This window comes from Narcine bancroftii, chromosome 3 (assembly GCF_036971445.1).
Source record: "Narcine bancroftii isolate sNarBan1 chromosome 3, sNarBan1.hap1, whole genome shotgun sequence".
In the NCBI taxonomy this organism is placed as follows: domain Eukaryota; kingdom Metazoa; phylum Chordata; class Chondrichthyes; order Torpediniformes; family Narcinidae; genus Narcine; species Narcine bancroftii.
This window is the reverse complement of record NC_091471.1, coordinates 95,360,625-95,504,803: the sequence shown is the minus strand read 5'-3', so window position 1 is coordinate 95,504,803 and position 144,179 is coordinate 95,360,625.

Sequence of the window (144,179 nt, the reverse complement as noted above, 5' to 3'; positions counted from 1 at the left end):
TCCACTTAGACCACATGTACTACCCTATCCTCATCAATTTCTTTTGTTGCCTTTTCAAAAACTCATTTAAGTTCATAAGGCATGACGTTCCCTTCACAAATCCATGCTGACTATCCTTGAGTAGACTCTACATCTCCAAATGCTTATAGATCCTACCCTTAAGAATTGTATCCAATAGTTTGCACACCACTGACATAAAACTCACCAGTCTACAATTCCCAAGATTCACCCTATTACATTTTTTAAACAAGGGGACAGCATTTACTATTCTCCAGTCCTCTGGCACCTCTCCTGCAGTTAAAGAGGATTCAAAGATCATAGCTAATGCCCCAGCTACCTCTTCTCGCACTTCCAACAGCAACCTGGAGCATATCACATCTTCCCCTGGAGACTTAGAAATGTTGATGTTTTTAAGAAGATCCAACACTTCCTCTTCATTAATCTTTACATTGTACAGTACACAAGCCTGTTCTATTCCGACCTCACTTGATCAAGGTCTTTTTCTCTTATGAATACTGAAGCAACGTATTTATTTAGGACTTCCCTAATCTCCTCCATCTCTAGGCACATGCTGCCTCCTTTATCCTTCATTCTTGTCATCCTCTGTCCTTCACATACATATAGAATACTTTGGGATTCTCCTTAATCCTATATGCCTTAACATCCCCTATTTAAGACCTTTCTTAAGCTCCTTGCTGGGTACTATGTACTTCTCATGAGCCCTTCCTGTTTCCTCCTTCCTATATCAAATATATGCTTCCTTCTTTCTCTTAACAATGGTTCCCTTTACTTTTTTTTAATTTTATTTATTCATTCAAAATACAAATAGTAGATAACATACAACAATTAACCATAAACATGAACATTATTTTTTTTATATAGAAAAAAAAAGAAAAGAACCCCCTGCACCCCTTCAGCCAACTCTCCTAAGAAGAGCCATAAAGAAAAAAAAATTAAGGAAAAATTAAACATACATATTAAAATCTAATCAATGTAAATTAAAATGTAAATATTCTGAATATAACAACCACTTATTAATAAAAAACTGTAATTATCACGTGAAACATATGTAATTTTTCCATTATTAAACAATATTTCATCTCGTTATGCCATTTATTAATATCATTCATATTTGTATCTTTCCACGTACTAGCAATACATTTTTTCGCTACAGATAAAGCTAAATATACAAAAGAAAGTTGAAATTTATCTAATCCCAAACCTTTCAGAGGTTGCAAACTGCCCAGTAAAAATACTGTCAGATCTAAAGGTATTTTAATCTTATACAGGTATTCTAAAAACAATTGAATTTTCTTCCAAAAAGATATATATATATATATATATATATACATAACCAGACAACATGAAAAAAAGTTCCAACAGAATTACCACATCTAAAACACAAATCTGATTCATGAAAATCATACTTTTAAAATTTTTCAGGTGTTAAGTATAATTGACGTAGGAAATTATAATTAATCATTGCATAATGTGCATTTATCATGACAGATATCTAACTAATCATCCCCAGAAAAATAAAACCAATATCCGGTTCCCATTTACTTTTGGATTTATCCCAATCCTTTTTATCCATACCATCCTGCAATATTTTATACATAGATGAAATATAACCCTTCTCTGGTACCTTCATAAGAAAAGTCTCAACTTTAGTCATTTCAGGTAAAATCATATCTCTACCAAACGTATGTAAAAAGCAACATCAATTTTCATTTTCTTAACATACGCCAAGACTCGCTTACGCTTGATCAGACTGTTTAAACTGCTTTACATTAAAAATAGCAAACTTCAACTTTGACATATGTACTAATATTACTAAATACCAATAATATCTTTATATGAAAACTCAAATCAACGTATATAGGCCCTCCAATAGGAGAAAAAAGTCACAAATTAAAAGCTAACTAAAATGAAAATAAAAAGAAATAAAGAAAAAAATCCCCGCCCCCAAAAAAACTACCAAAAGGTAGTAATCCCTAAACAAAAATTGGGTGTGGGTTACCCACCAGTGGCTGATGACTAGAGCAAATCTCTCCCTCCCCAGCTGAACAAAGAATAACATCAAAATATCATGATAACATAAAAAGTAAAATAAGAATAAAAAAATTCTTCTATTCATCCAAGAGATTCCAAACTCGGAAGTCCCATTTCAAAAGAAGTTGGACTCTTTCCATTCCCATTTTTCCCATTTCTGCAACTTCTTCCATTTCCAGAACAAGCAGGTTTTTCTTTACCGGATAGCGAAAAGTAGACTTATAACCTTTATGCCACAAAATTTCTTTACCTGAATTAAATCGATGTCAATGTTGAATGACCTCTTGACTCAAATCAGGATAAAAAAAAGACTCTGCTATTCTGAATCAATAACGGAGTTTGTCGTCATCTCGCATTTTGCACTGATATTCAAAGTATTGCTTCTCTGTCCAAATAATTCAAACATCGAATTATTACAGGTCTCAGTGGTTGACCAGGTAAAGGTGTTCTTCTTAAAGCTCTATGAGCTCTTTCCAATACCAAGCCTCCAGAAAAAAAATTCTTGCCCTAGTACTTGTGGAATCCAGTCTTTAAAAAAACGAAGAGGATCTTGTCCTTCCATACCTTCTGGCAAACCAACTATTTTCACATTATTCCTTCTGCTTTGATTCTCCAAGTAGTCTATTTTCCTTTCTAACTCCTTCTCACATTCTCCCAATTCTATAACGGATTTTTCAACCTTCAACACTTTTTCTGTGTTAGAAACCACTTGCTGTTTACAGTCCAAAAAAGCAGACTGAAATTTTTTAAAATCTTCACAAGATGCTTCCTCATGTGTTTTAACTGTATTCAATTCTGAACTTATATTAGCATTCATTTGGGCCAACTCATTCAGTAAGGGTTGAATGTTAGCGTTTAACTGCATACATTGTAGCTCAGAAAAGCTCAGCCCTGCTTTCTCTGACGTAGTGGCAGAACCAGGTAACTGCAGCTCCTGCTGCAACTCAACAAAAGGCATTTTAGAGGTTTTACTGCGGATCTGGACTCCCAGTGATGGTACCCCGACTTCCTCAGGGAGTCGCCGCTGTTCTTCCCCCGCAGCTCGTTGTTTTTTCGCAAAATCACGGAGGAAATTGAAATCTTCAGGTTGGAATGCCTGAAGCATTTCAGACAATGGAGTCGTCTGCGTGCTCCTTCCGTTAAAATCAAAAGGCTTCCAGAATCAGGATCCACTTCTTGGGAGCACGCATCTTCCTCGAGAATGGGTAATTCCAGCGCTATCCTTCACTTGGTGAGTAGTAGACATTTTTTTTCAGCTCCCACAGGCGGTCTTTGTAGTTTAGGCACTGAAGAAATTAAACCTGAGGCTGTAGCAAGTTGTTTAGGCCCCAAATCTTCAGTACTTCAAAAATGTAACTTCTTCTGCACTTGAGGTTTAATCTTTTTACCATTAATGCCATTTTTACCTTAATACTTTAAACAAAAATTTAAGAAGTTTAAACTTGAAAACAAAGGGTTAAAAAACGGGTACTGAAAAGTCCGGCCAGAAAGGACGAGATTACACGTCCATACTCTACGCCATCTTGCCATGCCCCATGGTTCCCTTTTCCAAACATCTTTTTTTTGTCCCAGTGGGACAAACCTATTCTGAACGGAGCACAAATAGCCCTAGACATCCTCCACATTACTTCTGTGCTTTCTCCCTTAAACATCTGTTTCCAATTTACTCTCACTAGTTCCTGCCTCATCTCTTCATAATTACCCATCCCCAATTAAGCACTTTCCCATTTTATAACCATATAATAATTACAGCATGGAAATAGGCCATCTCAGCCCCTCTCATCCGTACTGATCTCTAGTCCCATTTACCTGCACCCTGCAATTCCCTCACATCCATGAACCTATCCAACTTTTCCTTAAATGACAAAATTGACCATGCTACAACCACCTCTTCCAGAAGGTCATTCCACTCAGCCACCACTCTCTGAGTGAAAAAGCTCCCTCTCATGTTACTTCAAAACTTTTGCCCTCTATCCCTTAACTCATGACTCCTCATTCCAATCTCACCTACCCTAAAGGGGAAGAGCCTATTCACATCTACTCTATCAGTCTCCCTCATATTTTTAAATACTTCCATCAAATCCCTCCTCAACCTTCTACACTCCAATGAATAAAGACCTAGACTAATCAATCTTTCTTTGTATTCTAGATACTGCAATCCAGGCAACATTTTAGTAAATCTCTGCACCGTCTCTACCTCATTGATATCCTTCCTATAATTTGGGGACCAGAACTGCACACAGTATTCCAAATTTGGCCTCACTAATGCCTTGAATAGTCTCAACATCACTTCCCAACTCCTATATTCTATGCTATGATTTATAAAGGCCAGCATACCAAAATCCTTCTTCACCATCCTATCCACATGATAATCCACTTTCAAAGAACGATGAACCATTATTCCAAGATCTCTCTGTTCCTCTGAATTCCTCAATGCCCTCCCCTTCACTGCATATGTCCTGTTTTGATTATTCTTCCCAAAATTAAGCACTTCACACTTATCGGTATTAAACTCCATTTGCCATCTTTCAGCCCACTTTTCTAAGCAGTCCAAATCCTTCTGCAGTCTCTGAAAAACACCTTCACTATCCACAACTCCCCCTATTTTTGTATCGTCCGCATATTTACTAACCCAATTTGGCACTCCATCATCCAAATCATTAATGCAAATAAAAAACAACAAGGGACCTAACACCGATCCCTGACGCACACCACTCATCACTGGCCTCCATCCTGACAGACAGATATCCACCATGACTCTCTTGCATCTAGCTTTTAGCCAACATTGAACCCATCTAACTATCTCAACATTAATACCTAGCGCCTGAACCTTCATTACCAACCTTCCATATTCAACCTTATCAAAGGTCTTACTGAAATCCATATAGACTACATCTACTGCTCTACCCTCATCAACCTTCCTCGTCACCTCCTCAAAAAAATTCAACAAGATTTGTCAAAGATAACCTTTCCCATACAAACCCATGTTGGGTGTCCCAGATCAGTCCCTGCCCCTCTAGATACTTATACTTATTATCTCTAACAATACATTCCATTAGTTTACCAACCACCAATGTCAAACTTACTGGCTTATAATTGCTGGGCCTCCACCTGAAGCCCTTTTTAAACAGAAGAACCACATTTGTGATATGCCAATCTTGAGGCACCATGCCTCCTTTTAGTGACTTTTCAAAAATCACTGTCAGAGACTTCACTATTTCCTCTCTGACTTCCCTCAAGGTCCTGTGGAAAATCCTGTTGAGACCTGGAGACTTATCCACCTTTATATCACCTTTATATGCCTCAAAAGTTCCAACACCCCCTCTTTCCTAATTCCTACATTTTCCATAATCACCCCTTTTGCTTCTCTTATCTGACATGATTCAATATCCTTTTCCCTAGTGAACACTTAAGATAAGAACTCATTCAATATCTCCCCCATCTCATTTTGTCTGCTTTTATCCTTTTGCACAGCTGTGCTAAAGCTCAGGGAGTTGTGGTCAGTTCCATCAAAATGCTCTTCCACTGAGAGATCAAGTTCACTACCCAGGATTAGATCTAGTATGGCCTCACCTCTCATTGGCTAGTCCACATATAGTGTCAGGAATCCTTCTTGAATACATCTGACAAACTCAGCCGTATCTATCCCTCTTGCAATAAGGAGGTGCCAGTCAATATTAGGGAAGTTGAAATCACTCATAACTACAATCCTGTATTTCCTACACAATCCAAAATTTGCCTGCTTATATAATCCTTGGTGCCCCGAGGACTATTTGGGGGTTCATAGACTACTCCCAGCACAGTGATTGCTCTCTTTCCATTTCTGGCTTCCACCCATACCCACTCAATGGACACTGTCTCCACAGCCTCCTCCCTTTCTATGGCCCTGATACTATCCCTGACCAGTAAAAGCTACACCCTGCCCCTTCTCTTAACTACCATCCTATTGCTTTTAAAACATCGAAACCCCGATACCTGAATCAGCCAATCTTGCCGTTTCTCCAGCCAAGTTTGTAACAACCACAACATCATAGTTCCTAATATTCCTAACATTGAAATAGACACATTTCAAACTCTCTAACTGGCTATATTTATGTTTTTTCCCCTGCTTGACCTTCCTCATAAACTCAGAACACACAGCATCACACTTTTGACCTTCTACCCTATTCTCTGAACTCATATTCTAGCCCCTTTTCCACTGGCACCTTGTCCCAGGAATTAACAGGGAATTAACCAGTTAAGGGTTCAGTAGAAAAGGAAAACAATCAGCATGCTGGCATGAAATGACATCAAATTATGTCGGGGATTGACAGCCTCTACTCCTACTCATGTCCCTGCCATCAGCTGAACCCGGTGTGCTGATTAAACCATTTGAAAAAGGACAACTTCCATCCATGCCATTCGATTTGAAGGTAGACTATCCAAACTCCGGGGATGAATTATGTTCAGTGGAAAAGCAGTCAATGTCCTAGTTAAAAGTGGCCCAGTGGAAACAGCACAAAGGTCTTCTTAGCTCAGGACACTACACAACTGGCTATATTGGGATGCCAGTGGAAAATGGCTTTCGGTACCCATTCCCCTGCTAAACTAGTTTAAACACTCTCCAAAAGCTCTAGCAAACCTGCCTACCAGGTTAATGGTCCCCCTCCAGTTCAGGTGCAGCCTGCCCTTTTTGTACAGGTCAGACCTTCCCCAGAAGAGATCCCAATGATCCACAAATCTGAACCCCCGCTGCTGGCACCAATGGATGCATGCATTCATCTACCAGAGTGGATTTCAAACTACTCATTCCCCCCCCAAAACTCTACTTTAAGTATTCCCTATTGCGTAGGTGCTCTGTGTTTAGTAAGGGATTGCTTAAAATGGTATATGAGTGGAAAGAAAAAGTTTGAAACCTATGTTTTAATTGTACCTAATTGACTCGTTATGTGCACGGTTTCATAACTCCAAAGGAAATTGGCCAATGACAATTTTTCTCATGCAAAATATTTCAGTAACAATTGGGTCTAGAGTAGTGGTTCTCAACCCTTTTTTCCCACTCACATACCACTTTAATCCCTTAGCAATGACAAAGCATTTAAGGCATAGGGATTACTTAAAGTGGTATGTGAGTTTAGGTGGGGGGGGGGGTGCAGTTTGAAAACCACTGATTTACTATAACTTCCAAATTGGTCTAAATTCTGAGGATGCTTATTGTTAAGCACCTTCCAACTTAAAGGATTTTTTCCAGTGGAAGTACTAATAAAGATTTTCAGTAATAATTGCACATGCAATCTGTTTTTGACAATATAATATGGTATAGTTTATTAACCAAATCTAAAATAATTTTTTTTTTCTCTATTATCCCAAGCTGTCCACTCTCCTGCTTGCCAATTTCACAGTAAATCAGAAGCCCAGTGCTATTAAAAAAAAATCATTTGTTCACAGCTGTGAGATCTGGATAACATCCATCTTTATAAAAAATGTTAGAAAGCATTGCTTAACTTGAACCTTCATTACAGCTTGGAAGTGGGAATCACTTCTGTTTGGAGAGTGGGGTCCCATGGAATAGCAATACAACATATAACCATATAACCATATACAGCACAGAACAGGCTAGTTTGGCCCTGCTAGTCCATGCTGGAACAAATCCCCACCCTCCTAGTCCCACTGACCAGCACCTGGTCCATACCCCTCCAATCCTCTCCCCTCCATGTAAATGTCCAGTCTTTCCTTAAATGTAAATAACGTTCCTGCTTCAACCACCTCTGCCGGAAGCTTATTCCACATCCCAACCACCCTTTGCGTGAAGAAATTTCCCCTCATGTTCCCCTTATAATTTTCCCCTTTCAATCTCAAACCATGGCCTCTGGTTTGAATATCCCCACTCTTAATTGAAAAAGCCTATCCACGTTGACTGTCTCTGTCCCTTTTAAAATCTTGAACACCTCCATCAAATCCCCCCTCAATCTTCTTCGCTCCAGAGAAAAAAGCCCCAGGCTGCTCAACCTTTCTCTGTAACTCAAACCCTGACATCCTGTCAACATTCTCGTGAACCTTCTCTGCACTCTCTCTATTTTGTTTATATCCTTCCTATAATTTGGTGACCAAAACTGCACAGAGTATTCCAAATTTGGCCTCACCAATGCTTTGTACAATTTCATTACAACATCCCAACTCTTGAATTCAATACTCTGATTTATGAAGGCCAACGTTCCAAATGCCTTCTTCACCACTCTATCTACCTGAGTATCAACTTTGAGGGTACTATTTACCATAACTCCTAAATCCCTTTGTTGCTCTGCACTCCTCAATTGTCTACCATTCAATGTATATGACCTATTTAGATTTGCCTTTCCAAAATGCAACACTTCACACTTATCCGTATTAAATTCCATCAGCCATTTCTCAGCCCACTCCTCTAGCTTTCCTATATCTCTTTTTAAGGTACAGTAATCTTCCTCACTGTCCACAATACCACCAATCTTTGTATCATCTGCAAACTTACTTATCCAATTCACCACCCTTTCTTCCAGATCGTTAATATATATAACAAAGAACAGAGGACCCAGGACCAATCCCTGAGGAACTCCACTAGTCACCAGCCTCCAATTTGACAAACAATTTTCCACCACTACTCTCTGACACCTCCCATCCAACCATTGCTGAATTCATTTCACTACTTCCTTATTTATTCGTAATGCTGCTTTTTACCTAACCTCCTGTGGGGAACTTTGTCAAAAGCTTTACTAAAGTCTAAATAGACAACATCCACAGCCTTCCCTTCATCAATCTTTTTCATAACCCCCTCGAAAAACTCTATAAGGTTTGTTAAGCATGATCTTCCCCTGACAAAACCATGCTGACTACTACCTATCAATCTCTGTTCATCCAAATATTTGTAAATGCCATCCGTCAGAACACTTTCCATCAACTTACCCACCAGAGACGTCAGACTCACAGGTCTATAATTTCCAGACTTACATTTGGACCCTTTCTTAAACAGCGGAACAACATGAGCCACCCTCCAATCCTCTGGCACTACCCCCATGACCAGTGACATCCTAAATATCTCTGTTAATGACCCCACTATCTGTACACTAGCCTCCCTGAGTGTCTTTGGGAATACTTTGTCCGGACCTGGAGATTTGTCCACCTTTATCTTTTTTAACACTGCCATCACTACCTCCTCAGTTATCCTTAAATGATTCATGACCTCCCCACTATTTTCCTTTACTTCAACTGGCACAATATTTTTTTCGCTAGTGAATACCGAGGAAAAGAAATCATTTAAAATTTCCCCCATCTCCTCTGACTTATCACATAGCGTACCCTCTCTATCTACAAGGGGTCCAATTTTATCCCTCACTAATCTTTCACTTTTAATGTACCTATAGAAACCTTTTGTATTTATTCTTACTCTGCCTGCCAAAGCCTCTTCGTGCCTCTTTTTGGCCTTTCTAATTTCTTTCTTAAGATTTTTTCATGACCTTGTAGTCCTCTTTCAATTTCTCATCACCCTGCTGTTTCTACCTCTTGTACACCTCCCTCTTTCTCCTAACCAAATTTCTAATATTCCTCGAAAACCAAGGCTCCCTATGACTTCCAGCCTTTCCTTTGATCCTCACTGGGACATATCTACTCTGTACTCTCAAAATTTCTTCTTTGAATATTTTCCATTTTTCATTTACATCCTTTCCTGAAAAAATCATGTCCTACTCAATACTCCCCAAATCCATTCTTATTGCTTCGAAATTTGCTTTTCTGCAATCCAGAACCTCAACTTTAGGCCCTTCTTTGCTCTTCCCTAAAACTGCCCTAAAACTAATAGAGTTGTGATCACTAGACCCAATTAGTTCTCCAACATTAACCTCAGACATCTTTTTGCTTCATCCTTCATAGGAGATAACTTTAGTGTCATGTTGAGCCATTTTATGAAAAGACATTCAGAGCTTGAGCTCCATTTTCATATGGCCCTGAAATCTTTGAGGTACGTTAAGAGCACATTTGCACCTGAAATTAAGTTTGTTGAAAGCTTGAGTACATGAACAACCTGCTCTTCTGACCTAGATCCTGGTGTCTCAGTGTTCATCAATATCTTCTCAGTTTGAGAATCTGGTGTTTATTCTGAGAGATGAATTTGTAATTTGAGATCTGAGAATGAGGAAACTGCTGCCTATCCAATCAACAAGGTTTCTGAAGGCTGAGATTGTCACAGCAGGTGACAACGAGGTTTTACCATCTCCAAGAAGGCAGGATTTTCACAAACACTGTGGCTCAATATGATCTATTCTTTTCTGCATATAAAGATGTTGTAGTAGTGGACTGCACCAATCTGTAAGCTAACTGGATCACGGAGATTCAGGCTTGTACTGGGAGAACATCACAATGGTCATGGTGGGGTTGGTGCAAAGGATCATGGGGGTTATGCTGATAAGCTCTTGGAGAGTTCCAGTAAAGTCAATTGGTTGGTTCGGCTCAATCACAGCTGCTGTGTGGTTTTTCTTTTGTTCGTTACACAGCACACTGAACAACCAGCTCTATCAGAATATTGATATTGTTTAAACCATTGCATTGACTGGTACAAAAATTATTACTCAAAACAAAAGTTTATATGTATTCTATAATTTTATGGAATTTTATAATTTGACTTTTTAAACTTTCCTTTATTCAACAATTCTGCAATTCTGGCTGCAAGAACACGTACTACCCTTTTTGAATACATGCTCAACTGAGTGTGAATAGAAAAGTTGTATTAATTTTCCTTTAAAGTTTAATCTTTCTGACATGGTTCTGCTGGCAAAACTGTATGATGTTTTATCAGACCAATACTAATAATAATAACAAATGAGAACTGTGTAATGTATTTATTGACCTTGACTTTACTTCATTGGAACGAGGGGTCATAAGTTAAGGGTTAGGGGGCAAAACTTTAGAAGTGACATAAATGGAAGCTTCATCATTCAGAGTGGTGGCTGAGTGGAATGACCATCCGGAAGAGGTGGTTGTAGCAGGGTCGTGGATGTGAGGGGGTTGGAGGGTTATGGGCAGGGAGCAGGTAGGTGGAACTAGTGGAGTTTTACTTAAATCAGTGCAGACTAGAAGGGCCGATATGGTCAGTTTCTGTACTGTAATTGTTATATGGTTATATGGTTATATCAAAATTAACATGAATCTGGAAACCTGATCAATTTTTTTTATGCAGAATATTACTATATTGACCAAAAGAAAACAATTTGCTACATTTAGTTATGATTGGAGATGTGAGGAGTTATGTCAGTCATAACATCAGCACCATGCACTAGCGGCAAATCTTGTCTCACTAGGTAAAAGTCCACTCATTTGTTGATGCTCAGAACACTCCTGTCTCTTGCCTACATCTCAATGTTACATTGACTCTTCATTGTAACTCAGCTAGTGTGGACACCTTTGCTTGACCCTACAAAATTATGGACAGAGTAAATTCAAATAGGCTCTTTTAACTTAGATTAGGAGAGATAAGTATGCAAGGACGTGGCTTTAGAGTGAAATGGGAAAGGTATAGGCAGAACATTTGGGGGAAACTCTTCACTCAGAGAGTGGTGGGAGTGTGGAATGAGCTGCCATTTAACATGGTAAATGTGGGCACACTCTTAGGTTTTAAGAATAAATTGGATAACTACATGGTCTGGAGGGTTATGGACTGGATGCAGGTCAATGGGACTAGCAGAATACTATTTCGGCACAGACTAGAAGGGCTGAGTGATCTGTTTTTTTGGGCTGTAGTGTTCTATGGTTTTAGAATTGTTTTGAAGGTTTGTCCTTCCTCTGCATTAATTGTCAGGTTTTGAATTCGCCATGGAATATTGCTTCTGCAGGCATTATTGATGCACACATTTTTGGTGTCTCAACCAGCAAAGTTCATGAGCATGTTGCATGGTCTGTCTAAACCAAAGTGAGTAATTATCAAGGATCTTACTGTTGGTGATTGTTTGACTCAACCTTTCTTAAGACTGTGAAGGTGGATTTTCTTTAACATCTATTCCAGCTTGGTGTCCACGACCCAACTTTTGTAAGACAAAAGTGTGCTGAGTATTAAAGCTTTACAGATCGATACTTTTGTTTTCAAGGTTATCTCCTTTATGTTCCAGAGACTCAGACTGTCATTCCAGGCATGTAAGAATTGAGCTAAGGTGGGATTCGCAAACACTGAACAAAATTATAGGTGGGAGCCAAATTTCAGGAAAATTACAGGTATGTGTAAAATGTTTGAGTAGTGATAATAGAGGAGATGAAATTTCAAATATAAGCTGGGATAAGTATAGCATTACAGGCAAATGGAAGAAGAGCTTTTTCAAAATTCATCCAGGTGAGGTTTCTATCAGTGCATCTCTGGCCTAATGAGGAAGTCTTGCTTTGTTGGAAAATGGGTCAGGCCAAGCAGAATAAGAGTCATTATCATCTTGTCATAAGGTTGGGAATAGCTATGGTAAGAGGACTACTGCAATGTAGTATAAGGACCATTCTCAGTGAGATGAAAACAATTTGGCCCAATAAATTGTATTCAGTAGTTGGCAGGCAACAGTAATGGGCAACTGGAAGGAATTTATGGTGGATGCTTTCCAACTGCAGCCCAGGTATGTTCCCATGAAGGAGAAAGGGAGGGAAATTTATGCTGGGATTCCATGGATTCAGAGTAAAATAGAGCAGATAAAAGAGCCGATAACAGAAGCCAAATTATTAAGATAAATAAGAATAGGATTATTGTAGAAAGCTCAGAGGAAAGTAAAAATAAGCAAGAAGATAAGATAACAAAAAAAATTAACAGCAAAAATAAAAATATTCACTATGCCTGTGAGCAGGAAGAGAACCTTTAAGAGGAAGGGTGGGACTAACAAAAAAAAAGAAGGCATGGTGATGTACCAAATGAGTACATTAGAATTTAACAAGAGACGCTGCTGGAGTCTCGTCAAAGAAGGATGCAGATTTTGATTTTTATCCATTTTTAGAGGGTGCGGTGACTGCAATTCCAGCTTGTTAAGTTTAAGTTTGAGTTTATTGTCATCTATGTAAGTACAATGAACAGATGCAGTGCTAGAGGAATTCAGCAGGCCATGCAACATCCATGAAAAGCAACAAGCAGCCAATGTTTTGTTCTTCTAGCACTTTTGTGTACTGCTCAATGAAAGTCTTATTTGCTGCAGATTCCCATGTGTATAAAATGGACAAGTGGAAAAAAAAATACAAAAGGAAGAAGGGGAAATAATAAATAATAATAAATATTCATATTTAGTCATGGTGCAAAAATAAGGTCAGAGCAAGGAGTGAAGATAGATCCTTGATGGTCTTGAAGCAATGCTTTGGTGAGGGTAGTGTGGGGAGGTTTGACAGCAATTGGAATGACTTGTTTTTGAACCTAGGTGTGCCAGACAGCAGACATCTGTATTTTCAGCCTGAAGTAGCAGCAGGAAGGATGTGGCCAGAATGATGGGAATCTTTCGTGATGTTGGGAGGCTTCTTGAAGGAGTGATTCACGTAGAAAAGGCACAAAAATGCTGGAGGAACTCACCAGGTCTTACAGCATTCATAGGAGGTGAAGATATATAACCAATGTTTCAGGCCTGAGATCTTGTTTGAGGTAAGAGTAAAAATCAACCACATGCCTGACTTAAAAGGAGGCGAGAAGGAAAGAAAAGGTGGAGGAGAAGTACAGGCCAACAGGCAAAAGAAGTTAATGGATATTGATAAGAGAACAGGAAAGGAAAGGTGAGAATTGATGGGGTGGGGAAAGTTTTGCTCTGTGAATGCAGAGCTGGAGGAAAGAGAAAGATGGAAAAGCAGAGAGAGGGAGAGAGACAGGCAGACAGACAGAGTGAGAGAAAAGGAGACATAGCTTTAGATGGGGAGGGGCTAACGGGAAATGGAAAAGCCATTTAATGACATCTGCTTGGAGGGAGCATAAACAGAACATGACTTTCAACATAAAGTCAGTGCCTGTGATGAACGTAGTGATGTCTGTCACATTCTGCAACCTTTTGTGCTACTGGCCATTCAATTTAACAAATGGGAGCCGCCATGGGTCATACCTCTTTGTCTAAGCTCCACATTGAATTAACCATGAAGCAGGTATCACTGCTTGTTCATTGTTGGCTTGAGGTTTGCATCATTTCTGGTTTTTAGACTGCAATGTTGGGAAAATCATGGAAAAAAAAACTAAATTACTGCCTGTGTGGTCATTCATACTGGGCGTCTTTTTAGACTGCAAGTAACTGAGTGCAGCAGTGCTGGTGGTTGGAAGTGCAGTAGAATGGATGACGATCAACAAATTTTTCTGGTTCGTTTTACACTGCAGGCTTCCTCTAAAAAGTTTTAGGGGTTCTGCAGGATAAATTGTGATGCAGGAATTGACTCAATATTCCTGCACATTCCTTTTTCGACTGCCTATGTAGCGTCAAAATTATTTGATTGTGCCGGTTAATGCCTGCAGTCTAAAAACCATAATTGCGAATGACGCAGTACTCTCCCTAACAAGGAAAGATAAATGAATTTCATCTTTTAAATAACATTCAGTTTAAATATTAAAATCTGGATCTTCAGAGAGTGACTGAAACATAGAATTGTTCAGAAGAAATCCCAGAAATTACTCAGCACCATTTTCTTGCCCCGACAATGTGCTTTTTGCTTATACCTGATAGAGGATATGCACAGAGATATCCCATGCCTAAATGAGACATCATTGTGTTTAGTTGCAGACTCTACTCAAGTCAAAACTGTTCATCCATCAAATTCTTTCTTGGAATGTTTTCTGCTTCATCCAGGTCCAGCATTCCAGATCTTCACAGGAAGGATAAAAGTCAGTTTATAAAATTCTGCCTGTACAAAGGCAGAACATTGCATTTCCTGAACAGACTTTCTAAACAGATCAATTGAAATGAAAGCAAATAACAAAGAACAGCTTATAGAGTACATACCAGTGGGTTGATACTCTGTAGCAACTACTTTCCTTTATAGTCGCTTGGAGGATAGAAGTATCTTGTTGTTGTCTATGACTCATTCAAACAAATTCATACCAAATTTAAGTTGAGTTTTCCAAATTTTATTAAACAATATTAAACATTGTTGATGCTATTATGTTGCTAAATGTTGTTATAAGCCATTAAAACATTGTTAGATGGTCAATAGAATATTTTGGAATGTTCTCTATATCCTCCATTTAGCAGAACAAAGGAAACTAAACTAAAAAAAATATCTCTCTAACACACTTGTGAGCATGAAATACATTTTAACCCTGACAATACTAGCCCATAATTATTATGTTTAAAATTTAATAATCACCATCAAAAATAGAAAATCAAACATAGTACATAGCTCTCTCTCTCTCTCTCTCTCTCTCTCTCTCTCTCTCTCTCTCTCTCTCTCTCTCTCCTCTCTATTTCAAAAGAAATTAAAAGTCAATTATCAAAAATATCAGCTGCTTGTGAATTGGTAATTTGTCTGTTCAGAAAGCTAGTATTAACTTGATCTGAACTTGACGTACAAGTCCTTTGGTCTTGAATGGCATCAACAACATGCCGGGAATAACCAGGAATTTCATGGCACTGAATTATCCATGATGTTCATGACATCCCTGGGTGTGAAATTGCACCTGATCTTAGACCAGTTCTGTCGCTCCTGCATCAGTGGAAAATATTCTTTCACCCATCTTTTCCAGAACAAATCCAATATAAATTGTACCTGCTTCCAGCTGTGGTGAGCATAGATGTCTTCCTTCTGAAACTGCCCTGGTGACATCGAAAGCTTAGTTTTAAGAAGCAAAAGGTGGTTCGGGGTAAAAGCCTCTAGATCATTTGGATCTGTAGAAGTCTTAGTAATCAGATGACTATTGAGGATAGGTTCAACTTCACAAAAAAAATTGTGCAAAGACCCTCGTCATGAAGATTTTGTCCATCTAGAATAGAAATGAGAACTTTTCACACTGATCTGATCAATCTTTTCCATATACCTCCATGTTATGAGACAGCAGGAGGATGGAAATTCCAATTGATTCCTTTCTGGATTAGTTCATCATGAATCTGACCTTGATTCAAATCTTCAAGCACTTACATTTTTAAAATATTTTATTTAAGAATTTTAAGACATTTAATATACATATTCAATAAAACTACAAAAAAATAAACATATGCTATAATGCTATATATGTTTGTATATTTGTGTGTGTGTGTGTGTGTGTGTGTGTGTGTGTGTGTGTGTATGTGTGTGTGTGTGTGTGTGTGTGTGTGTGTGTGTGTGTCCCTTTCTCCTTCCACCCCCCTCCCCCTCAGAATATACCAAAATAAAGTCTGGGGAATGTCAAGAAAACATAAAATCTCAATATTAATAATGGAGCTGGGGGTTATCAACAGGAAGGGGCTTTCAGAGAGTCCATTAAATTTTCAAGCCAACATATTATGAATATGGGCTCCATATTAAAAAAAAGATATTTATGATGTAAATTGTAAGTTATCTTCTCAAGTAGAATACAGCTATGAAGTTTAGCATGCCATCTCTCCATCCCTCAATCTATATCTGATTTCCAAGTAATGTCTATACACTTCCTCGAAACAGCTAAAGCAACTTGTAAAAAAATCAATTTGTTATTTTAGGTCTAATCATTTTAATATTACCCAACAATTTGTGCTGATCCCCCAAAAAGTTAGTACCATTGTCAGATCATCATTCTTTTACCTGACCATACTTGGCAATAAAAAGTCAAAGGGCATTAATGAAGGAGTCTGTGTCAAGTGATGATGCCACTTTGATGTGAATTGCTCTTATGACTAAACATTTGCCTCCTGGCAAAAGAAAGTTCATCAGGAGAGACTCTGTCCAAAAGGGGCAAATCTGCCATCTGCTGTTGTCCATGAGGCGCATTTACACACGAACAAACAACACATTTTGATATAATTTTTTTGATTGATCCAGTGGCATCAGGAATCCAATATCTTTGGCGTAGATTGGATAACATATGGTTGCGACCACTATGGCCCACCTCTTCATGAATATGCTGAAGAATCAAATCAGAGATGTAAAGACCTTTGGCCAGTATGACAGGATGATTCATCTCTTCTGGCTTTGCAGCTCAGCTAAGTCACCTCCTCCCCCACCAACTCTTAATACACCATTCTCCAGAATGGGGTTAAGTTTACAAATGTGACTTGACCTTTTAATATTCATTCCCTTTCTCAGACTTGAAATTTCATCTGATTTTTTTTTACCTTTGGCAAAAGCAGATTATCTCCTTCTCAGCATTAATCAATTATTTAACTGAGAGACGATGTTTTCTTGAGTCTCAAGATATCTTGTCTCTTTTTGTGGTGGATGTCTTTGTTGGATGTTATCGAAATGAGGCTGAGCAAGAACGCTTGTTTGCTTTTTCTTTCTGCTATGATACAGAAGCACTCTTTTAAGTCTGAGCATCAACGCTGTTGCCTTTTTCAAATAAGCGGGTAATTGGATCCATTTGTTCAGATATTATCTGAACAGCATTTGCAGTCTTACTCTTGATTTCAGGGTCTTCTGGTAAGATTTCTTCTGATTTATCAGGATTTTGAAGCCACTCTTTCTGAGGCTGTAGAAGAAACTGAGGTGCAGACACCCAAATTCTTTCTTCAGAAATGACTTGACTTTCAAACGTCAAGAAGCCAGGTTGGCAGGATTGTTAACTGCGTTAACATATCTCCACTGTGTTGGAAGTGAGACTTTATCAATTTCAATGATTCTGTTAGCCACAAAAGTTTGAAATCCTGTGGTTTTTTTTGTTGATATATTTGAACACAGAGGTGCTATCGGTCCAAAATATGGAGTCTGTTAGTTCTACCTGCAACTGTCTTTTCAGCATTGTGTCCATTCTGCTCACCATGGTAGCAGCTGTCAACTCCATTGGAAGAATAGTGGCTGGTTTTAATGGAGCCACCCTGGCCTTTCCCATTGCAAATCAACAATGTACCTGATCCTTGTTATCCTTGCAATAAGAGGTAACTAACAGTTCCTTAAACGTCTTCACATGCATCAGCAAAATGATGCAATTGAGCAGATGTCACAGTTCCAAAATTTATGGGTTTGAAGCATCTGTCAATCTTGAAGTCTTCCAGCTTATGAAGATCCTGAATCCAACACGTCAATTCCTGTACAATGTCATCCCAACCAGTCTTTTTCCTACATAAATCTTTTAAGATCTTCTTGGCACTTAGGACTACTGGTGCCAATATTCCTAGAGATCAAATATCATAGTGAATGTTGTCAGAATCCCCCTCTTGTGAGAGGTCGGTCCTTCAAAATGATTTTGAACTTAAAAACGTCGCACTGAACACAGAACTGTCCACCTCACACCCTCTCTACAGGAAGGTAGTCATGGTCTAAGTCCAGATTCTTCATTTCTTTTGTCCTCTCTGTTTCAGGTACAGCAGTCAACACATGACAACTGTTACTTATCTATTTGGTAAGTAGAAAGCCTCCCTGAAAACAGATAATTTGCAACTCATGATAAAGAGCTATTGTTTTCTCTTCTGTAGCTACAGCAGTAAGACAATCATCCACTTAGAAGTTTTTCCTTATTATGCTTATAGCGAGAGCTAAACTGTCCTTCGCACACTTCCTTTTAAAAAAAATTATTTTTCACACATATTAATCAAAATACACCAAACATTTCGCTCTTGAATATACACATATGTGTATATGTCATATTCTCCCCTTTCCCCCCCCCTCCCTTCCCCCCACCCCCTCTAAACCCATTAAACGTTCAACATCTTCTTCTTTGGCTTGGCTTCACGGACAAAGATTTATGGAGGGGTAAATGTCCACGTCAGCTGCAGGCTCGTTTGTGGCTGACAAGTCCGATGCGGGACAGGTAGACACGGTTGCAGCGGTTGCAGGGTAAAATTGGTTGGTTGGGGTTTGGTGTTGGGTTTTTCCTCCTTTGTCTTTTGTCAGTGAGGTGGGCTCTGCGGTCTTCTTCAAAGGAGGTTGCTGCCCACCGAATTGTGAGGCGCCAAGATGCACGGTTTGAGGCGATATCAGCCCACTGGCGGTGGTCAATGTGGCAGGCACCAAGAGATTTCTTTAGGCAGTCCTTGTACCTCTTCTTTGGTGCATCTCTGTCACGGTGGCCAGTGGAGAGCTCGCCATATAACACGATCTTGGGAAGGCGATGGTACTCCATTCTGGAAACGTGACCTACCCAGCGCAGTTGGATCTTCAGCAGCGTGGATTCGATGCTGTCGGCCTCTGCCATCTCGAGTACTTCAATGTTAGGGATGAAGTCGCTCCAATGAATGTTGAAGATGGAGCGGAGACAACGCTGGTGGAAGCGTTCTAGGAGCCGTAGGTGATGCCGGTAGAGGACCCATGATTCGGAGCTGAACAGGAGTGTGGGTATGACAACGGCTCTGTATACGCTTATCTTTGTGAGGTTTTTCAGTTGGTTGTTTTTCCAGACTCTTTTGTGTAGTCTTCCAAAGGCGCTATTTGCCTTACCGAGTCTGTTGTCTATCTCGTTGTCGATCCTTGCATCTGATGAAATGGTGCAGCCAAGATAGGTAAACTGGTTGACCGTTTTGAGTTTTGTGTGCCCGATGGAGATGTGGGGGGGCTGGTAGTCATGGTGGGGAGCTGGGTGATGGAGGACCTCAGTTTTATTCAGGCTGACTTCCAGGCCGAACATTTTGGCAGTTTCCGCAAAACAGGACGTCAAGCGCTGAAGAGCTGGCTCTGAATGGGTAACTAAAGCGGCATCATCTGCAAAGAGTAGTTCACGGACAAGTTGCTCTTATGTCTTGGTGTGAGCTTGCAGGCGCCTCAGATTGAAGAGACTGCCATCCGTGCGGTACCGGATGTAAACAGCGTCTTCATTGTTGAGGTCTTTCATGGCTTGGTTCAGCATCATGCTGAAGAAGATTGAAAAGAGGGTTGGTGCGAGAACGCAGCCTTGTTTCACGCCATTGTTAATGGAGAAGGGTTCAGAGAGCTCATTGCTGTATCTGATCCGACCTTGTTGGTTTTCGTGCAGTTGGATAACCATGTTGAGGAACTTTGGGGGGCATCTGATGCGCTCTAGTATTTGCCAAAGCCCTTTCCTGCTCACGGTGTCGAAGGCTTTGGTGAGGTCAACAAAGGTGATGTAGAGTCCTTTGTTTTGTTCTCTGCACTTTTCTTGGAGCTGTCTGAGGGCAAAGACCATGTCAGTAGTTCCTCACCCCCTCCCTTCCCCCCACCCCCTCTAAACCCATTAAACGTTCAACATATACAATACATTAAACCCATTAAACAATGTAATCACACAATGAAAATAAACAAGAAAATTGTGTCATCTACTTTTACCCACTGGGTCAGTTCATTTCGTCTTCTTCTCATTCTATCATTTTAGGGGGTGGAGGTCCACGGTAGGCCCTCTCTGTTGTGTTCCATGTACGGTTCCCAAATTTGTTCAAATAATGTGACTTTATTTTTTAAATTATATGTTATTTTTTTCCAATGGAATACATTTATTCATTTCCATGTACCATTGCTGTACTCTCAGGCTCTCTTCTGATTTCCAAGTTGACATTATACATTTTTTTGCTACAGCTAAGGCTATCATAATAAATCTTTTTTTGCACTTCATCCAGTTTAAGGTCTAATTCTTTACTTCTTATTTTAATTAGAAGAAAGATCTCTGGATTTTTTGGTATGTTGCTTTTTGTGATTTTATTTAATATCTGATTTAGATCTTCCCAAAATTTTTTCACTTTCTCACATGCCCAAATTGCATGTACTATTGTTCCCGTTTCCTTCTTACAGTGAAAACATCTATCTGATACTGTTGGATCCCATTTATTTAACTTTTGGGGAGTGAAATATAGCTTGTGTAACCAATTATATTGTATCATGCGTAACCTCGTATTTATTATATTTCTCATTGTTCCGGAGCATAACTTTTCCCATGTTTCATTTTTTATCTTTATGTTTAGATCTTTTTCCCACTTTTGTTTGGGTTTATAGCTTATTTCATCATTTTCCTTCTCTTGCAGCTTGATGTACATGTTTGTTATAAATCTTTTAATTATCATTGTGTCTGTAATTACATAATCAAAGCTGCTTCCTTCTGGTAACCTCAGTCTGCTTCCCAATTTGTCCTTTAAGTTGGTTTTCAGTTGGTGGTATGCAAACATTGTAAGGAAAAGATTTGTACAACTTGGTGATGAAGTTGCTCCAAGTAGATGCCATGCCATTCTGTATTTTAGCATATTCTGACCGTACTCTACATCAGGCCACCAAAGGAATCATAACAAGTCACGGTCTTCTTTCAGTACTTTCAGCTGGTGGAACATTGCTTCAATGTCTGCAGTGATGACAGTAGGCTATTTATGGAATCTAGTTAAGACTCCTATCAACATACTGGTCGAGTCTGGACCCTGTAAGAGCTGAGAACTTTAATGAAACTCCCCGAGAGATTTCTCCACAGTCAAATACCACTCAAAGTTTTTTCTTTTGTTGATGCAAAACCCCATGGTATGGTTAGTACCATTTTATGCCATCCCTACATTCCACAGTGTCCTCTGGTACTTTCTCTGCATAACCTTTAATCATCATGTTAGATATGCAAGAATTATAAATACAGCTTTTCTTTAGGAGAGTGTATGAGGAAACTATCATGGGAATGGAACATTATCTGTTGCAATAAATGAGCAATAACAAATTAACAACTTGTCTGAAGCAATCCTTATTTACCACTTCCTCTAATTTCATTCCTCTGTCACAATCAAAGCAGAAGAATATGTTTAGAGGAAATATATATCAGCCATGGTTTGAATGCTGGAGCAGATTTAATGGCCCAAATGATCTAATTCTACTCCAACATCCCATGGTCTTATGGAGATGGGAGCAGAACTGAAATGAAATCTACTCCAAAAAAGAACAAAGTAGATACAGATATCATGATTGATAGATTAGGAAAATTAATTCAAAGTTTGTGAGTGTCATGTGTGTGTCTTGAACTTGGCAATATTTAACATGGAAAGTGTCTCCATAAAACTAAATAAAAATCATTCAGTGTTTCTTAAGTTATTAGCATAAAGGTTAAAGGAATTGTACTGACAATAACCACACCAGCAGTGCGAGTATAAGGCAGCTTTAATAAACTAATATGTACACTAAGGCGTCTTGTCTCTCTGCAAGACAAACCTGGAAGGCTAGACTGTAGCTCTGGACTGCTCTATATCCAAGGTCACCGGGATGACCCCTGGTGACCTAGTGGTGTAATTACATATCACCACAGGAATATCACGCAAAACCCTTTGCCAAGGTGTCTTAGACTGGGCAAATTTCCAAGATATCATTATAAGCAATGGTTCATAGGAACCTACTTCCTATGTTCCTAGTGCAAACCTGAAGGTATAAAGTGCAAATCCTTCATGAGCAGTGAATAGAGGTGAAAATTATGGAGTTATCCATAGACAATCTTACAAATGATTGCTGAAACAAGTGCAATTAGTTTATCCCAAAATTTGTCAGTGGGTTTGGCTAATTGTGAAGTACATACAGTTTATTTATTACCAAACCAATGATAAAATTGGATCTACATATCTAACATGTTTAACAGGACTACTATATCACGAGCAATAGATCTAAGTGACAACATAAAGAGTTGAGATGTACATCTTGTGTATTGTTTGTGCACTGACTTGTACTTGTGTGATATAACTTTTTCACATAAATCAGATATTGTCCTGATGCAGGGAACATGTTTACCAATGCAAAAGGCCTTATACAATTTTATGAACAATTATTTTACTTTCTTTCAACATCAAACAACTGACCATGTTTTAGGCCTATCAATGCACAGCACTGATGAGTTGACTCAACAGAGACCAATACAAACAAGCATATCATTAAAATTACACCTCTCTAATTTATCATTTGGGGATCTTTTAACATCCTTACATCTGCCAGATTTTCTCATTACTGGTAAAGATAAAAGCTATTTGGGTCGGAGGCACATTGAGAGCCTGGCTGATACAAAGCTCACGTTTCAAACAGATGGTCTCAGTTCAGGCCCCAAAGGCATTTAAAGCAGATGGCCATTGGTTTAAATTCCAGAGCTTCACAATCAAGTAACGCAGATGCTCTCAATTTCCCATAAATGCTTATATTGATGAAGTGTTCACCTGTTTGTCTTGGGAAATTCCAACACTCCTCAGGAGAAAAAAGAGGAGGAAATTAAATAAAAGAACCATTATACAAAAGTGCACTCCCATCAGCTGAATGAATAGAACAGCATGTTCACAAGCTGCACTGAAGTTAAAAATGAATGCACGCAAATAAATTTAAAAGCAGTGGAAAAATGGCAGACCAGCATTCAACAGAATACACATACACACACTAATAAAATTATAACTCGTCAATGTTTTAAATATTTTTCTGTAAGATAAAAACTAACCCTTCCAATCCACTAAAAAGCATATACATATTGCCTAAGAGAAAAATCTGCATTCCAAGAGTGCTTGGTTGTTTCTATATCAGTTTCTATATCAGACCATACCACAACATTCCCTTTGAGTTCTTGTAGGGTGAGCAGTATAGGTGCTGGGCCAAAGATTGCTATACAGTACATTGCCCCGTATCAGAAGTTATGAATATTGAAAAGATCCAAAAACCGAATTTTTTTGTGGCGGCATTTGTATATCCCTGACGGTGGCACTGGCAGAGTGGTTCCAGCTATGTGGGGGTTTATGGGTAACGAGGATGGCCATTGATCCTGCATGATATGCATCCAAGGGTTCTGAAGGAAATGGCAGAAGTTATAGTTGATGCATTGGTGGTCATATAACAAAATTTCTTGGATTCTGGGCAGGTCCCAGCAGACTGGAAGACAACAAATGTCACGCCACGTTTTAAGAAGGGCTGTAGGCAGAAGACTGGAAATTATCGGCCAATTAGCTTGATGTCTGGAGTTGGAAAAATGCTTGAAGCCATCATTAAAGAAAGGGAAGATCTTGTTTGACAAACTTGTTAGGGTGGAAAACAAGGTGGATAGAGGGGAACAGGTTGATGTTGTATATTTGGATTTCCAGAAAGCGTTTGATAAGGTGCCGCACAAGAGACTTATCAGTAAGTTACAGGAAAGTGGAGTCTGGGGAAGTATATTAGCCTGGATTGAAAGTTGGTTGTCTGACAGGAGGCAGAGAGTCGGGATAAATGGGAGTTTTTCAGGTTGGCAGAGAGTGGTAAGTGGGGTGTCGCAGGGGTCAGTGTTAGGCCCACAACTGTTCATCATTTACATTGATGACTTGGAGGAGGGGACAAAATGTGGTGTAGCCAAGTTTGTGGATGACACCAAATTGAGTGGAAGAGCAAATTGAAATGAGGATGTGGAGAGTCTGCAGAGGGATATAGTTAAGCTTGATGAGTGGGCAAAGGTCTGGCAGATGGAGTACAATGTTAGTAAGTGTGAGGTTATCCACTTTGGCAAGCAAAATAAAAGAGCTGAATATTATTTAAAGGGTGAAAAACTACATGCTGTTGTGCAGAGGGACTTGGGAGTGCTTGTGCATGAATCACAAAAAGTTAGGTTGCAGGTGCAGCAGGTTATTAAGAAGGCAAATGGAATGTTGGCCTTCATCGCTAGAGGAATTGAATTCAGGAGTAGGGAGGTAATGTTGCAACTGTATAAGGTACTGGTGAGACTGCACCTGGAGTACTGTGCCCAGTTCTGGTCTCCATATTTGAGGAAGGATATACTGGCTTTGGAGACGGTCCAGAGGATGTTTACTAGGTTGATCCCTGGGATAAAAGGGTTGACTTATGATGAAAGATTAAATCATCTAGGATTGTATTCGCTCGAGTTCAGAAGAATGAAAGGAGATCTTATAGAAACATATAGGATTATGAAGGGTATGGATAGGATAGATGTAGGAAGGTTTTTTGAGCTGGCCGGGGAAACTAAAATGAGAGGACACAGTCTCAAGATTCGGGGAAGTAGATTTAGGACAGAGATGAGGAAAAATAGTTTTTCCCAGAGAGTAGTGAATGTTTGGAATTCTCTAACCAGGGAAGTGGTTGAGGCTGCCTCTTTAAACATATTTAAAATTCGGTTAGATAAATTTTTACATGATAGAGAAATTAGGGGATATGGGGAGAAGGCAGGTAGGTGGAGTTAGGTCATAAATTAGATCAGCCTTGATCGTATTAAATGGCGGAGCAGGCTCGATGGGCCATTTTTGGCCTACTCCTGTTCCTACTTCCTATGTTGCTATTGAGCCACCACTGCCAACGCCACCCTGAGCAGGCTATGAGGGCCCAGAGTGGCACTGAAATGGCCCGATGAGGTGCCATAGCTTCGCTCTGGTGAGCTCTGACAGCACTGCACCTCTGGTCAACACTGCAGAAAAAGTGCCTATAAGTCAAAATGTGTGATGGACTTATTGAAGGACAAGAGCAGCAGCCTGAATTCATAACAGAACAAGAAATCATGTCAATTTATAAAATCAAACAGAAACTTCTGATACAAAAAACATTGTTAATGAGGCAGATGATTCTGGAGGAAACATTTCCAAAAGCTGTAAAGGAGAATTTCTAGTGTTCGGTGCTGCATTTATCTTATTTTGTAAGCTTTTTTTGGGTATATATTAAACATTATTTCATATTTTAAAAGCCTGCCATTTTTTGCTGATGTTTGCTGATACAGGAGCTGCTTAAAGACATTGTTCTGATAACAGAAAAAATAACAATAACCAAAAATTATCCAGTCGCAAGCGTTTTGGATACAGGGAAACATACTGTACTGAATGTGTAATAGTCAACCCCCTATTTTTGGCCAAAATATCTGGTATTTTCCATATATCCTATGTAAAATTCCACCCCCCTATTTTTGCCACTGGTCGCTCGCACATCTGAGTTCCCGATGCCCCAGCCACCTGCCCATCTGAGTTCCTAACACCCCGACCGCGGACTCTCACTCACCCATCCAAGCACCCGATGCCCCAGATGTGGTCTTACCAGCCAGTTCCGGCTACTCGCCTGCTCATCCAAGCTCCTGACACCCCAAATGATGCAAGTACTTACTGTGGTCTAAGTAGTATGTGAAATAGTCACCCCTCTAAATTTTACCCTAAAAATCGGTCCAGTATATTCGACCATAACCCACTTAACTATAAATAACAACAATAACACACGTAACTATAAATAAAGAACCTCAGCGACTTAGATAAACACTCAGAGCTAAATGGAAGTCCCCTAAAATCTATGATAAGATTAAGAATTTTTTAAAGTCCCGGGTAACCACATCATTGGTGGGAATCATGAATATGACTTGTTTGTTGTGGACTATGCTACAGAAACTCTACTGTAAAAGATCTTAGCAAGAGCATTTTCAATGATGGACATTATCTGAAGTTACACTAAATGAGTGAAAGAGGAAAATCAAATGCAGGATCTAGTGTTTGAGTAATTTATGAAAGCACTGCTGTCCTCAAAGTTTGTCATCTTACTTTTGAAGATAAATTCTAAAGGAAATGCTCAGTTAAAAACAATCCAGTGAAGCTATTTTCTTGAAAAAAATAACAAGATACTTCCACTTCCTCCTTCTCAGTGGTCAAGCATCTCCCACTCCAGTGAGTGACAACGTTGGGCACATTTCCTCTTAGCCGATATTTAATGACTAGTGTACTGCCCAGCAGCTTTATCTCTGTGTTAAAAACTCTTCAGCCACCCTGCTTTCCCATGGATCCACCAACTACTTGCTATATAATATATGAAATGTGTTAATTAACTGCTTAAATAAAACAATCCAAATTTAACTTATTTAGACATACAGCATGGTAGCAAGGCCTTTCGGCCCATGAGCCAATGCTACCCAATTACACCCGATTGACCTACAACCCCAGGTAGGTTTTGAACGGTGGGAGGAAACTGTACCCCTCCCCCTGGGAAAATCGATGCAGACACAGGGAGAAAATATAAGTTCCTTACAGACAGCGTGGGATTCAAACTGTGCCAAATTGGACTTTGAGTTTAAACTATGCAGAGGAGAACAGATGGAATGTAATGTGAGCCAATCTTTACCCAGAGAGTTGAGAACATCTGGTGGACATTGCATGATGGAGTTGAGGTGGCTGACACTTTACAATCCTTCCATCAATATTCTTAACCTGCATCATGTTGAACATAAATATCTGAGTAGATATCTGGTTGACAGCAACCTCTTCCCATTTTATGGAAATAGCACCAAAACCAAGTCTGTCCAAGGTACAGATGTTTTTAAGCTATAAGAAAACTATGTTCCTCTGGAGTTCACGATGGATCCTTTCCAATTCCTGGCTGAAGATTTGTTTGTATATTCTCAGTAGTACAGCATGATTTTTTGTTGTTGCACTGACTTTCTTTTCATTTTGCTGCTGTTAATTTCTCAGGTCCCTTTAGCTGAAGTTGATTGCATCAGGCAAGCAGCCACACATTACCATAAAGGTCATCTGTGTGGGAAGATTTTGCAATTTAACATTTTGTTCTTCTGTGATCTAGTTAAGCGAAAAGTTCAAACAACAATCTTTAGGTTATTTAGGTTAATTAGGATTTCATAGGAGTGCAGGTGGGTGGGAGGGAGAGATGGGGAGGGTGTGCCATTGACTACATTCATATGATTTTGAGAGAATTGCATGACAGACTTCTCAATTCCATTCTATTACCATGATCAAAATCTGATTATAATTCAAGCCAATTGTCATTACCCAAGTAGCTCTCATGAATTTTTCATGCTTTGTCAATGAAGCAATTCAGCTATGTGAAGCAGAAACAATGGCAATGAATTTTATTTCCGCCAGGTCCATGACAGAAACTGTATCAAGGTAGGAGCTGCTCCTGTTAAACTGTCATTAAAGATTCATTCACTCCTTTGGAAAACAAGAGGACAGACACTTACTTCAATGTCTCCTGCAAATTTAGCATTGCTGGAGCTAACTCTGCATTCTTTACTAAGAACTTTTCCAATCAGGAATTGTAAGACAACAATAGTTACACAGTTAGCATTGCAGTTAGTGCAACACTATTACTGTGGCATCGAAGTATTCGAGCTGGCAGAGCCGGCAAGCATCAAATCCATGCTGCTGAAGACCCAACTGCGCTGGGTGGGTCACGTCTCCAGAATGGAGGACCATCGCCTTCCCAAGATCGTGTTCTATGGTGAGCTCTCCACTGGCCACCGAGACAGAGGTGCACCAAAGAAGAGGTACAAGGACTGCTTAAAGAAATCTCTTGGTGCCTGCCACATTGACCACTGCCAGTGGGCTGATATCGCCTCCGACCGTGCATCTTGGCACCTCACAGTTCGGCGGGCAGCAACCTCCTTTGAAGAAGACCGCAGAGCCCACCTCACTGACAAAAGACAAAGGAGGAAAAACACAACACCCAACCCCAACCAACCAATTTTCCCTTGCAATCGCTGCAACCGTGCCTGCCTGTCCCGCATCGGACTTGTCAGTCACCGAGCCTGCAGCAGACGTGGACATACCCTTCCATAAATCTTCGTCCGCGAAGCCAAGCCAAAGAAGAAGAAGAAAGAAAAAAGATTACTGTGGCAGTGACCTGGGTTTGAATCTAACACTGACTGTTAAGCATTTGCTCGTTCTCCCTGTATCTATGTGGGTTTCTTCCAGGTACTCAGATTTCCTTCCCTGTTCAAAATGGGTTTGAACCTAGTGCTGTCTGTTAAGCATTTGCTCATTCTCCCCACATCTGTGTGGGTTTCTTCCAGGTACTCAGATTTCCTTCCCTGTTTAAAATGTACAGGTATTGTAGGTTAATTGGGGTAGTTGGGTGGCACGAGCCTATCTGCATGTCTGAATTTAAAATTTAAAATATAAAAAAAATGTAAAATTGAAATTCAAATCATCCTGTAATCTATGACACCATTACTAATCAAGAACATATCAACCTCTAATTTATATATACTCAATGTTTTGAATTCCATAGCCCTCTTCAATTGCACAGATTCACTATACTCCAGATTAATAATTTTTTCTTATCTTTGTTCTGAATGTCCTAGTTTCTCTCACTTCTGAAACATCTTCTCTCTGTCTACTCCATCCAGGCCTTTCAATATTCTACCTATTTCAGAGATTCCTTCCTCATCCTTTCTAAACTCCAGTGAGCAGAGGTCCAGAGCCATCAAATTCTCTTCATGCATTAGCCCTTGTAATGATAGTGATCATGGTTGCAATGCAACTAGCAATGCCTTACCATTTGATTATACTTGGCTGCCACCAGGGGCTGACACAGAGCAGGGCACACAGTATGCAGATCTGTAATGGAGGTTTGCAGCCTCATGACATGCCTCATGGTGCTGCTTACAACAATTTTAAAATGAAGAACCTTTTCCTTCATCCATGTGTTGTCTAAGAACTCAGACATATAAATACAAGATGAAACATGGTGTCAGAAGTGAGAGGAAGGAAATTAAAAATAAATACTTTAAAAGGTAAATTATAAAGTCAGCAACTAATCAGTGAAGAGAAAAAAAAGAGACAAAGAGAAAAAAATGAAAGGATTATATATACCAGTGAAACTTCAGCTGAAAATTGGAACAGAATTAAACATAATTTTGGATTGTATTTAGTGGCAGTCGGAGCTGATGAGAAAAGTGATAAAGTGAAAGCATCAGTTGTCTTACATGTTGAGGGTGGTGAAGCCCTGGAGGTGTATAATAACTTTATATTTGCTGCTTGAAGGAGACAAAATGAAATTGGAAAAAATAATGGAACAGTTTGAGGCATACTGTATGCCTAAACATAACCTGATGTTTGAGAGGCCAGGCACAGATTTTTCACGTACAGAAAATGGAAGAAAGTGTTGATCAGTATGTGACTGAGTTGAGAAACAAAAGCAAACCGTGTGAATTTGGCTTACTAACTGACTCGCTGATAAAAAAAGAGACTATGTGTGGTAATCCAGATAATAATCTAAAGGGTAAGACTGCTAAGAGAGCAACATCTTAATCTGGAAAAAAACCATAAGCACTCCGTTGAGTTGCAGAAACTGTAAAAATGCAGGCAAAAGAGCTGTTCAGTGAAACTAGCTGCAACTTAGATGCAGTGAGCAAGAACACACATAAATTGTTTAACAAAAGCACGCCAAAGTGGAAAGAAAGGCATGGCCAGCGAACAAAAGTGAAAGGGACAATTGAAAGCCATGTCGTCGATGCGATACACAACACCTACCAAAAAAGTGACCAGCATATGGTAAAACAAGCTATATGTGCAACAAAAGCAACTATTATGCCCAATGCTGTAGGAACCAAGTGCAACAAAGCAAGGGTCGTTCAGTAGACGAAAGAGAGATAGAGGAATTCTATATAGATATTATGACTGAAAACAAGAAATAAAACAGAGACTGGATGTTGAGATTAAAAGTGAATCACATATACACTTCAGTTAAATTGGATACTGGATCACAAATTAATGAAATATCAGAGACTGATTTTTAGAAGATTAGACCTAGACCAAAGATGTATGGAACAAAAGTGAAGGTGACAGGATATTCAGGTACCGATATACCAGTCCAAGGAGAATGGATGGTCAAAGTGAAACACAAGGACAGAGAGCACATGCTAGCATTGTGGTACCAAAGGATATACAGGCCATACTAGGTTTAACGGCCTGTGAGAAACTGAACCCGGTAAAAAGAGTCCTCGTGGAAAGTGAAGGAGAGACAGTCTATGATGAACTCATGAAAGAGTACAATGACCTATTTCAGGGTCTAGGCTGCCTTCCAGGAGAACACACGATCAGAGAGGATAAATGCGTGCCACCGATAATACATCCATGCAGAAAAGTTCCATTTGCGCTTCAAAAGCAACTAAAAGCAGAGTTGGACAGGATTGAAAGTCTGAACATGATTCAGAAGATAGATGAGCCAATGGAGAGGGTGAGTTCACACGTAATTGTGGATAATAAGAATAGAAAGCTTAGCATTTTCCTGGATCCAAGAAATCTAAACAGAGCAATAAAGAAAGAACACTTTAACCTTCTGACGCATGAAGCAATCATGTTGCAGTTTGCAAATGCAAAGTTTTTTCCAGCAAGTTAGAAGCATCATCAGGAATTTGACAGTGAAAATTGGATGAAGTAAGTTCAAGACTATACACGTTCAATAATCCATTTGGAAGATAAGGTTATCATTTGGAATTGCCTCAGCTCATGAAGTATATCTCAAAACTATCCATATGGCCTATGAGCATCTGGATGGAGTTGATACCTCAATGGATGACATCATAGTATGGGGGTTCCATGAGAATGGAGCATGATGAGAGACAAAGGAAAATGCTGGAAGCAACCAGAAAAGCAAACCTAAAGCTGAATAGAGAGAAATGCCATCTCATGGTGACAGAACTAACATTTGTAGGAGATATTTTTGCAGTGAGGGCATCAGACTAGAACCCAGAAAGGTGTCCATCATTAGGAACATGCCAAGGCCACAATGCAAAAAGGACATAAAGAGGTTTAATGGAAAGATCAACTATATGGGTAATTTTATATTTAACCTCTCAGAAAAGATGGCTCCATTGAGAAGATGAACAGAAAAGAACATTGACTGGGAGTGGGATCATGACCATGAAAAGTTATGGAGGGAACTAAAGAAACTGCTCACAGAGGAGCCAGTTCTGAGGTTTTACGACCCAGCGAGATCCATCGAGATATCATCAGATGCATCCACATAGTGGGCTCGGTGCAGTTCTTCTGCAAAAATATAATGACTGGCAACCCATTGCATATGCATCACACTCAACGACAGATGCGGAGACGTGATACACTCAAATTGAAAAGGAGCTGCTCAGCATCACATATGCCTGTGAAAGATTCCATCAGTTTGTATTAGGACAAGCAACCAGTGTAGAGACTGACCATAAGGCCTTGATTGCATTGTTCCAAAAGATATTAAATGAATGTCCACTTAGAATACAATGAATGATGATTAGGCTGCAACCCTATGCACTGAATGTGGTGTACACTCCGGATAAGTTAATATACACAGCAGACACGTTATCTAGAGCTGTTGACACAAGAGAGCCAGCAAACACCAAAATGGATGAAAAGTCATGGAGAGCCTTTGTGGACATGATCATAAGTGCACTGCTCATATCAGATGCAAAAATGGAGTTCATAAAGTCAGACACATACAAAGATGAAACACTGAGACAACTGAGAAAAACATCTCGGATGGATGGCCCAACATGAAGGACAGCTCACCTCATGCTGCAGAGTACTGGAACTGCAGCGTGGAACTATTAGTGGTTGAAGACATCATCTACAAAAGAAGTAAAATCCTTATCCCAAAGAGTCTGAGAAAAGAGATGCTAAAAAGGATCATGGAGGACATATCAGAATTGAAAAGTGTACGAAAAGAGAACAAGAGATTATGTACTGACCAAGAATCAACAATGATATGACAAATGAAGAGTTAAACTGTACAATATGCCAGAAATATCAAGCAAGCAATCCTGCAAGCAATCCTGCAGAACTACTAAAGCCACACCCAGCATCATACAGAAGGTAGACGCTGACCTATTTGAATGTCACAAACTATTACTTCCTGTATCTAGAGGTGTGTAAACTGAACACCACAACTGCAAATGCTGTAATAACAGGTATAAAAGCTATATTCTCCAGACAAGGCAAGCGAGGTAGACCTTAGTTTTGCAATTTAAATTTCCGACAGTTTGCCAAAGAGTGGGACTTTATTCAAACCATGTCAAATTCTCATTTTTACACAGTCCAATGGTCTAGTGGAAAAATCAATACAGACCGTGAAAAGACTGCCGAACAAGGTAAAAGACTTTACCAGAGCATGCTAGTATACCGCACAACACCGCTCACATTTGGTATGTCACCAGCACAACTCCTCATTGGATGTAGGCTAAGATCAAACCTATCCATTCAGGAGAACCTCCTACAAACCAAAGAGGGGGAGAAAGTGAGGAAGTTCAAAGAACAACAGAAAGAAAAGCAAAAGTATTACTTTGACAGAGGAACAAAAAACCTATTGGAACTCTACATTGGTGACCAAGTAAGGCTAAATGACAAAACAAACTTATGGACTCAGAAGAGAACTGTCCTTAATGAAGTCCAACCAAGATGATACACCATTCAGACAGTTGAAGGTGCTGTTCTGTGAAGAAATCGTCAAGACCTTCAAATGGGACCACCAAAGTAGATGGAAAGACGGACACTGTTGAACCACCTGAATGCACATTTGAGAAGACATCATCTGAGGCAACAACTCAGATTTGAGGATTATCAATTAGGAGATCGTGAATCCTCCTAAGAGATTCATTGAGCAAATTTAAAGACTCCTGTTACTGAATGAAGTAGTGCTATCTTATTCGCTCTTCAAGTTTTAGTGTATGTAAATGTGAGCACTCAAAACAATTTTTAAAAATGTTAACATTGTTGATAATAATGAAAATGTAAGTTCTTGGTGTTAAAGTTAAAATTGCAGAGTTTTACAAAGAAAACATTAGTTAAAAGTAAGCTATTTTTGTTTTAAGAAAGGGAGATATAATGATAGTGATTGTGGTTGCAAGGCCACTAGCAATGCCTTACCATTTGATTAGACTTGGCTGCCACCAGGAGCTGACACAGAACAGAGCACATAGTATGCAGAGCTGCAATGGAGACTTGCAGCTTCATGGTGCTGTTTACAACAACTTTGAAGTAAAAAAAAACCTTTTCCTTCATCTATGTGTTGTCTAAAAACTCACACACATGAATACAAGATGAAACAACCCTCATTGCATTTGCAAACTGTGACATCCCCAGGATCTTTCTCTTAAACCTCTTCTGGACCCTCTCCAGTGCCAATTAATCCTTCCTTAGATATGGGTTCCAAAATTGCTCAAAATATTTCAAATGTGGCATGACTAAAATATTACTGAAACCTTAACATTACTGAATTTTGTCTCTATTTAGAAAATAGTCTATGCTTTTATTCCTTTTACCAAAGTGCATGACCTTAGACTTTCCTACATTGTGTTTTATCTGACACTTCTTTGCCTGTTCTCCCAACCTGTCCAAATTCCTCTGCAAGTTCCCTACCTCCTTAAAACTACCTGTCCCTCCACCTATCTTTGTGTCATCTGCAAAATTGACTATGAAGACATCAATCTGTTATCTAAATAAATAATGCATAACATGAAAAATAATGGACACAATACTGACTCCTGCAGAACACCTTTAGTCATTGATAGCCAACCAAAAAGGGCCCCTGATTTGCCTTCTGTCAGTTATCCGATCAATCCATGCCCAGTACCTTTCCTGGGCTCTTATCTTGTCAGGCAGCCTTATGTGCACTAGCTTGTCAAAGGCCTTCTGAAATCCAAGTAACAACACCCACTGACTCTTGTTGCTTTTTCCTCAAAGAATTCCAACAGATTTGTCGGACAGGAAGGAAGCCAGGCTGAGTAGCTTATTTCATCTTGTGCTTTCAAGTACCCCAAAATTTCATACTTAATAACGGACACCAAAATCAGGTTAACGGGCCAAAAATTTTCTTTATTTTATCTCTCTGCCTTTGGACTCTGGCCATTTTTAACCTTTCATAATATATACTCAGGACTGGGTCCAGGCGTAAGCTACAATATGAAAGGTTAAAAATCAGTATGAACCAGCTGGTGGTAGTGTATAAAACCAGTCCAATAAAATGGGGACACCGAGTATATGCACTTGCTGGTAGTCCCTGAAAACTGCGACACAGAGTCCAAAGGGTTAAAGAATGGATTGACATTTGCAATTTTCCAGTCTTCTGGAATGATTCCCAACTTGAGTCATTCTTGAAAGATCACTCCTAATTCATTCATAATTTCTTCAGCTACCTTTTTTCAGAACTCTGAGTGTAGTTTGCCTAGACCACATGACTGATTCAACTTCAGACCTTTCAGCTTCTGATATCCTATCAATAACACCAAAAGATTGGAGTTACTAGACAACAGGCTTTTATTACCATAAGACTGGACGGATTCTTCTGTTGCTGGCCTGATTCCAGGATTCATACTGAGGGAGGGATTTGAGTGTAATCCCCTTTATTGGGGAATTCCAGGGCAGGAGTTACAGGGTGGAAGCAGGCCAGCCATACACAGAGATACACTACCAATGGCATAACAGCATAACAGCATAACATATACCCCTTCTTTTAAAAGAAAATCCACCAGAGTGATATGGGTTCAGTGTCCATTACAAGTTCAGCAGATCCACTGGTCTTCTGTGTCTCAGGGACCACTGTGATGCTGGCTGTGGAGCAACTGCCTGTTCCTGCTCAGTTTGGAGCACGTCAGCAGTTGGTGTACCCAGTGACTAAGGAGAGACAAGTCGGGCAGGATGCTGGGCATCAGCTGTGATGGAGCAGCTGGTGCTTGGGTTGGGGTAGGGTGCCTGGATACATAGTGGTTAATGGTGGTGGTAGGTCTCACTGGATTGGTGGTGGTCTTGGGATCTCTTGCACACATCAAGTCACGAACAGAGACCGTGTTCTCATGCTCATCCGGGTATGCCATGTAGGTGTATTGGGGGTTGGTATGTAGGAGGTGGACCTTCTCGACCAGTGGGTCAGTCTTATGGCCGCACACATGCCTCTGGAGCACGTCACCAGAATAGTAATTTTGTCCCTGATGTGGATATCCTGGGGAAGGAAATCGTTTGTTCATGTGGCATGGTGTTAATGATGAAATGAAAAAGCATGGTGTCTCTGGGGTGACAGAGGTCATCATTGAGTATTTGGAGTTGGTCAGACTGCAAACTGGCACATGTTCCCTGGGACAGGGCCTGTGAAGGTCTGTACAAGATGTCATAGTTGTAGGTGGAGAGTCCCAAATGGCAGTGCCCATGTTCCCCATGAGGTGGTTGCGTTGTCGGAGAAGAACCAGTTCTTGTTCCAGAGGGCTACATTCAATGTTTTGGACACCTCGAAGACCCTCTGCAAGGTTAGTTCATTCAGTTCCAGTAGCTGCTGGCAGATATAATCTGATCGGATGCTTGCATAGCAGGCATCCAAAACTAGCTCATCTATATCGATCTCAGTAGTAATGTCTCTGCAGCCGCAGGCTCGCCTGAGTTCACACAAGACCCTAAAGTATTCTTCAATGGGCTCACCAGGTTGTTGGTTGTGAGTAACTGGCTTCGGAGCTTGTTCATAGTCTCCTTTTACATTGTGCAGCCCCTGATGATCGCATAAGTGCAGTAGCTGACCCACAATCACATCAGACATAGCTTGTTGTCATCGGAACCCATGACTTGAGTGAAGACATGCAGAAAGTTGTTAAAATAGTGTAGCCAGTGCTCAAATCAGTCTGGGGCTTTGGGCAATTGTGGATCAATGTTTACCTTGTCCAGCCTCAGCAACTTGTTCATTGCAGTAAAAAAAAACTTTATGGTAATAAAATTGATATGCTATCAATAACAACAAAAGACTGGAGTTACAAGACAACAGGCTTTTATTATCATAAGACTGGGCACATGCTCCTGTTTCTGGCCTGATTCCCGAATTCGTACTGAGGGAGGGATGCAGGCATAATCGCCTTTATTGGGGAATTCCAGGGGGAGGAGTTACTGGGAGGAGGAGAGCCAGCCGTACACAGAGATACTGTACCAATGGCATACCAGCATAACAGTGGTATAACCACAGCTTTCCAAGCATCTTTTCCTGAGTAATCTATAGTCACTTCTGCCCCTTGACACCCTTGAATTTCTGCCATGGTGCTAGTGTCTCCTAAGGGAAGATTTATGCAAAATACCAGATCAGTTCTTATGACATTTATTTGTTCTTTACCATTTTTACAGCATAATTTTTCGATGGTCTGATGTCCACTCTTGCCTTTTTTTTTATTTTACTTTTTATAAATATGAACAAACTTTAGATATCCTTGTTTATTGACTCAGGTATCTTTATATTTCATCCTTTCTCCCTTATTGCTTTTTTAGTTGTCTTTGATTTTAAAAGCTTTGTGATCTTCTATCTTCCTGCTAGTGTTTGCAATATTTCTTCCCTCCCTTTCACTTTATGCTGTTTTCGTCTTCCCTTGTCTGCCACAGTTGCATCATCCTGCCTTTTGAGTGCTTCTTTTAATGAGATGAAATTATCCTGTGTTATCTGAATTACTTGCAGAAACTCCTGCAATTGCTGCTCTGTAGCATGCTCTGCAAGGAGCCCTTGCAATCAACTTTGGTCAGATCCTTTCTCATGCCCATGTAGTTGCCTTTAATAAAATATAAACAGTTTAGCTTCTCCCTCTCAAAGTATAGAGTGAATTCTATTATATTGTGATCACTGCCTCCTAAGAGTTCCTTCACTTTCATCAAAACTGCTTCATTGCACAGGTCCAAATCCAGCATTGCCTTTTCCCCAGTGAGCTGGAATCTGCTCTAAAAAAGCCTCATCTTGTATATATTCCTCAAATTCTTTCTCTTGGGATCTAGCACCAACTTCATTTTCATGATCTACCTGCATATTGAAGACCCCCATGACCTCCATAATATTGTCTTTCTTATTCCATATCCTGTCTGCTATTTGGAGGCCTTTATGTAACTCCCTTCAGAAATGCATATTCCTTCCACAGGTAAAGGCAGGATAGTTATTAAACAGGTTTTACATCACCAGGGGTTTAGTTTGAACCTGGCATTGTTCACATTTCAGTGAAATGGGATCTTAAGGAAGTTCAGAATAAAGTTGATCTTGAAATCTAGTTGTACATAAGAAAATATTTTGATCCTAATTTTTCTGATTTTTTTTCATCTTTTTTTTTCTTTTTTTTAAATTTTTTATTTTTCACACCATAAATTACATTAGCGATGATATACACTTTTTCTTTTTCACACATATACAGTGACTTTTTCTCCCCCCACCATCCTCCCAAGCCACCCCCCCCTCTCATCCATTTTAGGTATACAATCTTGGTTGCATTAAACCAGTCAGACAAAGTAACATAAAAAACAAAGAATTTGGAATTGATTTGGAGGATGCACAAAAAAGATTTGTCAAGATAGCCCTAGCCATAGCAAAAAAATGTATTATGTCAACCTGGAGATTGGAAGATAATTTGAAAATACAACAATGGTATATAGAAATGAAGAAATGTATTCCATTAGAAAAAATAACATATAGTTTAAGAAATAATATGGAAATATTCGAACAAATATGGGAGCCTTACATTAAATACAATAGCGAAAACCTACTGGGGACAAACATTACCTAAGTTGATGGAAGGAGAAGGAAAGAAAAGAATGGACTCAGTAGAATTTCTGGTGTATTTTTGTTGAATGACAACATTGATTTTTTTTCATCTTGAGGACCATTTCAACATCCCATATGTTGCCAGTCTGGTTCAGCCTGATGTAGAGACCACAACATTTTTCATAGTTAAAATATCACTACAGTCTCCTCAATGCCATAGGACTCTGCATTAACATTTATTCATGATTCTCTCTCATTGATTGCCAAAATGAACAGTATTAAAGATATTCAGTGGGATCAGAGTAGGAAATAGAGTTGAGCTTGCCTCGTGTGATTGCATTCCAGGCCAAGTTGCTAACTAATCCATTTCCACCATGCACAGAGAGATAAATATTCTCTCTGCATTAATTATGTTTCTGTTAAACACTTGGAACACCAAAAGATACCAGTGCACAATGTTCCAATCATCTGTAAGCACCTCTCCTTGCCAGGTGGGTCCACCACAGAACCAATTATGTCATAATATTGTTTCAACCATCATAATGTGTCCGACTAGCTCAAGTTCTGTCTCAAAACAACATTTGGCTTTCTTAATGGGATGTGGATCCACAGCTGAAGTTCTCATGATAGCAATATTTGCATTTTAATAATATTTTATTGTCTTATTTAACGTGTTACTCCCAGCAAGATTTTTTGCTGAAAATTATGCAGCTGTGGTTTGGCCTGGTTTAACAACATGTATAAAAAGAAAAATTGAAAGCTTCTTCTGACTCTCATTTATAAATGTCCTGCTGTACTGTCAAGCAGTTAAAATTTACATTTCTACTAGGATCTGAAGAATTTCTCTCAGATGACATCTGCTAATTGTTTTTACCCTAAGATCATGTAAATTTAACTCTTTACTGAACTGTTCTTGAAATGAAACCCTTGGCTGTTTTATTTATACACTATCTTTAACTGTCTTAATCCACTTCAAACAAGGATAATCAAACAAATTCGTTCTGAACAAAGCACTCATAAAAGAGAGGATTATTTTATCTCATAGTGGAAAACATGCTTTCTTTTCTCAGTATCTAAATGGGTGACTGTATCCGCTTCAGAATGTAACAGTTGCAGATAATCTGGAACATGGACCTTGTAACAATGATTTAGAATGTCAACTTGTAAATAATCAGTGTGATGATATGCAAATGAACACAATCTTCCTGGATCAACCCAACAAAACAGTGTACTACAGACATCAGTGAAAACTACTTCAAACACACACAGACAGACAAAACACAGTTACGTGCTCCCATTTTTCAATTCATTTTATTGTGTGGGCCTGTCACTTTAAGAGAATAGATTTAACAGAAGCCTGAAGGTTTTGGAAAGTCACTGGAAGCAGGCTTTGTATGTTCCTAAATTGGCTACATTTGCAGAGTGAGGAAATAAGCCCTGGAAATCCCAGGTATAGAGACCATTTGACAAGCATATTGAAGAAGCAGCGCACAGCTTTGCTCGGGGGCATTTTATGGAGACAACAGAGGAGCAAACAGCACTCTAAAGGTGGTGCTGGATTGACCACCTTATGTGGTTATAGACAATGTCTGATTCCCTCTTGTCTGTTATAGAGGAATGAGAATACAGGCAATCTGTTTGATTTCCTCCAGCTTGTTAAAGCAGAATGACAATACCATTCTGTGACCAAAAGAGTGAAGATCACTTTTGTTTGACTGACCCACGAAAAGGGTTCTACTTCCAGAAGAAATGCTAAGCTTGGATGGTGACCAGAGTGAGAGTCATTTGAGTTTGGCTGACCCACAAAAAACTTTGTGAGCATCACTTGCTTCGTGTCCCCTACACCAAAGAAGAGGAGAGTTTTGGTTGGTATTTGTCTAAAAAGGACATTTCATTGGAAGCACCTCAACAAGGGTTTCATGAGTTAATCTAAAGGGTTTCTATAAGTACATTAAAAGTAAAAGATTAGTGAGAGAAAAAATTGGACCCCTTGTAGATAGCGAGGGTAAGCTGAGTGAGAAGTCTGAGGAAATGGGGGAAATTTTGAATGATTTCTTTGCCTCGGTATTCACTAGGGAAAAAAAATGTTGAACCAGTTGAAGTAAAGAAAAATAGTGGGGAGGTCATGAAGCATATAATGATAACCGAGAAGGTAGTGATGGCTGTGTTAAAAAAGATAAAGGTGGATAAATCTCCCGGACCGGACAAAATATTCCCTAGGACACTCAGGGAGGCTAGTGGACCATTAACAGAGGCTAGTGGGGCCATTAACAGATATATTTAGGATGTCACTGGCCACGGGGGTGGTACCAAAGGATTGGAGGGTGGCGCATGTGGTTCCTCTATTTAAGAAAGGGTCCAAATGCAAACCTAGGAATTATAGACCTGTAAGTCTGACGTCTGTGGTGGGCAAGTTGATTGAAAGTGTTCTGAGGGATGCTATTTACAAATTTTTGGACGTACAAGGATTGACAGGGAGTAATCAGCATGGTTTTGTCAGGGGTAGATCATGCTTGACAAACCTGATTGAGTTCTTCGAGGGGGTTACAAAAAAGGTTGATGAAGGGAAAACTGTGGATGTTGTCTATTTTGACTTTAGCAAAGCTTTTGACAAAGTTCCCCACAGGAGGTTAGGAGAAAAGGTGGAGGCATTAGGTATAAATAAGGAGGTAGTGAAATGGATTCAGCAGTGGTTGGATGGAAGGTGTCAGAGAGTAGTGGTAGACAATTGTTTGTCCAATTGGAGGCCGGTGACTAGTGGAGTTCCTCAGGGTTCGGTCCTGGGTCCACTATTATTTGTTATATATATATTAACGATCTGGATGTAGGGGTAGAGAATTAGATAAGCAAGTTTGCGGATGACACAAAGATTGGTGGTGTTGTGGACAGTGAGGTAGATTACCGTAGATTAAAAGGTGATTTAGGAAGGCTGGAGGTGTGGGCTGAGAAATGGCTGATGGAATTTAATACAGATAAATGTGAGGTGCTGCATTTTGGAAAGGCAAATTTAAATAGGTCATATACATTGAATGGTAGACAATTGAGGAGTGCAGAGCAACAAAGGGATTTAGGAGTTATGGTAAATAGTACCCTCAAGGCTGATACTCAGGTAGATGGTGTGGTGAAGAAGGCATTTGGAATGTTGGCCTTCATAAATCGGAGTATTGAATTCAAGAGTAGGGAGGTTATGATGAAATTGTACAAGACATTGGTGAGGCCAAATTTGGAGTACTGTGTACAGTTTTGGTCACCAAATTATAGGAAAGATATAAACAAAATAGAGAGAGTGCAGAGAAGGTTCACGAGAATGTTGACAGGATTTCAGGGTCTGAGTTACAGAGAAAGGTTGTGCAGACTGGGGCTTTTTTCTCTGGAGCGTAGAAGATTGAGAGGGGACTTGATAGAGGTGTTTAAGATTTTAAAAGGGACAGACAGAGTAAATGTGGATAGGCTTTTTCAATTAAGAAAGGGGGAGATTCAAACTAGAGGACATGGTTTAAGATTGAAGGAGGAAAATTATAAGGGGAACATGAGGGGAAATTTCTTGACGCAGAGGGTGGTAGGGATGTGGAATGAGCTACCGGCAGACGTGGTCGAGGCGGGATCATTGGTTACATTTAAGGAAAGACTGGATCGTTACATGGATAGGAAGGGACTAGAGGGGTATGCACCGGGTGCTGGTCAGTGGGACTAGGAGGGTGGGGATTTGCTACGGCGTGGACTAGTAGGGCCGAACTGGCCTGTTCTGTGCTGTAAGTGGTTATATGGTTATATGGTTAATATTCTGTCACCCCTTGCTCTTTTTCACCCACTTCAGGAACTCCTAATTTCATCTAAAGCGTGTGTCTCCTCCATCTAACGCCTGCGCGTTGTATCAATTTCAAGTCTATGGGTCAACACTGAATTTCGGAAACTGAACTTTGAACTCCCTTTTGAGAATTGGCCCTTAAGCTGTAGTGGCTTGTGGTATTCCACACACACACCAGTATATTCACGCATAGTTGGGGGTTAAGTTAGATAAGTGTAGATAAGTTTAAATAAGTGTAAATAAGTTAGGTTAGGTGTTATATCATTGCTAATTAATAATTAAAAATATTATTTTAAAATAACACCAGCTGGGCTCATTTCTATTGCTGCTGTCTTATATGTAGCATAAAATTATATATGCACAGTATGTATATGCAAATATTAAAATAAGTAAATATTATTGTTATATAAAGAGAAGAGCCATGGATGGTTTCTATGAGCAGTTCAACAGTCCTTCAGCAGTCTCACTGTCTGTGGAAAGAAACTGTTTCTCAGATTGGTGGTTCTGTCTCTGATACCCCTGTATCTATTTCCCAACAGGAGTAGCAGGACGATGCTATATGTGTGGTGATTGGGATCCCCAATGATTTGCAAGCCTCCTGTAGACAATTATCCCAGTAAATCATGTCAGAGGAGGGGAAGGGAGACTTCAGTGATTCTCTCTGTCACACCAATGGTCCATTGAATTGGCCTCCAATCTGATGCCCTACAGCAAACGTTCTACACTGTGATGCAGCTAGCCAGGACGCTATTAATAGAGCTCCTGTAGAATGTTGACTCAATGGTGGCTGATAGCCTTGTCTGTTTCATCTTCTCATGAAGTGCAGTTGCTGTAGCACCTTCCTGACAAGAGAGGAAATGATATGTGTCCAGTATAGGTCACTTCTTAAGTGGACTCCAAGGAACTTGGTGCTCTCCACTCTCACTACTGCAGAGTTATTTTATATGTAGTGAGGGTGATGGTCCCTGGTCCTTTGACCTGAAGCCCACAATCAAACTCTTTCATCTTGTCCACATTGAGATTCAGGTTGCTATTCTCACAACATTTCACAAGATTTTCGACCTCTTCTCTGTACTGCTTCTCATTACTGTTGGTGATGAGGCCGACTACTGTCGTATCGTCTGCAAACTTGACGACCCTGTTGGAGCTGGATCTGGTGATGCAGTCATGGGTCAGTAACGTGAACAGGAGCAGGTTGAGCACACGGTCCCAAGATGTGCCGATGTTCTGCTGCCAACCCAGACAGACTGTGGTCCTTACAGATAGGAAGCCCAGAATTCAGTTACAGAGAGGAGTATTAAGTCCCACCAAGGACAGCTTCTCAGCCAGCCTCTGTGCTATGATCGTTTTAAAATTCAAGCTAAAGTCAATGAACAGCAGTGAACACAAAAGTCTGCAGTCACTGTGATTGTAGTAAAAATACAGAAATGCTGTAGGAACTCAACATGTATCATAGCATCCCTAGAAGGCAAAGATATAATGATGACATTTCGGGTCTGAGCATGATATAAATAAAAACCAGGAAGGTGTCTGAATTAAAAGGCTGTGAAGGAATGAATGGGCTGAGGGAGAGGTACAAATCAACACACAAAAGGTGTTAATTGGATAAGGATGGGACACAGGAGAGAGGGAAGGTGAGAATTGGGAAAAGGGGGGTTATTTGTAACTCCTTTGAAGCAGAACTCATGGAAATGGAAAAGAGGGAATAGAGAGAGATGGAGCTAGAGCACTGATCTGAAGCCCTGCATACCCTGATGTCTTCCCGATCATTGTAAGGGATTTCAACCAGGAAAACCTGAAGATGTTTCCAATGGACCATCACCAACACATTACCTGCAAAGACAGAGGAACTAACACACTTGACCACTGCTACACCATCATGAAAAATGCCTACCAGCTATCTCACGACCACACGTCAGCAGGTCTGATCACCATAGCTGAACTTCTACTTCTGGCATACAAGAAGAGACTGAGGATTACAGCATCAGTGGTGAAGATGGTAAATGTATGGTTGAGGGAGGTGGGTGAGCATCTTCAGGACTGCTTTGAATCAGGGGACTGAACCATATTCAAGAATTCATCCTCAAACATGAATGAATGTGCCAAGGCTGTCATTGACTTCATCCAGATTTGCGTGGATGAATGTGTGCCAATGCACAAGTACAATGAGGAGTCCAACCATATGCCGTGAATAAATCAAAAGATTTGGAACCTGTTGAGGGTGAGGCCCAGGGAATTTAAGACTGGTGATACAGATTTCTACAGGAGGATCAGATACGACCCTCCTTGGGGGGGTGACAGAAGTTGCAGTATCCAGGGAGGTGAGCTTCTCATCCTTGATGGTTAGCAGGTGAATGTAGAACTGATGGTGAAATGAGTGGATCTGGCAGCAAATGAAGCATAGGGGAGATCATAGCAAGTGAGGTATGGATCTGAGCCAGCAGGTGAGTAAAGGTCTGTTGCTATCTAAGCATGGAGGTGAGGTTGATCCGAAGTATACAGTAAGGGAAATGAAGAGGCAACAGTCAATGCAGCTCAGGTACCAGAGGGACAAATCAGAGCTAGAATCCAGGCAGCACTAGATGACAGCAGAGATGTGTCAAGGAAGGACATGTGAGTCTGGGTGTGTACATAGTTGTAGAGATTGAGAACGGAGCGAAGATGGGGAGTACTGAGAGACTCTCACTATTTTCAACCAGTATTTGTAATGTTTTTGGATTTCCCAAAGGCCTCCCTAAGAAGTCAAGTAAAAGATTTTATTAGGTAGCTACAGGTGAGATTTGGAGGACTGGATGGTGGGTTATTAGCATAAATATGGGATTGGTTATCTCACAAGAAAAATTATATTGGGATAAATGGGTCACTTCCAGAGTGGCAATAGATGGATAACACAACATTGGAAATGCAACTATGTACACTCAGCATTGATGACGAGGTAGAAGAGGCAGAGTGTACCCTAGCCAAATTTGTTGATGATATAAACTTAGGTGAGTTAGCAATTTGTATAGAGGGTACAAAGTGATTAGGTTAGATTAAATGAGTGGGCAAATAGTATATTGTGTAGTTTACTTTCTCATTCTTTCTTCCACTTCACTTTGGAAGGAAACATGAGAAAGCAAATGTTGACTTCAGTGGAGTGAGAATACAAGATGTTGCAGAGATCTGAGCTCCTTAGAGATTAATAAAAACAGTGCAATATTACACTGACTTTGTGTTAGTTTGCTGTAAGGCAGACAGTTTTGCCAGCAGTAGAAATTACCTGAAGCTCCTCTTAGAGTAAGAGTATTACGAGCCCAGAGGACACCCAAATCCAGCAGCAATAGATATTCACCAAGACAAATGGTTACTTAAACAAAAGTTGCTTTTAATTATCTTTGAACTTGAAAACAAAATCACACTTTAACTTATCACTATTGACTTAACTAACCCAACTTAACCCCATTCTAATTCTAAGTGCATGTGAATGTAATGTGTGTGTAAGTTCAGAAAAGTTATTTGATTCACAGTCCAATCTCACTTCTCATTCCTCCAGGTTCACTGGTTGCATTAAATTCTTATACTGTGCACAGAATTGAACATTTACAAAGTTCACCAGGCTTTGGTGCTTGAAAGGTAAATGGTTACCGCTCAGGAAGGTTTTTGGTTTTCAGAGAGAGATTTGTTTTTCCTTTTATTTCTGTCAGCCACTTCAGTGACCTGCCGAAGAAACTTGGCCCATCAGGGTTCTCCAGAAGGGGAGGCATGGCAAGATGGCATAGAGTCTAGACATGGAATCTCGACCTCTCTGGCCAGACTTTCAAATACCCATTTTTAAACCCTTTGTTTCCAAGTTTGAACTTTTTAAATTTTAGTTTAAAGTATTAAGGAATTATTATGGCCACTAATGGTAAATAAACTAAATCTCAAGTTCAAAGGAAAATACATTTTCGAAGTGCTGAAGATACGGGGCCTAGACGACTTGAAACAGCCCCAGGCTCAATTTCTTCATTGCCTGAATCCCAAGGATCACCTGTGGAGGCTGAAAAGGAAATGCATCAGGGAGCATTACAATCTGAAGAAGTCGTTTTTTCTTCGCGAATGGATGAGAAGATCAGGGTTCTCCAGATGATAAACTCTTTCTTTCAGGTCACCACAGAATTCCTTCTTGTTTCTCTTATTCCAAGTGAACCATTAGTCAGCCAGTCCTCTCCTCTTGTATGAATCACAAGGGCTTTGACCAGGCTGAACTAAAAACTCAGAACCCATTTTCCAAATGGGGATTTCCACAATATTGCCAGCTTGTCCTGTTCCAATTCCACCTGTTGTTGTTGACTCTAACACTGAAGTATGATCTCTGTGTGTGTGTGTCTCTCTCTCTCTGAGAGAAAGCCTGTTTGACTCACTCTGCTTGGAAAACCACATGACCCTGTTAGAACAGCAAATTACCCTCCAGACTGTCTGTGGCTCTGACAAGCTCTTTCATTTGTTGCCTTTTTGTAAAGAACAATCCATTAGTGAAGTCTCTTGGGCACTCTCTAAAGCTCTTGCAAAGGTTGTGGGGCCAATATATCTAGCATTAGCAAAGCTCCAGTATTTCAAATAAGGTTTGTTTTAAAGTGTTTGTATGTGACCTACTCTAACAAACCTTTCCCAATTTATCTCCCAAAAACACATCTATATAATCTTTCACAAGAGAAAGAAAAGCAAAAGAGAGTCCCCTCAGAGTCATCAAGTGGTCGTGAATTCACCTCCATCAGACCCAGCAGCCACAGAGTCCAGTCCAAACCATCAGCAGCCTGAGCTCCAAATCTGAATCTCTGATATAGTCAAGAAATCTTCAGAATCCTCTGGACCCTCTCACATCCTGGTTCTAATACCTAGTACCCCATCAACCAGACTTGAGCCAGTCTCCAGCAGTCCACTGCCTGGGGTGAGTACCTCAACCGCAGTCCCCAGCAGCCCGCAGCCTGTGCAGGTTCCTCACCTTGACAGCCCACCGTTGCCTGTGTGTTTTCCAGCCACAGAATCTTCATTGGTCTGTCACCATGGTAACCAACCCCGGGGACATCTGCTATGCCTCTCTTTCTCAAATTGCAAGATGTTCTGCTGCTTTTCGTTGCTTCCCTAGAGTCTGCAACCCTTCATGGCCAATCAGAGGCCCAGCCATCTTGGGCACAGACCCCTCAGTCGCAGCATTTTTAAATAAAACCACTGTTAACTTGCATAAATGGGATTTTTAAAGTTTGTACAGATTTTACGGTGGTCAGAAACTGCAGATGTACCCTCCGGAGTGGTGCTCTCTGTGGGTCTGTACCACTAGCAGAGCTGCTGTTACAGCACCTCCTTCATCATATGTGAAGCACAAAAGTTTTTATCTGGGTATGACACATAATTAACATAATTGTTGGCCTTTATTGCAAAAGCTATGGAATATAAAAGTTGGGAAGTTTTGATACAACTTTGATTCAGTACTGTCTGCAAGGAATTTCTACATTTTCCCGTGACTTGCGTGTATTTTCCCCGGATTCTCCGTTTTCCTCCCACCCTCCAAAAATGTGGGGGTTTGTCGGTTATTTGGGGGTCATTGGGCAGAATATATTTTCAATGGCCAGAATCAGTTTCTACTATTTAATTAATAATTTTTTTTTTAATTAAAATTTTAAACTTTACAGGGTTCCAGTGAGATGGTAACCAGAGTTTTTGTCTTCATATTATGGAGGTATGGGAGGCAATGCACAGCACATTCACTATGTTGAATCTGCGATAAAGGGGCTGTTATGAATAAAGTTAAGCAGGCTAGGCTTCAACTCAATTGTGTGTAAAAGAATGAATGAAAGATGATCTTACATCAATCATAAAACAGAAAAATATAAACACCTTGGTCCAGGAATAAATTTCAGAAAACGCTGGGAACACACAAAAAGACAGGCAGCATTTACGGAAAGGGAAAGAGTTCACTTTTCAGTTGCAAAACATGGTTCTTTATGGTGCCCAAATTAAAGATGCCTGCAGATGATACATGTCTCTCTAATTCCTGCATATGTACAAGACCATCTAGAAACCTCTTAAATGCTTCCACCACTATTTCTGTCAGCCCATTCCACTCCTTGTGTAAAATTTGCCCTACACCACCTCCCACATTGGTTTGTGATATTTTTACCCTGATATAAATTTTATGACTCTCTCATAATTTTATAAACTTCTATAGATACTCTTTGGTTTTCAAATGGTGAGAAAAAATGTCTTATATTTGTCTAAACTTTCCTGATAGCTCATACCCTTTAATCCTGGCCACATTGTGATAAATGTCTCCTGTACCCTTTCCAGAGCCTCCAAATACTTCCCATGATCGGTGACCAGAATTCTGCCCAATCTTACTGAAGCATATATGATTCCAAGGAAGGCAAACAGGATGGATGCTGAGAGGATGATTCCCTTAGTAGTACAGTTCTAGACTATGTGCCATCTTTCAGAATAACGTATCACCCATTTTAGATGGAGATCAGGAAACATTTGTTCTCTCGGTGAGTCATAAATGTTTTGAGGAGCTGTAAATGCAGTCATTAAATATATTCAGGGAAAAGATTAGGAGATATTTAAACACAAGAGAAACAAATGGTGTGGGTGGTGCTGTTTCTAGGCTAGGAATGGGTCACATCACTGGAAACATGGCAGCAAATTTGTAAACATTTTGCAGCAGTTTCAATCATGTTCCAAAGAGGAATTTGTGGAAGGTAGACTCAATCTTACTCTATTCTCAATCTCACTTTCCAGATATGGGAACCAATGAACCTTCAAGTAACCCTCAAAGTGCATGAAGAGGAAATACTTTTGAAAAATTTTTGAAAAATCTGTTTTCTGATTTTTTTTTTAATGGAAGTTTAATAGACTAGATTAGAAAATAACAGGAGTATTTTCTATAGCAGTAGGGTAAACTACTGGCTACTAATTGTATTACAAATTTAATAACTTCCTTCTCATCTCCATCTAAAATGGGCAATACATTATTCTGAAATAATGCCCCCTGGTTCCAGATAACAAGATATTGCATCTCAGGTCAAGCCAAAGAAGGAAGCAAATGTCAGATATGGGCAGCTGGGATCAAGTGAACCCTGGAAAGGGATAAAGAAAGTAGGGGCATTTACTGTGGCAAAAGTTCAAAGTTCAAATTTATTTTCAGATTTATTGCCATGACATCACATACAACCCTAAGATCTTTTCCCTGCAGGCCAGGCAGAATTTCTACATAAAACAGCAAATAGGGCTGTGTTAGAATGGCAATGTTATGATAGTCATGGGGGATTTTAACATGCAAATCAATTGGGAAAACTAGATTGGGAAAGGATCTTAAGAGAGAGAATTTGTAGAAAATCTATGAGATGTTTTTTTAGAATAGCTTGTTGATGAGCCCACAAAGGCCAGAGTTTGACATGTGTGCTTCACAGATTTGCTCCGATTCTCATTGACTATTGGGCAGTATATAATACAACCCCATGTGTGTGGTCATACCTTTCCCGTCCCTCAGCTCCATCAATATAGCATCATCCAAAGCCCCTTTTATCACGTCTAAAGCAACAGAAGGCCGGAACATTGAGCTGCCAATGCATCAGAGGTGATTAGATAGCTTGGAGTAAAGGAACCATTAGGGGATAATGATCACAGTATGAGACTTAACAAGGAGAAACTAAAGTCAGGTATGTTGGTATTTCAATGGAGTGAAGGGAGGTTTAGGCGTATGAGAGAGGACTTGTAAGTAGATTGGAAGGGGCACTAGTAGGGAAGATGTCAAAGAAGCAATGGAAGTTTCTCCAAGAAATGAGGAAAATGGAGAATGAATACACATACTAAAAAGAGGAAATATTCAAATGGAAAAATGTCATAACTGTGGTTTACGAGAGAAGGCAAAGCCAATGTGAAAGCAAAAGTGGAAGATAGAGGATTGGGAAGATTTTTAAAACTTGCAATAGGTAACTAAAAACCTCATAAAATATTTCTTATATTCTGAGAAATAAGAATGATGTATTTTTGAAAATTTGGCACGATATTTACAAATTGATGGAATTAATTTATAGACCTTTCTCTTAAGCTTCGAACCTTGGACGATATAAATGAATAAGGCCGTGTGGTGAGGGGAACCCTCTGGCAACCAAATCTTGCTTTCCTACTTTTCTTTATTCTTTTTCTATGCTTTTTCTCAATTCATTTCTTTTCCTTTTTCTTTCTCTTTTGGGGTTTGTTTAGAGGGAAGGGGGTTGGGGTTTATATAATCATGCAATGGATTTGACATTAATATTTGATTTTTATACTTTATATAAATGGTATGATCACATATATGGAAAACTTTTAAATAAAATTTATAAAAAAACCCAAAATGTAACACCTCACACTTGTCTGCATTAACTTCCATCTGCCATTGTTCAGCCCACTTTTCCTGCTGGTGGAGATCTCTCTGCAAGCTTTGAAATCCTTACTTGCTGTCCACAATGCCTCCAATCATAATGTCATCTTCAAAATTGATGATCCAATTTACCACATTATCATCCAGATTATTTATATAGATGGCAAACAACAATGGTCCCAGCACTGATACTACTCAAGTACTTAATTTTCTCCATGTGTCTTATACCTGCCATATACCTCTCTCATCTTCCAAACCAGATCTCTAATATCCCTTGAAAATCAAGCCTGCTAACCCTGCCTTTAATCCTGACAAGAACATACAAACTCTGTACTCTCAAAATTTCATCTTGAAGGTTCTCCACTGACCTCACTGATCCTTGCCTGAAAAACAACTTCTCCCAATCCACGCATTCTAGAACCTTTTTCTGAAATCTCAACATTTCCTCAAAATTAGCCTTTCTCCAATTTAGAATCTCAACCTGAGGCCCAGACCTGTCCTTCTCCATAATTAATGTATAACCAATGGGATTATGATTACTGGACCCAAAATGTTCCCATACACATACTCCTGTTACCTGTCCTGTCTCGTTCCTTAATCAGAGATCCATTATTGCACCCTCTCTAGTTGTTACCTCTATATATTGAATTAAAAAACTTTCCTGAACACAGTTGGCAAACTCCAAGGCATCCAGCCATTTTACATTATGGGAGTCCCAGTCAATATGTGGAAATGTAAAATCTCCTACTATCACAACCTTATGTTTCCTGCAGCTGTTTGCTATCTCTTTACAGCAGGGGTGTCAAACTCAAATTCACGGAGGGTCAAAATTAAAAACTTGGACTAAGTCGAGGGCCAAACTAAATATTTATTGAAAATTTTCAACAACATCTGCATGTTTTCTCTTCTTTCAACATATGTAATGTTAAACTTTAGGATATAACTTTAGGAGGATAATGTTACAGGTCAGGAGTAGGTAGCTCAAGTTCACCCTTTGCTTGACCTGAGGGAAACATATTTGGTCCCTGTGGAGATGTAGTCAGCATTCACAGGCTGTGTCCATTTTGGCCTGCATCAGGACTCAGCATTTCCTGCTCACTCCTCAGGCTCTAGGTCTCTATTCACCCTCAACCCACCATCCCTCTACCTGGCCAGTCCTTTACCCAACCTCTACTCACCCCTCACTCCACTCGCTCTGCCTCTACCCACCCCATCCTATACACGCCCTTCTACTGCCTCTCCCCTCAACCTGTTCCTCCCTCTACCCGTCTCTCACCCTCTAATCACCCCTCCCCTACTCTCCCTGCCCCTCCCCTTTTACCTCTTCCCTATCCACCCCTCCTTCTACTCATCCTTCCCTCTAACTGCCCCTCGCACCACCATAACTTCCCCTGCCAATTACTCCTCACCTACACCCTCTGCCCACCCCTGCTTACCCACCCACTCAGGCCCAGCGCACTGCCGATCAGCCTTTGCGGACAGCCACCATCTCTCTCTTCACGTGCAGGGCCGAACCAGCCGTCCCTGGGGTCCGCGCGGGTGCAAGCGCTGAAGGCCATGGCGACCGGGAAAAGTATGCTCGCGCTGTGGAAGGCCCATCCGGTGCCAGTCGCGCAGGGCTCGCATTGCCCGTGGGCCATGCGCAGCCTGCCATGCCCGTCGCGCCGACAGGAAATCACAGGCGCTCGCCCATCCGCCGCACCGCTCGACAGATGGGAGAAGTGACTGGTTGTGCGGGGAGCCTTCCAACTGGCTTGCCGGCTGATGACGTCGACGGACTTCTCGTGTTACAATTTCTCGTGTTACAATGGGGAAGGATGTGCAATGAAGGGGGAGGATGGTGGGGGTGACATTACCAAAAAACAGCATCGGCTCTCGCTGCAGGGCGGGCCACCTCTAATACATTTTTGAAATGATCTTGCGGGCCAAATATAATATAAGCTGAATGGTCTTTTAGGTTCTAAAAGAAGTAATGGTAAAGATTGTGGAGGCATTGGTAATCAATAGATTCTAGTATGGGTCAGGAGGACTGGAAAATTGCAAATGCCACCCCACTATTCAGGAAGGGAGAAAGGCAGCAGAATGTAAATTATAGACTGGTTAGCCTGATATCAATGGTTGGGAAGATGTTGGAGTCGATTGTCAAGATTGAGATTAGAGAGTACTTGGGGGCACATGACAAGATAGGCCAAACCAAGCGTGGTTTCCTTAAGAGAAAATCTTACTTAAGAAACTGATGGAATTCTTTGAAGAAGTGACAAGCAGGCTAGGAAAGGGTGATGCAGTAGATGTTGTATATACTGATTTTCAGAAGGTGCTGCACAAGAGGCTATTCAACAAGAGCCCATGGTATAACAGTAAACATTCTAGCTTGCATTGAGCATTGGCTAATTTGAAGGAAGCAGAGTGTCGGAATACAAACACATTCTGATTGGCTGCCAGTTGCTAGTGGTGTTCCACAAGGGTTGGTGTTGGGGCTGTTTCTTTTTAAGTTGTATATTAATGATTAGTATTATGGAATGAATGGGTTTGTGGCCAAGTTTACAGATGATACAAATGTAGATGGAGGAGCAGGTAGTGTTGGAGAAATGGAGAAGGACTTAAACAGATTAGGGGAATGGCCAAAGAAGTAACAAATGAAATTCAATGTGGGAAAATGTACAATCTTGCACTATGGTATAAAAATAAACAGGCAGACTTTTTTTTTAAATGGAGAGATGCAAAGAAACCTGGGAGTCCTTGTTCAGGACTTCCAGAATGTAAACTTATATGTTGAGTCAGTGATGACGAAAGCAAATGCAATGCTGGTATTCATTTATAGAATATAAGAGAAGGGATGTGGTGTTTAGGCATATAAGACACTGGTGAGAACTCACAGAGTATTTTGAACAGCTTTTAAATTTAAATTTAGACATACAGCATGGTAGGAGGCCCTTTAACCCAGGAGCCCGTGCTGCTCAATTACACCCAATCGACCTACAACCCCTGGTATGTTTTGAACAGTGGGACGAAACTGGGGAACCTGGAAGAAATCCTCACAGACATGGGGAGGGTGTACAAATTCATTATAGACAGGGCAGGATTTAAATTTTGGTCTCAATCGCTGGGACTGTAATAGCATTGAGCTAACCGCTTAACTAACCATGCCGCCCCATTGTATTTTCATCTCATCATTTCAGAAAGGATGTGCTGATATTGGAGAGGGTTCAGAGGACATTCACGAGGACTATTCTGGGAATGATAGGTTTATAATATGAGCAGCGTTTCTCAGCCTTTGACCTGTACTCACTGGAATTTAGGAAAATTATGGGGGTTCCCATTGAACCATTTCAACTGTTGAAAACATGGACAGAGAAGATATGGAAATGTTGTTTCCCATGGTGGGAGAGTTTGGGATAAGAGGGCACAACTTCAGGATTGAAGGGTGTTTGCTTAGAACAGAGATATGGACAAATCCCTTCAGCCAGAGCTCAGAAAATCTGTGAAATTTGTTGCCACAGGTCATTGTGGATGGCAGGTCATTGGGTGTTTTTAAGACAGAGATTGATAGATTCTTGATTAGCCAGGGCATCAAAGGTTATGGCGAAAAGGTCGGGCAGTGGGGCTGAGTGGGAGAATGAATCAGCTCATGATTCAATAGCAGGACAGAATAGCCTATTTCTGTTATCGGTATTGAGTGCAAAAGAGTGTACTCAAGAAAAAATATGTATGCAAAAGAGTGAAATGTAAAGAAAGAAAAGCCAACAAACTAACTGTGAAATACACAAAAAATAAGCAATACATTATGTTCAAAGTAAGAATCCATGGAAGCAAAAAATTTGCCAAAGAAATTAATGAAGTCTTGAAGAGATGTTGGTGGGTTTAAAGTGCCTTAAATTGTATAAATCCCGAGGGTCTCCAAGTGCATCCTGGATCAGTATGGGAAACTAAAGAAGAAATTACTGAGCTCTGGCAGAAATTTTAGTCTCATTGTTAGCTATTAGTAAGGTGCTGGAATACTGGAGGGTGGCTTATGTTGTTCTTTATTTAAGAGGGGCTGCATGGATATATTGGTTGGTGAGTCTAATATTGATGGTGTGCAAATTTGTAGGTAATCCTGAGAGACAGGATCTACATCTATTTGGAAAGAAAAAAAGACTATCTAGGGTTAGTCAGCATCATTTAGTGTGTGGAAAATAGTATTATCATGAATTTGAATATCTGAAGAAGTAATCAAGAGGATTAATGCATCCAGGGCAGTAGATGTTGTCTACATTGACTTTAGCAATGCAGACCCACATGGTAGGCTGGTTCAGAAGGTGAGATTACATGTGATCCAGAATTACCCAGCCAATTGGATGGGAAAACTGATGATTCATTGGAGACCAAATGATGCATTCTGTGAAAACATTTTCTTGCAGAATTCTAAACCCATAGTGTCACACACACACACACTCAAAAATCCTTCTGCTAATTTAAGAATCACAAATGTTTTTGCATATTCTGTCAAAGTGCAGGAAGCAGATTTCAGGATGGAGCTGGGGTAACTCTGAGTTGCATTTGTTATGAGCCCAAAGGATCCCAAACACAGCAGCAATAGATACTCACCACGACAAATGGTTACTTAAACAAAAGTTGCTTTTAATTATCTTAAACATGAAAACAGAATCAAACTTTAACTTATCACTATTAACTTAAATAACCTAACTTAATCCCCTTCTAATTCTAAGCGCACATGTATATAACGTGTGTGTAAATTTAAGAAAATTCTTTGGTTCTCAGTTCAGTCTCACTTCTCATCCTTCCAAGTTCTCTGGTTGCAGGCAATTACTGTGCACAAAATTTAACATGTATAAAGTTCAACAGGCTTTGGTGCTCGGAAGGTAAATGTTTACCATTCATTAAGGTTCATGTAAGTTTACAGAGAGAGATGTGTTGTTCCAGGATTTCCACAACTGAGGTACCACCATTAGTCACCTCAATGTCTTGCTGATGAAACTTGCCCCACCAGGGTTCTCCAGGTGATAACCTTTTTCTTTCAGGCTACCACAGGTTCCTTTCTGTTCCACTTATTCCAAGAGAAACATCAGAGAGATAGCACTTCCAGCCATCCACCACTCTGGATCTTCTATTTCAGTTCCAATAAGCTTCTCCTGGCTGACACTGTTCATTCTCTCTCTCCATCTGAGATTCAAACTCCCAGCCACATGTCCTTCTCTCTCTCACTTGTAAACCCCCCCCCCCCTCCTTCTCCAGCAAACAATAGGAGTCAGTCTTCTGCTCTCATCTGTTGTTTTAGATAAATAAACCTCTCAATGACCTCTGAGTGAGCATTTTGCAGAGAGGTCAGAAGCCTTGCAAAAATGTCCAACGCACATGACCTGACTCCAGTCCATTTATTTCATGACATCATTTCAATTAGCACCTACTTGTGAAATGTGCATAGCATTCTCCATAGTTTCTGTAAAGTTACTGAATATGAATCCTTCAGTATTTCAAATAAGATCTGTTTTAAAGAGTGTGCAACCTACTCTAATTTTACCAATTTATCTCCCTAAAACATCTCCAAATATTCCATCACACCTTGATGGCAGTAGTATTGGGAAGTCTTTAGTCTGGTAATAAATAGCAGGATGTGGCGAGACAATGAATGAAGATGTCACTGGATGTAACAGGGAGTTGGTTCAAGGTTCAGACAGCAATCGGTAGGCTGGGAGTTATTAAGCCAGGACACCATGACGTTTTGCTGAGGCAGTCCTTCCGTTCTTTTCAAAAAGCATCTGCAGGACTACTTTGAATCGGTGGATTGGAACGTATTCAAGAACTCATGCATAGACTGGAATGAATATGCAGCAAGCATTACCAACTTCATCAAGACCTGCGTGGATGAATGTGTGGCCATGTGCAAAAACTGGGTCCTCCCCAACCTGAACTCCTGGATGAATCAGAGAATCCACAACCTGCTGAGAAGGAGAACAAGGGCAGGAGATCAAGATCGCTACAAGAAGTCTAGGTGAGCATTCTAGCTGGTTGCATCTCTGCCTGGTAGGGAGGCGTCAACTCTCAGGACAAGAATAAATTCCAGAAGGTTGTTAACTCAGCCTGCGACATCATAGGCACCAGACTTCACTCCATTGAGGACATCTACATGAGATGGTGACTTAAAAATGCATCCTCTATGCTCAAAGACCCCTACTACCCAGGCCAAGCCCTCTTCCTTGGGGAAAAGATAGAGGAGCCTAAAGACGAGCACTCAGCAGCACAAGGACAGCTTCTCCTCCGCTGTCATCAGATTCCTGAATAATCAATGAACCAAAGACCCTGCCTTACTTTTTGTCCACTGTTATAGTTATTATTATTTTATTTTATTTTAATGTTTATAGTAATGTCATAAGATGGTTATAATATGAAGGTTTGCATTATTTCTTTGGCTTGGCTTTGCGGACGAAGATTTATGGAGGGGGTAAAAAGTCCATGTCAGCTGCAGGCTCGTTTGTGGCTGACAAGTCCGATGCGGGACAGGCAGACACGGTTGCAGCGGTTGCAGGGGAAAATTGGTTGGTTGGGGTTGGGTGTTGGGTTTTTCCTCCTTTGCCTTTTGTCAGTGAGGTGGGCTCTGCGGTCTTCTTCAAAGGAGGTTGCTGCCCGCCAAACTGTGAGGCGCCAAGATGCACGGTTTGAGGCGTTATCAGCCCACTGGTGGTGGTCAATGTGGCAGGCACCAAGAGATTTCTTTAGGCAGTCCTTGTACCTTTTCTTTGGTGCACCTCTGTCACGGTCACGGTGGCCAGTGGAGAGCTCGCCATATAAAACGATGTTGCTGCAAAACACCAAATTTCACAACTTGTTCATAACAATAAATCCTGATGCTGATTCTGAGACTCACTACTAGTTGAATCTCCCAGAGGTGATTATGGGGAGATAGAAAACTTATTCCCAATATTTGGAATGAAAGCACTTCTGTGTTCATATTTGTTGTCAGAGATGGTTTCAAAGAGCTATTGCAGTGGTGGAAGAGCCTTTGAATTATTGAGTTCCACAGCATGGAAACAGGCCCTTTGGCTCAACTCGACTATGCTGACTACGCTAGTTTCATTTGCCTTTGATCAGCCCATATACCTCGAAATCTCACTTATCCATGTTCGTGCTGCTGAGGGACCCACACAGGCTGCGGGTGACATGCAATCGGGGGACCTGCACGAGCCGCTCATGGGAACCAGATTCAGAGCCAGGATTTGAGAAGGTGCTGAGGCCAAGAATGGCTTCCGAAGGTCCTCGGGCACTGAAGACTCCCTTATTGTGTTGGCGGTCTGGATGTGGAGCTCAGGTTGTCAATGGATTGAACAAGTGTCTGTGCAGCTGCCGAGGTGGTGAGAGCACGGGAGGCAAATCCGCGGACATTCAGTTACTCTGAAGGGACTTTCTTTTGCTTCTCTTTTTCTCTTACTGTAAGGGGTGCTGGGTGACACTAATGGCAAATAGAAGGCATTACATAACAGGAATAAAATCGTGAAGATTAAATCTGCCATTGTATAAGTAGATAATTCCATAATGCTTTACTACTCTTTAAAGGAAGAATTAGTTCTTCCCTGAGCATCAGTCACATGGAGTAGAGAAAGCACTATTTTGCTATGCTTGAAACCCACTGTAACAAAGTGGCCACATGATACTGATGTGAAATATCCTGTGGAGAAGAGTTGGACTTGAATGGTGTAATAAAACAACATTGTGATCATTATGCCGGGACAGTGTTCGACTTGGCGTCTGGTTCCCAGCCCATTGGTCTGGCCTCATGACAATAAAGAAATCTTAAATCTTTAAATGTTTTTTGAATGTTACAATTCTCCTATCATCTGGCAGCTAATTCTCTGTGTGAAGAAGGTATTCCTCAGGACCTTTTTCCTCTCCCTCCTTAAATCTATACCCTCCAGATTCCCCTTCCCTGGTAAAAGTCTGTGACTATTATCTTATTTATGCCCCTGTCTTTGTCAAGTCTTTGCCTTTGTTCAATGGCCACACAGGCTGACAGCTTTGCAGATAAGAACAGTGCAAAGATCAACACAAATAGCATGCACTTTAAAAAGTAATAGGACAAATATTGCTTTAAAACTTTTTCCGTAAGTACCTAAAATTAACGGATTTTACTTTGAGGTATAGAGATGAAAATGTGTATATCACAAAAATAGTTTTTTTACTTGTCTATTAAAAATAACCAGGTCTAAAATTATGTATAGTGACTTTTAATAATGCCAAACCATAAGACAGCTACATTGTTTCTTTTTTAAAAAATTACACCGACAAAAGCTTTTAAACCTATCTATTGCTGTTCTTGAAAGCAAAAGAACCAAATTAAATTTTGAACAACCCCATGAAGCCGCGAATAAGACCAATTAGTTGAAACACCCAGTGGTGATTAATTAATCTTTAGGAGTCCTTCATTATCTGCATGTGGTCTGCTTCTAGTATGATATTTTAAAAAACTAGTATAGGAGATCATAAAAAATTCAATTTGTGCTGAAATAATTTGCACATAAAATTTGGTGACTTTTTATGCAGATAACACTAATTTTGGACCAACTGCACAGAAAAAAAAATTACAGCAATTAAGTGGAAACTCTGCAGAAAAGTCCCTTCTGCATAATAAGGACATATCATTCATATATGTTTAGTGGAACAGCCTAAATAAATCCAAAAGCAAACTATTGCAAAGGTTGGAAATCCAAAACAAAGCAAACAAATGCTGGAAATACTTCACAGGTCAGGCAGCATCTGTGGAGAGAGGAAAAAAGTTAATGTCTCAGGATAAGGAAGGCTAATATTGGGTAACTTGGTGGGGTTTTGGTAGGGATTGACTACTGGAATGCAATGAAGTCTAATTATTATTGCCTAATTTTTGGCTGAAGATATTGTTCTTATTGTTCCATTGTGATTTTTAGACGTGATAGCTCAGTAGTCCCCAGGTTCCACAAAAGTATCGGAGAAAGTCGGCAGGTCATGCAGGATCCATAGAAATTAAAAAGCAATTGCCCTTCACCAGGAGTGCTGAAAATCTGACAGACACCAAAATAAAAAGATGGAGAGAGGGAACGAGGAGAAGAAGAAGGAGGGTCAGCATCTGAAGATTTTGTTGTTAACTTCCAAAACTAAGGTTCTTTCATTTTGATCCAAATATAACTCATTAGAAGATAGATAGGTGAACAAATTCAGAAGTGAGGTGTTGCTTCACTTGAAAGGAGCTAGCTTGTTTTTACTCCATATAAACCCTATCTGTGAAAGATGTCATTCTGAGGTGGCTTCCCTGACATATATGTTTTGGTCCTGCCCTTCCTGGAAGAAAAAATTAGAAAGATATTTTTGATATTATTTCAACAGTTTTGCTCATCGACCTACAACTTCATCCTATTTCTGCACTTTTTGGATAACCAATGTTAGACTTACCTGCTTCAGCTTGTTGTGTGATTGCATTTGTTACTTTAATAGCCAGGTCATCCATTCTATTCCAATGGAAAGACCCGAACCCCCCAACTTGTTTCAGTGGTTTTCCTAAACTATAACATGTTTAAATTTCGAAAAAATATTAGAAGTGGTACTGTTGACCCTTCGGTTAAATTTGAAGAAACGTAGAGCCCATTTATTCAACATTTTCATATGATGTAAGTTGATTCTTTCCAAATCCTTTTCAACATTTTTATTTTGAGTGTAGAGGAGTGGAATTAACCACAAAATAATTGTTTAACCATTGAATCGTGGTAGCCCAGTTTTTGTTTTCTTTTTTTGCTTTGTTCCTTAGTTAGGGGGATATTTTTGTAATAATTTGATTCCTTTTCATGATTGACCTTTAGGAGATTGGAAGGCTCAGTTTACATATGTTGCTTGATGTCTGTGTTTGTATGTGTTAACTGTCATTAACACAATCCCAATCTCTTTGTATCATTCTTATATTTATTAATCTGAAACTTAATAAAAGGATTGAAAAAGAAAGAAAGGAAGGACAGTTTGGGAGAATACTTCACTTGTGTATCTGCAAATCTCTACACTGGCCGCACTCCTACCGGCCTATTGCAGGGGGCAACCACTGTACCTGCAGTTAGGCAACCTGGGAGGTTGGCCCCATCTGTTGGCTGTCAATTACCGGCCCGTATAAATACTCGAGCCACCCCCTTTGGGGAGAGTCAGACATGTTGTGCCAGCAAAGACACTAAGACTGGTGTGTACAATTTTAAGCTAATTAAAGCATCAGAATTATTCACTCACCTATGTTTACAAGGGTCATCTACTGCATCCAGTGCACCTGTTGTGGTTTCCTCTATATCGGAAAAACTGGATACAGACTGGAAGATGACTTAATTAGCACCTTTGGTCTGCCCATTGCAGTAGAGCGGAGCTTTCAGTGGCAACCTATTTCAATTACTCACCCCATTCCCATAATAATCTTTCAGTCTATCATCTCACGTATTGCCAAAAAGAAACCACCCGCAAACTGGAGGAGCAACATACTCTATCTGGGCACCCTCCCATCAGATGGCGTTAACATTGACTCTCCGGTTTCATTAGGCCTCCCACCCCCATCTTTCTCCTTCGCTTTTCCTATTTATGATGTATAACCTGTGTAGTCAATTATACTGTATCATGCGTAACCTTGTGTTTATTGTATTCTTCACAGTTCCAGAACATAACTTTTCCCATACTTCATTTTTTATCTTTATGTTTAGATCGTTTTCCCACTTCTGCTTAGGTTTATAGTTTATTTCATTTTCCTTATCTTGCAGCTTAATGTACATGTTGGTTATAAATCTTTTAATTATCATTGTGTCTGTAATCATGTATTCAAAGCTACTTCCTTCAGGTAATCTCAAGCTGTTTCCCAATTTATCCTTTAAATAAGCTTTCAATAGATGATATGCAAACATTGTACCATGAGTTATTCCATATTTGTACTTCAACTGTTCAAATGTTAATAAATTATTTCCCAAAAATCAATTTTCTATTCTTTTGATTCTTTTCCTCTCCCATTCTCTAAAGGAAAGGTTGTCTATTGTAAAAAAAGAATTAGCGGATTTTGCGTCAATAGTAATTTTGGTATTTGATAATTCATTTTTTTTTCCTTTCTAAGTGGATTTTCTTCCATGTATTAAGTAAATGATGCAGTACTGGTGATGCAGTTTTTATATTGCACCAGCTTTTCATCCTACTTATAAAGTATATGTTCCAGTACCTTTTCCCCTATATTATCTAGTTCTATCTTAATCCAGTCTGGTAAAAAGCTGATTAATACCTTAATTGTGTGGCTCTATAATAATTTCTAAAATTTGGTAACTGCCAAGCACCCCTCTGCTAATTTATCTAATGCTACCCTTGGATTCCCCCTTTCTTTATTATTCTCTTTAGTTACTTAAAGATTTTTTCTGTTAAAGAAATTGGTAATGTGTGAAATAAGTATTGTATCCTTGGGAACACATTCATTTTAATGCAGTTTATCCTCCCTATCAACATTAGTGGTAATTCTTTCCAATATTCTAATTCTTCCTGCAATTTCTTTATTAGTGGCTGATAATTTAGTTTGTACAAGTGGTTTAAGTTATTATCCAACCTGATTCCTAGGTATCGGATTGCTTGTGCTTGCCATTTAAATGGTGATTCTTTTTTTAAATTCTGTATAGTCTGCATTTGTCATTGGCCTCACTTCACTTTTATTTGTATTGATCTTGTACCCTGATATTTCTCTTCATATTCCTTCAATTTCTTATATAATTCTTTTACTGATACCTCTGGTTCTGTTAGATATTCTATGATGTAATCTGCAAATAAGATGAATTTATACTCCTTCTCCTTTATTTTTATTCCTTTTATTTTATTTTCTATTCTTTTCAGTTCTGCCAAAGGTTCTATTGCTAAGACAAACAATGAAGGCGATAGTAGACATCCCTGTCTAGTTGACGTACTTAATTTAAAGTGACTCGATACATATCCATTTACTGATACCTTCGCCAACGGTCCATTATACAATGCTTTAATCTAATTAATACATTTTTTCTGGTAGATTGAACTTCTGTAATACTTTAAATAAGTAATTCCACTCTACTCTGTCAAAGACTTTTTCTGCGTCTAGGGCAACAGCCACTGTTGGTTTCTTATTTCCTTGAATTGCGTGGATTAGATTAATGAGTTTGCAGACTCCGCTGTTTGTCTTTTCTTAATAAATCCAGTTTGATCTTGTTTTACTATTTTAGGTATACAATCAGCCAATCTGTTTGCTTATAATTTCGCTATTATCCTATAGTCTGAGTTAAGTAGAGATATTGGTCTATATGATGCTGGTGTTAATGGATCCTTCCCCTTCTTTGATATTACTGTAATTATTGCTGTCTTACATGAATCTGGCAAGTTTTGTGTTTCTTCTATTTGGTTCATTAATTCCAGGAGAGGAGGAATTAATAGCTCTTTAAATGCTTTATAAAATTCCATTGGAAATCCATTCTCTCCTGGTGTTTTATTGTTCGGCAGCTTTTTTAATATATCCTGTACTTCCTCTATTTCAAATGGTTTTATTAGTTTGTTTTGTTCCTCTTCTTGCAATTTTGGCAGTTCAATTTTAGCTAAAAATTCCTCTATTTTATCATCTTTCCCCTCATTCTCAGTTTGATACAATTGTTGATAAAATTCCTTAAAATTTTCATTAATCTCTGTGGATTATATATAATTTGTTTGTCCTTTTCCCTTGATGCCAGTATTGTTCTTTTAGCTTGTTCTGTTTTAAGTTGCCAGGCTAATATTTTATGTTTTTTTCTCCCAGTTCATAATACTTTTGCTTTGTTTTCATTATGTTCTTCTCCACCTTGTACATTTGTAATGTTTCGTATTTAATTTTTTTGTCCACTAATTTTCTCCTTTTCATTATATCATCCCTTTTTACTAATTCCTTTTCTGTACTTACTATCTCTCTTTCCAACTGTTCTATTTTCAGATTGTAATCCTTTTTCATCTTAGTCACATAACTTATTATCTGCCCTCTAATGAAGGCTTTCATTGCGTCCCATAATATAAATTAGTCTTTCTCTGATCCTGTGTTTATTTCAAAATATGTTTTAATTTAGAATTCAATAAACTCCCTAAATTTCTGTCTTTTAAGTAGCATGGAGTTTAACCTCCATCTATATATTCTTGGTGGGATGTCCTTCAGTTCTATGGCTAATAATAGGGGTGAATGATCTGATAGTAGTCTAGCTTTATACTCAGTTTTCCTAACTCTCCCTTGAATATGGGCTGACAACAAAAACATACCAATCCTTGAGTAAGTTTTTTGCCTACTCGAATAATATGAAAATTCCTTCTCACTTGGGTGTTGCCTCCTCCATTGCATTGATTTAACAATAAATTTGGCTACTTTATTCCTTTTACTTGTCTTTTGTCCAGTTTTATCCAACATTGGGTCCAAATTAAGGTTAAAATCCCCTCCTATCAAAATATTTCCTTGTGTGTCTGTAATCTTCAAAAAAATATCCTGCATAAACTTTTGATCCACCTCGTTAGGCAAATATTGAGCAAATTCCAAAATTCTGAGTATATCTGACACTTTACCATTGCATACCTCCCTGCCGGATCTATTATTTTCTCCTCTATTTTGATTAGTTCATTTTTGTTAACTAGTATGGCTACACCTCTAGCTTTTGAATTATAGGATGCTGCCATTACGTGTCCTACCCAGTCTCTCTTTAGTTGTTATGTTCCACTTCAGTTAGATGCATTTCCTGCACAAATGCTATATCTATATTTTCCTTCTTCAATAAATTTAGTAGCCTCTTCCTACATAAAAGGACTGCATGATCTGCCTTTTCAGTCCTCAGCATAAGCAGTAAATCCGTCTTTTTTGTGAAAAGTGTACAGGCAGCTTTTGTACATAAAATATCCTTCTCTTCACTTTTCCCTCTGTCTCCTTTCCTCCAGCTCTGCCTTCACAGAGCCACCTCTCCCTCGCCCAATTATCACCTTTCCTCTTCTGTCCTCCTATTGTTGGAATCTAGGGGTTAAAACAGTATGAAATAAATGATTAATTAATAAGTGTATATTTACTGCAAGGTTCAGGGAAAAAGGAATGTGATTAAGTGGCAATCACAGCATGGAGCAAAGTTGGCTGAGCAAAATTGTCTCTCCAAAATACAGGGAGAGGAAATGCATAAAACGATTTAGGAGGAATGCTCAAACTAAAGGAGGTGGTGAGTAGCACAGGAGACACAGGCCAGATCAGAACAAAGAATGGCCTGCAAGAAACAAAGGGAATGGAAAACCAGTCTAGGAGGAAGATTAAGGCAGGAGGAGATGTTAAAGAGAACAGCAGAAATTGGCCGGACAAGAACAGAATGGTGATTAGAAATATCTGGGGATGAATTAATTTCTGATCAACACAACAGGATAGTCTGGCCTGGAGGATTAAGATGGGAGTGCTACACCCCAGATATCTGCAAAACAGGAGATGACTTGTGATAACCCTTATGCAAAAAGATCTAGCAAAGGAAGACAACTTTTGTTCTGTATGATAAGGAAATCTAGCAAAGGAAGCCAACTTTTGTTCTGTATGATAAGGTTGACCTATATAAACTGAACCAACTGGACAATAGGGGTCAGTCTTGGGGAGTAGCTCACTGTGCAGGTGACCTATGAACTAATGAGTGACCCAGAGCTCTGTTAAGTTTTATTCTTGTGCTGTGTAATAAATTGACTGTGGAACCGAATACCTTCTCCTATCACTTCATTCAAAGAACACGCTGGACTCAGACTACACATAGACTAAATTAAGAGTAAGGTAAAGCCAGAGTCCGACACTATCCATTCTAATTATTGCTTTTTGTCATTAGCCTTTACCCCCTTCTCACCCAGTCTTTTAATTTGAACACCTACCTACATTTTGTTCATACATTGAAGAAAGGCTCAAGCTTGAAATGTCAGTTATATATCTTTACCTCCTATGGATGCTGCGAGACCTTCTGAGTTCCTCCAGAATTTCTGTGCTTCTGTGTTTTTTTACGGGCCGCATAATCTTCTCTCCATTATATTCCATTCCTCTAGTTTAATGACAATTGGAGAAGAACAGGTTGTTGTTTAATAATTTGTTTGAGGTATGAGGTATCAAGTCAGAAAAATTACAACTTGTGAAGCATCAAAAGCAGCTGAAGAGAGAAAGAACAAAGTTACTAAAACTAATGGAACAAGGTGATGATGGCAGATGGAGTGAAACACAAAAGCCTGCAGATGCTGTGATTGTAGTTAAAAACACCCCAAAATACTGGAGGAACTCAGCCAGTCTTGTAACACCAATAAAAGATAAAGATATATTACCAACAGGCCTAAGCCCTTCTTCAAGGAATAAGCAAAGAATAGAAAGGCATCAGAATAAATACAAGGCTGAAAGGGGGTTGGAGGGATCCAGGCCAACAAAAGGTGTTAATTGGATATGATAAAAAGGGAGGTGAGAATTGAATTTGGCTCTGTGAAAGAAGACAGAGGGAAAAGGGGGGGGGGGAGAGAGAGAGAGAGAGAGAGAGAGAGAGAGAGAGAGAGAGAGAGAGAGAGAGAGAGCTGGGGGAAAGGCAAAGGGGGAAGCAGAAGGGGAACAAAGGTTTAACTGAAGCTGGAGGTCGATGATAATGCCATCTGGTTGAAGGGTGTCCATATGGAAGGAGACCAGAATATGTGTCTAGTGCTGAGATCACATGGTAGGTGGCTTAAATGATGGAGGAGAATATGTTGGATGCAAAGTTTTGTGGGGTGGTAGGAGAGGGCAAGGAAAATCCTATCCTTGTTGCATGTGATCGGGTGGGGGGTAGGGGGCCAGGGCAGATGTGTAGGTAATGCAGAATATGCTGGCGAGGGACAAGTTGATGGTGGTAGAGAAATAAAAAACACTTTGCTTGAAGATGGAGAACATCTCTGATGATCTGGCATGGAAAACCTTATCCTGGAATCAGATATGGTGGAGATGGAGGAAATGAGAGAAGAGAATAGATGGTAGATGTCTAACTTAACCAAAAGGCTCTATAAATACCCTTATCCTTAACTAAGGGATATGAAAAAAAATGTGAAAAAGATGTATAAATAGGGACATCAGCTTCTCATACCTGCTCAATAACTCGAAGATCATTTCTCATTTTGGGATACTTTCCGTCAAACTCCTTTTTCTCCAATACCTTCAGTAATAAAAATCTATTGTGCTCAACCTTCAGTAGACTTAATAACTAAGTTTCCATTGCCTCATGAAGTAGAGAATCCCAAACATTTACAAGACGCGGTGCTCCACAGCCACTGTCGTGGCAGCGCTGCCATTGGTGCAGACTGGTGGGGTGCAAGGGAGTGGAGATGCAGTACTCCCATGGGGCCCAGCTACCCAGTCAACTGCTCTGCATGGGCTTTAAATGGCCGGTTGAGGGAGCCACTGGTGGTTTTAGTTGAAATTCTGTGACCGCAGCGCCTATTAATCAGTAGCAGCTATGAGGGACTTCACATTCTGGGGAAGTGGAGAACTGGAGCACGCCCCATCTGAGACAGAGAAGTGGAGGAGACGACTGCGTACATGGTGACCTCGGCTGATGGACTAGTGCATGTGGTGGGCTGCTGGCAACTTGAGGCAAGGAACCCGTGGAAGCTGTGACCTTCTTGGAGACTATTGTCGGGAGACTTGCAGCAGGCTGTGGACTGCTGGAGACAGGCTCGAACTGGGTCGATGGGTGCCGGGTATCAGAACCGAGATGCGAGGAGGTGCCAAGGGTGCTGAAGAGTTCCTGACCGTGTCGGAGGTTCGGATCTGGAGCTCAGGTGGCTGCGGGGGCTGCGGAGGTGAATCTACGGTCTCTCGGAGACTCTGGGGGGCTTTTTTGTTTCCCTCTCTCTGACTGCATCTGACTGTAAGAGGTGCTTAGGTAATTCCTGCTGGTGGCGAATCTGTCTGCCTTGGAGCAGGCAGAAAGAAATCATGTAGTATAACACTGTTTTATTAATATGACAATAAATTGAATCTTGCATCTTGAATCTTCATCTCAAGCCTAAAAACAACCCCTTAACCTTGGATTTTCCCTCACAATCCAGATTTTACACAAAGCAAATACAGCTTATGGTTGATTATTTATAGAAACTCCAAACTGGTGTCCCCTAGGTCCACTCCATCTGAGTAACCAGAGCCCAGCTCATAAGGTTCATAAGAACAGCAATAGAATCCTATGGGTGATCAGCCATGAAAATGATCTGAAGGTTATCTTTAAAATTCAAATTGGGCAAAATACTGTAATGTAACATTATTGGCCGGGCATCGAGCAGGCCAATGATGTCATGGGGCTGAATTTCGGCATCCAGGAGAGTTATGCGTCTGGTGGACTGGGGAGCAGCAGGCGATGCCTGCGCATGTAGATATTCACCAAGCATTTGCTAAAATAAAGCAAGTTATGAACTCAACTCCAGGCTCAGGTCGTTTTTATTACGATCGTGTTTGAACCCAGTACGACATAGGGTCAGAAGTGAATCTTTGAGCCCCAGAGAGGAGGATGGGCTTTGAAAGAGTAAAAGTGAAAGAGACAAGCTAAAATGGAGAACAGGCCAGAACACATGGAGGCACGCCGATTAGGAGTGGCGGCACCTCCAATGGCGACTTTCATGATAAAACCTCCAGAACCCTTCGACTTCTCAAAGCCACAGGAGTGGGAGAAGTGGATAAGAAGATTTGAGAACTTCAGACTAGCAAGTAATTTAAATCATTCCTCTGAACCTAACCTGGTGAATATGCTCGTATACTGCATGGGGGATAAGGCTGACAATGTGCTACGGGGCCTAGACTTAACGGGTTAGCAGTGGCACCAGTACCAGTAAGGAGGGGGTTTGATTATTATTTTGTGCTGAAGAAGAATGTAATTTACGAATGGGTGAAGGAGTAGATGCATTTATTACAGCCTTGTATGCACTGGCAGGGAACTGTGAATATGGGGATCTGCACGATGAACTTTTATGGGACAGACTAGTCGTGGGTCTAAGAGATTCATCACTGTTGGAGAGGATGCAACTCAACAAAGACCTCACCTTCATGAAAGCAATCACAATGACCAGATGATCAGAGGAGGAAAAAGCAGCAGAAAACCTCCTTGCGAGAAATGTGTGCAAGTAAAGTAGACATAATGCAACTTAAGAGAGGAAGACAGCAGAAGTTTAAAGGCAAGGGGCAGATGCCAGGACAGCAAAAGGTTAAGACGATGACGCGGAGCAAATAACAGTGCAAGACAAGCTTCAAGTATGGAAAACTACCGTTCCACCCAGCATTTCAATTCCCAGCCAGGAGTGCAGAATGCCACAACTGCGACAAACGAGGACGCGTCGGAAAAGTCTATGGTCAACCCGCATGGTGAATGAAGTCGCGGAAGACGTGGACGTTATTCTGGCTAACATGTGAATGAGGTACTCAAGAAAATACATGAGGGCCACCATAGGATGTAAAGTGCTGGGAACATGCCAGTCAAACAGTATGGTGGCCAGGTCTGAGTAATCAAATAAGTGAGATTGTCTTGAGGTGCAGAGAGTGCATCCAGGAAAGGACAAAGGTAAGAGAACCACTGATGCTGAGTAAATTCCCTGACAGGCCATGGCCATAGAAATAGCACAACTCAGCATGACACAAGCTATCGAAGTAATTGTTAATTTAAAATCGATGCTTGCACAGCATGACATTCCAGAGATATTAGTAAGATCCACAATTCTCTGGACAAAACATGAAAGCCTTTGCAGCAGATTACATGTTTGACCATGTGACCAGTAGCCTTAAGTATCCACAAAGTAATGGCAAGGCAGAGCGAGCAGTACAAACCTGCTCAAGAAGGCAAAAAGACCCTTATTGTGCACTATTGGTGTACAGAGCCACATCACTGAGCAACGGCTACAGTCCAGCCCAGCTGCTAACGGGATGTCACTTTCACACCGGCCCTTCCAGAGAGGTTGCAGCCAGAACTCTCAGACCAGCAACAACTCCAGAATGAGGAGAAGGAGAAGAGATGTATGAATGCGAATGTGTATAGCAAGAGACACAGAACAAGTGACCTGGAAAAGCTGGCACCAGGAGATGATGTGTGGATCTCCAGTATAAGATAGCAAGATACAGTAACTTCATGCACCACAGCTCAAGGTTGTACATGGTTAGTGGACCACTAGGGACACTGAGACGGAATCGCCAACATCTCATGCCTATACCAGAGTATCAAGGTGAAAATCGATAAGAGCACCGGCTGGAAATAGATTCTCCTGCAGAGGCAGGTCGAGAGACTCTGCCGACTGAAGCACAGAGTTCATTTGGCAAATTAAGAATGAGGTCAGGCTGAGAAGTAAAGAGACCGCAGAAATTAAATCTGTAGAGACTGTAAAACACCCAGAGTCAAGAAGGACTCATGTATTATAAATGGTTTATGTGTATTTGTACCTAAAAGTGTAAAGGTAACTGTTTCAGGCTTCAAACACAAAGTAAGGGGAATGTGGTGTATCACTATTGGTGGGAAATTGAGCGGGATGATGACGTCATGGGGCAGGACTTCCGCATCCAGGAGAGTTATGCATCTGGTGGGCATGGGAGCAGTAGGCAATGCCTGCGTATGTAGATATTCCCCAAGGATATGTTAAAATAAAGCAAATTATGAACACAACTCTGAGCTCAAGGTAACTTTTATGACAAGTATTGGAACCCAACCCAACAAATACCTTGTAAATTGTCCCAAAACGGAGTTGCCTTTAAATTGACCTCGTTATAAGTATTCATTGAATACGGGCATTTTGATGGAAAGCAAGCTAATTTAAACTGCAAAGGTTTCAAGGGGCAATAAAACCATTTTCACTTGTGTGACTTAAAAAAAAATACTTTATTCAAATTAGAAAGTTTGGCCCTGGCAGTTATTTTCTTTGACTGAAATAGGCCATGTTTTGTTTGGCTGTGTGTTGACACCTGTGCTCAAGAGGTAGAAAATGGGGTTAAAATGCCATATTTGCATGTAATGCCTTGACAGAAGGAAGTATGGTGTCAGATGTGAACACAATAGGATCCTTTTCTCATACGTTAAGCATGAAAAGTCTCCCAGCAGGGAGGCTGTGTATTGTTTCTGGAAATTGAAAGAGGTCACACCAGAAGACTTCTGATGACATTTTGACCATATCATCCAAACCCTCAACATTCTTCCTGGAAATTCTCAGACGTTCATACCTAAGGAGAATGGATGTACTCCTGCTCTACTTTGCCAGATATGTTACAGGTATCACCAAGCTAAAGGGGTCCATATAAGGAAGGATAGCAGAGAGAGGTATTGTAGATGAAGGGGAAAGGCTTATTCACAAAATTTGGGGGTGGAACAGCAGTTGATTGAGGAGGAAAGAGATAGATGCTTTGATGGGAAAGAGAGGATGGAAACAAATGATTGTGTGGATGGCAGAGAGGGGGTTAGGCAGAAGGTAAGATGTGGGAAGTCTCTGCAATGCATTTACTTCAATGCAAGGAGTGTTGTAAGGAAGGTGGACAAGCTGAAGGTGTGGATAGACACTTGACAGTATGATGTAGTGGTGATTAGTGAGATGTGGTCGAAGGAGGGTTGTGACTGGCAGTTAAACATTCCGGGATTTCGCTGCTTTAGGTGTGATAGAATTGGAGGGGTAAGGGGAGGGGGTGTGGCATTGCCTGTCAAGAAAGATATTACAGCAGTACTGATGTGTGATAGATTGGAGGGCTCGACAAGGGAGGCGGTGTGGGTGGAATTAAAAAATAAAAGAGGTGAGGTTACAATTATAGGGGTGTATTATAGACCACCAAATGGGGAGAGGGAACTAGAAGAGCACATGAATCTGCAGGGATCATCTACTGCATCTGGTGCTCCTGTTGTGGCCTCCTCTACATCAGAGAGTCTAAGCGCAGATTGAGAGATCATTTTGTTGAGCACCTTTACTTTGTCTGGTGCAATGGAAGGGAGCTCCCAGTGGCCAACCATTCCAATTCAGTGCCACACTCCCACAACGATATGTCTGTCCATGGCCTCATGCACTGCCAAACTGAAACCACCATCAAATTAGAGAAACAACATCTAATTTTTAGTCTGCACACTCTCCAACCAGATGGCATTAACATCAACTTCTCAGGTTTCCATTCTCCATCTCTCTCTCTGTCTCTTTCTATCCCACACAATGTCATAATAGACTCGCATCTCTCTCTGCGCAAGCTGCCCCTCCCTGTCCCCATGCTCCCCAAACTGCTGTGAACACAGGCATGATTCTGGCCCTGTTGATTTTCCTACAATTTTATTTGAGAGCTACACCACAACTGTTTCTTAGTTAATCTATTTTATCCTAATTTATTACATAAATTGTCCTAGCTGAGCAGCAACCTAATTGTAAGCTAAATAATGTCAGATATCACCAGATATAATAATAGACTCGAAAATTAAAGATCAATATGATATTAAGCTCCCAGGTTTTTAAGTAATGTGAAAATGTGGTTGGGAACATAAGTTCACATCCCTTAGGTGTAAAATCTGGGCAGTTTTAGTTTTATCATGTATGAAGCAGCAAATGGAAAAAGAAATCCATTTCTTACTCTTGATATTAATGGTCATTTTTTTAAACCAAATCCATGAGAATATGTGCCAATGGTATGATTGTAAAATCAATAGCACATTTTTTGTTAAAATATGATGTTTTGACAAACTTACGTACAGCCCTGGTTATCTGACAAACTGTATATAACCAAGATATGAGGAACATCTTTTCAATTGGCAAAACTTAATTTTAAAATCCAAGTTTTTGTGAACATTAAATGGTGTTAGAAAATGCACAGGGATATTACATTAACTCTGAAAAACAAAACGGTCTGGTTTTGAAATCTTTCAAATACTTAGCCAAGTAAACAGAAAATCAGGAATAAAAACAGGACATGTCATTGCAGAAAAGTGACAGGACACACAAATCTGTTTCTAAGTAGCATTATCAGACATGTTTTCCTTGTAATTAAAGATCAGTGTAATTAAGAATGTGGTAGCAGAGCACTTAGAAAATACCAACAGGATAGGGCAGAGTTAACATGGAGTGATGAAAGGAAATCATGTTTGACAAACGCCCTAAAGATTTTTAAGGTGTAACAAGTAGAATAAATGTATATAGTCAGTGAATATAGTGTAATTTGACTTATGAGGTTATTGAACAAAACTAGAGGACATAGGATCAGGATGTTAAGAGTTACACAGTCAGACAGCAGTTATTTGATTCTAACTTCTGTCTTTCCAGTGACAGCATGGGTTTCCTTCAGATTTCTTCCCAGTGCCCAAAGTTGTACTTACTGGTAGGTTAAATGTCTGTTATAAATGACCACTTGGTACATGAGTACCAGAAAAATGAACTTGCAAAATTTGACAGGGGGCATATGATTGACATATGAGACAAAATAAGTGGTGAGTGGGAGTTTGCGAAGAACTAGCAAAGACTCATGAGATAAGTTGAGAAAGATACTGACAGAAGACATGGGTGGCATGGTTGGTGTAGTGGAGAGTGGAATGCATTAACAGCACCAACGATCACAATCAGGGTTCGAATCCCGCGCTGTCTGTAAGGAGTTCGTAAGTTCTCTCCGAGGCTGCGTGGGTTTTCCCCGTGGGCTCAGGTTTCCTCCCACTGTTCGAAACATACCGGGAGTGTAGGTTAATTGCGCGTAAATGGGGCGGCATGGACTTGTGGGCTGAAATGGTCTGTCACCATGCTGTATACTTAAATTTAATTTAAAAAATTAAAAATTGATTAATGGAAAGTAGGAGAGTTGTTTGGAGGTTGTGAACTTGTGACAAGTGGTTGCCACAAGGATTAGTTCTTGGACCTTAGTTTTTAACAAGCTCAGTGTGGGAAAATGGCCTAGAGATTAAAGATCCACCATAATGGAACAAGTATGACAGCCATATGCTCCTCCTTCAATTTGTAACATTCTTATGTCAGGATTCAATATTGGCTTCAGCAAGGTATTTCAGATAATCGTTTTCTTCAGATGCTACATAGAGGTCTATGATTCTATGACAAAAGAGAATGTGTGCCAAACCTTCTTCTCTCTTTGTCATATGGGTGACACAAGTGACCAGGGTTCGAATCCAGTGCTGTCTGTAAGGAGTTTGTATATTCTCCGTGGGTTTTTTTTCCAGGTTCTCCAGTTTCCTGCCACCATCCAAAATGTACCAGGGATGTAGGTCAATTGGGTGTAATTGGACAGCACAGACTCATAGGCCAGAAGGGCCTGTTACTGTACTGTCTGTCTAAATTTTAAATTAAATAAAAACAAAATTTAAATTAAAAAAATAAATATTGTCCTACTGCCCAGAAAATGATCCTGGTAACCACCAGTCTTAAACCTATGAGACAAAGCATTCCACTAATTCATGGAGGTATCATTGGTCTCGACATAAAATGGATAAGATGAGACAAGAGAACTTGTTAAATCTGTCACAAAGAAAACAAGGTATACTTTTTTAGCAAATGAAAATCAAGTGATTGTTGTCAATCTTTTATCAGAATATTGCTATCAGATCATGGCATGCTTGAGGTAATATAGAGCATCTAACACAAGCAACTCCATGGCCACACATGGGCAATGTAATTCAAGTCTATATCTAGGCAACTCAAAAATTGCAATAAAAATAGAAAATAGTTGAAAAGGTTAGCTGGCTTGCTGAAAGTAACTGCTGTCCATATGGGTAAACCAATGCATTTAAATTCCTTCTTATTGTACGTTGCTCTTTATTTCCCTCAGTGCTCTTAAGATCAGACTGTAGTTGTAAATTCCCAAGTCTTCTTCTTTGGCTTGGCTTCGCGGACGAAGATTTATGGAGGGGGTAAAAAGTCCACGTCAGCTGCAGGCTCGTTTGTGGCTGACCAGTCCGATGCGGGACAGGCAGACACGATTGCAGCGGTTGCAAGGGAAAATTGGTTGGTTGGGGTTGGGTGTTGGGTTTTTCCTCCTTTGCCTTTTGTCAGTGAGGTGGGCTCTGCGGTCTTCTTCAAAGGAGGCTGCTGCCCGCCAAACTGTGAGGCGCCAAGATGCACGGTTTGAGGCGTTATCAGCCCACTGGCGGTGGTCAATGTGGCAGGCACCAAGAGATTTCTTTAGGCAGTCCTTGTACCTTTTCTTTGGTGCACCTCTGTCACGGTGGCCAGTGGAGAGCTCGCCATATAATACGATCTTGGGAAGGCGATGGTCCTCCATTCTGGAGACGTGACCCATCCAGCGCAGCTGGATCTTCAGCAGCGTGGACTCGATGCTGTCGACCTCTGCCATCTCGAGTACCTCGACGTTAGGGGTGTGAGCGCTCCAATGGATGTTGAGGATGGAGCGGAGACAACGCTGGTGGAAGCGTTCTAGGAGCCGTAGGTGGTGCCGGTAGAGGACCCATGATTCGGAGCCGAACAGGAGCGTGGGTATGACAACGGCTCTGTATACGCTTATCTTTGTGAGGTTTTTCAGTTGGTTGTTTTTCCAGACTCTTTTGTGTAGTCTTCCAAAGGCGCTATTTGCCTTGGCGAGTCTGTTGTCTATCTCATTGTCGATCCTTGCATCTGATGAAATGGTGCAGCCGAGATAGGTAAACTGGTTGACCGTTTTGAGTTTTGTGTGCCCGATGGAGATGTGGGGGGGCTGGTAGTCATGGTGGGGAGCTGGCTGATGGAGGACCTCAGTTTTCTTCAGGCTGACTTCCAGGCCAAACATTTTGGCAGTTTCCGCAAAGCAGGACGTCAAGCGCTGAAGAGCTGGCTCTGAATGGGCAACTAAAGCGGCATCATCTGCAAAGAGTAGTTCACGGACAAGTTTCTCTTGTGTCTTGGTGTGAGCTTGCAGGCGCCTCAGATTGAAGAGACTGCCATCCGTGCGGTACCGGATGTAAACAGCGTCTTCATTGTTGGGGTCTTTCATGGCTTGGTTCAGCATCATGATGAAGAAGATTGAAAAGAGGGCTGGTGCGAGAACACAGCCTTGCTTCACGCCATTGCCCCGGCCCCGGTCCGGGCGAAGGGTAGACGGCGGCGGCCCCGATACGGGCAGGAGCAAGGGGGAGACAGCGGCCCCAGTCCGGGCACAGGGAGAGCAGCAGCGGCCCCGGCCCCGGTCCGGGCGAAGGGTAGACGGCGGCGGCCCCGATACGGGCAGGAGCAAGGGGGAGACGGCGGCCCCAGTCCGGGCACAGGGAGAGCAGCAGCGGCCCCGGCCCCGGTCCGGGCGAAGGGTAGACGGCGGCGGCCCCGATCCGGGCAGGAGCAAGGGGGAGACGGCGGCCCCGGCCTCGGTCGAGTGAGGCAGGCGGAGGCCCCGGTCCGGACAGGGAGTGGGAGGCGGCGGCCCCAGTCCGGGCACAGGGAGAGCAGCAGCGGCCCCGGCCCCGGTCCGGGCGAAGGGTAGACGGCGGCGGCCCCGATACGGGCAGGAGCAAGGGGGAGACGGCGGCCCCGGCCTCGGTCGAGTGAGGCAGGCGGAGGCCCCTGTCCGGGCAGGGAGTGGGAGGCGGTGGCCCCAGTCCAGGCACAGGGTGAACTGCGGCGGCCTCGGCCCCGGTCCGGGCAGTATGGACCGACCTAGGAGGGGAGGCAGGCCCCTCCAGCCCGGGTAAGAAACCTGCATAGGAGAAGGCCACTCCGATATAAAACCTACGACCCAAGGACCTCGCTGCCACGTCCCAGCTTGCTTGGCCACGGCACACGAAATTCCCAAGTAATTAGGAAGTAAAAACTGTCTGAAGAGACTGCAGATTCTGAGACAACGATCTTTCATGATTTGATTGAGGAATTAATGCATTTGCTCTCTTGTTGATTAGTAGTCAGTTTGAATCTGCTTGTGGCATCTGGAGACAGACAGAAAGGCCATTCAGATAACGAGGTTTCCCAGCATCAATGGAGAAATAAACAGTAAATGTTCTTGTGTAACCTTCATCAGAAGGTTAATAGAGTTTTCAGTTGTTGCTCAAATTTCTTGTGTTTGCCGTTTTCTGGATTTTTTTCTTCAGGGAGTGAAGTCCTTTTTCTGTTGACACAGCAGAAGGCATTGTCCAGTAGAGCACATATTCCTCTGTGCTACAATCAATCACAATTTGCATTTCTGGTATTGTCACAGCTCACACCATTCTCTGCCCTCTCTCTCTCAAAGCTGGAAGCTTCAGTGGAAGCTGATAAACCAGCTGGTTTCATTGAACATTACTTGTTGTAAACTTAATCACAAGATCAAGTCCAAACGGATGGGACAGCTCGAGATTATCTTCCCTCACAAAGTGAAGAATTTAAAAGTAATGGCAAGAGTATTAATGGAAGTGGTTTTATGAACTGTCAAGTTTAAAGTTCAAATTTAACATGTTCAGATTTATTGTCAGAGTACATGCATGACATCACATACAACCCTGAGATTCTTTTTTTCCCTGCGTACAAGGCAGAAAATTGTACTCAAGAAGATACAGTCACATGTAAACAAATAAAGAAATGAAAACAAACACTGTGCAGAGAGAGAGAGAGAGAGAGAGAGAGAGAGAGAGAGAGGAGAGAGAGAGAGAGAGAGAGAATAATAAAATGCAAAAATCAGAGTCCTTAAATGAGTCTCTGATTGAGTTGGTTGTTGAGGAGTCTGATGGTGGAGGGGTAGCAGCTGTTCCTGAACCTGGTGGTGAAACCTTATGGCACTTTACACCTCTTTCCTGATGACAGCAACGAGAATAGAGGCTGTGCTGGGTTCTGTCGATCCTTGATGGTTGTCGCTGCTCTCCGACGGCAGCATTCCCTGTAGATATTCTCACTGGTGGGGTGGGTGGTGCCTGTGATGTCCTGGGCCATGTCCATGACCTTTTGCAGAGCTTTCTGCTCAGGGATATTGGTGATCCCATTACCAGACTGTAATGCAGCCGATAAGCACGCTTTCCACCACACATCTGTAGAAATTTGCCAGTGTTTCTGGTGTCATGCCAAACCTCCGCAAACTCCGGAGGAATTAGAGGTGCTGACGTGCTTTCTTCATAATGTCTTTCATGTGTTCAGCCCAGGAAATTTTCTCCAAGATAGTGATTCCCAAGAACTAATTTGCTCTCTCCACCTCTGATGCCTCAATGATCACTGGATCATACACCTTTGTTTTTCTCTTCCCAGCTCCTTGGTTTTGATGACACAGTGCAAAGTTGTTCTTGCTGCACCATTCACCCAAGTTTTCAATCTCCCTCTTGTATGTTAACTCCACACCCCTTTTTATACAATCCTCTACTGTGCAAATGAGGTCATACTGAGCCACGCAATCATACTTGTATAGTGAGTAGAGAAGGGGGCTAAGAATGCAGCCCTTTGGTGGTCTATTACTGGTGGAGATTGGGGAGGCTATGTTCTAAGCAACCTTCACTGACTTTGGTCTGGAGGCAAGCAAATCCAGGATCAAATTATGCAATGGGGTGTTGAGGCCCAAGTCTTGGAGTTTGCTGATCAACTTTGAAACAGTTATGGTGTTGAATGCTGAACTGTTATTGATAAAAAGCATTCTGATGTATGCATCTTTGCTGTTCAGGTGTTTCAGGGCTTTGTGTAGAGCAAGTGAGATGTCATCTGCTGTTGACCTGTTGTTACGGTAGGTATATTCAAACTGCTCATATAGGAGCTGATATGTTTCAAAAACAGCCTTTCAAATAATTTCATCATTGTGGATGTGAGTGTCACTTAGGCAGATTACCACACTCTTTTTGGGCACCAATATGATTGAGGCCTGTTAGAAACAGCCCTGCCAGAGGATCGAGGAGAGTAAGAATTCCACTGACAATTATTGTTTTCTTTTCATGTTGCGGAGTTTAACTGTTTGCCAACCCAGGGAGGAATCATATCTTTTGACACTTTTCTTCAATCTGCTCAACTTATATAAAAAAAGATCTCGTGACCAGCAATATACTGAAATTGAAACAGAATAATCAGTTAATCAGTCTATGAAAGCAGTATTCTTAAACATGAAAATGTAAAATTGGAAGTCTATACCCTGACAGCCACAATTTCCCTGCCAAATCAACATCTTTTGAATGATTGTCGAAACTCCATTTTGTTATTGTGATTGCCAGATTCCCTAAAGTAATTGTCAATTATATTAGCTTGGAGTATTTAAAGCAAGGTATTCAGACTGCAACACAATGATCACCAAAGTAAAGCAATTAACTCAGACAATTTGGCAGAAAATAACAGAAAAACTCAGTAGATATGGTAGCATCTGTGGAAACAAAAGAAATAGATGGAAGTTCATCAAGCAAAGGAGCTGAAGAAAGATTATCAACCTGAAAATTAATTCTATTTATGTCTTCACAGATGCTGCCCAACCTGCTGTGTAACTTCAGCATTTTCTATGTTTATTTCAACAATCTGGCATTGACAGTTTTTTTGTGTGTTTTATTTATTGATTCTCCATTATGTTTGAATTATATGCATGTTAAACCCTAGATTTTTGTCTGCAGAAGAGTACTTAATTAGAATACCAAGTTTAAATTGGTGAGTAAATTGCTGAAAAATTATTTTCCAGCGAACCGGAGTTGGAGTGAGAGAGTATGAATACAGTCTTGTTTAAATAGGTGAGAGTTGTAAGCGGAATGGTCATTATGTGAGCAGGCCAGAGCTAGAATGGTGACTTGAGGCTTTGGCTCAAGAGGCTTCAGTGAGAAGTGACTAAGGTTGTGGTACAGGAGCTGAGGTAAGGACAGCCCTAGCAAGGAACAAAAGGACTTCAGCAGCAAGGCACAGGTAAGGACAAAAGTTTCTTATTTCTTTCTCCCTATTTGATAGTGGAAATGGCAGCCAGGGCAGGGACATGTTCCTCTTGCAGAATTTAGATTGTCAAGGAAGCCAACAGCATCCCTGACAACTTTATCAGTGAGAAATTCATCCAGCTGCATCACTTACAAACCATGTTAGGAAATTGGAGCTGAAGTTGGATGAATTCCAGATCATTCAGGAGACTGCGGGTGGGGGAGAATGTGGGGGTTGATGGACAGGAACTTCAGGGAGACAATCACACCTAGGGCACAGGAAGAAGGTAGTTAAGTGACAGTCAGAAGAGGAAAAGGGAACAAGAAGCCAGTGCAGAGTACCCCTCAATAACTCATATACCATTTTAGATACCGTTGAAGGGGACAACCTACAAGGGACAAGCCATGGCAGTCATGTCGCTGGCACAGAATCTAGATTTGTGGCTGAGAAGGGAAGGGAAGAGAAGAAATGTGCTGCAGTGATAGGAGATTCCATAGTTAGGGGAGCAGATAAGAGATTCTGTGGAAGAGATTATGAATTCCAGATGGTATGTTACCTTCCAGATGCCAGGGTCCAGGATATCTCAGATCAAGTTCACAGCATTCTCAAGAGGGAGGGTGAGTAGCTAGATGTCCATGTAGTGACCAATGATGAGGGTAGAAAGGGTGATGAGGCCCTGCAAAGAGAGATCAGGGATTTAGGCACTAAGTTGAAGGGCAGGACCTCCAGGATCATGATCTCAGGATTATTACCCATGTGACATGCTAGTGAATAAAACAAAGAAGTGCTGGAGGAACTCAGCTGGTCTCATAACAGCCATAGAGGTAAAGATATATTACAGCCCTTCTTCAGGTATAAACAAAGAACAGCAAAACATTAGGATAAAGACTGAAGACTGGCCAGGGGAGGAGTCCAAATCAACAAAAAGTGTTAATTGGTTATGATAAGAGGAGCAATGAGATTAACTTTGTCTCTGTGAAAAGAGATATAGGGAAAAGAGAGAGAGAGAGAGAGAGAGAGAGAGAGAGAGAGAGAGAGAGAGAGAGAGAGAGAGAGAGAGTGAGCGCTGAGGGAATGGTGACAGGGAGAAGAAGAAGGGGGAGTGGAGGGGTTTAATGGAAACTGGAGAAATCAATGTTAATGCCATCTGGTTGCCCAGACAGAAGATGATGTGTTGTTCCTCCAATTTGTGGGTGGTTTCAGTCTGGCAGTGTGTGAGGCCATGGACAGACATGTCAGCAGGGGAATAGGATGGAGAATTGAAATGGATGGCCACTGGGAGATCCACACTATTGCAGCGGTAAGAGCTGAGGTGCTCAACAAAGGAATCTCCCGATCTGTGCCCAGTTTCTCTGATGAAGAGGAGACCACAACGATAGCACCGGATGCAGTAGATGACCCCTGCATATTCACAAGTGAAATGTTGCTTAATTTGGAAGAATTGTCTTGGGCCTCGAATGATGGAGAGGAAGTACGTGCAGATGCAAGTGGAACATTTACTGCGGTCACAGGGGTGGTCGCCCAGGGGATGTTGTGGTGAGGGAGGAGTACGCAAAAGTCCCATTCCTGTGCTGATATATTTGTCCAGCATCCTCCAATCAATGGCATTTACATAGACTTCTTCACTTTCTGTTGAAACACCCCCCCCCCCACCATCTTTCATCCCCTTGTGGCTTTTCACCTCTCTTTCTCTCTTCCCTTTTATCTCTGTCTCTTTTCAAAGAGACAAAATCAATTCTCGCCTCCTCTTATCATATCCAATTAATTCCTTTTGTTGGTTTGGCTTCCTTCCCTGCCAGACTTCAGTCTTTATTCTGAAGCCTTCCTGTTCTTTGCTTATAGGCTTGAAATGGCGGTAATATATCTTTACCTCCTATGGACTCTGCTAAACAAGTTGAGTTTCTCAAGCATTTCTGTGTGTTTTTACTATAATTACAGTGTCTGCAGAATTTTGTGTTTCACCACATTCTAGTGAGGTTAGACATAGGAGGATATTGCATCTTAACACATGGCTAAAGAGATAGTGTAGGAAGGAGGTCTTCAGATTTCTGGATCATTCTGGTGGGATCTGTACTGGCAGGATAGTTACATCTGATCTTGCAGGAAATTTTCCTCGTGCTTTTCAGGGGCTTAAATTAGTTTGGCAGGAGGATAGGAACCAGAAGGAGGAGGCACAGAATCGAGCAGGTGGTGGAAGGATTGATGTAATGTGTGGTGAGTTTGTGAGGAAGGGCAGACAGTGGAGTGAGCATAATTGTAATCATTTGGAGAGTTTGAAATGCGTCTCTTTCAAGGCAAGAAGTATTAGGAATAAGGGAGATGAACTTAGAACATGGATCATTACTTGGAATTACATGGATGTTGTGGCCAATACAGAGACTTGGCTGACACAAGGACAGGATTGGCTGATGCAGGTTCAGATATTTTGAAAGGGACTGGATGGGGCATGGTAGAAGAAATGGGGAGAAGAATTACTAATCAGGGATAGAATCGCAGCTACAGAAAGGGAGGATGTTGTGGAGGGATTGTCCACTGAATCACTGTAAGTGGAAGTCAGAAACAGGAAGGGAGCAATTCCACCTCCCCCCCCCCCCACCCTCCAAACAGCTCTCAAGACTCTGAGTAACAGATGAGTAGGTAGATTGTGGGATGGTGAAAAAATAACAGGGTTGTTGTTATGAGAGTCTTCAATTTCTCAAATATTGACTGGCACCTCCTTAATTCACGAGGGATAAATGGGGCAGAAATTGTTAGGGGTGTCCAAGAAGGATCCCTGCTACAGTATGTGGACAGACTGACTAGAGGATAGGCCATACTGGATCAAGAACTGGGTAATGAGCCTGGTCAGGCAACAGATCTCTCAGTAGGGGAGCATATCAGTGAAGATGACCACAACTCCCTGATCTTTAGCATTCCCATGGACAAGATCCTAAAGCATTTGATGTATATATGAAGAGCAGAAGAATCACAAGAGTGAAACTCAGGCAGTCTAAAGATAAAGGAGGCAACATATGCTTGGAGGCAAATAAATACTTTGCTTCAGTGTGGGACTTTGGTCAATGTGAGGTCAGTATAGAACAAGCTTGTGTGCTGGAGTATGTTGAGGTTAAGAAGGAGGAAGTGCTGAATCTTCTTAACAACATTAGAATTAATAATCCCTTGACTGGATGAGATATACTCCAGATTACTACAGGAAGTGAGGGAAGAGATTGCTGTGACATTGGCAAAGATCTTTGCATCCTCCCTGGTCACAGGGAAAGTGTTGAAAGATTGGAGAATGGCAAATGTAATCCCCTTATTTAAAAAAAAAATGTACTGGGGAGAATCCAAGGATTTATCGACCAGTAAGCCTTTTATCAGTGATGAGCATACTGTTGGAGAGCATTTAGAGAAATATAGTCTTCTCAGGGATAACCAGCATGGCTTTGTGTGAGGTAGGTCATGCCTCAGAAGCCCAACTGAGTGAAGAAGTAACAAAAAGATGGATGAAGTTAGGGTATATTTTAGTAAGGAATTGGGACAAGGTATATATTTTGCCTAGAAGTCAGTGATTAGTGGAGTGCCACAGGGATCTGTTCTGGGATCACCAATATTTGTGATTTGTATTAATGACCTGTATACCCCTCATGATTTGATTTATCTCTACAAGGTCATGCCTCAGACTCAACATCCTCATGAACCTCTTTTGCCCTCTTTCCAGGTTACTGACACTCATTCTATAGCAGGGCAACCAGAATTGCCTTAATACTGCAATTGTGATTGTATCAATGTCTTGTAAAGCTGTTACATGACATGAGTGCACTCCTATACTCACAAGTGTGCAGTCGGGAGAGAGAGGAGAGGAGAGAGGAGAAGGACAGAGAAGAAACGAGTCGGGGGCAGGTAAGAAAACTTTTTAAAAAGTCTCTTACCGGGGCCTGCGGAGAGGAGTCGGCATCGGAGGCGGCCATTGGTCGGACGGGCCTACAGGAGAGCGTGTCGGGAAGGTAAGGTCTTTTTAAGGGCTCTGACTGGGGACAGGGACTAGCAGTCGGGAGAGGAGAGGAGAGGAGAGAGGAGAAGGACAGAGAAGAAACGAGTCGGGGGCAGGTAAGAAAACTTCTTAAAAAGTCTCTTACCGGGGCCTGCGGAGAGGAGTCGGCGTCGGAGGCGGCCATTGGTCAGACGGGCCTACAGGAGAGCGTGTAGGGGTTAATTGGTAAAAGGCCAATAAATAAGAGGGACAGCGAATGGCCCAGCGAGCGAGTGGCCCAGCGAAGGAGTGGGACTTTCAGGCTTTGGCTCATCAGGCTTCGGCGAAAGCAGGCGGAGCGAAAGGTTGGCTGTTTTTATTAGCACTTCCTAGGTGAGTGCACTGTACATTAAAAAGCTGAGCCATGCCTATGGGGTTAGTGCTCTGCTCAAGTTGCCAGATGTGGGAGGCATGGGTGATCTCCACCCTCCCAAATGACCATATCTGTGCCAGGTGCAAAGAGGTGGGGTTCCTTAGGGGCCGAGTTGATGAACTAGAGCTCTAGCTTGATGACCTTAGGCTCGCAAGAGAGAGTGAGGAGGTAAGCGAAAGGACCTTAAATCTTCCCACAGGACATACCTGCAGGGGATGTAATGAGACACAAGCATTAAAAAATAAAATTAAAGAAATGGAGTTGCAGCTTGATGATCTGAGGCTTATCAGGGAGAGTGAAGAATTTATAGATACAACGCTCAGGGAAGTGCTTACCCCTGGATTGGGGGGGTCAGGTAAGTGGACTACTGTCAGGGGAGGGGGGAAAGTTGCTAGCTCTGTGGTGAGCACCCCGGTGGCTACTGCTCTTAGCAACAAATATAGTGTATTGGATGTAGTTGGGGAAGATAACCTGCCAGAGGTTGCACCAAGGGAACCGGTGGTGCGGAAAGGAAGGAAGGGGAACAAGGTGGTCATTGGGGACTCCATTGTTAGGGGAACAGACAAAAGATTCTGCGAACCTGACAAGTGTTCCCGTATGGTGTGTTGCCTCCCAGGAGCCAGGGCGCGAGACGTCTCGGATAGGGTTCAGAGTATCCTGGGGGGGGAAGGTGAACGGCCAGAAGTCCTGATACGTGGGTACAAATGACATGGATAAGATGAAGGAGGAGAACCTGAAGAGGGACTACCGTGAGCTCGGAAGGAGGTTAAGAAGCAGAACCTCCAGGATTGTAATCTCGGGGCTGCTACCTGTGCTGTACATGGGTGGGGGCAAAAATAATAAAATCAGGAGGTTAAATGTGTGGCTGGAGGAATGGTGCAGAGTGCAGGGATTCAGGTTCATTGACCATTGGGATCTCTTCTGGGGAAGACAAGACCTCTACAGGAGGGATGGTTTACACCTGAATGCAATGGGGGCCAATATACTGGCAGTTAGGTTTAAAAATGCTGTCAGATTTGATTTAAACTAATTTGGCAGGGGAAGGGAACAGGACTGATAGGGAAGCAGATAGGAGAGTGAATATAGGGGTGTTTCCATTAGACGGTGAAACAATAAGGAAAAAGGGAACTAAAAAGAATTGGAGAGTAGGGGCAAGTGCATCGAGAACAAAGGTGGAGGGAGAAAGGAGATATGGTATCAAGGTATTGTGTATGAATGCACGGAATGTAAGGAATAAAATGGATGAGCTTGAGGCACAAATGGCAATGGGAGGTTATGATATTGTCGGAGTAACGGAGACATGGCTGCGGGAAGGGCAGGATTGGGAAATAAATGTTCCAGGGTACACGTCCTATCGAAAAGACAAAAAGTTAGGAAGAGGAGGTGGGGTAGCTCTGTTGGTAAGAAATGAAATTCAGGCGTTTGAAAGGAAAGACATTGAAACAGGTGGGGTAGAGTCTGTTTGGATAGAATTAAGAAATTGTAAAGGCTTGAGGACCATAATGGGGGTCATTTACAGGCGTCCGAAAAGTAGCTTAGATATCAGTAGAAGTATAAATCAGGAATTAAGAGTGGCATGTCAAAGTGGTAGCAATACAGTAGTTATGGGGGACTTTAACGTGAAGGTGGACTGGGATAATCAGACGGGGGCAGGAGCACAAGAGACAGCTGAGTTTATTGAATGTCTACGAGATACTTTCTTGGAGCAGCTAGTGGAGGAACCTACCAGGGGGAAGTCGATTCTGGACTTGGTGCTGTGCAGTGACGCAGAGTTAATAAGTGAACTCGATGTAGGGGAGCCATTAGGGAATAGTGACCATGGTATGGTTGCTTTTGAGCTGCAATTAGAAAGGGAAAAAGAAAGGAAGTCGGAAGCATCTGTACTGCAGTTAAATAAAGGGGATTATGCAGCTATGAGGGAGGAGCTAGCCAAAATAAAATGGAAAGATACACTAGCTGGGAGGACAACTGGGCAAAAATGCAGGTATTTTTGGACATTTTTCACAGGTTTCAGGACAAATTTATTCCAAAGTGGAGGAAAGGCTCTAGGAGATGCAAATGGCAGCCGTGGCTAACTAATGAAATCAAGTGTAAGATCAAATCCAAAGGGAGTAAGTATAGGATAGCGAAGCGGAGTGGGAAGTTAGAGGATTGGGAAACCTTCAAAGAGCATCAGAGGGTAACTAAGAAAGTCATAAGAGAGAGGAAAATTAAGTACGAGAGGAAATTAGCAAATAATATAATGGAGGATAGCAAAAGCTTTTTTTAAATATGTGAAGAGGAAGAAATTGGTTCGGTCCAAAATTGGTCCATTAAGAAAGGTAAAGGGTGAAATTATTACCGGAAACAAGGAGATGGCTGAGGAATTTAACAAATACTTTGCAACTGTCTTCACCAAGGAGGATATAAGTTATGGTCAGTTAGGGGGTAATGGTCATGCGGTGTCAAGAGACGGGGAACTTTCCTGGGGAAGTAGGGGATCTAATGGATATCCGGATACAGAAACAGGAGGTTGTGAGTAAATTGTTGAGACTGAGGGCTGATAAATCCCCAGGGCCTGATGGGCTGCATCCCAGGGTGCTTAAAGAAGTTGCTATGGAAATTGTGGAAGCACTGGTCGACATTTTCCAAAGTTCCATAGATTCGGGGGAGGTCCCTGAGGATTGGAGAGTGGCTGATGTGGTGCCGATTTTTAAGCAGGGAGGGAGGGAGAAAACGGGAAATTATAGACCGGTCAGCCTGACGTCGGTGGTGGGGAAGATATTGGAGTCTATCATATAAGGAGTAATAGCAGAACACTTAGGCAGAAATAATAGTATAAGGGCTAGTCAGCATGGATTCCTTAAGGGTAAGTCATGCTTGACTAACCTTCTAGAATTTTTCGAGGATGTAACAAAGAGGGTGGACTTGGGAGAGCCTGTGGATGTGGTGCATTTGGACTTCCAGAAGGCCTTTGATAAGGTTCCGCACGGGAGACTAGTGGGCAAGATCAGGGTGCATAGTATTGGAGGTAAGGTGCTGACATGGATAGGAAATTGGTTAAGAAATAGGAAACAAAGGGTTGGGGTAAGTGGGTCTTTTTCAGGATGGCAGGATGTGACGAGTGGAGTGCCGCAGGGATCGGTATTGGGTCCTCAGTTGTTTGTAATTTATGTAAATGATTTGGATGAGGGGATTATTAATAATTTGAGCAAATTTGCAGATGACACGAAACTGGGTGGCGGTGTGGGGTGTGAGGAGGATGTCAGGAAAATGCAGAGGGACTTGGACAGGTTGGGGGAGTGGGCTGCTGAATGGAAGATGACGTTCAATGTAAGCAAATGTGAGGTTATCCATTTTGGGGGCAATAATAGGAAAGCTGAGTATTATTTAAATGGAGACAAGCTAGGGAGTGGGGAGGAGCAAATGGATCTGGGAGTATTTGTTCACCGGTCACTGAAGACTAGCATGTAGGTTCAGAAAGCTGTGAAGAAGGCTAATAGCATGTTGGCTTTCATAAAGAGGGGATTGGAGTATAGGAACAGAGACGCCCTTCTGCAGTTGTACAGGGCCCTGGTGAGACCCCACCTGGAGTATTGCGTCCAGTTCTGGTCTCCAATTTTGAGGAAGGACATACTAGCTATAGAGGGTGTGCAGCGCAGATTTACAAGGTTAGTTCCAGGAATGGCGGGGTTGACATATGCTGAAAGGCTAGAAAAACTGGACTTGTATCCGATGGAGTTTAGAAGGATGAGGGGGGACATGATTGAGGTATACAAAATTATCAGGGGGATAGACAGGGTGAAGTCGGATTACTTGTTCCCAATGATGGGGGAGACGAGGACTAGAGGGCATAGTTTAAGAATACAGGGTAGGCCCTTTAGGACGGAGATGAGAAAACATTTTTTTACCCAGAGAAGTGTGAATCTGTGGAATGCTCTCCCACAGAAGGTGGTAGAGGCAGATTCGCTGATTATGTTCAAAAGAGAGTTAGATAAGACTCTAGTGGGCAAAGGAGTTCAGGGCTATGGGGATAAGGCTGGAAAGGGGTACTGATGGTAGTGATCAGCCATGATCTGTAAAATGGCGGTGCTGGCTCGACGGGCCGAAGGGCCTACTCCAGCTCCTATTGTCTATTGTCTATTGTCTATTGTCTAAATGTCTACTTCACCACCTGTCTATCTATGCCATCACTTTCAGGATATGATGTATAATTTGTTCATTTGTTCTAAGTCACTCTCCAAGCCCTACTATTTACTGTGCAAGACCTACCTTGATTTTACTAACTCAAATGTAATATCTCAGACTTATCTGAATTAAACTTGTGCTAATACATGGCCCACCTATCCAGTTGATTAAGATCCCATATAACCTTCTTTACTGTCCACTTTACCTGCAATTTTAGTGTTATCTAGTAACTTAATAAGCATGCCACATGAATTGTTAATGCACATGATGAACAGTGAACACATTACAGATCTCTGCATCACACCTTGTGTCAGAGGCCTATAATCTAAAAATAAATCCTTCACCACCTTCACCACCTTCTGTCTCCTACCATCAGACCAATTTTGTATCCAAGTGATAAGCTCATCCTGGATTCCTATGTAATTTCACCTTCCAAACTAGTTTGCCCTGGGTTGACTTGTCAAAGGTCTTTTAAACAATGGCTATCATCCTGGCATCATCAATCTCTTTGGTCATTTATTTAAAACTACTCATCAAATTCATGAGACACAACTTCACACACGCAAAGCATGCTGACTATCGTTTCCAAGTGCAGGTTCAAAGTTCATATTTTTTTGTCACAGTATATACAGGACATCACACACATCAGGAGGCATGGATGGCGTAGCAGTTAGCGCAATGCCTTTACAGCACCAGCGATCAGGACCGGAGCTGGGTTGGAATCCCGCACAGTCTGAAAGGAGTTTGTATATTCTCCTTGTGTCTACATGGATTTTCTCCAGGGGCTCTGGGTCCCTCCCACCCTTTAAAAATGCACCAGGGGTGTAGGTTAATGGGGTGCAAATTAGGCATCACAGACTCATAAGGCCAAATTGGCCTGTTACAGTGCTGTATGTTTAAATTTAAATTTAAACAATTACAATTTAATATTTAAAATTTTACACTGAGTTTCTTTTTCCTGCGGGCAAGGTAGAATTTCTACTTATCGGTAGTGCAAAAAACTTGGCAGAAAAAGATATATAATCATAGAAAGTAATGTAAACAAACTGACGGTGCAATACAGAAGAATAATATTCTTTAATAAATAATATGGAAAGTAAAAGTCCTTAAATGAGTGTCTGAGTTTGTTGTTGAGGAGTCTGATGGTGGAGGGTGTGGGGAGCAACTGTTCCTGAACCTGGTATGAATCTTACGGCTCATATACTTCTTTCCTGATGGCAGTAGCAACAACAGGACATGTCCTGGGTGGGGTGGATCCTTCACAATCCTGTAATTTTACTGAATCCAGTAAACTACCCACAACTGGTGCTGACCTCTTCAGTCTGTAATTCCCAGGTGTGTCCTTACATCTCTTCTGACCTTTCAAACAGCTGTTTAAATGTTATAAATGAAGACATACAGCCCAGTAACAGGCCCTTTCGGCCCATGAGTCTGTGCCACCCAATTACATCCTATTAATCTACAATCTTAGTACATTATGAATGGTGGGAGGAAACCAGAGCACCTGGATAAAACCAAGACAGACACAGAGAGAATGTACAAATTCCTTACAGACAGTGTCGAATTGAATCCTGGTCACTAGAACTGTAACAGCTTTGCATTAACTACTACACTAACCATACCACTCCCTAATTTTAGCAACTGTTCTCTCTCCAACTTTCTTCTCCAAGGTTCAGAAATTCTCCTTCAGCTGTTTCTTCTTCTCCCTCTGAAGACCAAGCCCATTGCATAGCCATGGCTGAGGTGAGGAGAATGCTACACAGGGTTAACCTTCACCAGACAGTGGGATGAGACAACATACCCGGCGGGATACTGAAAGTATGTGCTAACAAACTGACACAGGTTGTTATGGACATTTTCAATGTGTCATTGAAGCAGTATATCGTCCCCATGGGTTTCAAGGTACCCACCATCAACTTGGTATCAAAGAGGGTGACAGTAACAAGCCTCAATGACTAACACCAAGTGCCAGTGACCTCCGCCATTATGAGCAAAACATGAAATTCTGCAGACACTGTGATTAAAGTAGGAACACAACGCTGGAGAAACTCAGCAGGTCAAACAATGTACTTTATATTACAAATATAAAGATACAAAACCAATGTTTCAGGCTTGAACCCTTTATCAGGGTATGACCAAATGTTGGCAGGCGCCCAAACAAAATGGTGGAGGGTGGGACAGGAGGAGGAGCACAGTCCCATAGGCAGGAGGTAAATAGTGGCTAAGGGAGGGAGGGCACACCACAAACAGGGGGAGCGGGGGAATGGCTCTGTGAATGGAGAGGAAAATGATGGAGAGCTGCAAGGGAGAAAGAAGACAGAGGGATAGGGAAGGGAGGATGAAAGAATAGCCTAGCAGAAACTGCAAGTCGATGTTAATATCACCTAGTTGGAGAGTGCCCTGACAGAAAAATAGGTTTTGCTCCTCCAATTCATAGTTAGTTTCAGTTGGACAATACATGATGCCATGGACAGACATATAAGCAAGGGAGTGGGGTGCAGAATTGAATTGGTTAGCCATTGGGAGATCAGTGTCACTGATGTGGGCAGAGTGAAGGTACTCAGCAAAGTGATCTCCTAGTCTGCTTTCAGTGTCTCTGATACAGAGAAGTCTACAGATGAAACCTCCACTGATGTTGCTATAGTCTATTCCCTTCGCTTCGTCCTGACCCACCTGGGAAAGAATGCCTCATATGCAAAGCTGCTGTTCATTGACTTCATCTTGGCTTTTAATACAATCAAAACCGAGAGGCTGTTGAAGAATATGTCCTCACTGAGACTAAACACCCTTCTCTGAAACTGAATTCTGAACTTCCTATCGGAGTCAGTTCAAGTTGGCAGTAGAACTTTGAGCACCATCACACTGAGCACTAACACACCTCAGGCCTGTGTGCTCAACCTGCTTCTGTTCCCGCTACTGACCCATGACCACATCATCAGATCCAGGTCCAACCGACTCATCAAGTTTGCAGATGATACGATAATAGTTGGCCTTATCAACAACAACGTTGAATGGAAATACAGAGAAGAGGAGGAAAATCTCGTGAAATGGTGCGAGAATAACAACTCACGTCTCAGCATGGACAAGACAAATGAGATCATTGTCACTTCAGGAGGACCAGGGGTGATCACTCTCCATTACACTTAAATAGCTTAGTAGTGCAAAGAGTGGAAAGCACCAAGTTCCTCAGAGGCAACTTACAACATTGGCCATAAAACTTCTCCTCACTTGTCAGGAAGCTGCAACAGCGACTGCACTTATGAAAAGACTGAGGTGGTAAGGCTATTGGCCTCCTTTCTGTCCACCTTCTACAGGAGCATCCTGACAGATTCATCACAGTGTTGTATGGTTGCAGTAGAGCATTGGATCAGAGATTAATCCACAGGACCACAAAAGCAGCAGAGAGGATCACTGGGGTCGTCCTCCCCCACCATCAATGCAATTTACCGGGATCGTTGTTTAAAGATGGCTCACAAAATCAAGGAGGACCCCTACCAGCCCACATGCAGCATCTCCCAGCGACTCCCATCAGGGAAATGATACAGAAGTATCAGATCCAAACCACCTGGCTGAGGAAAAGCTTCTTCCCACTGCTGAATGACTCTCCGTGGCTCTACGACTTCCGAATAATGTTTACTTTAATATATGCACATATGCAGTGTGCCTGTTCATTGTTTGTCTGTAGGTGTGTTAAGTCTGCATGCATGTTTTGCACTGTGGACCATAGAAACGATGTTTCGTCGGGTTGTACTGTTTCAATTGGATGATAAATAAAACTTGAACTTGTTCATTGCCTACTTTTTGCAGGTTCCCCTGGTAGATATTCAAGCTTTCACCCTGCAAGTGTACAACATATGTGTGATAAATTGCAATACTTTTGATATGGTAATCCCTCCCTCCCATCCTCAGATCAAGGCATATACTGTGACACAGTTGAGAGCAGCATACTCCCTGAGTATTGTTAGCTGTTATTCAAGCATCCTTTGGCATATTCTCTTCACTTGTAACTAGATGATCTGCAAAGGGTTATCTTCCTACCACCATGCACTACCTGCTAGAATATTAAGGATCCATCCTGTGGTCTTCCTATTGTATTTCAGCAAGCTGCACCATAATCGGTTTCCACATATATGCTCGAGAACACCACAACCCCATTTCTTTCCACCAATCCTCTCACCCTCTCTATGGATCTAAATTGTCAAACCACTGTTGGGCAGGTGGTACTAGTTGAACAGAAGATTCTTGCAACTAAACATGAGCACATCCAAATCCATTATCTTCATTGCCCAGAGGAATAAAAGCAGAATGCAGAATTCTATTCCCTCTTCTGTGAATCAATTTCTCTCCATAATTGTCCAAAGCTTAACTGCATTGTTCACACCATTGCTTGGTGTAGCTTTTGACTCTCTCTCGGATGTGCTTCTGATTCCTATACTGCAAGACTGCTCATTATATTTCCTTTCTTTGCTCTTGGCTTAACTTTTGAACATTTTTATCTTGTCTTAAATGAACCCCTCCAAGTCTCACCTTTCAATCATCCCTGGTCATAATTACTCCAACTTTGTGGACTGTGACTTCAGCTGTCAAGGTTTTCAGTTCTGAAAAGTCTACAGACACTTGGGTCAAGTGCAATACATAAATGTGTTTGAGAAATATTTGTATATTGCCTTCAGCTCTGGAATTCCCTCCCAAGCTCTCAGTTTTTCTACCTCTCTTTCTTTCTATGGTGAATGTCTGCCAAGCTGCCTGTCTCCCCACCTCTGACGAGCCTTGCTGTACTAACATTGGCTGAGCATTATCTCTATTGTTAAGGACACTCCCCTTGGATAAAACTGTTTATGCACCTATTGTCTTTCATTATTGTACCATGAGTTTCTGCTAATAAAAGCCATGATTATTGTTTGACCACATCGTCTTTGTCTACTTCATCCACTGGCACTTCAATTTTATTAGCAGAAATGGATGCAGCACTTATGCCAGAGCAGCTGATGATCGACCAGTCTGCCCCGAGGGCCGGAGAAATTTTCAACTATGGGATTGCTTGTTTCGATTACTACATGGCTCGAAACAATGTGGTCGATGAGGCGATACAATGGGACCACATGAACTCCCTGCTGGGTGAGGTCCTTTTGCCGTAATGCAAGTAGCTACCACTCTGGCTATAGCCCGGAAATGTCTGTCTGTTTACTATGCAGTGCCGTGGAACGTGGTGCTTGATCATCACCAGTTGCTGACTAGATGCCAGAAACCCAGGGAAACTATGCACTGGCTCTCGACTCGCTGGGAAACGAATGTGATGTCAGGGCAGTCAATGTGCAACAACACCGCAATGCCTTGAAGCTGGATGCTTTTGTCAATGGGATTGACTCCAGTTACATCCAACAGAGGCTGCTGGAGATGGAGCCCTTAACCTATGACCAGGCAGTCACTCTAGCCAAAACACTAAGAAGTGCCATGAAGTCCAGTGAAATGCTAGAAACCGAAAAGGAAACATCCAGGAGTGCTCGAATCCCAAAGGAAAGAAAAGGGCGAATTCCTGAAAAATGCTACTTCTGTGATAAGAGCTGGCACCCCAGACAGAAGTGCCTGGCTCAATTTGCTACCTGCAGCTATTGTTAGAAACTCGGCCACTTCGCTAAAGCGTGTAAGATGAAAAGTACTCCCACTGATAAGAAGAAGAGAAGCACCAAGAAAATGCATCCTGGAGCTGCAGGAATGGAAGACAACTGTGAAAAGGGGGAATCTTCAGACGAGCAGGCTGAATTGACTTCAAATGACGGAGAGGTGAGATCCCCTGTGATAGCTCAATTGACTGTAAAGCTTGGGGGATGCTACGGATTGGAACGGTCGACTATGAAGGGGGAGATGAATGGGAAGACTCTTTATTGTCTAATAAACTCAGGGAGTACTGACAGCTACATCCACGAGAAAGTTGCCAGAGCCTTAAATTTGCGGAGATATCCAGCGAACCAAAATATATCAATGGCTTGTAATGAACTTACAAAAACTGTATGGGACAAGTGTAAAGTTACTTTAAATTAGCAATCACATTGCCTTGCTGATGTGTGGCTCTTTATTATGCCGGAGCTCTGCGCCCCTGTGTTAGATAGTCAATCTTAAATGAACAGTGTAATGTTAAATTTTGGTGGGCCACTACCCACACTTACCATCCCCCGTGAGAGTTACTGCAGTCTGTCTGCATTAAAGATCAAAGCTCCTTCCCTTTTCAGTGATTTATCCCGTGTGTCAGTCGATTGCCACTAAAAGCTATTCTTACAGCAAAGAGGATCGTGAGTTTATCAAAGCGGAGACCCAGAGTCTGCTTAAAGAGTGAGTAATTGAACCTAGTAAGAGTCCGTGGCGGGCCCAAGTGGTAGTCGTGAAAAATCACACTAAGAGTCGACTGGCTATTGACTTCAGCCAGACAATCAAACGTTACACTAACCTGGATGCCTACCCTCTGCCACGCATCAATGAAATGATTAATCAGATAGCGCAATACAAAGTGTACTCCACTATTGACCTCAAAGCAGCTTATCACCAAATCCCCATTAAGAAAAGGGAATGGACCTATACAGCTTTTGAGGTTGATGGGGGGTTATACCAGTTTAAAAGTGTACCTTTTGGGGTCACTAATGGTGTGTCCGTGTATCAGAGGGAAATGGATAAGATTGTTAGGACGTATGAGTTACAGGGTATGTTTCCCTATCTGGATAATGTAACTATCTGTGGGAAAACACAGGCTGAGCATAACAACAACTTAAAGAAATTTTTAGCAACAGCTAAAGAACTCAACCTTACATTTAATGAGGGCAAATGTGTGTTCAACGCAACAGAGCTACCCATTCTGGGCTACATTGTCCACAAGGGTGAAATTTGCCCCGATCCGGAAAGAATGGCCCCCCCTTTAGAAGTTACCACCCCCAGACTCAGCAAAAGCCCTTAGAAGGTGTATGGGATTCTTTTCCTACTACTGCAAATGGGCTTGGGACTTCGCCACGAAGGCACACCCTCTGTTTGACACTAAATATTTTCCTCTCTCTCCAATGGCCTTGAAGGCTTTCGAGAATTAAAGCTGATATTGCCAAAGCTGCACTCTCGTCCATTGATGAGGATGTCCCATTCCAAGTGGAAATTGCTACCTCAGATTGTGCCTTGGCAGGAACCCTTAATCAAAAGGCCAGACTTGTGGCATTCTTCTCCTGCACGTTACGCGGACCTAAACTTAAACATCCTTCCATTGAAAAAATAGTCCAGGCTATTATTGAAGTTGTTCACTACTGGAGACACTTTCTAGCTGACAGAAAATTTACTCTTGTCACTGATCAGAAATCTGTAGCCTACATGTTCAGTACTAAATGCAAAAGTAAAATCAAGAACAATAAGATGGCACGCTGGCAAACAGAACTCTCAACTTATAATTATGAGATCCAGTACATGGATGATCCCTCTGACACATTGTCACGATCTGCTGCTGGTGCTCAGCTGGTGGGGCTAAAAGAGATCCATAGCAGTCTGTGCCACCCAGGAGTCACAAGGTTCTTCCACTACATAAGGGTTAACAACCTTCCTCACTCTCTGGAAGAAGCCAGGAATCTGACTAAAAGCTGTCCCATTTGTGCAGAATGCAAACCGTAATACTTCAAAGCCCTGTAGGCCACTTTCATCAAGGCAACCCGACCTTTTGAGAGGATTAGCTTAGATTTTAAAGGACCGTTACCTTCCAAACATAAAAATGCATATTTCCTTACTGTAATTGACGAATATTCCAGGTTTTCCTTTGCGATAGCCTGCCCTGACATCTCATCAGCGTCTGTCATTAAGTCACTTGATAGAATTTTCAGCATTTTTGGTTTTCCCAATTACATTCATACCGATAGGGGCTCAGCATTCATGAGCGCTGAACTGTGGTGAACCCTACTATGGAAGGGGATTGCCACCAGTCATACCATGAGCTACAACCCGCAGGGCAATGGGCAGGTTGAAAGGGCTAATGCTACAGTCTGGAAGACTGTTAATCTTGCTTTAAAAGCACATGGTTACCCTGTTACTGCCTGAGGAGGTGCTGCCTGAGGCGTTACATTCTATTCAGTCATTATTGTGTGCTGCAACAAATCAAACACCTCATGAACATATGTTTGCCTTTCCTAGGAAATCAGGAACTGTGATGGACTGGCCAGCCTGTTTATCTGAGCCTGGAACCGTGCTGCTGAATAGCCATGCTCGGGCGCATAAAACAGACCCCCTAGTCTAACCAGTTCTACTACTGCATACTAACCCCAACTACGCTCATGATAAATTCCCAGGCAGGAGTACTGACACTGTACCCCTAAGAGATCTAGCCTCACCTGGTTTGCCCCTTCCTCACACCCGTACTCATAGTGAGCCTGAGAGATTGGGCTCACCCCGCCAGCCTGTGACCCCTAGTAAGCTTTCAGATGGACATGCTGATGCTCAACTGCCTCACGCTGGCGATTCTGGGGTGGGTCCATAAGTCAGACCTTCCCACACTACCGACCCAGGAACTGTACCGGTTCACAAGGTTGCAAAGGAGCCACCTGCTTTGAGAAGAAGCACCAGAATTCGTAAACAACCTGATAAGATGAGATATTCATAAAGCATCTCATTATATTTTGATTGCTTGCTAGATACTGGTGTATTTTGGCTGTTAGGGTATTCTCAATGCCAAACATGGTATCTATGTATCGCTTGCTTCACTCTTTCCTAGCAGCTGTCCTTTTGATTTAAACCCTTCTTCTGCCAGGGGAAGACTGTGGTGAATGTTTGCCAAGCAGCCTGTCTCCCTTCTGGTGAGCCTTGCTGTACTAACATTGGCTGTGCATTCTTCTTTGGCTTGGCTTCGCAGACGAAGATTTATGGACGGGTAATGTCCACGTCAGCTGCAGGCTCATTTGTGGCTGACAAGTCCGATGCGGGACAGGCAGACACGGTCGCAGCGGTTGCAAGGGAAAATTGGTTGGTTGGGGTTGGGTGTTGGGTTTTCCTCCTTTGCCTTTTGACAGTGAGGTGGGCTCTGCGGTCTTCTTCAAAGGAGATTGCTGCCCGCCGAACTGTGAGGCGCTGTTAAGGACACTCCCCTTGGGTATAACTGTGTATGCACCTATTGTCTTTGAGTTTCTGCTAATAAAAGCCATGATTATTGTTTGACCACATTGTCTTTGTCTACTTCATCCACTGGCACTTCACTTTCTTTAGGAGACTTCTTAGAATCCAGCTATTTGACAAACATTTAATCATCTGCCTTAATATTACTGACTGTTGCTGATGGCACATGTTTCAGTTGATGTGGACCGCTGTTAGACAGAATCAGACACACACAAGGTAAAGACTGTTAAACAGGCTTTAATCCACAAAGACTTCCACAGAGCCAAGGCTGGCTGTGGCTGCAGCAACTCTGTGTGAGGCCTTGGGAGGCCGGCGCAGGCTTATATCCCAGAGGGTGATTGACACCCGATAGGGTGGGGCTTGATCCATTCAGGCCGACTGATTGACAGCCGGCCAGGTGTTGTCCTGTCCCCTTCCACTCCTGCAGGTACAGAGGTTGCCCCCTGCAGTAGGCCGGTGGTGTACCACCACAGGTGGATTCTTAAGCAATGCTTTAAGATGTTTTACCTGGTAAAGTTACATTCTCAATTTGTTATTACTTGCTTCAAGAGCAATTGTTGCTTTCTCGATGGGTATCGATGTACTGGAAATTGCAAAGAATGGGCTGAAGCTTCTTCCTGCCTCCCATTCTTGCCCCTCTGTGCTGGTGAAACTCAACATGCATATTGAATGCTTGAAGAAGTTTTTTTCTGGAAAAATAAGTTCAGCTGCAGCTTTTGGGGAGTGACTTAAGATTGGAGCCATTAAAATGCATTTTTCAATTTTTCAAGCAATAGAAAGGCAATAACAATCGTCTATACCATTCCCCTTCCACTGATGTTTCTCTGTTGTTTGCATGATGTCACTTTAATCTTTTCTTCATTGAATATTAATTTTCCTCAATGCCATTTTATATATTTACTTTCATTGAGTGTTCCTTAATAATTAATACCTTCCTGGATATTCTGTTGCAGTTTATATTCCTTCAGGCAATGACTATTAATTACATTCTACCTGTTAGCTGTGTTTAATTACAACTGCCCTGTGTGACTATTTTCATTTTGACTCATCTTGCTAAATATTTACCATAGGTAATTTTGATAGCTTTTCTCATTTGTCACCCTTTTCCTTTGATCTATCTCTTGTGATATAGTTAAAAATTTGAAGTTCTTTTAAAATATTTACAGACAAGTTACCTTCTAATTCCCCCTTCATCCTTTAAGCTTCCCTGTTTATGCTTGAATGGTATGAAGCCTCAGGCTCTAATATAAGAATGCCTCCCTTACTAATGAATTTAATTGTTTTTTTCCTTCCCAAATTCTGTCTTGCTCATTTCATTATATCAGTCACCATTGGAAACAAACACATTATATGGGAAACTTATTGCATCTTTTATAGATAACTGAAACATGGACCACAAAATCCTTTGTAACTGCCAATTTAGCACAGTTAATGATTTCATGTTGTTTGGTGTTACCTTTCTGGCTATAAATTAATTTATTGCTGTCCTGGCATACAAAATGCTCCTTTTGTTGACTGTAAAGAATTTGGTCCATCATGAGAACATAATAAATGCTGCATGAATGTAAGCAATTTCTTCGGGATTTTAAATACAAAATATATATTTTTTTGCTTTTGTCTTAGATACATTCATTTATAGGTGACAAATGTGAAATGAGGCAGACTGCAATGCACCAAGTGAACAAAGAATTTTTTATTGGCCGTGACATTTGACATTTTATAAGCTATATTCGTTTGCTGTGCCTGTTATCACAAATGTTGCTGTGCAATTTTCCGCAGTAGAGGTTGCAATCATGAAGCCTGCATGTCGAGTTAAAATGAGAAATAATAGATTTAATTTTTTATTGAGAAAAGAGATTGTTGGAGATGATCATTTGTATACATAATTTAATTTCAAAAGAAATGTGTGTAACTTAGAGATGTGATCATTATTTGATGATATGTTTGAATATCACGCACTTGTCAATGTGAAAAATGCATCTTAAGAAAATGAAGGCTTAAATTAGAAACAATGATAGAATTGTTTCTTTCTGGGATGATTTTTTATTAAATATTGCAGGCAAATTGTAAATTACAAATTTTATTAACATTAAAATATAAATTTAGATAATGTATAATGTACAATCATTAATATAGTAAATTGACAACTTTTCAAAGCAAAAGTTATGATTTTATTGCTATCAGCAATTTATTTCATTTCATATTTAAGTCTTGTCTTGAAAATGTTGCCATATCGTATCTTGTCAGCTCTAATTTATTGGTTTGAACAAGATTGAAGACTTGCTTCATCCACATGTCTGTCAACTTCCACGCTGACCTCAAATTCTTTTGGTTTATCTCCAGCAACACTCTCCCTTTTCTCGATCTATTGTCTCCATCTTGGAAGACAAACCCTTGACAGACATCTTCTACAAATCCATCAACTCCCACAGCTATCTCAGCTACAGTTGGCAAACTATGTAAGGATTCCATTTCTTTCCCCGAATTCTTTCTTTCAGTCTCATCACATCTGCTCCCAGGATGAGATCTCCCATGCCAGATCATTAGAGATGTTCTCCTTCTTCAACCAACATGATTTCCCTTATACCACCATCAACTTAGCCTTCACCCATTAATCTCCATTATCTGCACATTTGTCCAAGTCCTCTCTGCCCATAAGCACAACAAGGACAGGATTTCCCTACCTACCACTCCACTTTCCTCTGCATCCAACATAGCCTTTTCTGCCATTTCTGCCACCTTCTACATGATCCCGTTACCAGACACATATTTCTCTCTTTGCCTTCTGCCGGGACTTCTACCTTGACACCCTCATCCACTCCTTGATCCCCACCAATCACCTCCTCGGCACCTACCCCTGTTAATGCAGGAGATGCTTTACTTGCACCTAGCACACTTCCTCCCTTTCCACCAATTCAGGGCTCAAGCAATGCTTCCAAGTGAAGCAATACTTCACCTGTGAATCTGAAGGAGTCATTTACTGTATCTAGTGCTTCCATGGTGTTACATTGATGTCCTCTACATTTAAGAGACTGGGTTGATCACCTTGATGCCTCCTGCTGCAATAGCATGGATCTCCCAGTCGCCATCCAGTTCAGTTCCCTTTCCCCATTCCCTTGTTGAAATGTTTGTTCATGGTCGCTGCCAGACTGAAACCATGCTCAAATTGAAGGAACAGTACCTCATCTTCTGTCTGAGCACCTTCCAACCAAATCCATTAATATCAATTTCTCCGGTTTCTACTGAACCCCCTGCACTCCCATCTTCTCCCCCTGTCTCCTTTCCTCTCTCCCTCTCTCTCTCTCTCTCAATCTCCTCTGTTCCCTTTTCCCTCTGTCTTCTTTCAGAGAGCTAAAATCTAATCTCACTTTTCCTCTTATCATATCCATTTAACACCTTTTGTCCATTGGTCTGGACTCCTCCCCTTCCCATTCTTCCTCTCTTCTTTCCCCACCCTTAATTCTGATGCTTTTCTTTTTGCACTCATAGCTTGAATAAGGGCTCAGGCCCAAAAAGTTAGTAATATATCTTTACCTCCTATGACTGGCTAAGTTCCTCCAGCAATTGTCTTTTGACTGCAATCACAGCATTTGCCGACTTTTGCGTTTCACTCCAAGGACCATTGCTGCACCTTTTTGGTTAAATGTCAATGATTATAGAGCAACGTTTGAGGCTTTCATGAAGCCTAGTTTGAGAAAAATTGCAAATAGCCCCAGTGACAAATAGATCTGCAACATTTTACAGAAATCCTGGTGGTAAATATGATACTGATTTTATTTTGACTCATGGTTTTTACACAGCTGCTGTTTAACGGGAAATTTTCGCAAAATTCCCACAATGCAGACAGTGCATGAAGTTTGGAACAGATATTAGTGACTTTTTCCCATTCTGAAATTTTTCCTCCGATTACCCTACAAAACTAGTGCGGTGTGAACAAACAAGCACAACAACGAAAGGCTGTACGACAGGCTTTAATTAGCTTAAAACTTTGAATCCTTTCTGGCTCCATGTGCTCTCCTCCTGCCCAAGGGCCGGCATGAGCCTTTATGTGGGTCCAGTGATTGGCAGGGAGTTGGTGGAGCCAGTCTCCCAGGTTACCTCGCTGCAGGTACAATGGGTTGCCCCTGCAGCAGGCAGGAGTGTGGACAGGCGGTCCAGTTATTGTATCACCACAACTAAAAGTTATTATTAATGAAAAAATAAATTATTCATTTGACATTCCTCCACTTGCTATTTCACACAGATATGAACCAATTTAAAATAATTTAGCAGAGACATTAATTACATGTTTCATTTTGTAATATTTCCTGCAGTCGTTATTTCACAGTGCAGAATTTATTTGACAAATCAGAATTCTATTTAAATTTTGCAAAAAAAAACAGCTGGCAAATCTCTGAATGCTTATTTATTGAAAAAAAAATAGTTTTGAAATGATTGGGAGTCAGTGGAACTCGTTTGTAGATAACAGTAACAGCCATTAATTTTAACAGATTTGCTAAAACTACTAGGGCTTTGTTTTCAAGCTGCTTTTTATGCTCCCAAAAAAAGGGAAAAGAATTAGTAATTGCTGATTTTGACAAATGGAACATTAATCAAGGATTTCAAAGAAGAATTCATTAGAGTTGAAAGGATTGCATGCAACATCAGGATAAAGGCTAGAGGATAGGCTTGCAGTAAATTTTGCAATGATGTGCAGATGGCAAATCAGCTGAGTTTTCAGTGGGCGTCGTTGCTATTTACGTTTACTTCAGAATCTTGCATCAGAGCACACAGAAAATATCATGTTTACAGTTACTGAGGTCCTGTAACTCAGTGAAGATGTCATTTGCATGATTTTTTCCCAGCTGCGCTGGGTGGGTCACGTCTCCAGAATGGAGGGCCATCGCCTTCCCAAGATCGTGCTATGTGGCGAGCTCTCCACTGGCCACCGTGACAGAGGTCCACCAAAGAAGAGGTACAAGGACTGCCTAAAGAAATCTCTTGGTGCCTGCCACATTGACCACCGCCAGTGGGCTGAAATCGCCTCAAACCGTGCATCTTGGCGCCTCACAGTTCGGCGGGCAGCAACCTCCTTCGAAGAAGACCGCAGAGCCTACCTCACTGACAAAAGTCAAAGGAGGAAAAACCCAACACCCAACCCCAACCCACCAATTTTCCCCTGCAACCGCTGCAACCGTGTCTGCCTGTCCCGCATCGGACTTGTCAGCCACAAACGAGCCTGCAGCTGACATGGACATTTACCCCCTCCATAAATCTTCGTCCGCGAAGCAAAGCCAAAGAAAGAAGACTTATGAAGTAGCTATTGCAGCAGATACACAGGAATAACAAAGTCTAGAAACTGGATTTTGTCAGATTGTTTTTTAAACTAAAGGAGGTATTGTGTTTGACCAAACACCAAAATGGAAGTTGATAACATTGCTGAATTGGAACATTGACCAATTTTGCATCTCTACATACACCAGTTCATCTCCCAGCTCCCATTTCATTAGTGTATTGCATGCTGAGAACAAATTATCATTGTTTAAGATTAAAGGCCCTCACAGGTTCTCCCTGATCTGCTGAATATTTAAGGTATTGTCTGTTTAAATTCCTTCATCATTGCTCAGTCAAAATCACAAAACTCTACTCATCAGTTCTATGGAAACAACCTTCAATCCAGTAGTTCAGCAGGTTAGAGGCCATTGAAAGTCATGGGTAATGGCCAGGCTCTTTCTTGGAGGTGGCCATTTTTGAGAACTCGAGGCTGAAAGTTGCTGAAATTCCTGATGAATGTGACAAACCCCAGAGTTTTCACTGATTTTGAGAGATATTACATTTGGAAGAAGGTTATCTGTTTCTAGATGGCTAAAGATCACTACAACTGATCAATTGTTAATTCTTATGTCACCAATGACAATTTATCACTACCTTTGCCATCATCAAGGCATCTGGACTGACGTGATATCTATTTTGACAAATTATGTTGTGTTTGTATTGTATATAGATATGTTGTATATAGATATGTTTTTGGGAGGTAAATTGGGGCAGGTTTTTTTAGTGTAGGTCACATACAAACACTTTAAAACAGATCTTATTTAAAATACTAGAGCTCTACTCATGCTAGATAGGCCAGTGCCAAGAGCCTTGGCAAAAACTTTGGAGAGTACCCAAGTGACTTCACTAATGGATTGTTGTTTACAAAAAGGCAAGAGATGAAAGAACTCATTGGAGCCACAGGTTGTCTGGAGTGGAACCTGCTGTTCTAAGAGGGTCATGTGGTTTTGCAAGCAGAGAGAGTAAAACAGACTTTCTCTTTGAGTGAGAGAGAGAGAGAGAGAGAGAGAGAGAGAGAGAGAGAGAGAGAAAGAGAGTTCTGCAGTTTTACAGTCAGCAGCAGCAGCTGGGACTAGAACTGGACAAGCTGGCAAGCATGGAAAACCCCATTTGGAAGACAGGTTGTGACTGCTTAGTTCAGCCTAGTCAAAGCCCTTGTGGTTTATGCAAGAGGAGAGGATTAGCTGTCTAACGTTTCACTTGAAATAAGATAAACAAAAAGGAACTCTGAGGTGACCTGAAAGAAAGAGATTATCATCTGGAGGACCCTGAGGGAGAAAATTTCTTTGGCAAGACACTGAAGTGGCTGGTAACAAGGAATCAGTTGTGGGTATTCAGCGAACAACATATCTCTCTCTGAAAACCGACAACAACCTTCCTGAGTGATAACTGTGTACCTTTCAAGCACCAAAGCCTGGTGAACTTCATAAATGTTAAATTCTGTCCACTGTATAAGAATTGCCTACAACCAGTGAACCTGGAGGAATGAGAAGTGAGATTGGACAGTGAATCAAAGAACTTTTCTGAACTTACATACACATTACATATGCATGCACTTAGAATTAGAAGGCAATTATGTTAGGTTAGTTAATAGTGATAAGTTAAAGTTTGATACTGTTTTCAGGTTAATAGATAAATAGTAACCATTTGTCTTCCTGTGACATGCAGCATGCCTCAAGGATTGGTGCTAGGTCCTCTGTTGTTCATAATTTATATTAATGATTTGGATGATGGGGTGGTTAACTGGGTAAGTAAATACGCAAATGATATGAAAATAGGGGGAGTGGTGGATAGCGAGGAAGTTTTTCAGGGATTTGGTTTGTCTGGAAAATTGGGCTGAAAGATAGCAGATTGAATTTAATGTAGAGAAGTGCGAAGTGATTCATTTCTGAAATAATAATTAAAATAGGACATATGTAATAAAGGGGAGGACATTGGGGAATGCACAAGAACAAAGAGATCTTGGAGTTATGGTGCAGCATTCCTTGAAGGTGGATTCCCATGCTTAAGAAGGCATTTGGTATGTTAGCCTTCATAAATCATAGCATAGAGCATAGGTGCTGGGAAGTGATGCTGCGACTGTTTAAGGCATTGGTGAGGCCAGGTTTGGAGTATTATGTTCAGTTGTGGTCTCAAATTATAGGAAGAATATAGATAAGGTGGAGAGGGTGTAGAGAAGATTTACAAGGATGTTACCTGGCTTTAAATACCTAGAGTACAGAGAAAGATTGAAAAGGTTAGGAGTTTATTCATTGGAATGTAGATGGATGAGAAGGGATTTGATAGAGGTCTTTAAAATTATGAAGGGAATAAATGGACTAGATGCAAGTAGACTCTTCCCCCTGAGAGCAGGGGAGGTTGAAACAAGAGGACACAAGTTGAGGGTAAGGGGGAAAAATTTTAGGAGAAACATTAGAGGATGCTTCTTCACTCAGAGAGTGGTGGCTGAATGGAATAATCTTCCAGAGGAAATAGTTGAGGCAGAGTCAATTCATTCATTTAAGAGGAGGCTGGATATATACATGGATAAGAGGGGGTTGGAGGGTTGGAGGGATATGGGTGAAGAATAGGTGGGGGGGATCTAGCGGAGTTGTTTGAGTGAACTGGTGTGGACCTGAAGGGCTGAGATGGCCTGTTTCCATGCCATAAACTGTTATATAGTTATAATATCCATTGCTGCTGGGTTTTGGAGTTCTCTGAGCTTGTAACATTATCCCTTACTTGAAGAACAATGCTGCAAATGCTTATATGCAACCTTTGTATTCATCAGAAACAGGAATAATTTATTATTTGTAATTTTCTTAATGCTACTTGTTCAGAGATGATGCTGCCATTAATCAATTATATAAATAAATGATTTCTTCCAGGTTTCTATAGGTATATTAGAAGTAAAAGATTAGTGAAGGATAAAATTGGACTCCTTGTAGATAGGGAGGGTAGCTATGTGAAAAGTCAGAGGAGATGGGGGAAATTTTAAATGATTCCTTTTCCTCGGTATTCACTAGGGAAAAAAAAATATTGTGCCAGTTGAAGTAAAGGAAAATAGTGGGGAGGTCATGAATCATATAAGGATAACTGAGGAGGTAGTGATGGCAGTGTTAAAAAAGATAAAGGTGGATAAATCTCCGGGTCCAAAGTATTCCCAAGGACACTCAGGTAGACTAGTATACAGATAGTGGGGCCATTAACGGAGATATTTAGGATATCACTGGTCATGGGGATAGTGCCAGAGGATTGGAGGGTGGCTCATGTTGTTCCGCTGTTTAAGAAAGGGTCCAAATGTAAGCCAGGAAATTATAGACCTGTGAGTCTGACGTCTGTGGTGGGTAAGTTGATGGAAAGTGTTCTGAGGGATGGTGTTTACAAATATTTGGAAGAACAGGGATTGATAGGTAGTAGTCAGCATGGTTTTGTCATGATTAACAAACCTTCTAGAGTTTTTCGAGGGGGTTACAAAAAAGATTGATGAAGGGAAGGCTGTGGATGTTGTCTATTTAGACTTTAGTAAAGCTTTTGACAAAGTTCCCCACAGGAGGTTAGGAAAAAAGGTGGATGCATTAGGTATAAATAAAGAGGTAGTGAAATGGATTCAGCAGTGGTTGGATGGGAGGTGTCAGAGAGTAGTGGTAGAAAATTATTTGTCAAATTGGAGGCCGGTGACAAGTGGAGTTCCTCAGGGATCGGTCCTGGGTCCTCTATTGTTCGTTATATATATTAACGATCTGGAAGAAGGGGTGGTAAATTGGATAAGTAAGTTTGCAGATGATATTGTGGTATTGTGGATAGTGATGAAGATTACCGTAGCTTAAAAAGAGATATAGGAAAGCTAGAGGAGTGGGCTGAGAAATGGCTGATGGAATTTAACACGGATAAGTGTGAAGTGTTGCATTTGTAAAGGCAAATCTAAATAGGTCATATACATTGAATGGTAGACAATTGAGGAGTGCAGAGCAACAAAGAGATTTAGGAGTTATGGTAAATAGTACCCTCAAAGTTGATACTCAGGTAGATAGAGTGGTGAAGAAGGCATTTGGAATGTTGGCCTTCATAAATCGGAGTATTGAATTCAAGAGTACGGAGGTTATGGTGAAATTGTACAAGGCATTGGTGAGGCCAAGTTTGGAATACTGTGTGCCATTTTGGTCACCAAATTATAGGAAGGATATAAACAAAATAGAGAGAGTGCAGAGAAGGTTCACGAGAATGTTGACAGGATGTCAGGGTTTGAGTTACAGAGAAAGGTTGAGAAGCCTGGGGCTTTTTTCGCTGGAGCGTAGAAGATTGAGGGGGGATTTGATGGAGATGTTCAAGATTTTAAAAGGGACAGAGGCTTTTTCAATTAAGAGTGGGGGTTATTCAAACCAGAGGCCATGGTTTGAGATTGCAGGGGGAAAATTATAAGGGGAACATGAGGGGAAATTTCTTCACGCAAAGGGTGGTTGGCAGAGGTGGTTGAAGCAAGGACGTTATTTAGATTTAAGGAAAGACTGGATAATTACATGGAGGGGAGAGGATTGGAGGGGAGAGGATTGGAGGGGTATGGACCAGGTGCTGGTCAGTGGGACTAGGAGTATGGGGATTTGTTCCGGCATGGACTAGTAGGGCCAAACTGGCCCGTTCTGTGCTGTATATGGTTATATAGTTATTGTAGCTGAATGATTATTGCCTTGTGATTTGAATATAAGAACAAAAGTTTCGCATTTATTCTATCTATAAAGTCGGAATTCTTCCAAAATGCTTTGTATATAAAGAGCCTTGATATTAAGTAGATGTAGCAGCCATGCAGCGTACAGCAAAATCATGCTAAGCAGGAAAAACACAAGAGATCAATTTTAGTGGTCCAGATTTTATTGATTGAACATGACTTGAATTACGGAATACTTTGTTCACTTGCAAATTGTGTATTAAAAACATTTTTCCTGTTTTTAAAGTGCCCATTTGGAGAAAAGAGGTTTAATTTTTTAAGTCAGCCTTCCATACTACTTATTTTAATTAAAGAGTAACAGACATTCCATTACAACGTCATGAATTATGAGCTTCATAAGTATTCTCAGTAAGGCAAGGACTATATCATATCGGCAATAATGACGACTGTTTAACTTGAAGGGACTATTATGGTTTTTACGCAGCCACTGTGTAATGGGAAATATTCGCAAAATTCCTGCAACGCAGGCTGTGTAAAAAGTTTGGAATGGAAATTGGTAACTCTGTCCCATTCCAAAATATTTCCTGTGACAGTTCTAGACATTTTTGCAGTATCTCTGCTGTATAAACTGAACTGTAAGTGGTCAGCAACAATGGTCTAATAAATTCGACGCAGTGATGAAACATGATGGCACACTCAGCTCATGGCATTGCAATGTGAGAGATTTAATGTGAATCAATCTGACATTTACTTACCAGCTTCAGTCAGCCACTCTGTTGAATCATTGGATTGATGCTGGCATTAACAGGATCTGTGGTCTAGAGTGATTTTGCTCTTCTGTCTTGGGGCTTTTTTGGATGCAGGGGAATGACGTCACTGACAACCTCGACGTACTGATGCCATGTGTCGCACGTATGTCATACGTCACGGGTGATGTTGACTCACGTAAGCCTACGTAAGTACTGCACCTATGGTACTTTGCCTATACACTCAACAATATTCATACACAGGTTGTTCTGTGTGAACAGCCGCTCCAGAAGGTAAGAGTGAAAACTGACCAAGCAAAAAATTATGTTATTTTCTGTAAAAACCATAATTGAGATATCATCATCTGCTTCCTTTGTGAATTTTATGATATTAAAAGAATTGCCACCATCAACTGGAGTGCAACTGCAGTTCCTGTTCATGGTGCACCTTATCTCACACCCACCCTCCAACCACCAAGCTTGTTGTTTTACTTGCTCCTCAGCTAATTGTGATACTACCCCTCCCCAGAGTGACTGGGCTATTAAATAAATAAGGGTCTCATTAATCATTAAAGTCCTTACTATTCTATTTTATTGACCTTGTATTCTATGCTCCCCCATTCAAGTTCCAGCTATCTTGTTCACTTTTTCAAAAACCCCTCACACACTGACCATATCCCCCCTGCTTCATGACAGAGAGGTCCCATCACAGGGTGGCATGGTTGGTGTAGCAGTTAGCGCAACATCTTTGCAGTGCCAGCGATCTGGACCGGGGTTTGAATCCTGCACTTTCTATAAGTAGTTTGTATGATCTCCCCATGTCTGTGAGTTTTCCCCGGGGACTCCGGTTTCCTACCACTGTTAGAAATGCACCGGGGATGTATGTTAATTAGGTGTAATTAGGTGGCACTGACTGAAATGGTCTGTAACTGTGTTGTATGTCTAAATTAAAAATTAAAATGTTGCCCACCTATGGTCTAAATCACTACTGCATATTGCTGTTAATGAATTGCATTGAATATTACTGGCACATGCAGCAAGAAGTATTGACAAGTTTGGTTTTCATGTTATCCAGGCAGTTGTGAGCCCTCTCATAGCAGTAGTCATCAAATGATTAGTCAAGTTTTAACATGTCTTAAAGTGATAAACTGTGATTTCTTAAAGGAAGAATGTTGTTATTCTGTGATACATATGACTTCCACTATTTGGGATACCAAAAGCACTAAACTCTATTTCTTGGCATTTCTGGCAATTTAGCACTGTCTATGTTAATTATCTGTAATAGAGCTCTTAGAGCTGAATCTACGCGGTTCGGTGATTTGGTGTTTGATTCATCGCTTTGCACTCAAATACGTGTCAATGTCCCTGTATCTAATGTAAAAGAGTGGCGGCTGATGTTTTCACTTCCTTATAATAAACTGACTTACTTCTGTCCACAGTGCTATACCTCCATTATCCATGGATTATCAGTTCTTTTAAGACCAATGTTTCAGAGTAGGAACATTTTTAGTCATTTGGAACACATGACTGTAAACATTAAAGTAATAGCCGTATATTTTGGTGTATAATCGAGTCTTGAAACCCTCAAATATATCATAAAAATGCAGGTTGACTTATACACTGGATATACTTTTGAGACGTTAAATTCAGCTTAAAAAAAAAACACGATGCCAATTTGGCATATGAAAACCTTTGAAAACCAATTCTATGTATAGGTCGACCCTTGACAAACCTAAAAAAGAACTTGTCTATAACAAATTTTCATTGAAAATTTTATCAAATGAAATTTTTATTGAACAAAAACACATTTATAACCCATCTGAATGAATCCCTATCACTATCTTCATCTGCGGCAAAGATCGCAGAAAGCACATCCATAATCTTACCGTTTACGGGACCCAGTCTATATCTGATGAGGTGGCTTCAGCATTGTCACAGTGACCCACAATAAATCATCTTCTATACCATCAATTGCATGAGATGCTACACTTTTTGAACGATTTCATCACAGTCTCTAGTTTCACTTTGTCCCAAGCTTTGAAGTTACACAGTCCATCAAGTGATGCAGAACGCATTGCCTCACCCTTTGTAAATGACTTTTCTGCTCTCGACATCCAAGAATTCCATTCCTTGCGCACATAGTCTTTGAATGGCTTTTTCAAGCAGACATCGAGAGGTTGCAATATAGACCCAGGATAACTGCCATCTAAGTGTTGTTTTGTGCTAATCTACTTTTAGTGTTCTCAGTTAAGTGGCTACAAAACATATCCCAGACCAGCAAACTCCGTTCCTTGCGTAAACCACTAGCCATCTTTCAACACATAGTTTTACACCACTTTCATTTATCCATATTTTTTTCAATTTTCAATGATAAAAAGCTTAATTTTGAATTTGAAGATTACCATGGGTCTTAATTTCGTCCCGTCGACCAATCGTGATAACATCACGGCAAACACTGGTCCTTTCATCGCCTGTACTTCTGGTTTGCACAGTTTTCACACCTTTACATTCCTCATTCTATTGCCCATCATGTCGAAATTCATGGGAACTTCGTTCACGTTTCCAATATTTGCCGATGCAAACTGGTGTTCCTGCCAGTTACGTATAGTAAACTGGTGAAAACTCATAACTTTATGATCCAGTTCTTTTGGTAGTTTCTGAGTAATTTTTGTATTTTGGTGTAATACTAGATGTTTTTCCTGTTCTTGATGTTGCACCAGCCTACAGTAGCTTCAAAATCTTTACTGAGGTCTGGGAATGACTTTGCCCACCTAAGTGCAAATGTTCTCATTTTATTTCATGTAGCAATCTTGCCACTGTTGATGTACCCATTCTGCAATGTGATTTTCCAACTCATTTCAACTCATCAAACATTGCCTTTTTGGTATTTTTCTTAAAGTCTCTTCTTTCTTCCTCCAATCTCTTACCAACTTATCATATACATCAAAATTGTTGGTTTTCTTGGCCATTTCTATTACTCCTACTTCAAAACTCACTTCATACTTTCATTGTCTTGATGGAGCCTCCATGATAACAATCACCTCCAGCCAAACCCCAGCAGATCAATCATCACAATTTTTGGAGGTCAACTTATACACTGACAAATGCCCAACATCTCAGCCATCGCGATTATTTGGGGTAAACTTATATGTCCCATATATGACAGAACTCTTACAATGAGACTGGAAAAGGGGGTCAACTTATCTGCCAGTTGACTTATATGCTGAAATATATGGTATTTTTGATGAGGCTTGTCTTCAAGATCAGCAGTATTCCCAAAGAAATGGCGTAAAAAAAATTTAATCATTAGAATTCCCAGGAAAGTTTATCCCATTACCGTGGTCAGGATTAGAATCAGAGTTTATTGTCATGAAATTCATTGTTACAGGTGTAAATATTACTATAAATTATTATTTTTTTTAAATTAGTGCAAAAGGAGAAAGTGAGGAAGTGTCTGTGGTTCATTGTATATTCAGAAATCTGATGGCAGAGGGAAAGGAACTGTTCTTGTGCTACTAGGGTGTTCATCTTCAGACTCCTGTGCCTCCTTCCTAATGGTAGCAGGCATGGCCTGGGTGGTGAGGGTGTTTGAGGATATAGGCTGCTTGTTTCAGATACCACATCTTGTAAATGTCCTCGAAGGGGTAAAGACTGATGCCCATGATGGCAGTCGCCAAGTTAATAACTCTCTATCATCTTTTTCTTGTCCTGTTCATTGGCACCTCCAAACCAGACAGTGATGTCATCAATCACCATGCTCTTCAAAGTACACCTGTAGAGAGTCTTTAGTGACAGACCAAATCGCTTCAAACTCCTCATGAAGTATAGCCACCAGCAAGCCTTCTTCAGATTGCATTGACATGGAGGTATCAGGACAGAACTCCAGAAATGGTGACACCCAGGAATTTGAAGTTCTTAACCCTTTCCATTACTAACTTCTCGATGAGAAATGGTTTGTGTTCTCCTGATTTTCCCCTCCTGAAGTTCATAATCATTCCTTAGTTTTGTTAATGAGTGCAGGTTGTTGTGGTGACTCCACTCAACTAACTGATCTATTTCCCTCCTGTGCGCTTTCTCATTGCCATCTGTGATTCTGCCTACAACTATGGTATCCTCGGCATATTAATTGAATTGTGTCTAGCCAAAGAGTAGAGCAATGGTCTAAGCACACATCCTTGAGATGCGCCTGTGTTGATTGTTAGTGATGAGGAGATATGGTTGCCGATTTGTGCTGACTGTGGTCTTTGGATAAGGAAGTCAAGGGTCCAGTTACAGAGCAGGCTGCAGAGGCCCAGGTTTTGGAGCTTTTTGACCAGTACTGAGGACATGACGGTGTTTAAAGCTGAACTGTAGTCAATAAAGAGTAGCCTGATATATATATATATATATATATATATATATATATATTAATTATATATATATAATCGTTAGAATTCCCAGGAAAGTTTATCCCATTACCGTGGTCAGGATTAGAATCAGAGTTTATTGTCATGAAATTCATTGTTACAGGTGTAAATATTACTATAAATTATTTTTTTTTTTAAATTAGTGCAAAAGGAGAAAGTGAGGAAGTGTCTGTGGTTCATTGTCAGCCTGAAGAAAACTGAGGTCCTCCATCAGCCAGCTCCCCACCATGACTACCAGCCCCCCCACATCTCCATCGGGCTCACAAAACTCAAAACGGTCAACCAGTTTACCTATCTCGGCTGCACCATTTCATCAGATGCAAGGATCGACAATGAGATAGACAACAGACTCGCCAAGGCAAATAGCGCCTTTGGAAGACTACACAAAAGAGTCTGGAAAAACAACCAACTGAAAAACCTCACAAAGATAAGCGTATACAGAGCCGTTGTCATACCCACACTCCTGTTCGGCTCCGAATCATGGGTCCTCTACCGGCACCACCTACGGCTCCTAGAACGCTTCCACCAGCATTGTCTCCGCTCCATCCTCAACATCCATTGGAGCGCTTTCATCCCTAACGTCGAAGTACTCGAGATGGCAGAGGTCGACCGCATTGAGTGCACGCTGCTGAAGATCCAGCTGCGCTGGATGGGTCACGTCTCCAGAATGGAGGACCATCGCCTTCCCAAGATCGTGTTATATGGCGAGCTCTCCACTGGCCACCGTGACAGAGGTGCACCAAAGGAAAGGTACAAGGACTGCCTAAAGAAATCTCTTGGTGCCTGCCACATTGACCACCGCCAGTGGGCTGATAACGCCTCAAACCGTGCATCTTGGCGCCTCACAGTTTGGCGGGCAGCAACCTCCTTTGAAGAAGACCGCAGAGCCCACCTCACTGACAAAAGGCAAAGGAGGAAAAACCCAACACCCAACCCCAACCAACCAATTTTCCCCTGCAACCGCTGCAATCGTGTCTGCCTGTCCCGCATCGGACTTGTCAGCCACAAACGAGCCTGCAGCTGACCTGGACTTTTTACCCCCTCCATAAATCTTCGTCTGCGAAGCCAAGCCAAAGAAAAAAAAAATATATATATATATATATATATATATATATGTTCTTGTTGTTGTCTAGATGATCCAGAGATAAGTGGAGAGCTAGTGAGATTGCAACTGCTGTGGAGCAATGGTGATTATGGGCAAATTGTAGTGGATCCAGATCCTTACTTACGTATGAGTTAATTTTGGCCATGACCCAACCTCTGAAAGCATTTGTAGATGGGAGTACCACTGAGTGATAGCTCACTCTGCTGTTCTTGTGGTCTGGCATAATTGATGCCCTTTCGAAACAGGTAGGAAACTCTGACTGTGGCATTGAGAGATCAAAAATATCGGTGAATACTCCAGCTATTTGGTTGGCACAGATTTTCACAGGACCTGACACTTTCCGAGGATTCACCTTCTTGAAGATGTCCAGATGTTGGCCTCAGAGGCAGAAATAATATCGTCAGCTTCTGCAGAGATTCTCATTGGTACAGTTGAGTTCTCCTTTTCAAAGTGGCTAGTGAAGCATCACAGCAATTTATGATGTTTGGCCTCGCCTCGTAGGTTGCAATGGCCTGCAATCTCTGCAATAGCTGGCAAGTATTAGAATCTGTCTTGTTTGCCTTGGAATTGCCTCTTTGCAGCTGAGATAACCTTCCGTAGGTTGTACCTGGACTAAAGCTCTGGATCACTAGTCTTAAATGCCCTGGATCTTGTCTCAGCAGGTTATGAATCTTTTGATTTATCCATGGCTTCTGGTTGGGGCACATATGGTATGCGGGTGTTGGCACACTGTTATCCATCCAAATCTTGATGAAGTCGGTGACAGCTGTGCATATTCATTCAAGATTGAGAACGAGTCCTTGAATATAGTCCAGTCCACTGATTCAAAGCAATCCTGCAGGAGCTCCTCAACCATACTTTTTGCATACTGGTGCTGCAGTTCTCAGTCTCTGTTTATATGCAGGGATTAGAAGTACAGCCAGGTGATCAGACTTGACAAAGTGAAGTTGTGGGATGACTCAGTAGGCATTCTTAATGATGGTGTAGCAGTGGTCAAGTGCAATGGCTCCTCTGGTTTCACAGGCAATGTGTTGGAGATAGTACAACGTTGGAGAAATTATAGAGGGCATTGATCTGAAACATATCCCCAGAAATCATTGACCTGATGCAGGCATGGCCATGGCCATTCTTTATTTTTTTCCACTTGCAGTTAAGTTAATAGATAATCCCTTCCCAGATCAGTGAATCCACCTCATGTCTTCAGTTTTCCTATATTTTAATCAACTCTGGCTTTTGGTAACAGAGGCAAGCATTTCTGACCTCATTGCAATGAAAGCAAGTATTCTGACAGCATGTCAATCTGCTCTCTATTTCGAACGCTGTTGGGTATTGTTTTCCCTTTGCCGTGACTGGCCTTGTTAGAACTGTTACTAATTGTGGTGGCCCTCTCCTATTCACTGAGAACAGTTATTCTGATCAGGCAGTTTGATATTGACAGTTTTCCTTTCCTGTAAGCTTTCCTGATAATGTCTTTCTCCCATGTTATACATCATTTCCACACATAATGAGTAGACAGGAATTTAAGAATTAAACCCGAAATGGTAATCAAAATACCTCATCCACATATCACATTCTTTCTAAATATGAGTACAGGCAGGTTAATATATACACACATCTATGCATACTAAAAACACATGTTGCATGCCAAGGGATGGTTTTGTGCTTGAAAACCATGGCTGAAAGGGACTATTTTTGTAATGCATTGATTTGTGTGTGTGAAACATGAGCTTTTTGTGCAACAACAGAAAGGGGGGGGGGGGAAATCAAATCCTTGGCTAGAATATTCATTTTGTAACTCTCTTAAATGCATTGCTATGTTCTGATTCTTAGCCGGAATGATTGAACTCTTACAATCAATAAATAGGAGGCAGTCTCAAGCTTGTAATATAAACTTGTATGGCAATTTCAATTGGAAGTCTTCTTTAATATCCTCTCAGAGAATTATAGAATCTTGCATCACAGAAGAAAGTAATTCAATGCAGCCTTCCTGTTGGAATATTTCCTTATAATTTTGATCAAATCATTGCCATTGGCCTTATATTTTATTTCCTCGATTATGTATAAAACAAGCTCATAAAGGTAGTTGCTGTGAACAAGATGGTGATGATCTTCTGGAGACAGAGAAATGTGCTGACACATGCAAACAAAATTTGGCAGAGAAAATGTTAAGTGATGACTTTGAAAGGAGGCATGAGTAAAAGTAGACTCAGCAAAAGTCTAAACAAAATGTTGCAATTTTAAAAGGAATGCAGGAATGGAGAGACATTGTGAAGTTGCAAGCACAAATCTTAGAAAGTGGAAAGACAAACAGATGTCTAAAAAAGCACTTGAAATCAAATTGACTTGAGGATGCAGTAAGAAAGAAAGATCATCACTACTCAGGTCTTAACTGAAGGCACCAATGCACAAATGCATGAAGTAACTGAGAAGGAGTAGGGGGAAAATCACTTGTTTGTAATCTTAATTAATCGGGACACAAAGTTCCTACTTTGAAGCTATTTGTAATTGCAATGTAAATTGCACCTAAAATTACATTTGTTTTGAGAAATATATTTTCTATAAGGTTTAAATTTATAATTTAAACCTAATTGTCGTGAACCATCGCCTTCCCAAGATCGTGTTATATGGCGAGCTCTCCATTGGCCACCGTGACAGAGGTGCACCAAAGAAAAGGTACAAGGACTGCCTAAAGAAATCTCTTGGTGCCTGCCACATTGACCACCGCCAGTGGGCTGATATCGCCTCAAACCGTGCATCTTGGCGCCTCACAGTTCGGCGGGCAGCAACCTCCTTTGAAGAAGACCGCAGAGCCCACCTCACTGACAAAAGACAAAGGAGGAAAAACCGAACACCCAGCCCCAACCCACCAATTTTCCCTTGCAACCGCTGCAACCGTGTCTGCCTGTCCCGCATCGGACTTGTCAGCCACAAACGAGCCTGCAGCTGACGTGGACATTACCCCTCCATAAATCTTCATCCACGAAGCCAAGCCAAAGAGAGAAGATAATAACCACAAGTAGACTTGAAGTGAGTGATTAATGGTTCTAATAACTTGAAACATCAGGCACATCTTTACAAGCTGCTGGCCCAGATCCAAAGCTAGTATAGAGGGAGGAGACTGAAGTAATCAGTCGTTATTGGGAATCTTACGGGGAGGAGTTACAGAGTTGGAGGCAGGCCAGCCTATACAGTGTAGTGAGTTCTCTTGCTGCACTATTGTGATCCCCCATGTTCACCCCTTTTTTTAGATAAAGTCTAACAGGGTGAAGTGGGACAGTGTCCATTGTAAATGGTTGTGCAGTCTTTCATAGTTCACAGATTCATCCAGTCCAGTGGCTTTATCAGCCATGGTGGTTACCACAGCACTGGTTGTGTCTTTGTCAGCTCCTGTGGGACAGTGATCTGTATAGTTGGATGAATGTCCAAGGGTTGAACTGTTTTGGTCCAAACTAATTCCGGGTGTTTGGGGCTGCTGGTGGTTCAGTTCATAGTTGTAGGGGTGGTGGGAGGGGGGGAGGCATGAGGGGTAATGGTTGTGGGTTCAAGTAGTCATTTGTATGGACAATACATGGGACTGGCTGGTCACTGACAAGGGTTTCGGGGTGCTCAAGCGAAGTCCCAGATGGACACCATGTCTTCTGGTCCATCTGGGTGCTGTACGTGGGCATATTGGGGGTTCACATACAGGAGGTGCACTTCCTTGACCAGTGGATCTGTCTTAAAGGTCTGCAGAGTAGCACCAGTCCTGGAGTCATCAGCCAGACTGGCAGTGTGTTTCCCGATGCCAACCTCGTAGGGAAGGAGAACAGGTTCTCATGTGGGGTGGCCTTCATAGCAGCAGAGTAGGGACCTGGTGGTGTGTAGTGACTCTAGAAGGAACTCTTGCTGCTGGAAGACAGACATCTCTTTTGACTTGAGGGCCAAAAGGATTGCCCCTTCCAGTTTGTGCTGTTCTCCCTTTCCACCTGTCCATTCCTGTGGGGGTTTTAGCTCTTGGAAAGGAAATATTGGTGAAATTCCTCACTCATGAATGAGTATTTGGTCTGGCCACAGTAGTTGCACCTCGTGTGCTCAGCAGCGGCAGTCAGGATCCCCAAGTGCCAAGATGGCAGCAATCATTCTTACCACCTGGGATGCATGACTTGCAGAGTAAGCCTCAGTGTTCTCCTGCTGCATGACTTCCTGTAGGGTCCAATTATCCTTCTCCAGGAGTCACACACAGATGTGGTTCGAACTGAAGCCAGCCACTAACCCATCATGGATGAGCTCCTCTTGATAGACCACCATGGTCACATCTATGCACCCACAGGCTCGCCACAGCTCCCTTATGGTCCTCGCATAGTCATCGAAGGACTCACCAGGGGCCTGGCATCGGGTGACCAGCAGGTAACATGAATACAGAGTTCATGGGAGCACCGCACTGCTGCCACAGCAGGGCCATCATGTCACCATACTTTTTGCAGTGCTATATTATTTGGTAAGCTCAGTGGCCCACTGACAAAAAGAGCATATCGTACTTGCCTGCATCTGCAGAGATCTTGTGGCATCTCATGTAGCCCTTTAAATAGTGCAGCCACATATCAAGCTTAACAGAGGCCTCTGGATCCCTAGGGGTCGGCCTCCAGCTTCTCCATTTGGAATACCTTGTCCATGACAAGTAATCAGGTTATTAAATTGTAGTGCGATCGATAACAAGCAGACTCAAAGAGAGAGATTAAAGGCTTTAATAACCTGAAATATCAGGCACATCTGAACATTCTGCTGGCTTGGATCCAAGGCTGGTATGGAAAGGGAAGATGAGAGCTATGAGCCTTTATTGGGAATCTTAAGGGGAGTAGTTAGGGAGGAGTTACAGGGTCAGAGACAGGCCAGCCTATACAGTGTAGTGAGGTCACCTCCTTCACTACAGTATTCCACCACAGCTATTTTAATATAAAAACATTTTTAAATTGTTCTAAAATATTTTATGATATCATTTTAAAATGGTAAAGTCTGATCATTAAAGATGGGAAATTGCTTATAACAAAAGGTAAGCTTTTAGAGTCACACTGGCAAGCCAGCAACTTAAGTATCCTGATTTAAAAACATAAATCATATCAAGGTTCATTCAAACAAAACTTTTCACAAGGTGCTAAAGACCAAAAATGTCAACTTAACTTTTACAGCTTCTCAATGGCCTGCCAAAGACGCCTTAGTGATTTATTAAGCCGTAAAGGATAGGATTGGATGAGGTGAGGTGGGAGGGGCGAAGGGTGGGTAGGAACTGGTTTCAGCTCAGGTTTCTTAAATAATGTGGAATTTGAGAAATGACAAAAATAATTGGTGTTTTTTTAAAAAAAAGCATTTACTTTAGTATGGAAGGGATATTTATGGTAGGAAAAAATAGCATAATTGAGCAGAAATGTAGATATAATAAATGTGTTTATTGAGACCTAAAAAAATCAAAATTACTAAAGATAATCTACCACATACCTATAGTTTACTGGTAATGCTCCAGGGCCAGGATACAGCAAGAGGCTAATTTTTATTGATCTTTCAGTATTGAAGATTAATTAATTAAAAAGAAAACATTGCCCTCCTGTATGCACTGTTTGATTTATGGGCTTCTTTTGGTCAGCACCAAAAACATTTCCATAGATGACCAAATTTTGTGACAGAAAATGCACATCTATACAAATAAGGGGGAAAAAAAAAGCTTCAGTTAAAAATAAACTGATTTTAATTTCCTTTTTCTCTTCAGATTGAACCATTTGCACTAAAAAAAATAATGTAAAAGTAAATTAATTCTTGTAAAAGCATATAGTGAAGTGCAAAGAATTAAAAATAAAACAGTGCACATGAAAGGAATCAGAAATAAATACAATGTTACAAACAATGCAGTAGATCAGTCAATATTACAGGAGAGATGACAATTGTTCTTCAGGCTTAAAAAGAAACTGGAAAAGAAAATTAATACCGTAATGTCAGAATAATCATTGAAATTAATTAATTTGATTACCATCAATCATCTCCCTAATCTTTCCCATGATCTGCTTACCATGATCTTTGTGTTACCTCCTGACTAATCTATTTTCCAATCTTCCCCAAACCATCTCAATCTTTTCTCTGGTTCCCTGGAGTGACTACTAGGGTCTCCAGACTGTTCCGTGCTCATGGATCATCTCTCTCACACTTCCCTCACACAATCCCAGATTCTTGGACCCTCATTGTCTCACCATCTAATATCATGACCCAAATCAATCATACACTCTGATCCTACAATCTTCCCCTTAATTAATATACATTTCCTAGAATCTTCCTTGATTTTTCCCAACATACAATTTCCTGATCACTCCACCTTCCGCCCCCAACATCCTCCCCTCCCTCAACTGTGACCCCGAAATATCAAACCTGTGCAGCCTTGCATAAAAGTGGCACAGGTCTTCTGTGCAATTTCTGAAGATCCATCCCCTGAGACTGAATTAACAAAAAAAATAAGGGTGTTCATTAGCATAAATTAGTTAGTAATAAAATAAACAAAATCCTATATTGGATTACATTTAGAATATCGAATGGATTTTGGATAAATAAAGTATGATAGATAAATTAATACATTTTGATATAATCATTTCTTCTTCCTCCTATCCATAACTGAGCCTGATGTTGATGTTCATTTTGAGGAGGTAAATAATATCAGATGCCAATAAATTATAATGTGCTGTGGCAGTGTGAGTAGTGAGAGAGACACAACCCACACTGAGGGTCATTAACGACAGTTTTATTTGAATTCGGCATGTACCCCTTTCAGGGCAACGCTGGCTCAGTCACCCGGTGTGTGATAACATCACAGACACTGCCTGGGGCGCATGCACACGGGAGATTCAACTGGGGAAGAAACCCTCGACAGTGCCATCTTCCCAGGGCTGCCCTGCCACGTGGCATTACAAGCGGGGCCGGTTCACCCTGAGTGAGTGCGCTGCCACAGTGCCTCAATATCACCATATTTCATGTCATATGATTGGATCACATATGTTTGTTACCCATTGTTGTTTGCCAAGTAGCAAGTCATGTAAACAGCATGTAAAACTGATAATAATCTGAGGAGTGTGGTAGAACTGGGGGGGGGGGGAGGAAAAAAATAAATCAGGAATACAAAGGCACAAATCTCTAAAAGTGGCCTCAGTTAGATAGGGATGTAAAGGGAGCTTTTGAGATATTGGCCTTTATAAATTATCGTATTGAGTACAGGAGTTTGGATGTTATGATAAGGTTTATAAGACATTGTTGAGATCAAATTTGGAGCATTGTGTGCTATTTTGGTCACCTAACCACAAAAAAGAGATCAATAAAACTGAAACAATGCAGATAAAATTTTGTAGGATGTTGCTGGGACTTGAGGAATTGAGTTATAGGGAAAGATTAAACTTTATTACCCGGAGCATAGAAGCATATAAAATTATGATGGGTATAGATAGAGTGAATGTGAGTAGGCTTTTCCCACTGATGTTAGGAAAGATACAAAGCAGTGGACAAGAGTCAAGAATGAAAGGAGAGACATTTACAGGGAATATTAGGGTGAATTTCTTCACAGAGAGTGATGCGAATATGGAATAAGCTGTCAGCTGAAGTGGTAAATTTAGTCTCATTTTTAACATAGGAAAAAATTTGGACAGGTACATGGATGGAAGAGATATGGAGGGATATGGACTGAGTGCAGGACAATGGGACTAGGCAGAAAAATAGTTCAGCACAGACTGGAAAGTCCAAAGGGCTTCTTTTCTGTCCTGTAATCTTCAATGGTTCTATACTTTAGGTATAAAAAGAGAAGCATGAGCAAGATGTTTGAGAATGAATCTGGCTAAAAAATAAAGGGAACAAGGAAGAATTAAACATAATTCTGTATTTTTAATGGTAGAAGATGCTTTGTACAAAAGAGCTAAAATTAAATCCATCAACATCAATAAAGAATTAGTGTTAGGCAAACAAATGGTTTAAAAGCTGAGAGGCCCTCAGATGAGATGGTTTTTAATCATAGGATCTTAATAACCACATTCATAAAAATGGGAGGCAAAAAAACAAATTACTTACCAGCAATGTCATCACACCATTGACAACTGGAATCATGTAAGAAACTATTTAGAAGTTAACAGCTAAATATTTGAAACTCTAATCTGGTCAAACCCAGTCAGCTTGTATATGCAAATAGAATGCTACGTCTGCCTCATTTATTAGAGGAAGTATAGAAGGGAGCCTGTAGATATTTTTTCCTGAATTTTTCAATTTTACAAAGGCATCTTTGAATGAATGAATAAATAAGTGACAAAAAATATGAATAGTTTATTATACAAGTAAAATGTAAGATAAAATCAAAACCTCGGTGCAATTTCCCAGGTACATAAAATGCACAGCACATAACACACAAGAAAGATGAGATAATGCAAAAGAAAAAGGAAATAACTAAATATTTAAAGTTGGTATTTGACAAGGTACCATACAAATATTACTCTCTCCTGAATGAATTCTAAACCTTGCAGAAGGTTTGCACTAAAACCATTACATCAGGAATAATTTGTTAATCTTGATTCAAAAGGTTCCTAGGCTAGAAACTAGAACATTTTTAGAGACTGAAAATATTTCAGATCTGGTTGAAGTGATACCAGTATTATTCTTGGAACCAATACAACCTGCTGGGGTCCCCAGTTAAATATCCAAGGTGGAGGATAATTAAATAGTATGTGTAATCATTCATGCCTCTGGCTTATTCAATGATTTAAAAAAAATTTGACCAGAAAGAAATTCCATTGTTACAAGAGGGATATCTGGAGACCTGAAAAAATGGCCACAATAGCTGGAAAATATTTTGAAATATTCCTTTTTGGTTTAGCTTCTAATTGCATCTTTGATGACAATTTGTCCCTCACCATGTATTTGGACAGAGCAGAACTGAGGAAGGGATTTGCCCAATACATCATCACATGTCAGTAGTAGCTGACTAACAATGGTGTAATGCTTCCTGACAGAGAGTTGTCTCTGTATATGGAGTTATAGATTTCAACTCAAGCCCCAGTAGGAGACTCTGTTTTTGTCAGATATATTATTGTTAATTGTTCTTCTCGGACTGTGTTTTATCCATACGGACTAAAATGATCTTTAACTATTCACATGCTTTTAAAATGCATGGATTAAATATTTTATTTCTCTGATAAAAAGAAAAAGGTTCAAATTTATTTAAAACTTTTATCTTCCATGATAGTAAGTCAATACTTCTACTTTTTGTGGTGGAGGTATAGTGGCATCCAATTTTGGCAACGCAAGCTTCCAAGAAATGAAACAAAGTGATACTGACCCCAATGCATTTTGGAAATGTCGATGGAGACCAGGTTATTGTGGTCTTTGAAATAATCCCATGGAGATTTTTTTTCACATTTACCTGAGAGAGCAAGAAAGATTTTGCTTTAATATTTCTTCTGGATAACAGAAAATTATACGGAGGAAATGGATTCAGACTGGTTAGAGATTGGGCATTCCATTCAGCTCCCTAAGAGCCAGGCAATAGTAAAAGTTGCTACAGATGAACATTTTCCCTAGTATTTTGTTCTGGATTCTCTTTTAGAATCATGGAGTATTTTGCACTTTATGAGTCTATCCCTCTAAATTAATTTTAGTCAACTAAATCTATGCCAACCAATTGATATTTATCCTCCACTAATCCTATGTTAAACTCTCTATATTCCCATCAACTCCCACTTGTTCTACACTCATTTGCTGAAGAGGGGAAATGTACAATGAATCCACATGTCTCTATGCAGACAGCATGAATCAAACCTAAATCACAGGAGCTGTGAGGCAGCTGTTCCATCAGCTACACTATTCTATTGTCTAAATTCATAGAATTGTTTAAAATATTTTACAATAGTTGTGCACAATTGAGAGCTAACATTTTCCCTTTTTTTAAAAAAAAGAATAATTCATTGTATTTCCTCACCACTAATCTCTGCTCAAGCTTTATAATTTTCTGTAATTGAGTTGGTAAATGGGGTCAAATGTAAATGCTCTCATTATTTATTAATCTGTTTGAAATTAATAACAGTTGGCCTACTTGACTAATTAGCTGTAAAACCACTGTGAACAAGTAATATGATATGATTAGTATCTGACATAATTTTGCCATAGATTCCAAGAATTTAAACATGTTATTTGGTGATGTGCTGGAACCTATTCTGATCAGATATTTTCCTGTAGATGTACATGTATCTGAAGAAACAAAAACAGAACAATTAGTTTATTGAGAGTGTCTCAATCTCCAAAAATCTCCCTCAACTTGCTTTTGTATGAGGCTGAATCAAGTGAAGATCAAAATGCTTTACCCAAGAAATAAAGAACTGCAAATACACAAGAGTTAAAGGCTTCAGAATGATTGCATTGTCTACATAAATTTTCCAATTAAATTGATTTGCAATTGATTGAAAATTATTGCAAGAAAATATTGAGGATTACTGAATGCATATATAATTCCAAACAAGCTACCAACATTAAAATGTATTCTAGACAACTCTTACAAGTTGCAAGAATTTCAAACAAATGAAAAGATAAAATCATTGATCTATTTATCATTTATCACAGTCCAGAAACTAATATGTTCAAATGGTGGAAAGTTATAGTGGTAAAGTGGATGAGGATATTCACGAGTTAAATGAGCAGAAACAGGCATTAGGCCATTGAGTCTGTTCCATAACTCTACACTAAGCTGAATTATGCTTACACCTAGTTCCAATTTCCAGCCTTTTCCCCATATCCCTTAATACCCTTACTAATGATATAGTATGGAAACATCTTAAGTCATCCATTTCACCAGTATAAATAGTCGGGCACTTTTTCAATGCTCAGAAAAAAATGCATTTAATTTTACAAAAAATAACTGAAAGTTAAATGCAGGTACATCAGGGAATTATAAAGGCAAGTTGTGTCCCAGCTTTCACTGCAGAAGAATTTGAGAACAAGAGTGAAAGTATTTTACTCCAATTCTCTACCCTAGTCTGGAAAACTACAGATATTTTGTCTTTTGGAGCAAGAGTAAAATGCAGGTTCATCATTGGGAAGAGATGAAATAGTATAATCTTTGGAGTTTAGAAGAATTTGAAGAATGGGTTTTCATTACAACATTAAAAAGTTTTATGGGACTTGATATGGTAGATACGGGTTACTTCTATAACTGTTCCATCTGATCACTGTCACTTTACTCAGTTAATGGTTCCACCAATCTCCATTTTCACATTTCCTTCCTAGATTTATTTGACCTCACATCTTTTCCCCCCTTCTCTGGGTCCACTTTTATCATTGTCTCCCATTTCTAAACTACTTGGCTCTCTCTGTCTGGCAACCTTCAACCCTCTTGGATCACTTATCACTCATTGAAACTCCCCTGTCATTCTTCTCCTTTGTCAATGCTAAAGCAGAGTTTCAACCTGAAACATTGTCTATCCATTTTCCTCCATGGATCCTTCCTGAACTGCTGAATTCTTCCAACAATTTACTTTGTTTTAAACCCAGTTTGTTACATCTTCAACAAATATTCAATTTCAGACCCTATTTTTGCTATGAATCAGATACAGATTCAGAAGATGAATATTACAGGAAGGGTAGAAAAAAATAGCTTCCTTATTCAGTTAAGAAGCAGCCTTGCACAGCATGAAGAAAAAATGACAAAAATTGGGTCCAACAGGCTCCAGGGAAACAAATATATTTTTTTGTTGTTGCCAGTTTCAAGATACAGAAATGCTCTAAAAAAAACTTGCAGGTGAGACACCATCATCACCACTCCACATCCTTACCAGACCAGTTCCTCAGCTTGGAATCGAAGGCTCAAAATAATTTAGCTAATGACTTAGCCATCACCAAAAAGTCTGGAATATGATTCATCACTGAGCATTCCCTTTAACACTTACTCTAAAAATGAATAAGCTTACGCTAAACTACAGAGAGAACTAGAAAACACCTTGACCTTGGTCAGTAAACATCAAGCAGCAGTTTTCCAGCCTGGTAATAATCATTCGAGGTAAGAAGCCCATCTATCCAATTGGTCTTTACAGCAACCCAAGGACTGGATGCAAAGCTGGAATATTGCTGACAAACAGGTCCATGATATTAAGCCCTTCTGCTTCCCCTCCCCTGACTCCCAGTTGTACACTCAAAGAATTTGCTAACATGCACTAGGATCAAGTAAAGCTTGCAAGGCATTATTTTTCCCTCACCTGAATGAGGACCATCACTTTCATGAACCTTGACTGTGTTTGTTATAAAGTTGTGTGCTCAACCACAGTTGGATCTAGTGCCAAGGTGTACAAAGTAGGAATATCAACACAAAAAATGCCTTCAGATCAAACAATTCATGATCTCCAAGGAGAGTCCGACCTCTATATCCTCATTTTGAAGGATAAAAGAGGTTTCAGTCACTGTCCTTCAATAAAGTTCAAAAATTTTTTTCCAGTGTTTTCCTGTTCTCAGTCTCCCTGAATTTTTATTTATCCTTTCAATGATAAATGATTTCAGTGATGCAATTTATGTGTCAATGAATATATGTTGCTGCATTACAAAAACAAATCGGGGTAAGTCAAAATTTTCAGCAATTTTTCTAAGGGGGAGAGGAGATAAACATTCCAATCTAAACTATCCTGAGCTCTCTGTAACATACTGGTCAAGATGATTGCAGGTGAACAGTGTTTCAGAATGATGGACAGATGCAGGGGCAGTATTTCATTAGTGTGATGAAATGCAGTACTGCAGGCATGACCTCGCTGAACTGGGCAGGATGGCCCGCCTTCCGTAAATGCAACTCCTCCCTCAAGATCCCTAATAAACGACGAGAGCCTTAGTCTCCTCCCTCATACCTGCCTTGCACATGACCCAGCAGCATGTAGAGGCATGTCTGGGTCTTCTGATCAATGAAGCCTTTGACTACTTGCTTTGTGTCTGTGGATGGTCATTGATCATGCCAAAGTTAGGACTGCTTATGTTCCAGTATTCTAATGAAATCTCTCCTTGCACATGGAATTTCTTCTCCTTTCACCAAAAAAATGAAGCTATGTCATGCTGGAGGTTTTGGCTTCATGGAGAGAATTATTTCAGGTTTGTGCAAAATAATTTATTTTCACAAATTTATCCTCATTCTCTTTTTTCCTTAAATATCCTGTTTTCTTCCCATTATTCATATTTCTTGTCATTGGTGGAAGGGAATACCTGTAGTGGAAGTGACTTTATCAGGTCTTATTCCTGTAAAAGGCAAAATAGTTCAAATTGTAGGTATATAAATGTTACAAAGGTGTTTATGAATATCTTTAACAGCTAACACCTGTTCTAACTTTTAATACATGGTTATACCAACCACTGCTCTTAGGTTAACATAGTTTTCTTCAATAAAGAATGTTCCGCTGATCTACCTTTGTTTTATAAAGTGCTAACAATGAGTCTATCAACATTATAATACACATTGGTATCTCTAGCAAGCCTAATTTTAACATGATTCTGGATAATCTGATTTGTTTACACAGATACAAGCACTAAAATCTTTCATGAAAATAAAGGAATTCATTTTGTTAAATTTGAACAGATGTCAGAAAATGTAAAGATTGGGTTGATAAATACTTTATTGAAAAATGATACAAATCCATAGTCACTTAATGTTTCTGCCATTTGAATATTAATTTGTTAAATGCTTGATAAATTTGCTTCATCAATTGCCTCACACAAGAGTACAAATCTTAATAAACCAACTTAGATATATGCTCGAAATAAAACAACTGGTAAAGATAACCCAAAGTTTTGTTGGATTGGTTCTGATGTGCATTTTTGTGCTTCACTGAACAAAACACAACATGATTATTCAATAAAACCTGAAAAAATTGCAACTCAGTATAAATGACATTTTGTCCACTTTGCTGTTGCACACAATGCACCACTAAGGATTTTCTTTTGTTTGTACAGTAAGCTCAGCTCAAGGCTTGTACTGATCTCCATGCAACATACGCAACTGTGAGTGGCCATGCATATGAGTTACCATTTTTAAAACTTCATTGTCAGACCATTTCAACATTTGATTCACTCAGTTCCTTCAAGTTAATGAAGCATTTCTTCCAGCCCATGTTGTGATTTTATGATTCATTTTCAATTTCCAACTATGATGTTCAAAAATTAGAACTGTAATCTTCTCCATTCTGATCCTTTCTATTTTTTCCCCTGCCTTTTATCAAATGAAGTTCATTTCTTACCACTTTCCAGTGCTACTTTGGCAGCACAGTCCACATGATTGAAAATTTAAATTCAGTATCATCTAATTTGTACGAAATGAACTAACCTGCAGATGCTAATTTGGCATCATGACCCAACTCTCCAAGGAAATTCCATCCAGTTCCAATGTGGCCTGTACACAGGAAGGCTTTGGAGGGTTGGAGGAGAAGCAGAGGTGGGGGAAAATTAGTGCTAAACTCTCATAAAACTGAAGCTATTAACATTGTTAACTTTGAAAAACACCACAAATCCATATTCCCTTAATATTTCTGGCACTTGAATAACAAAGTTGAACTCATCCTTGATTCTTTTGCTTTATCATTTGCCTCACATGAGAGTACAATTCTTGGTAAACCAGCTTCAAATATATACTCTAAAAGAACTGGGGAAGATAACTCAAAGTTTTGTTCAATAGTTTCTGACATCCTTTTTTTTGCTTCACTGCTGAGGATTATTTTTTGTGTAATATTAAGAGGCATACCCTGTTGGGTACACAGTAGGATTTCTGACGTTTTTTTTTAAAGTATTCTCACAGCCAAAAACAATGGAGTATGTAGGGTACAAAGTGCAAGTTGTAAACAAATTTTGACCAACCTGTTATTTGATTCAGACCAACCTATTATTTATATTGTGATACCTACAATGGACAGTGCAGAAGGTTTATCTATGAACTGGGAAGGTGGACCAAGGAATGGCAGATGGAATTTAACTCAGACAAGCACAAGATATTCTACTTTAGCATACTAAATCACGGCAGGATTTATGCTGTTAATGGAAGCAGCCTGGAGAGAGGGTGTACAGATACACAGTTCCATTAAAGTGACAACACAGGTAGACTTAATCAGTCAGGGCATTGAGCACAAGAACATGGAGGCCATGGTAGAAGAAACTGATGAGTCTGCACTTGGAATATTGTGTGCGGTTCTGGTCACTCAGTTATGTAAGAAAGAGATTATTAAGTAGGAAAGGGTGCAGAAAAGATTGTGACAGGGACTGGTAGGCTTGAATTACAAAAAGAGGCTGGATAGGTTGGAACATTTTCCCCTGGACCATAGGAGACAGAGAAAACTATGACTGTTCCTTATTAATACCCCTCATGATTATATAAGCCTCTATAAAATCATAAGGCTCATAGATAAGGCAAATAGTCACAGCATTTTTTTCCCCCCAGGGTAGAAGAATCTAAAACTAGATTTGATAGGGGAAAGATTTAAAAAGGACCTGAGATAAACCTTCACACGTAGGGTGGTGGGCTTATGTAGCATCCTGGCTGAGGACATGGTCGAGACGGTCAATTATAAAGTTTAAACATCATTTTGATGGCTACATGGAGAAGAAAGGCTAAGAGGGATATAGCCAAATGCAGGCAAATGGGACCAATTTGATCAGCTGATGTAATGGAAGATTCTAACCTGTTTTTTTTTAAACTTGCAGCTCTGGGTTCTGCAAGGCTGAGAACCTGCTTGTGTTTTAGAATCAGCAGGCATAAACTAAATTCCACCAAGGGGCCAGAGATGCTGCTATCTGACCAAAGGACATCTGTGTACCAACATTTAATCTTCCTGCTTGTTTTGGTCACAGACTGTCAGAGGCCTAGCCTTGATGCAAAATAAACCATTGTATTCAAAGTGATAAGCTGAAAATTATGTTATTCGTTAGAAGCCTAGCATGCTAGCTTGCTTGCTCATCTTTCTTGCTGCGCTGGGAATAGGTGCTTGGGTAAGCAGTTTTTGGGTAATATAAGCCATGGTCCCACTGCTGAAGTTTGAGACTTTCAGAGAGGTGGCAACATCTCTCAGCAAGAAGAACTTCTGGAGTCCAGCCAACGTCCCGGTCAGGGGAGGTGGAGAAGTTGCTACCGGCGCCCTGACAACCAACTACAAGTGTGCAGTCGTTGCCTCACTTCGGCAGTTGGGACCAGTCCAAACGTTGATAAGTATAGTTGGGAAGGGCTTGCATATTGTAGTGTGGAATCAGCTTTTGAATTTGTAATAAACATTTGTATAAACTGAACTGCTCTCGGTGTGTGTCTCTATTTTCTTTCGGTAGCTCAAACACTGTGACCAATCTAAAACAAACAAAATGAGAGGTATAAGTTTACCCAAGACAGCTGAACAGCCTGTTTCTCTATAGTAGAACTATGACTATATCTGTAGATATTCTGTATATATGCATAATGCACTTGAAGGCAAGACTCAACATATAACATTTGCACTTCCAATAAGGGAAGTTGACTTGAAAATTAAGCATAATGTTGAATTACTCCTCTTGATAATTTTGAAACATCTAAACTTTGAATTGACTTGATGTCTTTCAATTGCACACAATACACATCAAGTAGAAAGTTATCTCTATTGTCAATGACAGTTAGCCGGAAGAAAAATGGAACTTATTTTTAAATACAAAATCTTTCAGAAGCTTCTGTTTGACAGAGCAAGTGGCAGTTAGCTACAAGTATGCAGGAACATGCAAAAGCTATTTTGTGCATGACAGGATCTCGTCAATAGCTAAAGTATCAGGTCAATGATCTTTCGTCAGAAGCAGGAAATATTAGAAAAGCAGCATATTTTAAGCTGCAGAGAAGGAAGAGAGGTAAAGGGAACAAGTGTCTGTGATAGGTGCAAAAGAGGAGAAAATGGGGGTGATGGACAGAAACAGGCTGCTTCAGTGCTGAACAATTTTGTTTGCCTCATCCCATTGACCTGCACCCAGTCCATAGCCTTCCACAACCGTCTCATCCATGTGTCTGCCCAAATTCTCCTTAAATGGTAAAATTATTCCCACATTTACAACTTCAATTGACAGCTCATTCCAAACTCCCACCACTCTCAGCGTGAAGAGGTTCCCCCTCATGTTGCTCCTACAAATTTTCCCTTTCACTTTTAACCCATGTTCTTTTATTTGTATCTTACCTAGCCTCAATGAAAAAAAGCCGATCTATATTTACTCCATCTACCCTCCTCAATTTTAAATAATTCTATAGAAAGGTTGAACAGGTTAGGACTGAGTTACAGCAAAAGGTTGAACAGGTTAGGACTTTATTCCCTGAAGCGTAGAAGAGTAAGGAAGTCCTAACCTGTTCAACCTTTCGCTGTAACTCAGTTCCTGAAGTCCAGGCAACATCTTCATAAATCTTCTCTGCACTCTTTCTATCTTTCCTGTAGTTAGGAGACCAAAACTGCTCACAATACTCCAAATTTGGCCTCAACAATGTCTAATAAAATTTTACCATAACCTCCCAACTCCTTAACTCAATACTTTGATTTATGAAGGCCAAATCTCACCCTTGAAGCTCCTCCACTTACCTTGAACATCTTTGCCCAGAAACAACTTCTCCTAATCCACATATTCTAGATCCTTCCTCATTTCCTCAAAAATTGGCCTTTCTCCACTTTAAAATCTCAACACATGGCCCAGATCTATCCTTCTCCAAAAATGTTCCCCTACACATACTTCTGTCATCTGTCCGGTCTCATTCCCCAAGAGGAGATCCAGTATTGCACTCTCTCTAGTTGGTACCTCTATACATTGATTTAGAAAACATTCATGACCACACACATTTAACAAACTACAAGTCATCTAGCCCTTTTACAGTATGGGAGATAGTCAATATGTGGAATGTTAAAATCTCCTATTATTACAACCATATGTTTCCTGCAGCTGTCTGCTATCGCTCTACAGATTTGCTCCTCCAACTCTCATTGACTATTGCGCAGTCTATAAACATACCCCATGAGTGCAGTCATACATTTCCCATTCCTCAGCTCCACCAGCAGTGGCACAGTTGGCATAGCAGTTAGCGCAACATCTTCACAGTGCCAGCACGGGACCGGGTTCGAATACCACACTGTCTCCAAGGAGTTGTGCCTGCGTGGGATTTCCCTGGGGGCTCTGGTTTCCTCCCACCATTCAGTGTACTGGGATGTAATTTAATTTGATGCAAATTTGGCAGCACAGACTCAAGATTTGAAATGGCCTGTTTTATGTCTAAATTTACATTTGAATTTAAATTTATAGTAAAGCCCTCTGGTTTGCCTTGCTTGAATATGCAAGGCCACATCAACCCCTTTAATCTCACTCCTCCCACTCCTGTTCTAAAGCAACAGAAGCCCAGAACATTGAACTGCTAGTCTTGCCTTTCCTACAAACAAGTTTCACTAATGGCCATAATGTCTCAAATCCACATGCCAATTCATGCTCTAAGTTCATCTGCCTTTCCTAAAACTCTCCTTCTATTGAAATTGATGCACCTGAGAATATTTCCATCACATTCCACCTGTTAACTTCTAAGAATGCATGCAATTTTAACATAATCTTTTCCTTCCTCCACTCCTTCATTTGTTCTGGCACTCTAGTTCCCATCCCCCTGCAAATCTACTTTAAACCTAGCAAATGTTCCCACAAGGATATTAGTCCTCTTCCCATTCAGATGCAAACTGTCCCATCATAACATAACACACTTTGCTTTGAGGGGAAGCTAATGATCCAGAAACCTGAAGCCATCCCTCCATCATCCTCACTAGCACTAGCACATGGCACAGGTAGCAATCCTGAGATCACAACCCTGGAGGATCAGTCCTTCAACCTAACATCTAACTCCCTGAACTCTCCACGCAGGATCTCCTCACCCTTCCTACACACATCATTGGTCCCTACATGGACCATCTGGCTGCTCACCCTCCCTTTTGAGAATTCACAAACTCAATCTGAAATATCTCAGACCCTGGCACCAATGAGGCTACATACCATTCATGATACTTGATCTCTTCCACAGAACCTCTTTGCTGTTCCCCTTACTTTTAAATCCCCTATCACTACAGCTCCCTTTCCTTCTCAGCCACAGGACCAGACTCCTTGCCAGAGACCTTATTGTCATGGCTTGTCATTGGTAGGTCCCCCCCTCCAACAGTATACCTGTTATTGAAGAAATGGCCACAAGGGTGCCCTGCACAACTTGCCACTTCCCTTTCCCCCTCCTGAATGTCACCCATCAACCCTGCTCCTGATTATCAACCCCTCTGCCTCCTGAATGATCCATAGTTCATCCAATTCCATCTCCTTAACTGGGCTTGTCAGGAGCTGCATTTGGATATACCTCTCACAGATGAGGTAATCAGGGATACTGCTGGCTTCCCTAACAACCCACATTCTGCAAGAGGAGCATTCTCCTGCCTTGGCTCCCATTCCCACTGTTTATAACTAGAGGAAAAAATATGATATCTAAAGCCCACCCTTACCTGTGCCTACCTGCTGAATCTGATTTTGTTCCTTGAATAGTGTGGCCATTTCTTATTTCCACTCCTGCATCACCATCTCAGCCCCTTTTCACTAAAGTCTTTCCATTCTGACTCAACTCAGTCCAACTTTGGCCACTATACAACAGAGTCCCTCACTTTTATAGTGATGTTTGGGTCACCTGACATCAATTATCCAATCAAATGTTACCTGCTGAGTCTTGCCTTTTCAGTGAGGGCTAATTGAGTAATGATGATCTAACTGCAAGAAATGTAAATAGAGAGATAAATGAAGAGATTAAAAACAACTGACTGTAAGATACTCTGCTCTACAGCTGCTGAGAATCTGAAATAAAAGAAAATGCTGAAAATACCCTGCTGGTGAGGCTGCAAGGAAAAGAAAAGAAAACTTCATGTTAAAAGTACTTTTCTTTAGAACTAGTCAATTCTTATTCCAATTTGAAAAGTTGGTTCCCTGAAATTGTTGAGTTCAATGTTGAATTTCCTTTTCTCTTCTGACTTCTTTCAGTTCCTTCCATTCACTTCTACTCCAGAAAGATCATCTACTGTTTCAAAAGCTGACACTAACACCATTTTGTATCACAGTTTATCTTGGTCTGCATTCTCTCACAGACATTTACTTTGTTCTCTCCATCCTCTCCCTTCTCCTCCACTTGAAGTATGTTTGTTTTCTAACATTACCTACTTCTGATGAAAGGCCACTGTAAGAGCCAGAAGCTCGCTTCTTACCTGTTGTGGCTGCAGACATCAGTGGCGGAGGTAGGCTTCTTCCCATTGGCTGCATGTACGAAGGCCAACACCCTATACGCAGCCAAAAGAGTACGGTGGAGCATATGTGGTTGGCTCGGCCCCAGCAGTGGCTGTTTCAGCCAGGTCCGGCGTGTCCACTAATACACAGGCACCATGGACTGAGTTGACGGCTACACGCTCGGCTTGGTGCTGGCAGTGAGTGGTTGGAGCCGGAGCCAGCACATTCTTTGAAGAGCATGTGCTGGGTTTGCGTGTGTTTAAAGGCAGGTTTGTTAGCCCATGTCATCAGTTGGGTGACCCAAGGAGGGTTATTTAGGCGTTGATAATTTCTGTCGGCCATCACGTTACCCATTACATTACATGAATGTTAGAAGGTTATGTGTTATGATTAACACTAGAATGTTACTTTATTGATATTGAACATTACTACAAACATTAGCCCTTTTGTATTTGTTTAATAAAGAGAAAATTCATTTGTTACAAATTCATTCAAGGAACTCGTCGTAGACATACGCCTAACTTAACCTCCAAGTGACTATTTCATGTGGATTAAAGCTGTTAAATTAAATCGACAGAAACTACTCTTTTTGTTAACAAAATTTGGAGTACTGGAAAGGGAAAGTGAATTGTATTAAAAGGAATATGGCAGCCATCTTTGAAATTTGGAGTTGCTTTACAGTTTGTAATCCACATCCACCGGCCTGAGTCGTGGCCAGAAAAAGAGTTTAAAACTTCTAATCTGTGAAAAAGGGATTTTGTTGACAGGTTGGTAAAGCCATTTCATGAAAACATTTGAACTGCTGTAAGGGAAAATTGAATTGTATTAAAACAATAAGGTGACCATCTTAGAAACATGGAGATGCTTTGTAGTTTGTTATCCATATTCATCAGCCTGAGTAATGGGCAGAAAAAGAGTTTGAAATGTCTAATCCTAAGAGGATTTTTTTGACACATTGGTAGAACCATTTCTTGAAAATCATTGACATTATAAACAGATGCTGCAGTGAAAACTCACTTGTTAACAGCAGCACATTACATCCATCATTCATCTGTGTATTTGTGGTAAGTTTTGAATACAGTTTGGATTTGCTACCGCTAGTCCATTCGGGTCTGTTGAATTAGCTTGTGTTGTGCATGCTCCACTCGAGCTCGTTGGATGGTGGAACAAGATGAGAGCAATGACCGCAGCTCCCACCAGTATTGCTGTTGAGGAGCAATGTATTGAAGACATGAAGAAGGCAGATCTTAAGAAAGAACTGTGCCAACGGGGGCTGGATACAACAGGTGACAAACATAATCTTTTGCAAATCTGAAGTTGGTAGTTAAAGAAGAAGAAAAGGCAGCAACGGTTGATGAGAGAAAGCACTGCTGATGACGTCAGCTAATTCTAGAGTCAATGGCGACAGATGTGTCACAAAATGTCACAAAAGGGAACAGGATGTAGAATTCAAATTTGAAAGGGAGTCAGATTTCTGGGCAACAACTGACATACCAGAAGAAAATCCAGAAGACAGTGTGTCAGATGCTGGAAGCAGAAGTGCTTAATTTCAATATATGCCTTGGAGGAGCAGGTAAGGATGCCACAAATAAAACAGCGAATGGAACAGGAGGAGCAGCTAAGGAAGCAACAATTAGAGCTAAGGAGAGAAAGGGAACAGATGGATCTGATATCATAACTTGTTGTAAGAGGGCTGAAGTGAAGGTTCTGACATGTTTAAAAGGATCTGTTGTTTGAAGTGAACTATCAAAGAGGTCTGATGGTAGATAAGAAGTCATCACATGAAAATGAGAGCCTTTGATGCTAAGGCAGAACCTTTTGTACCATGGTCACAAGGCATGAACATACATGGACAAATCCTCCCTGAGCATGGTGTTGCAGGGGCTCAAACTCCAATAATCACCCCTTTGGACAGAGATATGTGTGGGTTTCAATCTAACCAGCCTGAAATATGTTCACCACTGTCAAGTAATAAAATTCAGGGTGAACAAGGACATATACCGGCTTTAAGCCACGGTGAACAAGACAGTGTATTGTCAATCATGGCAAAACAAAATGAAATTACTGCTTTAATGGTGCAGCAACAAGGTCTCTATTCCTTACCTAAGAAGGAGATTCAAGCTTTTGACAGAGATCCACATCAATATCAAACATTCATGAAATATTTTCAACATAATATTGAAAGTAAGAATAAAAATGCCAGAGATCATCTTTATTACCTATCTGGAACAGAACACTGGAGGACAGCCAAAGGAACTTGTGAGGAGTTGCCTGCATAGGGATCCAGAAAGGGGATTCATAAGGCGAAGACATTAATGTAAGATCATTTTGGTAATAAGCATAAAATTGCAATGGCTTGTATGGATAAGTTTCTTTCATATTCTTCTATAAAATCAAAGGATACAAAGGCTTTACAAGCATACACTCTTTTTAAGAGGATGTGATAATGCCATGGAAGATATCGACTGCATACATTAGCTTAACTTACTTTCTATTATGTTAATCATCACAAATCAATTGTCTTATAAGCTGATGGATTCGTGGAGAACAAGAGTTTATTCAAACAAATTATAAAAAGGTTGCTACCTTTGAGGATATTGTGGAGTTCCTTGAATGGCCCATGCAGATCGCAACTGTACCAACGTTTGGAAATATCAAAAGAATCCAACAGTGAGCAAAGAAGTAAAAAAAGTCCAAGTTTCAGTTTAGTCCAAAATTAAAAAGGAGTACCTTTTCCACTACTGTATCAGTTGTAAATAAGGAAAAGGATAAATTCACTAAAGAAAAGGAGAGTTTGCCCATTGAGAAGAGATGTTTGTTCTGTGAAGGTGGACGTGCTTTGGGAATATGTAGAAGGAGCATAATGAGAAGATTGCTTTCTTAAAGGAAAATGGAGTGTGTTTTGGCTGTGCATGTAAATGACACATCAGTAAAAATTGAAAGGAGTGACTTTGTTGTAACATATGCAATTTGAAACATCCTAGAATACTGCATATTCACCAAAGGAACAAGGAACTGAAAAATGAGCAAACAGAAACAAAGGAAGCAGCAAAATCAGTGTTGTAGCCTTGGATCAGACGAGTGGTCTTACTGCAGCTGTTAAGGATAACTGTAAGCTCTCAATAGTGCCTGTACAAGTCAAAGCCAAGAATGGTACGTGCACATGCATTTCTTGATGCAGGAAGCACTGAATCATTTTGCATGGTGGGACTAATAACAAACTTAATCTTGAATGAAAAAAAGACAAAGATTCTATTGAAAACCATGGGACAAGAACAGGTAATTGAAACTAACATAATTTCAGGGTTCGAGGTTGCTGGACAAATTTTGTGATTTAACAGGCATATATATGCAGATGACTATGCCTGTGCATTGAAGAAACATCCCACATCAAGATGATGTGGATCCGTGGTCATATCTGAGGAAGGTTTAAAATTGGAAGGCAGCTCTGAGATAGATGTACCAAAGGCTCAGGAACCAATATCAACTGTGAGAAATAAACCTTGTGCGATTAAAACTGTGGACAATCAATGGATCATTAGAAAGAAAGAATGATATTATTTAGTCAACAATAACTGTCAATATGATATCTGTTGTGAAACTCAATGAACCATTGAAACAAACATTCAAGACAGACTTTGCTGAACCCCTCGATAACTATCAAAAACATTTGAAGGAATACAAACGGTCCTTGGAAAATCTTGCTGACAAAAATAAATAAGGAGCATCTCAACCAATATTGAAGGAATTATTTTCATCAACAATGAATGAGAATGAAGCATTAGAAGATGTTGCAAATACAGCTGGTGATTATTCCTTTGCAATTGAATGTGAGGCAGGGCTAAAACAAATAACCACAAAACTGGAGCAACTGCCTTCAGAGAACATAATGATGAAAGGGGAAATATTGGATAATCATTAAAATAGTGAGCAGAAAGATTGAATTGGAGATAAAATTTGCAAAGCCAGAAAATGGAAGGAAAGAATAATTGCTTTAAAGGAAGAGATTCAGCTTCATCAAGATGCAATAGTTTGGAGAGGGAGATTCAGCTTTTGAAAGAAAACAAGGGTTATGAATTAAAAATAATTGTTATGAACTAACAAAGGAAGAAAAATGGAAAATTCACCAATGGTAAATTCAAAACAATAGCTTTTATTGAACTATAACTTATATAACATTTCCAACTTAATTCTAAACCTAACTCTTATTTAATTCCCACTATACGTTCATGTAGACGTGTGTGTTAAAATCCAAACCATTACATTGAGCTTGTCTGAAAAGTCCATTTTAAACTTCAGCATCAAACATCTTGAATTGCTTGAAGATTTTTAAATTACAGTTCAGAAGTAAATATGAAGCACTTTTAAACATCATGCCTCCAGATCTCTTTAAACCCACAAATCTTTTGATGAGTTATCTTTCAGAGAGATATTATACATATGAGAATTTTTACAACTTTCCCCTTAGCTTGTTAAAGTTATGGAACTGTGATGTTCATGATGATTTCTTTCTTAATCAAGAGCAAAGTGGTCTTAGTTACTTTAGAGCCATTTATTCTCTGTTCCACTTTTTGCCAGGAGAAACATACAACAGTACCTTTCCTAGTTATTGTATCTCAATGCTAGCTTACTCACAGGATGGTCAATCTCTTTAGTCTGGCCTCAAAATGTCTCTCTGGCTTCAGTTGTTTCTCTGGAATCATGTGACATGACATCACCACTGTTTCAGTTTAATTTTTCCAAAACACACACTTTCCTTCAAATTATTACTTCACATCCATAAAAAAACATCTGACCTCATCTCTGTCCAAGAGGTTTAAGTGGTTATGTTTCTGGAAAGTCTGATCACATGTCACTCCAGGAAGAACTTAATTGAAGAGCTGCCATCAGAAGCTATGCATACATGCCCATTGTCCTGAAATCAATTAAGACCCACTTCAGTTCCATTATGCTCTTGTTTTTCCAGACTCTGTGACTCTGAAATGTACTCTCTCTACATGCAATGATGTAACTGTTCACCTGTTTGTGAACCTGTTCACCCATAACTAACTTTACTAAGATATTCTCTCTCTCTCTCTCTCTCTCTCTCTCTCTCTCTCTCATATATATATTTTTCTGTTACCCAAGTCATTGGTGAATAACACAAGACAGCTGACAACAGAAAACAATCGAGAATGCATCTAACAATGATGCAGAAAGAAAGAGATATTGCATTTCAGCCACGTAAGAAACAAAATGCTGAAGAAAGGAAGAAAGCCAAATGACGTGCTTCATGTTAAGCTCGAAAGAAAAGCTGTTGTTATTCTGTCTGAGGACGATCTGAGGTTTACTGGAAGACAGAAGAACTTTGATAAGTACAAACTGACTTTTTTTGTTATGTGTTTTTTACTTTTCTCACAAATCACCTCTTGTCTTGTATAACCTACTTGAAATGGTAGGCTAACATTTTTGAAGGACGGCACTGTGGTATAGTAAGAGAATGTTAATTTATATATGTACTGAACTCTTAGTGCAGTGCTTAACAATCATTTGATGCGGAGCTGAGAGCTCTTCTTTTGAACCAAGTTGACATTTTTCGTGGTTGTGTATTTGTGTGTTAGCAGAATATCACAGCAAACTCAAGTGTAGTTTGCTTCTTTATGGATTCATTTTCTTGGTATCAAGATAAAATATTTCCAGACCACACAAGAAACAAAACCATATCAATTTGATTAGTAACAAAAATACTTACTTCAATGTAGGTAGATAACAAAATCTGTAATCCAAACAGTTCCCACAGAAGAAATAAATAATTGTGGTATTCAAACCTACTTTGTCTTTGCAGATGTGCTAATTATAACTTGAATAATCAATTAAACCAAACTGATACACTAAAGGCACCTTCTTATTTCAAGCAGAATGAAAGTAAACACAATTGCTTTTAATCAAAATTTCTGTCAAGAGGTGAATTATTTCCTTGGCAATACAAAAAAGAAATGAAGGAAAAGGTATTAATATTTAGATGCTAGATACTTGTGAATTCTGAAATGTTGTATTGTTGTCTTGAGGTCTCAACTGTATTTTATGGCTCTTAATGGTCTAAAGGGGTGTGATCTCATGTAAATGCAAACATTGCTCTTGTGATGAAGAAACTATGTTCTGATCTAATTTGACTCAGGATGTGCTACCAGATGCATGGAAAATCAATAAGTGCCTATGCAAATGTTCCCTCTAGAGGAATAAGCTATCCATTAACTGGAAATATGGTATCAGCTGTCTAAGCAGATCTAAAACCTGCAAACATACACCACTGAGCTCTTCCAGGCCAAATGAAAATGAGTTATTTGGTGTTGCAGTGGATATAATAGAAAAACAGTGGTGTTACTGTGAACAAACTATTATATTCTGGATCTTGACATATCTGTGCTTGCCCCCCCCACCCCACCCCACCCCATCTCAGGTTTCACTCCTTTCTCTTGTCTTCTTTTTAATATCAAATTTTGCATGTCAATGCTCCTGAGAAGTATATTGGAATGTTTTATTTTATTGAGGGCACTATGTAAATTAAAACAGTGATGTTGAAAGCATGAATTTAAAAAAAAAAAATTCTATGGACAATTATTCCATATACTTCTTCCCAGATTATTATTGTCCAGGTGTAAAACATCTTGAATCGAAGGCTGAACAAGACCTCACAAGATCACAAGATACAGGAGCAGAAGTTGGTCCATCGGCCCATTGAGTCTGCTCCACCATTCTATCATGAGCTGATCCACCCTGCCCTTCAGCTCAACTCCCTGGACTTCTTCCCATAACCCTTGATGCTCTGACTAATCAAATTCCTGAGGATCTCTGCCTTAAATAGACTCAATTCCCTCACTTCCACAGCCTTCTGTGTCAGCAAGTTCCCCAGAGTCGCAACCCTCTGACTAAAGGAATTTTTCTGCATCTCGGGGTTAAATTGATGCCCTTTTTTATCTTGAAGTTGTGCCCTCTTGTCCTAAACTCCCGTAACATGTGAAACATCCTTGTAGAGTGACGATTATTGACTGAGAGAATAGATATTGCTGTGTGCTCTGAAATATATTTTTGCTAGTAGAAAAAAAGATAGACATAAGAGAAAGCATTGTTGGAAAAGTGATTCAGAAAATGTGTGGCTGGTATTTTTGATCAAGTCAGTAAAGATTGGGTTTCATGTTTTATTTGAATATTGAGGTTACAGATCTGTAATGAATTCTAATGATTTCCTTACCAGGAAAATAAATATATTTTACTATTGCACAATTACAAGGTTGTAAAAATAAACTATAATCCAAGAGGACTGGAGAGTGGGAAAATAGCATTGTTAGATCTAGACTAGACCATTGAAGCCATGGCTGATGTAATGGTGAGGGTGGGGGTTATTCAATAAAAATCAAAGGGTAGATGAGGAGAAGAAATGTAAAATTCTACAGAAAAAATGATGCACTTTTATTCTTCTTTTCCCCTTTATTGGTTTTAATTTTCAATCAACATAAAGTTAAAAACAAACAAAGGAACATTACGGATAAATACGATAAATACAATAAAATACGATAAAATACCAAACCTGAACTACAGGTTGAGATACAAAGAAAGAAGAATCAGTACATTATCACAATTATCAAATTCTGCACCATTGTTTATAAATACAAAATGCTTTTAAAAAAAAAAATAGGGAACAGAAAAAAGGCGAAGCGAAAGACTTCCCTACCCCAAAGGAAAAGGAATAAAAAAAATGGTAGTTCTCCCACATATTGTGAGAAAATAATTTATTTCCCAAACTATTAATTACATGCAGATGAGACATTATGTGATTCACCCAGAGCTTACTTCCTCCCTTAAAGGATAAATGTCTGGTCATAGACATCACTAGGGGTACTGGAGATGGTGGTTTTGGAGACTGGAGGGGGGAATCATCAAAGGGTAACCCCCGTGTATATTAAATACGGGTTTTATATTCTTAAAAACATGTTGTGACAATTTCTGAGATTGTAAGTAACCTTCTCCAGGGGAACATAACTATGCATTTCTGACTTCCAGTGGGTCAGACTCAGTTGGGAGTCAGATTTCCAAGTAAGGGCTATACATTTCCAGGCCACTTCTGCAGCAAGTTTAACAAATTTCAACTGATATTTCGACAGCCTCATTTTAAGTCTTGTATCTGCTTATTTTCCCCACTGAAAACAATTCTGACACCTGAAGGTATCGAATTCCAGTAATTTGTTCCAGGAGATTCACCAAATCTTCTCAGTAGGATCTCACCCTAGGGCATGGTCAGGTTGAATGCAAAAAGGTCCCTCTATCTTGACCGTATCAAAAACATAAATTGGATAATTCAGATATCAATTTATTTAACTTTTGCAGAGTAAGGTACAGTTGATGCAAAAAATCATATTGCACCAGCCTAGACCCTACATTAATTGTATTGCTCATATTGTCCTGACATAGGTCAGACCAGAAAAAATAGATCAATTTCTATACCAAAATCTGATTCCCATCTCTCTCTTGACTTATCCAGCCCTTGTTGAGGGGAGTCTGCCTGAAGTAAGAAATACCTTTTTGAGATAAATTTCTTTGTGATCCTCTTTCAAACCAGAGTCTCAATTTCAGTACATGTGGTAATGCTAGTGCTGGACCTAATTTATCCCTTAAACAAGATCTTAACTGAAGATAGCACAAAAAGGATGTATTTAAAACTCCAAATGTATTCCTGATTTGTCCAAATGTCATAAATTGTCTTTGCTCAAAACAATCTTTGATAGATTTGATCCTACTCTGAGGGCATACATACACACTGAAATGTCACACTTCTTTTTCAGGATAGATGATTCTAGAATTTAAAGGTATGGGTTTAAACTGAGCTCAGAGAGTTTCAAATATGACCTTACAGGCATTTTTTTTTCACTCAGAAGGTTATCTGTATTTGGAATGAGCAAGTAAAGGAAGCTAGAGAAGTGGATACAATTAAAATATTCAAAGGACCCTTGAATTGATATATGTATATGAATAGTTTGGAAGGACATGGGCCAAATGCAGGCAAATGGAACTAGCAATTAAAAAAAAACTTACTGTTAAAAATCTGAGAGAGGAGTGAGTTAAATAACGTGCTGATGGAACTGGTTAAGGAAAGAAGGCAGGAGGCTCCAGTGGAATATAAACACAGGCATACACTAAATGATCTGTTTCTTTGGTATTTATTCTATGTAATTCAATGTATTCACATAAACAGCATGGTATGGACTTTACATGATAATTGGCCCTGAGGAAATTGGCACCCAGTCACAGTTGATGTACGGCTGCCACTGTGAACTTCCAAGTGAATTGTCTTTCCTCAAAGCGAAGGGAGATTGTATAGGTGCCAAATGTCCAAATGTTGGAGTTGTTTGCTGCTCAAAGTTCTCGTCCCACCTTCCTGCTGCTGGCCTTGAGGCTGGACAGGGGAAGGACACTGCACTGTGCTCTAGTGTCCACCATGGAATGTTGGCCTGACAGGGAGCTTGATGAGAAGCAGGCTATGCAGTTAGCTAGTTCTCTAGAACATGCAGGGGGAGTGGCATCGACAGGCCTCAGATCCTCATCATTGATGATAGAAACAGTGCTGCTCATCGGTGGGGTTCATCGCTTGGGTGTTCGGTTGGTCGGTCAGTCGGCAGGCTTCCTCGCTGGGCTTTGCTGAAGAGGTGTTGTCACCTGTTCAAGCATAGTGCAAGCATCTGTCTTCACCACCCATAGCGTGTCTGCATGGGCAGCCACCTTCCTGTGGTTATCGAAGACTTCTTCTGTGAAGAACAGCCAGATCTCTTCAGGCATCTGCTCCAGGAAGATCTGCTGGAACAGCGGGCAAGAGGTGTGGCCATCACTGAGAGCGAGCATGTCGCTCATGAGGGTGGAAGGGGCCCTGTCCCCCAAACCATCTATGTGCAGCAGAAGGACCGTGCGCTTATGCTTTGAACCCGTAAGTGTGGGTTAATAGCTCCTTGATGGCTACATACTTTCCTTGTTGTGGGGGCTGCTGGAGGAAGTTGATAATGCAAGCTGAGGTGTCCTGATTGAGGGCACTGACTACGTGGTAGTTGTGTATTTCATCGGTGGAGATCCGGCGAATGGCAAACTGCGCCTCAGGCTGCTGGAACCACATGCATGATTGCGTCATCCAGAAGCACGGCAGTTTCAACAATACTGCGTTGATTGTAGGTTGATCTTCCATCGTTATGTCCAAAGCATTGTTTGGATCAATCAGGGTCACCACTGTAGCAGGGTCGCTACAGTTAGCTTGAGGTATGGTGTGGTTATACCTCGAGGTTATAAAGAGAAAGAAGACTCTCACATGAAGGGAGTGCAATCAACTCTGAGTTTATTGAGATGCAGCTCTTCCTTTTATAGGCAGCCAGCCGAGTCACTACCGGGCCATGTCTTGAGTGAAGCTGGCTGCCTCGGATCCGCAGACCCCGATTGGACCCCCTGTGTTCCGCTGATTGTGGTTGGTTGATTTGGCCACTATTACTGTGGCCTATGGTAGCGGGTCTCCTATCCTGCGTGCTGCTTCTTCGATCATCGCGTTCGATGGCCATTTCCTGTGTTGGCCACAGAGTGGGCCACAGGCCATTAAAATGGGAATATTGTTTTGAGAATTTTCATTTGCTATTGTTAAATTTACAGTCATGTTTTATATATTACTTGTTTATTATTTCAGCAATATTTGTTTTTGTCACATCACTGAAAACCACTGTAACAAACTCATGAATCACAAATAGTCTACAGACCACAGGTGGAAAAATGCTGGTGTCATATGTCATCTCAAGGTGTCCTGATAATTTTTCTGTGTCATTTAGTTAAAAATTAAATTTCAAGTTAAAAGTACCAT